The sequence below is a fragment of the Heterodontus francisci genome, chromosome 22 (genome assembly GCF_036365525.1).
Source record: "Heterodontus francisci isolate sHetFra1 chromosome 22, sHetFra1.hap1, whole genome shotgun sequence".
In the NCBI taxonomy this organism is placed as follows: domain Eukaryota; kingdom Metazoa; phylum Chordata; class Chondrichthyes; order Heterodontiformes; family Heterodontidae; genus Heterodontus; species Heterodontus francisci.
The window spans coordinates 71,710,845-71,816,977 of NC_090392.1; the positions used below are offsets into that span (position 1 = coordinate 71,710,845).

General features: G+C 43.3%; 3 protein-coding genes across 5 annotated transcripts in view; 2 read left to right on the forward strand and 1 right to left on the reverse strand.

Moving 5' to 3' along the window:
• LOC137381425 (proprotein convertase subtilisin/kexin type 7-like) overlaps positions 1–32,488 on the forward strand; it is a 233,323-nt gene extending 200,835 nt beyond the window's left edge. The window contains 4 exon segments of the mRNA XM_068054003.1: positions 12,534–12,628; positions 17,909–18,005; positions 21,523–21,640; positions 24,851–32,488. Of these exon segments, the coding sequence (XP_067910104.1) occupies positions 12,534–12,628; positions 17,909–18,005; positions 21,523–21,640; positions 24,851–25,261 (721 nt within the window). The 3' untranslated portion in view covers positions 25,262–32,488.
• Positions 32,489–43,516: 11,028 nt separating this feature from the next.
• Positions 43,517–58,554, reverse strand: LOC137381432 (transgelin-like). The gene is made up of 5 exons (XM_068054018.1): positions 58,446–58,554; positions 49,837–50,032; positions 48,402–48,576; positions 47,027–47,129; positions 43,517–44,828 (listed from the first exon to the last, which is right to left on the reverse strand). Exons 2-5 carry the CDS (start codon positions 50,014–50,016, stop codon positions 44,684–44,686), a joined length of 603 nt encoding a protein of 200 aa, XP_067910119.1. The 5' UTR covers positions 50,017–50,032; positions 58,446–58,554; the 3' UTR covers positions 43,517–44,683.
• Positions 58,555–58,666: 112 nt separating this feature from the next.
• Positions 58,667–99,068, forward strand: LOC137381429 (palmitoyl-protein thioesterase ABHD10, mitochondrial-like). Of its 3 annotated transcripts, none has more exons than XM_068054016.1 (5): positions 58,667–58,770; positions 87,667–87,843; positions 92,835–92,946; positions 97,391–97,528; positions 98,499–99,068. In XM_068054016.1, the coding sequence occupies exons 2-5, from the start codon at positions 87,671–87,673 to the stop codon at positions 98,844–98,846; spliced, it is 771 nt and encodes a 256-aa protein (XP_067910117.1). In that variant the 5' UTR covers positions 58,667–58,770; positions 87,667–87,670; the 3' UTR covers positions 98,847–99,068. The 3 variants fall into 3 exon arrangements, with proteins under 3 accessions (XP_067910117.1, XP_067910116.1, XP_067910115.1); XM_068054015.1 differs by lacking the exon at positions 58,667–58,770 and adding an exon at positions 79,354–79,438; XM_068054014.1 differs by lacking the exon at positions 58,667–58,770 and adding an exon at positions 83,621–83,736.
• Positions 99,069–106,133: the final 7,065 nt, after the last annotated feature.

The following is a 106,133-nucleotide window of genomic DNA, read 5'->3' on the forward strand; positions in this document are numbered from 1 at the left end:
TTTCTCTGCCCTGCCATTTTGCTTTTAATCTGAGCCTCAGAAAAGCATTTCTGTTCCTTAGAAATTTCTATTTCCCACACAAATGTTACTTGACGAGCAATCACTCATTAGAGTCAATTTTTAAAAATTCATTCTGGGGGTATGGGTATCATTAACAAGGCCAGTATTTATTGTCCATCCCCTGATTGCCCTTGAGAAGGTGGTGTGAGCCATGTTCTTGAACCACTGCTATCCATGTGGTGAAGGTGCTCCTACTGTGCTGTTGGGGAGAGAATTCCAGGATTTTGACCCAGTGACAGTGAAGGAATGGGTGATGTATGCCCAAGTCAGGATGGTGTGTGTCTTGGAGGGGAACTTGGAGGTGATGCTGTTCCCATGCACTTGCTGCCTGTGTCATTTTAGCTGGTGGAGGCCACAGTTTTGGGAGGTGTTGTCGAATTAACAGCCCATCTGATAACCGACCGTTTTGAATTAGTATCTAGAAATGAAAAGGATGCCCAATGGAGACAGTAACTGAGGGAGCCTGTGATGCTCTGTGTTCAATTCCAGAAAGGCAGTTGGTGAAGGATAGAACTGGAGCCAATCTGTACACATTTTTATATTTATTTACAGAGTTACACATTGCAAGCGTACAACTCCTCACGCAACCAACACAGATTTGGTCTGTGTCTATTTATAGGAGCGCAAGTGAAACCCCAGTTAATGCTCACCACCTGCATATCATCAAATGCAATTAATATACAATTAACACATAATCCCATAACACTACATGGAATTTTGTTTTTATTTTGTACTGTTGTAGAATTGCCAAGATAGTTAATGGTGTATGCAAAACTCTAAAGAGTGTAGAACGGAACTCAGTTATTTACCAAAATAAAACAAATAACATCAACTGTATAACTCACAATTACCAAACTGATTCGCCAAGTCTCAGTCTCTTTATACCACAGGTTCAGTGACCTCAGCTGTTCATTTATCAAGACTAAGTTAAATGAAAATGCTGGTTGTATTTTTATATGGAACTTAAAGTTGGAAGGGCTGTTGTGTGTGCCTTATTTGTGAATGGTAAGATGGTGGAGTTTAGTGTTGAGGTGGATGGCTCGTTTGGTGTGTACTTTGCAGACAGTAAATAAATAGTTCATCTCTACAGATTAAGTTAAATTGAAGGTAACTAGAGAGAGAGGGGGAACATTAGCCAGCAAAGCCTTTACTGGGTGAAGTTTTGCATGCCCATTGCTTGTATAACAATTCACAGCAGGTAAAAATTGGTCTGATTTGGGGAATTACTATCTGGTCCAGAAGTAATCCATATCAAGAACTGAAAGAGTTTCCACTTCTGTCGGACATATTTTGCACTTGCTTTTTTTTTCCTTTGTTCACAGGATGTGGACATCACTGGCTAGGCCAGCATTTATTGCCCTTCCCTAATTGTCCTTGTGAAGGTGGTGGCAAGCTGTCTTCTTGAACCGCTGCAGTCCATGTGGTGTAGGTACACCCACAATGCTGTTAGGAAGGGCGTTCCAGGATTTTGACCCAGCGACAGTGCAGGAATGGCGATATAGTTCCAAGTCAGAATATTGTGCGGCTTGGAGGAGAACTTGCAGGTGGTGGTGTTTCCTTGCAACTGCTGCCCTTGTGCTTCTAGGTGGTCAAGGTCGCAATTTGGAAGGTGCTGTCGGAGGAGCCTTAACAAGTTGCTGCAGTGCATCTTGTAGAGGGTACACACTGCTATTACTGTGCGCCAGTGGTGGATGGGGTGCTCATCAAGTGGGCTGCTTTGCTCTGGACAGTGTCAAGCTTCTGTAGTGTTGTTGGAGCTACACCCATCCAGGCAAGTGGAGAGTATTCCATCACACTCCCACCTTGTGCCTTGTAGATGGTGGACAGGCTTTGGGGAGTGAGGAGATGGGTTACTCGCTGCAGAATTCCCAGCCTCTGACTTGCTCTTATAGCCAAGCCACCGTATTTATATGGCTGTTCCAGTTAAGTTTCTGGTCAATGGTAAGCCCCAGGATCTTGAATGCAGGCACCAGCACAGATTGCCATACACCCCCGCTCCTCCCAATTTATGTAAACAAATTTTCCCTTGCATTGTACATCTATATATACAGTCTGTCACCCATTTCCTAGACATCTGCCAACTGGTTCACAGGATTTGCACAAATTGATTCTTCCCTGAGCAAAATTTGGCAATGTTTCCCAGTTCAAGGGTGAAGAATATATGCATCAATGTCTCGGACTAGAATTATTTCTTATCGCTGAAGCACTATTAGTCCCAATTAAAATATTAATGTCATCTATTAGTAATATTATAAAATCATAGAAACTTACTACAGAAGGAGACCAAACAGGCTATTGTGCCTGTGCTGGCTGCTTGATAGAGCAGCCGTGCTTAGTCCCACATCCCTGCTTTTTGTCTGTAACCCTGTAAGTTCTTCATTCTCAAGTATCTGTCCAATTCCCTTTTTAAAATTTTTACGGAATCAGCTTCCACCACATGTTCAGTTAGAGCGCTCCAGATCCCAACAACTCTGAGTGAAAAAACTTCTCATCTCTCCTCTAGATCTTTTTCCAATGACCTCTAGTTAATGACCCACTCTCCAAAGGGAATATTATTTCCCTATTTACTCGATCAAAACCTCTCAACATCTTGAAAACCTCTGTAGGTCACCTCTTAACCTTCTCTGTTCCAAGGAGAACAGTCCTAGCTTTTCCAACCTGACCTCAGGACTGAAGTCCCTGATCCCTGGTAACATCCTGGTAAACCACCTCTGTCCCCTTTCTTAGGCCTTTACATCTTTCTTGAAGTGCAGTGCCCAGAATTGCCCACAATATTCCAGCTGAGGCCTAACCAGTGATTTATAAAGTTCTAATTGTTTCAAAACTTGAAAAATCTGTGTTGGTGAAAAGGGTTCATTTGAACTTTTGAGGTCGCGTTGGCCTTGGGTGGAAGATTCGGTTTTCATTAGTATGGGGTCAGTTTGTTCTTTGATGTTCTTTGTTGATATTGATTTAACTAAATTAGTTTTACTGAATTGGCTGACAGGATGTTTAGGTTGGAGGAGAGGTTGTCTGGCGTATTATCTTTCCCCCATGAGGTAATGCTACCTTGTTGGCACGCATTCACATGTGCACACATACACGCACACGCCCTACACACATGTAGCTTGGGGTTATAATGTGTACCATCTACCTCTCATCACGGGGAGCAAACATCTTGGTTGAAAGCTCTGAAATTGAATCTTTAAACTCCTAAGTCATGATGAGGCCTGTCTTGCATAACTGGCAAACCCAAACATTGGTTGAAATTAGGTCCTTCTGGATTGTGTTTCATTTTTGGGGATTAGTTTTTGACATCGATCTTGTGGCAATCGGACTGTTACTTTCCAGTGTTTAATTGGGCAACATTCGCTCTATTTTTGGTCTTGCAGCTGCTGAATGCACTGACGACTGTTCATTTCAAAAGATATTTGTCATGACAGTAGCCAGTTTTTCAGAGGAAACAATCTTGTTTTTTTTAAAAAAAAATTTATCTTTTGACTGAATATTTCCAACATTATTTTTATTGTACACAAGCCTGCATTTATATTTTGCAGCAGAAAGCCAAGTTTCTAGATCACAGAGCATATGAACATTTTTTTTTAAAACAAGGCAAATGTAAAGTGAAAACCTTCTCTGCACTTGCTCGTCCCCTCTCATCTCCCTTTCCATCTCAACCCTTTACCCCCTTCAGAACTGATACTGCCTTCAGCTCCTTGGTCCTAAGCTCTGAAATTCCCACCCTAAATCCCTCTACCTCTCCACCACCCCCACCCCCCCATCTCCTTTAAGACGCTCCTGAAAATTTATCTTTTTGACCAAGCTTTTGGTCACCCGTCCTTGTGTGTCTTTCTGTGGTGCGGTGTTCATTTTTGTCTGATAATGTGCCTTTTTATATGTTAAAGGTGCTATATAAATGTAAGTTGTTGTTGCTTCAACCACTGTTTCCATCTAATAGGGCATTCCATGTCCTATGACCCTTTGAATTTAAAGAAACACAATTCTTCCAATCTGTCGCTTTTGTTCTTTTCATGACTATTTTCAATTTACGGCACGCGTTACCAAGTTACAGCAAGTGATTTGTTAGTTTTCAAAAACTGGGACTTTCTAATGTAAAATTGCAGTACTTGTTATAGGTATTCAAATTTGCAGGATTTGTTGAGTTATGTCGCTCTAACAAATCACTCGCCCTTCTCACTATTTTGTTAAAAAGGGCAAGTCCGAGTTTTGAGCTGCACAGGTCGACGTGTGGACTAGTAATCCAGAGGCCCAGGCTTGGGGACATAGGTTCAAATCCCACTGCAGCAGTAGGTGAAATTAAAATTTTACTCATTTTAAAAATCTGGAATTGAAAGCTAATCTCAGCAATGGTGCCGTGAAGCGATCATCGATTGTCGCAAAGACCCATCTAGTTCACTATTGTCCTTTAGGGAAGGAAATCTGCCATCCTTGCTTGGTCTGGCCGACATGTGACTCCAGACCCACAGCAATGTGGTTTACTCTTAACTGCCCTCTGAAATGGTCTAGCAAGCCACTGAGTACAAGGGCAATTAAGGATGGGCAACAAATGCTGCTGGCCTTGCTAGCGACACCCACATCCCATGAAAGAATTTTTTAAAAACCAAAGTATATGGGTGGCGCAGTGGTTAGCACCACAGCCTCACAGCTCCAGCGACCCAGGTTCAATTCTGGGTACTGCCTGTGCAGAGTTTGCAAGTTCTCCCTGTGACCGCGTGGGTTTCCGCCGGGTGCTCCGGTTTCCTCCCAGAGCCAAAGGCTTGCAGGTGATAGGTAAATTGGCCATTGTAAATTTCCCCTAGTGTAGGGAGGTGGTAGTGAATATGGGATTACTGTAGAGTTAGTATAAATGGGTGGTTGTTGGTCGGCACAGACTCGGTGGGCCGAAGGGCCTGTTTTAGTGCTGTATCTCTAAATAAATAAATATATATAATAAAATGTACACAAACTGATTCAAAATGTTCAAGTGACAAGTAGATTTATTTCTGCAGAGGGGCGAAAGCAGATTAAGGATATGGGGTGAGAAAGGATATTGGCTGATTGAGATCAGACCAAAAGAGGCTGGCCGATTAGACCACATGATCTTATCCTGTTCCTGATATTTCTTGTGCACCTATTTGAAAATATATCAAGGATATGACAACAAGTCGACATTCCAGATGAAGTTGGCAGTACAAACGACTTGTTTCACACTGTTTGACTGCCTGTTGTTTCCTTTCTCCGGATGGAGAGCTAAATTAAATTGCTTTCCTGGATTGAAGGGAAGTTGAGACGCTGTCCCAGATTGCATCTTTTAAATTATAAGACAATCTCTGAGCAGCTATCCAGTTACTTCAACTTCTAAGTTCCAGAAACACAGTCCAGCCACTCGCTGGTCTCCAGGGGGCAGAGTGGGGGATAAATGGAAAATAAATTTCTGGTATGGGAGATTTTTCTCGTGCTTCCCCCATCCCCACCTTTCTCATGATGCTAATTGGAAGAAACACTCATTAAAGAGTGCTGTAATTGTTTCACAGAGGGTGGTGAATCTTTGGAATTCTTTAACCCAGAGGGCTGTGGAGGCTCAATCATTGAGTAGATTCAAGTCAGAGATCGATAAATTTCCAGATGTTAAAGATATCAAGGGGTATGGGGGTAGTGCGGGGAAAATGGCGTTGAGGAAGATTAGCCATGGTGGAGCAGGCTCGAGGGGCTGAATGGCCTGCTCATGCTTCTATTTCCTATGTTCATGTTATGTTGAAGGTGTGCAGCAGCGGTGGTGTATGTTATTGTGCCAGCTGGCTGTGTTGCTAAATGGTAGTAGGTGGGTCTGAGCACCCTGTCCCCACATGCCAGATGCTTGGTGCTAATAGGTGACGGAATTGGGAGACGAGTCTCTTGCCCGTTCCCTCCCTATACCCTTCCCATTCAGTTTTCCTAGGGCTAGTTCCTTTTTATCTGGACTAGTCATAGATTTGCATGGGCAGCGCCAGAAGCAAGTCACCCGACAGGGAATAGTGCATGAAGCAGTCAAATGTAATTTGGGAGGGAGCTTTTATAAGAAGCATTTGTGTGGTCGATTCCGAGGTGGTGTTCTTTCTGATGAGCCTGAGAAACACCAGTGCAGAAATACAACAGAGCGAACACCAGCAGGAACACAGCTTTTATTTATTTGAAGTCAGGCCTGTACAAGTTGCATGTATGTGGTGTGATTAATTCGTGCTGTGTAGTCAGTCAGTAGAGAATGGTGATTGTTCTGGACAGAACATTCTGTCCATTGTCAGCGAACTGTTGGCTATTAATTCTTGTGTTACTGTAATTAGCTGGTTTGAAGCACAATGTAGCTGCAGCTGGCCTTCATTTCCGCTTGGGGAATGGGCTCTCAGCCTCTTTGCCTTCTGGTTCAAATGCTTTTGTTTCGCAGAAATAATTGGGCCTGTTCTCAATTGCCTTGGATTTCTGCACTTTTTTTAGCTGACTGTGATTAGTTGCTTCACAGCCAACAAGGTCACACACATCAAAAGCCGACCTTTTTGTTTCCTCTCTCCTGAAAGAAATGAGTCCTACTGTTTCACAGGCCTTAACTTAAGCACCTACTTGTGTGTGGGTGCAGTTACTGAGTGCCCACTGGCTATTCGACCATGGCATGCATCACATGGCTGACAGGTTAATCGAGTGCATAATGGTGCCAGCAGTCTATTTATCCATGAGTGCATCTTAGCTGGACTCAATTCCATCCTCACCCAACATCCAACCATGTGAACATTCTTGCAAGGATCACTGGAGAACAATTAGGAAGTAGAGGTTTGAGGGTTTTTTTTAATCCTTGCATCCCCTCCTTCCCCCCCACCCACCTGCCAATCCCCTGGGATTCACCTAGTGGCCGTGCTGCTCCACCTTCCCCTAGACTGACCAGGATGGGCACCTCCGATGTGCCCACCCTCACCATCCTAATGGTCCCGACCCCAGAATTTGAGCCAGGGTTGGAGGCCGTCAACTAAAAGGAGAGACTGGGCTGAGAGTCAGCAGAGCCTCTTTCCTCCAAGGACAGGAGGAAGGCAAGATCCAGAAGTTTCTGGGAGAGAAATGGTGAACGGCTTATATACTCTTTGGTGCTGATTCATACAAAAATTGCTTTGTTAGTAAACGTACTGTGGGTAAAACTGATGGCTTTAGATTGGCAGCCTGTTATAAACCTGGCCTGATTTCCAGTTGAAGTCAGTGGATAGGTAAATTGGGAGGCATAGAAAGAGGCCATTTAGACCAGTAAATCTATGCTGATGGTTTTCCCTTTATTCTGCTTGCTCCCAATACCTTTTTAATATTCCATTTCTTGAAAGACAGTTACCTTTTACATGAATTGATTGACTCTGCTTCCACAACCAGGGAATACCACATTTTAACCATCTCTGTAACAAGTTTTGTTTTGCTAACCTCTTTAATCATTATGAATATCTTGAGTTTGTTCCTCTGGTTACTGTTTGTGACTAGTGGAAACAATCTATCACTATTTGCCTTGTTATTAGCCTCTATAATCTTGCAGGCATGATCTGCCTTGCTATGTAAACTGAGTGGAATCAACTACATGGGGTGCTTTGGGCAATCACAGCGACTTTGCTTCTAGACTCTAACACAACAAATGTTAATTATGTTAAAGTGCAAAAATCTATAAATTGCTGAATCATAATTAATGCATGGATCAGATAACATCTTTGCTGAAAATAATGAGAGCTGGCATTTACACCTTGCACTGGGCAGAATGCACTAGTGATGAGAGTACAATACAAAAAGCGTGCGGTTCAGTGAGATTATACAGAATGTCCCCAGTGAAGTATAGAATGTGTTGGGTTTTCTCCATTGGCTGCAGATATCAGCACACTCTCCACATCAAACTGTCATCAACCTGTAAAGAGCAAAAGCATTCAGTGCCTCGACATTGTTCGCCACAAGACCCCAAGTGAGACCAAAAGCCTGCTGACTCTGCAACTCATCGGCTATAAGACCACAATTTAATATTTCCCACATGGCTACATCAGCTGTTATACAATGAACATCATATCTCGCATCCAGCATTAAATCTCTCCAACCAATATTCATCTATCTCTATTTATCTCCCCCACTATCTCCCAGAAACTAATTTTATCAATAATCATCAATTCACAGAATGGTGTAACCGAACTCTTAATTATTATACTTGCAGTCATCTCAGTTTATTGGAATAAATATAATCACGTTACAGAAGAAATATTTTGCAAAACAAATGGTATTTTCAAAATGAATACAATGAGAAAAGTTTGCAATGAGAATTGCCCTTATGGCTTTTAGAAAACAAATTTCTAGTTAAATACAGCGTATATTTGGTAGTTTTGTCACCTTGTGCCACCAGTGTTTTGTAAAATCAAGTATCTCCAACAATGTGTTAGAAATTAACCTTCCTTCTGCTCAATCAACCGTCGGAGGGGCAGGACTGAGGGAGCGCTGCACCGTCGGAGGGGCAGGACTGAGGGAGCGCTGCACCGTCGGAGGGGCAGGACTGAGGGAGCGCTGCACCGTCGGGGGGGCAGGACTGAGGGAGCGCTGCACCGTCGGAGGGGCAGGACTGAGGGAGCGCTGCACCGTCGGGGGGGCAGGACTGAGGGAGCGCTGCACCGTCGGAGGGGCAGGACTGAGGGAGCGCTGCACCGTCGGAGGGGCAGGACTGAGGGAGCGCTGCACTGTCATAGGTTCTGTCTTTCAGATGAGAGGTTAAATCAAGGGCCCGTCTGACCCCTCAGGTGGATGTAAAAGATGCCATGCACTATTTTGATTAACAGCAGGGGATGTTGTCCCCAATATGCTGTCCAATATTTACCCCTCAATCAATATCGCAAAAACAGATTAACTGGTCATTATCACCTTGCTGTTTGAAAGCTTGCTGTGCACAAATTGGTTGCCACATCCTAAACTGTAGGAGTGAGTACAATTTAAAAAGTAGCTCATAAGCTATAAACTGCATTGAATTCTTTATCACTGTCTTTCCCAGGCAAAATCAAATAAAGAATCGTGATTTTGCAAAGGACTGGAGATGGCTTATAGGTTCCTGAGTAGATGAGCAATATTGCACACGTTTGCTACATACCACAGTCTGAATGTATCCAGATACAATCAAAATAATAAATGCAATTCACACCTTACCGTCAGCTCACAGCGAACACGCATGAAACCATTAATAATCTAAACGAGGAAGGCAGGAATTTCTGGGACCTAAACACACTCTTTGACGACTTAATCAGCAGCTGAACTCTAAAGCTGAAACCAGCAAAATCTATTAAAGCTTTTAGATTTATTTCAGTTTACATCTATTCTACATGTTCCAATCCATTTCTCTGGCGACGTCTGCAGCTCTCTGCCTCAGAACAACTCCCGATATTCCACTTATGCCCTTTTGCTCTCCTTTCCCATGCAGTGACGCTCCAGAGGAATTTAGTCAGGCATTGAAAGAAAATATCTTTATCCACTTCAGCTCTGATGTGTGTGAAGTTCTCTGTGATTCCAAGAATGTTCCGATGCTGTGTTTCCCATATCTTCCCAAAGAACTTGGGGAGGAGACCAAACTGAAGTTCTTGAGCGATGTTAAGTGGGGGCCAGAAATGTGGGCCATGGTTTTCCACTATTGAGTTCACTGGCCTTCCATTAAAGTGAAGGGAGGAAGAAATGGCAAGCTGATGGCTTTATTTTGGCCATTTTTTCCCATCCCCGTTTGTTTTTCTCCCCATATACCACCTGCAGAAAGAGGGTCGAAAAAGGATATGTTCCAAGGACACTCAAAGAGTTCTGCTGAGGACTGACACTGGAAATGTTCATCCTTTCAGATGCTACCTGACCTGTGTTTAGAATGAGATGACATCAATATAAGATTAAATGTAAGAGATTCAGGGCAAAAAGTAGGGGAAATATAGTTATACAGAGGGTTATGAGTTACCACTGGAGCTAGCAATTGAAGCAGAGATCGGGGCTGGATTTTTCCTGCTTCTGAACACTGCTGTCGGGGTCAAATGGGGGTCAGAAGTCTGCACTGTTTGGGGAACAATCACTCAATGAGATTTATCCCAGAGCGGACAATTATTGACCAGAGGGCTGGCTCGCCATCCAATGGCAGGTAGCCCTGCCTCCCCCACCCCACACCATCTCTCCTCCGGATAAATGGTCTTGGAGCGGGATGACCCGTCTGCCTCCATTCCCTGCCCCAACTGGGTCTTAAAATCAAGCCCATGACAACATTTAAGAATAGGTTAAATGGGTGGTTGAATGAAAGGATTATGGAAACAAGATGGGCATATAGATTAGGGAAACTAGTTGTATGCAGGATAAATGCCTACATGGAACTGATTAGGCCAAATGGCCTGTCACTGCATTGTAATTCTATGTGTATTTCCAGTGTTTGGAATAGTTTTTTTTTCTAAAGAATGCATATGAGATCCTTGGCTTTATAAATAGAGGTATAGAGTACAAAAGGAAGGAAGTTGTGCTAAACAACAATAACATACATTTATACATCACCTTTAGCAGCCTAATCAGACCAGAAGAAACCTTTATAAATCATTGGTTAGGCCTCAGCTGGCGTATGTCCAATTCCAGGCACCACATTTCACAAAGGCTATCCATGCCTTGGAGAGGGTGCAGAGGCGAATTATCAGAATTGTGCCAGTGACGAGGGACATCAGTTTTGCGGAGAGATTAGAGAAGGTGGGATTATTCTCCTTTGAGCAGGGTAGGTTGAGGGGTTTAAATAGAGATATTCAAAATAATGAGGGGTTTTGAGAGAGTAAATAAGGAGTTTCCACCGGCAAGGGGGTCAGTAACCAGAGGACACCGATATAAGATAATTGGCAAAGGAACCAGCGAGGAGATGAGGAGAGAGATTTTTTTTTTTTTTACAGAGCGAGTCTCTCGCTAAGTGAGAATATGATTGTGCTCTGATTGATTGCCCTCCAGGATCAAGTGGCCTGCTATCGTGGGTCAAACATGAGGAATGGCCTGTTGGCTGACGTACCAGAAAATAGCTGATTCCCAATAAACTGCAGCCCAACAGCAATTGCCTTTTTCAGGGAAGGCGAAGAATCAAATTGGGGAAGGGGAGAACCTTTCTACAAACTGCATTCTTTTTAAATGATGGTCATTGACTGGTTAAATTCCCAGTCAGCAAACTCCGACTAACTAAATAAATCTGAAGACAATTTGAGAATAAAAATGATGGTTAAGAAATGGCAAATATATGTGAATTTTAAGTTTACCCATAAAGCTTACAGAACCCACAAAGAATGTCTTGATACTTAGTCATGTCTGATATTTTTCTCTCACTCCCTTTTCAGCAGCCTATTTATCTCTCAAAGAGCAGCTTTAAAATAAAACCTTGCTCTCGTGCTCCTGGACGCTCCTCAGAATCCACTTTATATTGCTTTCCCTTGACTTGTGTATGCACATTTTAATAAGTTAACTTTGGGCTTCTCCAACTCTTCACTTGTAAATATTTCATCATTTTTTTTTATTGCTGCTATGAAGGACATGATGTATAATGTTACTGTGTGTAACCTGACATTGAAGCAAAAGTATTTTATCCAACAGGAATGAATTTGAAAGCCAGATGATTATTCTTGCAAGGGAACACTCAGTATTGTGGTTTCCACTCCAAAATGGTTATTTAATGTTGGCTGTAACCCAGTCTGAAATACTTAAGATGTCCTATTCAAAGGAATAAATTTTGAAATCTAACCAGCAGAACCTCTTTGGATATTTGCTGTAATATAAGCTATAATCGAGATGTAATGTATTTGGAGGATACAATTCAGTAAAATGGTCCTTTTTGAATATTGATTGTCATCAGCTTTCTTATTTTCTCATTTCTTCTTATATGCCTAAATATTTGCTTAAAAACAGTCACATGCTGCACATTGTGAAGTGGCGCTTGAAATGTTGACCGGTAACTGTGAACTTGTGCCATTGATTTCACCCATGAGAGCCATAGGGCTGTTACTTTGGAGTAAGTTGTAAAGCGAGACTTGGTACTTCCCAACAGGGTTGGAAGGAGAATTGGAGGAACCTGGACAACTCTGAGTATTGCCCAGACCACGATTGCCTGCTTTCCCCCATCTGCAGCCATGGCTCTGAGAAGGGAGAACCTGGCTTAAACTGAGCAGAGGGAGTAGAACTGGGGAAATATACTGAACCATATGTTATGACCTGTAAAGGTGAGTGTTGTCAGGGATGACATTGGGACCCTATTCAGAAGACTTGAATTGTAAACTGTTGTAAAATTCCCTATTTGCCTGTCTCGTGATGCACGCCTAGTCAGTTCCACCGAGCAGGTAATGGCAGCCTCACCACGCTCAGCAAACTGGCAGCCCCAGCCCTGAAATGGGAACAGTCCTGCAGAGGGAGTCCGCAAATAACCCATTAAATGAGCAGGTTAGCGGACAGTCACTGACTAACTGCACAATCTGTTTTCTTCCTCCATACAGGGACGCTTCTGGCTTCACTGACTGGATGTATTCTACTGTGCGATGCTGGGGTGAGAGAGCAGAAGGCATCTACAAGATGGTTATTCGTGATTTAGGTAATCAAGCTCCTCGTATTGTGCTAGAGGGTGAAACTACTGAATGCAGAATTGATGGGATCTCTTCTCTTTCTCTTTGGCCTCCTTGTCTCAGGAGACAATGGGTAAGCGCCTGGAGGTGGTCAGTGGTTTGTGGAGCAGCGCCTGGAGTGGCTATAAAGGCCAATTCTAGAGTGACAGACTGTTCCACAGGTGCTGCAGATAAAATTGGTTGTCGGGGCTGTTACACAGTTGGCGCTATCCTTGTGCTTCTGTCTTTTGTCCTGCCAACTGCTAAGTCTCTTTGACTCGCCACGCTTTAGCCCCGCCTTTATGGTTGCCCACCAGCTCTGGCGATCGCTAGCAAATGACTCCCACGACTTGTGATCAGTGTCACAGGACTTCATGTCGTGTTTGCAGACGTCTTGAAAGCGGAGACAAGGACAGCCGGTGGGTCTGATACCAGTGACTAGCTCACTGTACAATGTGTCCTTGGGGATCCTGCCATCTTCCATGCGGCTCACATGGCCAAGCCATCTCAAGCGCCGCTGACTCAGTAGGGTGTATATGCTGGGGATGTTGGCCGCCTCGAGGACTTCTGCCTTGGAGATACGGTCCTGCCACCTGATGCCAAGTATTCTCCGGAGGCAGCGAAGATGGAATGAATTGAGACGTCGCTCTTGGCTGACGTACGTTGTCCAGGCCTCGCTGCCGTAGAGCAAGGTACTGAGGACACAGGCTTGATACACTTGGAACTTTGTGTTCTGTGTCAGTGTGCCATTTTCCCACACTCTCTTGGCCAGTCTGGACATAGCAGAGAAAGCCTTTCCGATGCGCTTGTTGATTTCTGCATCGAGAGACAGGTTACTGGTGATAGTTGAGCCTAGGTTGGTGAACTCTTGAACCACTTCCAGAGCGTGGAAGCCAATATTTATGGATGGGGCATTTCTGACGTCCTGTCCCATGATGTTCGTTTTCGTGAGGCTGATGGTTAGGCCAAATTCGTTGCAGGCAGCCGCAAACCTGTCGATGAGTCTCTGCAGGCACTCTTCAGTGTGAGATGTTAATGCAGCATCGTCAGCAAAGAGGAGTTCCCTGATGAGGACCGTCCGTACTTTGGTCTTCACTCTAAGACGGGCAAGGTTGAACAACCTGCCACCTGATCTTGCGTGGAGGAAAATTCCTTCTTTTGAAGACTTGAACGCATGTGAGAGCAGCAGTGAGAAGAAGACCCCAAACAGTGTAGGTGCGAGAACCTACATTTCGGATTACAGCCTCCCAAGTGAAAGGAAGTGTTCAACTTAGCTTGGCTATGGAGAAAGAGTGAGGGAGTGGAACTAATTGGATAGCTCTTTCAAAGGGCCAGCACAGGCTCCCTCTTTGTTGTAGGATTTTTGACAACATACACAAAATTATATTCCAGAGCTTGTTGGAAATGTATAGATGGCATCCATATGGAGTTCTCTTTGATAATTTTCTCCCCTGCTTTCCTGGAAGCAGTAGACTGAAAATCCAGAATCTTTGTTCCTCCACTTTTGCACGCTTGTTTGCCCTTGTACTGCCTCTTGCCTAATCTTGGGGACACATAAATAATAGGGGTAGGCGCCAGCACCAACAACAGCACCACTGGCATGCCCATTCCTCGGAACCAGCAAGCTTTTAGAGCGGCACTTACCAGCGCAATCAGGGAGTGCAGGCTGGTCCTTTTAAAGAGTAAGCTGCCTCATTCGGAATTCCTCTGTCACTCATCTAACAGCTCTCAGTCTCTTGGATCGAGTAGCATTGTAAGACCCACTTTTGGGCCTACCACATGCAGTAGTTGAAGCTAATGGCTTAGATGCAACTAAGAGGGCGCTAGATCAGGACATGCAGGAGAAAGAAGTAAAATTGTCGGGCTTGAGATGAAGTAAGGTGGGAGGAGGCTCACATGGAGCATAAACACCAGCATCGTCCTGTTGGGCCAAATGACCTGTTTCTGTGCTGTAAAATTCCATGTAATACATAAGCCTGCTTCAAGCCGGTATATCCACCGCTGGGAGGACCTGGCAGGAATGCCAGGGGAGCCCAGCATCAACCCAGCCCTGCTTCCAACAGGGCTGTCACAAAGGAGGAGGTGGATGGAAGAAGTTGACGAGGAAGAGGTTGGAACCTGGCGGAATTAAATTCCTCACCTCCCACCCGATTGTGCTAATTCCAAGTTCAAAAATGGCCTGCAATTTCTAGACAAGTGACTCTTAATGGCATGTAGTTCCACAGCACTGGAAGCCCTACAGTACTGTGTGAACGTAGACGGAGAGTATCATTAGATTATTCAATCTTAAACAGTAAAACCAGATCATGTTCACACCTGGTGGTCACAGGCATGTATCTTCTAACAGTGGTAATGAGGGAGTGTTCAGATAGATTCTTGGCCATTTTTTGCCTTCTTCCAACCCTGAGGTCTTTGAAGCCAATGGAAGCTAATGCAACACAGAATGGGAATCAAATCTTGGAGGTTCCTGTTCTAGCACACCTGGGCAGGCCATTTACCCAATAAGCCATAGCAAGCATGTTTATCTTGGCCTTTTGGTAAATAGAGCCTATTTTATTAATAACATTACATTTATCAACCCAGCGATGACTAAATACTACAAAATATGGTTATTTTGTTTGGGTTGGCTACTTACTATCTATGCAAGCATACATCCTAGCTCTTCACAGCTGTATGCATTGGTACACCAATATGCTCCATCACTATAACCCCAGGCAAATACAAGCTTAGAGAAGAACAGTGTTTCCTTTCTGCTGCCCCTGTTAAACCTGCTTTGGACTGTTATACATTTATCTGTTCATTAGCTCTGTCTTACACTGTTCAACTTCTGTCTGAGCTCAGAAATCTCTCTGTCTCGGCCTCTTTCCATCTGTCATTTCCATTGGGGATACTTGACACACTAGAATGGTCCTATTCTGTAGGCGAAGACTTATAGTTGGCCACTGCTCAGATTTTTATTTTCTTTTGTTTGTTATCTGGCACGGTCTGTATTTTCACGTCCTGCCCTGATCCTCAACTATGCCCTCTTGTATCCCACTTTACCAGAGTTCAGTTTCGGCATTTTTTTTTTGTCTTTTACGGATGAGCTTTCATCAGCAAAAAGCAGGTTCCCAGCTCATTGGTAATGTGGCACTTCATTAATCAAGCCGGTTTGTGTTTCCTTCCCCTTTATACTCATTTTTCTCCCTTTTTTCCTCTCTCGTTCTATCTCAGAAAGAATTTGCATTTATGTGCTGTCTTGACATGTCCCCAGGATTTCACAAAGCACTTTGATATTAGTGGGTGACTTTGAAATGCAGCAACTGTTGCTATGCAGACAAAAATGGCAGTGAATTTGCATGCAACAGGGTCTCACAGACAGCAAAAGAGATTAATGACCGGTTGATATCTTTTGAGTGGTGGTAGAGGGAGAGATGTTGACCTGGACATGGGGAGAACTCCCTGTTCTGCTTGGGATGTTTTATAACAACCTGTAGTGGCAGATGCTGCCTCAGTTTGATGCATTCTCTGAAAGACAGCACCTCTGAAAAGCACCCCACCTTCACTGAAATGTCAGCCTAGGTTGGCTTTCTTGGGGGGGGGGGGCAGGGGAGCGGAGTGGTGGCTTGAACCTATAACCTTGTGACTCGGGCGAGAGTGATTCCAATTGAGCTAAACTGACCCTAGTTACTGTCAACTGAATAGAAGACACACACAGGAATCAGCCACAGACCATTTATTTTTTCACTCTGAGTTCATCTAAATTACAAGCAATGCAGGTTATCATTGCTAGTCTAACTATGCTCTTTATTTGACATGTGTTTGATTCTGAAAGCTTTAAGGAATTTATTCCCATTGACCTGGGCATTTTTGACGTTTTTGTGCATTTCTCAGAGGCTGGAACTCATCCATTATTGCAAATGGTTTGCAAAAATAAGCAAGTGAAATTGTTTGATTCTGTACCGCTAGAAGTCTGTAGAAAGTCTCCGGAAGTGATATTTTTGTCTCCCATTTTACCCTTTCTTCACGAAATCTCCCAGTGTCATTCCAGCCAGCTGGTTGGTTTGATGGCCATATGCTGGTGGAGGAATAGGAACAGAAGGAGGCCATTCAGCCCCTCAAGCCTGTTCCACCATTCGGTCAGATCATGGCTGAACTATATCCTAACTCCATCCGCCTGCCTTTGCTTACCCTTAGATTTCTGGTAGCCAAGCGTATTTATCGTCTCTGATTTAGCGTTATTAGTTGAATTTGCAAGAATGGGCAATGTCTACATCGCCCACTTGGGGGAAACAACTGGTTGTTGCTTCACAATTCACACAGACAGCCCGTTGAGGCCAAGCACTCGCTACATGCGACTACTCAAGTACAAACTCGCCTCGCTCATCACTCGAGCGCTGCTTCCAAAGAATTGTTTCTTTTTCAAAAAACGATTTTCTGCCTTCCTGTCATGAAGCTTTCAGCTCCTGCCCTGTATACATTTCTCAGTGGCAGTTCCCCTTCCAATTCCTAATCTAAATGGCCTTTCCTGAAAGGTGTAAGGTGAGACAGTGTGTGTTGCCAGAGTACAGTATTCCACTGTGATAGGTGTCACGTCTGAATCTGTTCCGAGATCTCACTTGACGTCACAAGCGATGCAAACTTTCCAGCAGGGCCATTGGATAGCAGTCCGGTGCAAGAATTCCGATGACATTCATCCTGCACCTTCCTATCCCAACAACAACCTGCATTTATATAGTGCCTTTAGTAAAATATCCAAAGGCACTTCGCAGGAGAATTATCAGATAAACTTGGACACCGAGCCACATAAGGAGATATTAGGAGAGATGACCCAAACTTTGATCAAAGTAGTAGGTTTTAAAGGGCATCTTAACGCAGGAACGAGAGGCAGAGACGTTTCGGGCCTATACAGGCGAAGTCATGGCTACTAATGGAGGGGTGAAAGAGGCAAGGATTGGAGGAATGAAGTGTTCTCAGAGGGTCAGAGGGCACTGAGGCTAATTTTGGTGCCTCTGTCACCATCCAGACTGAGATCAGTAAACATGTCAGAGACCTTAGATCAAAACTGACAAAATACCTCTCTAGTTGATTGTCTTTAATAAAATCTTTAACCCATAACTCCGTTCATGTGATTAATACCTCAATGTGCAATCGCTGAAGTATGTCTTTAGGTTCTGATTTGTTCCTGAAATGTGCTGATTGAGCAGAAGTAGTTGCATTTTTTTCTCCCAATTTGTTTATATAAGGAAAAAAAGGGTATCACAGTTCTCATCATCTTTCTCTCTGCTCAGGTGAGAACCCTCAGCGGAAGAGTGGCTTCCTCAAACAATGGCAACTCACGCTATACGGCTCTTCCTGGTCATTTGAAGATGTCAAGCAACGACAGAGGTAAACACCATTGTGTATGTTCACACAGTTTTCATTTTCTTCCCAGAATCTCCACGTCTCTCTCTGCTCCCCAGCCATGTTGGCGGAGGGAGGGAAGAGAACAGCATAGAACTTCTTTATCAGTCATATTTTTGAGCCAGGCACCCACTAATTGGGCAAAAGAAACCTGAGTTGTTTTTTAAGAGTCTCTTAAAATGCATAACTTTTGACTATGTTTTTGGTCACCAAAGACCTTGTCTTTTTCCTCCTCAAAGATGCAATTCGAGATCAGCAAGTTATTTGGGTCACTCCTCAGATACTGAAGCAGTCCGTGTAGAAATGCAGCAAGACCTGGACAATATCTAGGCTTGGGCTGATAAGTGGCAAGTAACATTCGTGCCAGGCAGTACCACCTCCAACAAGAGAGAATCTAACCATCTCCCTTTGACATTCAGTGGCATTACCATCGCTGAATCCCCCACTATCAACATCCTGGGATTCCATTGACCAGAAACTGAACGGCAGTAGCCATATAAATACCATGGCTCCAAGAGCAGGTCAGAGGCTAGGAATCCTGCGGCGAATAACTCACCTCCTGACTCCCCAAAGCCTGTCCACCATCTACAAGGCACAAGTCAGGAGTGTGTTGGAATACTCTCCACTTGCCTGGATGGGTGCAGCTCCAACAACACACAAGAAGCTTGACACCATCCAGGACAAAGCAGCCCACTTGATTGGCATCCCATCCACAAACATTCACTCACTCCGCCACCGATACGTAGTGACAGCAGTGTGAACCATCTACAAGATGCACTGCAGCAACTCACCAAAGCTCCTTAGACAGCACCTTCCAAACCTACAACCTTCACCACCTAGAAGGACAAGGACAGCAGATGCATGGGAACACCACCACCTTCAAGTTCCCTTCCAAGTCGCACTCCATCCTGACTTGGAACTACATCGCCGTTCCTTCACTGTCACTGGGTCAAAATCCTGGAACTCCCTTCCTAACAACATTGTGGGTGTACCTACCCCACGCGGACTGCAGCAGTTCAAGAAGACAGCTCACCACCACCTTCTCGAGGGCAATTAGGGATGGGCAATAAATGTTGGCTTAGCCAGTGATGCCCACATCCCATGACCAAATAAAAAAAAAAGCTGTAGGTAGAGTCCACATCCAACCATGATGAGTTGAATTCAAGTGGGAACATGCAATAGGGGCAAGAAAAGACGAATCAATGCTTATCCATAAAATATACAGTGTATCCTTGTACACCTGGTAATAGCTCTGTGGGAGTACTAACAGCACTGTTGGGGTACCTTCACCTCTTGTACCGCAACACTTCAAGAACAAGGCTCACCATCACCAGCTCAAATCAATTTGAGGTGTGCCGTCAATGCTGGCCTAGCCAGCGATGCCCATATCCCATGAATGAATAAAATAAATCTTCCATCTTCGCCGACTATCTGAGCAAGATAAAAGCCATTGGCTGGATCTTGTTCCCCTGCCGCTAGGAGCAGTGGGTGGGTGGAGAAGATGGCGGCTGCCATGCATGGGGTCCCGCCCTGCCTCGATCTTGCATCTGGTGGGCACTACATAAGCACAGCAGTCAACACGCCACCCCCCCCCCCCCACCCCATATCACATGACAGGGACGACCTTAGCGACGTTGTTCACGGCATCACCTGTTGAAGGAGCAGGTGCTGGCGCCATTTTTAAAAGGCCGCCAGCCCTACAAATAGCACAATATAACAGAGGTGACCCCCTACCGCCACGCCCCCCCCACCCCCCCCCCCCTCCCCCATGTGCACAACATAGTGCAGAGTAAAGCTTGGCTCGGGTATAAAATTAAAACCCAAACCGACCCGAACCCGACACATGTATTCGGGTTTGGTCAGGTAGCCAGGCTTTAGACCAGTGATCGAGTACAGTTGCCAGTTGTTGATGTACCCGTGTTCAATTAACACCATATAAAGTTTTAAAAAAAAAAATCAACAAACACTGATTTCAAACAGGCGAAGGCGCCACGACCCTGAGCACTCATGGGAAAAGAAGTATCCACTTCAGCAAATCATGCAATGTAACAAACAAACTTCTGAACTGTATCAAGTTCCGATGTTATTAACAAAAAAAAAAAATCTCCGTGGAGAACTCAGGTTGGGAAGTTTAATCTCCCTATTCCCAGATAATTTTTAAATCCTTGGGCCAAGTATAAATTAAAGCAAGAGCTCAGTTGATGTTTCTGTACTTACTGCAGTTACTGGTATCTTCCCTGGGCTTGTCGGTTTCTCCCGGGCTTGTCGGTTTCTCCCGGGCTTGTCGGTTTCTCCCGGACTTGATAGATTTCAGAGTGTAAGGGGTTGGGTTAAATTCACTCAGGTGCTTTATGTCGGAACTTGTAGCTGTTTCTTTCCCCTCCTTTCCACCACCACCCCCCCCACTCTCTCCCACCCCACTCTTCTCACCTCTGATTTCTGTTTGTCCTGATCTCTGTCCACGTCCAGCCCGACCCGACCCTGAATTTTGGACCCGGAAGAGAGACCCGACCTGACCTGAACCCGACACAAGTCGTCTGCTCCCGCCGGGTTCGGGTCAGGTTGCCAAGCTCTAGTGCAGAGTTGCCCCGACCCCCATATACACAACATAATTCAGAATTACCCCTACCCCCGCATACACAACGTAATGCAGAGTTGACCCCTTCCCCACCTCCGTGGCGCAGGCTTTTCCTGGACGGGAAGATGAAAGCGTGAGTGCCACCCGTCACACTGGAGATCGGGAACTGAAGGTAAGATCACTGCAGGTTAGATTTTAAATTAATGCAAGCATGTAATTTAAATGTGCAAACTCTGGTCCCGTCGCAGAGTGGCAGAGGCGTCGCCACGGAGCTTCCCCACTGCCGGGAAGCTCGGGCCTGGCAATCCCGGCATTGGGTTCTGTGGCGTGCCGCTGCTGCTCCGATTCTCCGCTCCGCCACCCTCACCATGGAACCGGACGTCTGGCCGAGAACAAGTTCCAGCCCCCTATTTTCCTATTATGCTGTACCACTGGGAGTAAAGGCCGGCTACCCGACCCGAACCCGACGGGACCCAACGACATGTGTCTGGTTTGGTTCAGGTCGGGTCGCACTTCCGGGTCCGGCATTCGGGCTCGGCTCGGGACGGGCCGGGTAAGTCACGCTCTATCACCACCTGCGGTAAGTGGCTCCAATGTTAATATACTTTTTGGACTCGAAAGGTGGTTTTGTTACAGTAATTTTAAGCTTGTGCAGATAAGCAACAAAGTGAAAAGTGTAAGGTAAGTTAACTGATGGTCAGGTCGGACGTGGGGAAAAAATGAATGGACTCGGGCCGGGTCGGGCTCGTGGTCAGATGTGGTTCTGTCCGGCTCGGGTCGAGTTTCATTTGCAGACCCGAGCCGGCCTTTAACTGGGAGCTCATTTCTTGGGAAAGCCCTGCTCCACAGCACTGCTGAGCCCGAAAGATTGAATAGTTGAGTAGATTGTTGTCTTTTAACCTTATGTTCCTTTGACTTCCAAAGGGTTGTTGAAGACGCCATGAGCGGACAGTTCCTGAATGACAGTTTCTCATTGCCCTGTCCCCCTGGATTTGAGATTTCTGATCAGGAATTGAATTACATGACACCAAATACACTGAAGGTAACATTTATCATAGTACAGATTCTGTTAAGCATCTATAAAAACTGATGTGGATGTGTATTGTTTAACTGTTATTAAAGGGATATTTTTGTGCTGTTTACAAAATGCCAGATTTCAGGAGGCTAATAGAATCAGTTGTGGAGCTGGAGGAACCGTATCTCTTAATCTTTCTCCACATGGGCAGTGACATAGTTCTTCCTTCCTGCTCCTCCAGTTACTTTGGAGTCAGATTTCACATTAAAAATGGTCCCAGATGAGTTACGTCAGCCAAAGTGATGGGTTGCTGATGGTGACTCTGTTGTGTAAATGATCTTTGAATGGTACTTTACAGTAAATATCACTTGAATCATGTATTACATCCTGGACTGGTTTTTAATGGAACAACTGGCCACAATAAGTAACCAGTCATTTCTGTTGATGGCGTCTCCATTATTTAGAAATGCGAACACTCGCAATAATCACAGATGAGATGTTGGCCCTCAATCTTTCAGAATGGTCCAGATTTGTCTGTCGTGAGCATGGAGGTGAATTCGATGTGCAATCTACAAGTGATTGACACTACCACAATCCATACATAAGACTTTCTACTTAAGCTCATAAACAGGGTGTGCATTGCAATTGTAGATGATGCTGACACCGTTAGCCAGTTACCAATGTGTTTGTGGGTCATTGGAGCTTTATCATTGTTCTTACAGAGTAACTTCAGTGGTAATTGTGTCATTTTCTAGAACCATCTCCCAGTGATTGAAGTTTTTAACTGAGCACTGGCAGATGTGAGGTGACATCGAGAAGGGGATAGAAGGAGTTATCAGGTTAGAGCGAGGGGCAATGGAAAGAGAGGTAGATTCTGAGAGAGAGAGAATGAGCTGATGTTTCATCAACCACAATGTACATTTTTATAGCGCCTTTAATATAGAAAAATGTCCCAAGAAACTTCAGAGGTGTAATCAAAAGTAGATGTTCGGCTAAAGGAGATATTAGGAGAAGTGACTATGAGCATGGTTTAAAAGATGGGTTTTAAGAAGGGCCTTGAAGAAAGGGTGTGGTCGAACAGAGGAGAGGCTTAAGGAAGGGATTCCAGAGTGTAGGACCTTTGTGGCTGAAGACACAGTTGCCATTAATGAGGTGGAGGAAGGGGTTAAACCGGGCCAGAGTCAAAGGAACAGACAATTTGGAGAAGTTGCCGTGAAGTTGTAGGGCTTGAAGAGGACCTTTAAGTCGTACAGTTGAGCAATGGGATCAGTTTTGTGCTGATTCCTGAGACATTAAATTTCTGATTTCAATCCTGCCAATAGCAGAGGTAAGGACCTTTTTGTCAAATATGTACCTCAGCAACACATCATGTCATATTAGAATAAGTGGGGGGTAATGGTAGCATAGTGGTAATGTTACTGGACTAGTAATCCAGACTAATTCTGTAGAGACATGTGTTAAAATCCCACCACGCCTGCTGGAGGGATTTAAACTGATTGATAAATCTGGAATAAAATGCTAGTCTCATTAATAATGATCATGAAACTGCCGACTGTCGTAAAAACCCATCTGGTTCATTAATCCCCTGTAGGGATGGAAATCTGCCATCCTTACCCGGTCTGGCCTACATGTGACTTCAGACCCACACCAATGTGGTTTACTCTTAACTGCCCTCTGAAATAGCCCGGCAAGCCATTCAGTTGTAGGTAGTTCACCACCACCTGCTTAGGGAAAGGCAATAAATGCTAGTCTTGCCAGCAATGCTCACATCCCAAGAACAAATAAAAAGAAAGAAATCTGCATTTGGTCTTTGGAATTTAGTGAAAAATACTAGAAATGAAACTCTCAAATCTGTGAATACTAATTAAATTCAGAAGATGCTGGAAAGGGCTCTCTGGTCAGTCAGCACCTGAAAGGGAAAGGTTACTGTTTCAGGAAGGACCACATATCAGAACCGAGCTGATTACAGCTGAAACATGAGGCTCTTTCCTTTTTCCAGATGCTGATTAACCCATTGTCTGTTTCCAGAACTTCCTGTTTATACTTTGGAGAGGAGAGTTTGGTCTCTGGACAGAAACCTGCTTTAAATTAACAGAGATGAAAAGAGCTTTGTGTTCACTTGCACCTCTCAGTGCTGTCTTCCAATGGCTACTTTGCAAGGAATCGTCAGAAATATTATAAGAACGTAAGAAATAAGAGCTGGAGTAGGCCATTTAGCCCTTCGAGTCTGATCCGCCATTCAACAGAATCATGGCTAATCTTCCACTTCAACTCCACCTTCCTGCACTTTCCCCATAGTCCTCAATTCCCTTAGCACCCAAAACTCTATCAACCTCTATCTTGAATTCAATGACTGAGCATCCCGAGCTCTCTCGGGTAGAGAATTCCAAAGATTCACAGCTCCTCTGAGTGAAGAAATTTCTCCTCATCGCAGTCCTAAATGGCCGACCCCTTGTGCTGGGACTGTGACCCCCCACCCCCCCGTGTTCTGGAATCCCCAGCCAGGGGAAGCATTTTCTCAGCTTGTCGAGCCCCTTAAGAATTTTATATGTTTCAATTAGATCACCTCTTATTTCATGTAAAGTCCTGGGAATATAGACATTGTCTACTTAATCTCTCCTCATCGGACAATCCCCTCAAGCCAGAAACTAGTCTAGTGAACCTTCGTTGCACTCCCTCTAGGGCAAGTATCTAACACGGAAGACTCAGTTATTTGTAGGAGAGCCCCATTTGGCTTCAGTGCCCTGATCTAGGGAAAGTGCAAAAGTATGCAAGGTTCAAGTTTCAATCGCTATCCAGTAACACTACTGAAAAGTGCAGGTTTGTGAGCTTTGGGTTAAGGCAGGGCCAGCCTTGTGTGGGATTATGTAGAGATTACAACAAGGAAATGAGATGTTCAACTCGACCAGTTTGAGTTGTTGTTTGTCCTGCACCCAAGTGCCCACCTTGTTCCCATAACCCTTTATCCTTCAGTACCTATCTAACCTTACCTTTTTTTTTTCTTATCTAGTTGAGTAGCCTCCTCAAACGCCCCTGAGCAGTCACTCCTTCCCTATACTCAAACAAGAGGAATGGGCACTTAGGGGATGTACAAAGGGCCTGCTTGTGGGACTGTACCAAGCACAAGTCTCAACATTTTGGGAGATTAGAAAAACACCTAATAAAAATGTCCAAGGTAATAAATTAAGAGAAGGAAAGTAAGAAATGATTAAATACAAAATCTGTTTCTCTTCTCAGATGCTGCTTTTGCTGGGCTGTTTTACCATCTTCTGGTCCGTTTATTACACACTAGAAGTTATTTTCTACTCCAGGAAAGAGTTTGAGTTCAGCTTGCTGTGCAACACCTCTACCCGTGGACCATATAAAACATTGCGTGAAGCTGATAAGCATGCATCTGAATTAATCCCACTACAAAATGTCGACGCAAATGAGGCAGGAGATCACCAAATGTCAAACGTCGAAGAAGCCAATCTGGTTAAAATGGGAGACGAGAAAGATCTAATCTCTAAGTATGAGATGCGGAATGTAACCATAACGATAACTGAGACTAGACAAACCAGAGATCAGTCGATCCCAAACCATCGAGTGGGGCACAGGAACAGCGAGAACTCTCCTTTGCTTTTCTCCTTTGACAATGAAATGACGTAATGTTCAATAAATTCATTGTGGACATAGTCATGCAGACGAGAATTAAGCAGTATAAAATCTTTTGTGAACTAATAATTGGGAAATAGCAACCTGGGCAGGACTACCCTGTATGAACAGATTGGACCTGGATAGGCAACTGCCACATCAACTTTTCCTGACAATAATGCCCTCCTCAGGGTCACGGTATGTTTGCATTCCTGGTGTTTCTGGACTGTCAGCTGCAGAACTGTCACTGATCAACAGCAGATCTTTACCCTACAGACTTGTGTGTGTACCCCTCTCTCTCTTTATCTCTCTGTCCCCTTTCTTTTTCTCTCTTGTCAGCTACCTGGATTGCAGTCTACCTGGCCATCCCTAATGTCAGTGGAGAATGTTTACTGTCCAGACCTCATTGTTGTAGCGTTTGCCACTGCTGTCAAGTTATTTTCCTGCTATTTTGATTCACTTGCCTTTAAGATGTGGGAGGCTTTAGAATAGATACAATTGGCTTCAACACTGCATGGCTAGGGAGAGTGAAGGCTCATCCAGACTTCCTGCTCTTAATTATTGTACAATGACCAGTGCTGGAAAGTACATGGGTGTGGAGATGGGGTGAGGACAGGATTGGACGCACCCATAGTCGAGTAGCTGAAGTCATATCCACTTCAACATCTGCGTATTTTTCAGAGCTACACAGTTCATTGGTGTCCAGATTTATAGGTTGAAAGACCTTGTCCTGGTGTTAAAGTGTATCACTTAGAACTGTTTTTGTTCTGACAGTGTGATCAGCTATTAGACCATTTGTGTTAAATGTACGCACTTGTACATGGAGCAACATGCAATGTTCCACTGCTCCTGTTGCCCAGGTGGTAAATGCATTATCTCATGGGGGACTGACACACACAGACACCAAGATCGTGGAATCATTCCCTGGTTAGTATCAGGTTCATTGATCTCAGCTAATAACAAAGGTGCTAGAATGAGTCTCAGCATCTTGGCAGCTAACAAAGGGGACAGCTAGCTGGGTTACTGCCCCGATCACTTGAGTTCAGACTCATTTAAGTGAAATGTGGCTAAGACGTCCTCTGAAGATTTGTGCCTGTACGTAACATTGAACTTATTGACAGCACCAGTCTTGATGCTGCTTGGGTCAACAGTTAAGTGTAGCAAATGCAAAATGTTTTTGGAACCAAATGGCTTCTTTCATCAGCAGGGTCACTAAGCTAGCACAAGTTCCTCAGGGCAGTCATGTTGAGCAGATTCTAATGCAAATGTTTTTGTCTTGCGTCCGAAAAGAAAGAGAAACTGGCTGACACATACTCCAAATGATTAGACAGTACTATAGTTTCTATCAGAGTTTGCGTTACTTTATAATGATGGCTGGGGCACATCTGTGTGTCGCCAATAAGCCATCCCACACTATAGAACCTTGAGAGAAAGTTCTGAAAATTGATTGAAATACCTCAAAGTGCTGCTGAAAAGTGATGGTAAATTTACAGGTCACTCTGGTAAAGGGACATTTGAAGAAGGAGCAGTTATTTTTTTCTGATCTGTCTTTATAAATAAATAATCTCCCATTTCATGAATGGATTCTTCTGATTGGCAGTTAACACTGATTTAGATGCACTTTCAGTGGATAAACTGCATTGGACTGTGGAAAATAAATTAATAAATCACAGTAAACTGTTAGAAACTATATATAAAGATACTGGGGGAAGCAGGTGAATTAAAGCCATAAAGTTATTAGGAAATCTTTTTGGTTCTGTTGTGACAATATTCCATCTTCTCTTAAGTGGGCGATAATATTCGCTTTAAAGGAGCAACATCGTGCAATGAGGAGTGTCCCTTGGGTTTCCTGATCAGGTTTCAGAGGGGATAATGCCCTAGTGATGTCAAAGAAAGGAAAGACACTTTTGCACAGCCTGTTATGTCATTGAAATGTGTCAATGGGTTTTGCACAATTTGGAGTGCAGTGACTGAAATACAAAGTCCAGCAGTGAGATTAATTGAATCCAGTGGCTGGAAAAAGAGTTTGAGCTTTTCCTATCAGCACAGATCACAATGTAGCTTATCCTTTTCTGATCTGTACAACTTTGACCAGAACTGGCTGGCTCGCTGTGGAATTTGTAGGCTGAACTGGGAGACTGTTATTTTAAATAATTTAATTGATGCACTTAAATTCTTGGCTTATCTTCTTTCCATACATCGCGGGATATGTTTTCTATCTTGAGGGGAAGCTGCCTACAGTTTTTAAGGCCTGTGATTTTTCTCATAAGCATTGTTGCATTGATCTTCAACAGCCTAGTACACAGGGCTAAGCAGATTCAATATGCATCATTTTAGCCTATCTGTGAAAACTGGATATATCAAATATTCCAAGATTAAAATAACAGCTGGTGCTATATAAAGACCCAGACTGTGAAAGCCATGTTACAGGGTCCACATCTTTATTCCTGATTCATCCTTCTTGAAAACTGTACTTGTTGCTTTGCCAATCGGGATTGCTGGACGCCCTGAACTGTGAGAGAATATCCAGAAGAAATTAAGACATGCTGTAAACCTGTAGATCTGACAAACTGCTGCCTGTTATTTTACAGAAAATGGACAATATATCTAAGTTTGAGCTTTTTTAGGGGGTTTTAATGGAAACCTTGAGTTACTTGAATTTGCACAATCAATCTTCTGTGACATGAGTGGATGAAGGTATTTTACTATCTGATGATTTTAATGTCAGTTATTTGTCATTGGTTTAATTTTGTCTGGTAACACACTGGTTAATAAATTTGCATAAAATTCCTCTACACGCAGCTTTAGTGGAGTTGTTAACCCATTTATGTTAAATATATGAAAATGCCACACACAGGAAAATGTGTTAACCAGTGCATTAACCTGAGGAAGTAAAATTACCAAATGACTAACAGAAGAGGGAGTTCGGCCTTCTTAGTAAAAAGAAAGATGATATTTGGTGCACTGTATACACAGTGCAATGACGTTCTGTGCAATGAGTCAGACATTTATAACTGGATAATGCCATTACGTATATTGAGATGGTACTCGGAATTTGCCTTCATCATGTTTTGAGTTGAAGTTCACATGTTTGTCATGCCATGGTTTTAATGGTGGTACAGTTCTTTTGTAGAGCTAATTTGGCAAAACTTTGTGTTGTGGAGAAAGATGTAATGGGTGATTCGCTGATGTGCTACAAACTAATCATTACTCAGGCAAACTTAATGGTTTAATGGGATGTGAGACACTGCAGCAGCAACATATAGCCCCATTTGATGTTGGGACATGGGTTCCCACCTGTAACCCTCCCCTATCCTTACTGAGCTACCTATCTCAGCCACATTACCATTGCCAACTTGATGTCATGTGATTCCGAGTCAATTTATAGTGTTGGAAGCAGAAGCTTAATCACTCCAGTGGGTGCATGGGCCAGGGAGATCAAAAAAGGTTGAGAGTTGGAGGAAGTGGTCAGAAAATGAGTGAGAAACAAAGGATGTGTACGTTCAAATGAAAAGATAACATTTGGGTGAATGAGCAAGTTTTCCTTGGAAAGTCTGGAGGAGTGGGATGGGGTTGGAGGCCAACCATGCTCTATGTCAGAAGGTGAGAAGTACAGAACTTTGGGCTGCCCCTTTATACCTTACCTGTTCGCTCTCAGTGGGTTGTGGGAGAACAGATAGCCGTAAGGTTCAGGGGAAGCGACAAGTTCACCAACCAGCTCACCCCATTGAATTAGCCCATGGCCAGGTGGTGATCAATGGTTAGATGTCAATCATAGTTATCTTTTTTTGCCATAAAATATTGCATAGAAATTGCACATTTATGCATGCCGTCTCCTCTGGGTACTGGTGAAAATTACAGGATTTTTACCAAAACAACAACTGTAAAATAAGGCTATACTTAATACACTGATGCTTATACATTGTACTTCTATCAGCTTCAGACAATTGAATTGAGAACACTTTGAAATTACTTTTTTAAATTATGTCATGTGATTAGTAGATGATCGGATACCCTGTGTAGATTTCTCCACATACTGCAAGTAAGATCAGAAGACATTCTTTAAAATTAAACATTGCATTGCTACAGAGAAAAACCTTGAGTGATGGAAATCTGAAATAGAAAACAGGAAACAGTGAAGATGTACAGCAGGTTGACCATTTGTGTTTGTCAAATGGTCCAGTTAACATGTTTGTGTAAAAACTCCCCTGTCTGCAGGCTTAGTGAAAAGGTTAAAATGTACAAAAGCCACCCCCAAAATAATATACTGTTTTTCTCTTCCCAGTGCTCATTGCTCTGTGTTAGTGCAGTTTAACTCATTGTTTCTACTTTACTTGGTCTATCGGGTGCTTAAGCTATTTAGATTTGTGGCTGACTCCATATTAAATCTAGAGGAAAATGGCTGGATACCTGTAACATGTTAAACTGTTACCGAGTAGAATTGTATGTACCAGATGTTTGATTTTAAAGCTGAGCTAATTATGACACTGATTTAATGCTTTTCCTGGTATTTATTTGTTTCTTTCAGAATGCTTAGAGTAGTGTTGCTAATTGTGCAGCATTCCTTGTCCTGTCCAGGAATTACTGCCTGGGGTCTTTTCAGTACTTCTGAATTTTTTGCACATATCTGTATTTGTCCAGGAATTGAGTTGCTGAGAGTGGCCTATCCTAGCTGATTGCACCTAGTCATTACCATGGTATGCTGTCCATGGGTATGTCAATGGTTGGTTGGATCTATGAAAGCTGGAGCTGAACCCTGACAACCCGGGAGTGGGTTGTCCTCAACTTCCTGCATCACTGGACTACTGATCTCTACAACTTGCCAGTTCTACTGATAGTCGTCAGCATTGCTTAGGATGGAGAGAGTGGTACCAATAGTAATGGGATGGGCCCACCACAGACTACCTGGCCTTTGAGGAGAACCCATTTAGGTCACAGTAGGGAGATAGGAATGTAAATTAGACATTGCAGGCACTTGCATCACATCCCTTGCGTTGATGTTGAAGGAAAATGGCTTGTAGCCTGCCTTCATATATGCGTAATGAGAAAGTGCTGGAAATACTCAGCCGGTCAGGCAGCATCTGTGGAGAGAGAAGCAGAGTTAGCATTTCAGGTCAGTGACCCTTCATCAGAACCTTGAATGGTGAAAATAATGAGTTCTGATGAAGGGTCGCAAACCTGAAATGTTAACTCCATTTCTCTCTCCGCAGATGCTGCCAGACCTGCTGAGTATTTCCAGCACTTTCTGTTCTCATTTCAAAGTTCCAGTATCTGCAGTATTTTGCTCTTTGTATGTGTATGTGTATTTGGCTTTGCCTTTTCTCCTGTTTTGAGGCCAGTATTTCATCTTGTCAAACTTGGAGGTATCCAAGTTACTCAAATGTCCCAGGTTTTATTTAGCCATTTTGTCATGTAGAGTTTCATTAAAGCGGAATGGAGAGCGAGGTTATGTTCATTTCAGAGTCGGAACAATAATGGGAAGAAATCTACATGATGCACCTGAACATAGGTCTGAAGCTTTGTGGGATTGTAGGCCAATTTCTAGAGGTTGAGCTGAAATCTTTCATACAGTTTGTCCTAGATATTTTTCTCCTGTCCTCATGTAGCTGCTAGTCTACATTGTGGGAGAGAGGTGCTGGATTGCCTTTGGCCTTTGGTGCTCTAGCAGAGAGTGGAATGCATTAATGCGTGGTATTTGTTTGATTTTCATTGAGTATGTTGGGATTTCCTTCCCAGCAGCCTCATGGAGTAACCATGCATTTCGCTGCACATGCTACAAGTTAGAGTGCAGGCCCTTCCATACGCAAACAATTTTAGACATTGAGCAGTGGTGTTGTAGTACCAGAGTGCTTAGTACTGTTTGATGGTTTAAAAACCCAAAACCATAAATACACTAAAATTGTAATGGACAAAGGGAGAACCTAACAAGCCAAACATTAATTCCTTTTAGATGTAATACCATTTATGGCCTATGTTTTGTACAGTTTTATCTAATGCTGGACGCTTTGTTGTGAATCATTCAACTCGCAATATATTAGTGCACATACATATGTCAACAAAAAGTCAAGAGTTTGATACTATTGGTACTACACACACCAAGGTTTTCAGAGTGATGTATAATTAAGAAATGTATTTATTGACTGATCTGCAAAGTAGACCTTCAAAGTGCTATGCAGCATAGTCCTCTGCAGTGGTGTCTTTCAGTGCTAAATGTACCAAATGCTAACTTACTCAAGGAAAGTGACAGCTGTACTGGAGAAATGAGCCACTTTTTTTTTTCCTTTATGTTATCGTTCCTTCATACTACTTTCCAGAATGATGCTGAGAGCATCTCTTGGCTGTGGGGTCAGGGGAAAAGGCAACAAAGACCATTACATTTCCATTGGCCGTCACTTTCAGTCAGAGAAGCCGTCTAACCTGACAAACGCAGCATCTGGTAGCTCTCGCAGGAAGGCTGCTCAGAGTGAGTGCCAGCAAAATTCATCACAACTGTGGCATGCAGACTGGAGTGGCAGACAAGAAGATTACTGCTGCTCCCATCAGCTACTACTGAGTTGTAGCCAGTTTTTTGTTAAAATCAATATCAGGTTAACATTGATATTTTTCTTGGGGGAGGGGCAAGAGGGAGAAATACCTATAAATTTAATAAGTTGAACTCTGTTAGTTTTTGTTTGTAATTTTCAATAAATGAAATATAGATCAATGAGAAAAGATACTGACTGAAATTTGGCTTGTTTGTGTGTGTGTGTGTGTGTGTGTGTGTGTATATATATATATATATATATACACAAAATAAGTGTTTTTTATATATATATATATATATATAACTTATTTTGACATGATTCACTTGTATATGCAGATGTCTCTGGATGATTACATCTTTGCTTTTGTTACTTGGAGGTGCGGCAAGATAGTCAGATGTAAAAGAAGTGATTTTGCTGTGAGTCCTTTGTGCTTTTTTTTTTTTGAAAATTGAGTTCCAGAAAGAAATGAAGTTTTATCCCTTTGGTTCTGTAATATTGCCAGCTGATTGTATGTTGCTAGCCACAAAACTGTGACAGAAACAAAAGGCAATAAAGTTTATCGACGAAAAATCGGCACATTCTGTGAGATCTTTATGCAGTGGCAAAAGTATCACTTTAAAATAAAAATGTAAAATATGTATATTAAAAACAATGCAAGTATGTGGTTTTCCATTTTTCAGAGTCTGTAAGAGCACTCCAATAAACTGCCTTGAGCTTTGCTTATAGACTCTAACAATGACTGGAGCAGGTGTATCTCACCTAGATCTGTATCGACACCCCACTGACCTCAAAGTAGGACTCAGATTTAGCAATCTCTGTGGTGAGAACTTTACCTCTTCTGGGCGTGCAGTGGACTGTAGCCAATTACATCAAAGAATTCTCACAGACAGCCAACCAGGAAAGGAAAAACACTAAAATCACACTACTTTTTTAAAAAAATTTTACAGACGAAAATAAAAATTGGGACATATACATGGGACGAAGGGAGAAGCTGAAAAATCGTGAAAAAACTTTTTAAAAATTATTTTAGAAGGTTTAGTTTTTTTTTAAAAATTCAGTAATTAATCTTAATGATAACATTTAACAACACTCCACAAATCTCAAATTATTTTTTCAGGGCCAGATCTGTTCAGCAATAGTTATTACTCATTGCCATTAAAACCCCAGTTACACTGAGCACAGTATAACTTTTTATGGGGTTTCTAACAGTGCTATGAAAGCCACATCAACTAATGTCACTGATTGCTGCCTCTGAGGGTGGGTCTACAGTGCAGCCTGTGGCAGAACAGCAAGTGACCGGATTTCTCTGTTAATCTGCACTTGCACTAAAATCTGAAGTTGCAGTCAGTTTCAGAGGTGTAAAAACCTCTCAAAATTTTGGTCAAACTTAAGGAATTGTTATAGTTCATTAGCCGACTTGTTGGGCTGGATGTTGTGTTGGAGGCAGGGCTCCCAATGCAAGGCTGAAATGGCGGGGGATACCTTGCCTGTGCATTTTTGAGCCCTCCCCTTCCACCCCAGCCGGAGCAATTCTCCAGTGTTTTTTAAAGATCAGTTTGAGGAGACAGGATCTCCGTCCCTTTAAAGATGGGGATCCTGCCTCCAAGGGACGCCGGCCAAACAGAGGTCTGCCAGCTCAGCAGTATCGGCAGCACCGCTGGGAGTGGTGTCCACTGCCAGTACTGCAGAGGCCTCGGACCCAAGCCCAGCAGTGGAATCCTGGATGAGAGGTAGGTGAGGCAGGGTTGCAGGGACTGTCCGGAAGGCCCCAGAGAGCGGGGTGCTGTGGAATGGTCTTGGGGGGGGGGGGGGGGGGTTCCAGGGGGTGAATTGGTTCCTGGTGGGGGTTCTCTGTGGGCCACAAATTGCCCATGGAGGAGGAACACCCCACCCCCACAAAGCTCGCCGGAGGGCACCACATTTTACAAGACATTCTCCCTGGCCCCTCCCCACCCCCCGTTGCTGGTAAGATTTCAGTGGTAGCAGGAGGAGGCCCCTAATGGCCATTAATATGCCACTTAAAGGCCTCAGTTGGCCTCTGGGCGGGAAGGCTGTTGTCGGCCTATCCCATCCTCAGGAAGACTGCTTGGTGATGAGGCATTAGACCCTCCACCCCGCCGCCCCACCATCACCTATCGCGATACTTCATGCCCCCACCTCCGATAAACGTTCGCCCCACACAAGTGCCATCTCCAACAAGAGAGCGTTTAACTATTTCTCCTTGATATTCAATGACATTACCATCATTGAATTCCTCACCATCAGCATTCTGGGCATCACCATTGGCAGACTCAACTGGAATAGCCACGTACATGCGGTGGCTACCAGAGCAGGTCTCAGCCTGGGTATTTTGCGACAAGTATTTCACCTCCTAGCCCTCAAAGCTTCACCACCTACAAGGCACACGTCAAGAGAGTGATGCGTTATCCTGCACTTGCCTGGATTAGTGCGGCTGCAACAATACTTAAGAAACTCAACAGCATCCAAGTCAATGAAATACATGCCTTCAAAGGCAATAATCACCACCCTACTCAATAGTTTTGTTGCTTGCCTCTCGCGTTGAAGATACCACCACCAACAAAGGTAAAATGCTACAGGTGCACCATTGTTTGGTGTTACTACATACCTCTTAATCCACCCCATAATATAAGCAGAGAGAATTTAGAATGAGGAGAATCACAGAATGGTTGCAGCACAGAAGGAGGCCATTCGGCCCATCATGTCCATGCCAGCTGTCTGCAAGAGCAACTCAGCTAGTTCCACTCCCCTGTCTTTTCCCTGTAGCCCTGCAAATCTTTTCAGAGAATTATTCAGTTCTCTTTTGAAAGCCACGATTGAATCTGCCTCCACCACAATCTCAGCCAGTGCATTCCAAATCCTAACCACTCACTGCATAAAAAAAGATTTTCCTCATGTCGCCTCTGGTTCTTTTGCCAATCACTTTAAATCGATGTCCTCTGGTTCCCGACCGTGCCGTCAATGGGGAACAGTTCTCCCTATCTGTCCAGACCCCTCATGATTTTGAACACCTCTTTCAAATCTCCTCTCAACCTTCTCTAAGGAGGACAGTCTCTGCTTCACCAGTCTATCCAAGAACCATTCTTGTGAACATTTTTGCACCCTTTCTAATGCCTTCACATCTTTCCTATTGTGAGGTGCCCAGAACTAGACACAATACTCCAGCTGAGCCCAAACTAGTGTTTTATAAAGGTTCATCATAACTTCCTTGTTTTTCTACTTTATGCCTGTATTTATTAAGCCCAGGATCCCAGATCTAAAACAGATTTAAAACAGAGATGAAGAGAAATTACTTCTCTCAAAGGGCCGTGAATCTGTGAAATTCACTACCCCAGAGTGCGGTGGATGCCGGGACATTGGGTAAATTTAAGGACAGATAGACAGATTTTTAATTAGTAATGGGTTGAAGGGTTATGGAGAACGGACAGGAAAGTGGAGTTGAGGCTAAGATGAGATCAGCCATGATCGTATTGAATGGCGGAGCAGGCTCGAGGGGCTGAATTGCCTACTCCTGCTCCTAGTTCTTATGTTCTTAATGGACCCTCTGATATTGCAGCATTTCCTGTTACATCCTCTGTGCGATGCAGGAAAATCACAATTGAAGTGGTGACTGTTGGACCTTGGCTAAAGAATCTTGCAAGGAAGCCAGTTTTGAGCCACTCAAAACTATTTTGGGGAGTCAGTGGGGTTTAAAACTTAGCTTGTTAAAAATGATACCAGTTAGATTGGTTCGAAAAAGGTAAAGTTAAAACAATATACATAGAATCAAAATTTCCCTCTTAAGACAAGGTTAAGTTCTAAAGAAAAATTTAGTAATCTAAATATCATAGACTTGCATTTACAAATCACCTATCACATGCCTCAAAGCTCCCAAAAGCCAAGGAATAACTTTTGGAAGTGAAGTCAGAAATGGTATTGCACAATTGTTAATAAAGCAATCACAGTTATAATATTTCTTTTAAGTTTTCATCTTGTTACATTTCCTTAAATGCACCAATAATGTACTGGCAAATGCAGCCTTTAAAAATCTCTTGAGAATGGTTTGTCCCAACAGACAGAAATTCCTTGTTGGTGAATGCATTCTAAACTGAAACACCAAAATCTGTTGTATCAGCAACTTGAGATGCATGATTTGCATCTCCCCACTGCCCTGCAAACCAATTGGGATCTTCCTAGGCAATAGTCTCAGTTCTGCACTGAGCGCATTTACTATCATTCATCGGAGAGTGTAGGGATTTTTTAAAAATGTGTCTTGAAAATTAGTAAATAAATAATAGAAGCTGCAGAAGGTGGGAAGGCTTTATATTCCAGTTAATATTCTTTTTGTTTAACAAAACTAGCCACAAAACATTTTAACAGTTCAGTTTCTCTTCAGATCCAAGACACATTTGTGACAGTACCTCCTCTTAAGCAAATACCACAGCAGTTCTGATGAAGGGTCAACGACCTGAAGCATTACTCTGTTTCTCTCCACAGGTGCTGCTGGACCTGCTGAGTATTTCCAGCATTTTCTGTTTTTTTTTAAATCTTTGATAACTGATGTTTTATTTGCCTGAGTCTTGTCCATTCCCATCTGAGCATCTTAACCAATTCTCAGCCCATTCCCTATATCTAAGCTGTCACTTCAGATCAATCACCATTCCAAAGGTGTGAGCTGCCTTCATTGACCCCGAAATGAAACACTTGCATTTATGTAGCACCTTCACAACCTTAGGACATCCCAAAACACTTCACAGCTAGTGAAGTACTTCTGAAGTACTGTTGTAATCTAGGAAATGCGGCAGCCAATTTGCATACAGCAAGCTCCCACAAACAGCAATGTGCGAACGACCAGATAATCTGCTTTTAGTGGTGTTAGTTGGATGGATATTGGCCAGGACATCAGGGATAGTTTTTTTATATTCGTTCTTGGGATGTGAGCATCGCTGGTAAGGCCAGTGTTTATTGTCCATCCCTAATTGCCCTTGAGAAGGTGGAGGTGAGTCACCTTCTTGAACTGTTGCAGTCCATGTTGTGTATGTACACCCACAGTGCTGTTAGAAAAGGAGTTCCAGGATTTTGATCCAGTGACAGTGAAGGAATATATTTCCAAGTCAGGATGGTGTGTGGCTTGGAGGGGAACTTGCAAGTGGTGGTGTTCCCATGCGTCTGCTGCCTTGTCCTTCTAGGTGGTAGAGGTCACGGGTTTGGGAGTTGCTGTCTAAGGAGCCTTGTTGAGTTGTTGTAGTGTGTCTTGTAGATGGTACACACTGCTGCCACTGTGCGCCGGTGGTGGAGGGAGTAAATGTTGAAGGTGGTGGATGGGGTGCCAATCAAGTGGGCTGCTTTGTCTTGGATGCCGCGGCTGTGCTTTGAAATAGTGTAACGGAATATTTTACAACCACCTGGACAGACAGGGTCTCAGTTTAATGTCTCATCCGAATGTATGAACTTAGATAATGATCATCAGCAGACTATTCAGCACATCTGACGTTAATTACTTTCTCACATCATTAGCAGTCATGAGGAGGAGTGCTGGCTGATTCTTCCCCTCCTAGCCCAAGGGTACTGCGGCCAATTGTAAAACTGAACTGGCAGAGATTAGCTACCTCAACACAATTTGCGATGGAACCCATGTTTTTTTCTGGTTAGGCTGGCTCAGTTCAAATCTAACAGAAGAACTTGTATTTATATAGTATTTTCCACATCCTCAGGACATCCTTCAGCACCTCACAGCCAATCAATTGCTTTTGAAGTGCAGTAGGGCAAATACATCAGCCACCTAGGGCAAAGCAATGCCCTCCGAGATCTCTGCACTCCTCTAATTCTGGCATCGTGAACATGCCATATTTTAATTATTCCATAATTGGTGGCCATGCTTTTAGCAGCCTGGGCCCTAATCTCTGAATTTCCTCCCTGCACCTCTCCCCGTCTTGGTTGTGTGGTTGTCTTTAAGAGTGATGTCCCTTTAAGGTCTTAGTATGCTAATGAAGCAAGTACCAGGCGCAGTCATGTGACTGCCAGCCATACTCACTCTGTAACTGTAACACCAAGAAGCAAGTCCTGTAAATAGATAGCTCTGCACTGTATATACTTGTTGGCTGATAATAAACCTGTTAGAGATCTTCAATCAACTGAACTTCATGCCTCTCAGCTGCATGTAGGACTTAAAGGCTTCTCTTTTTTTTTAACTAGGATTTCTCTAGCTTCTCATTACAGTCTCTGGCTCTCTGCTCCTTTAAAACACTCCTTCAATCCTACCTCTTTGAGTCAATTTTTTGGTTGCCTGCCCTCATATCTCCTTACGTTGCTCGGTGTCAAATTTTAATCACTCCTGTGAAGCACCTTGGGATGTTTACTATGTTGTAGGTGCTATACAAATGCAAGTTGTCGTTGTCCCACTCCCAGCAAATGAGATGAATGACTGGTGCTGTTGGTTGAATCGGGATGGGAATATCAGCCCGAACACCTTCTTCAAAGACTGCGATGGGATCGTTCACATCCTCCTCAGCAGGCAGTGAGGGCATCAGTTTGAGATCTCAGTCAATGCCTCTGGTAATACAGTCCTCCTTCTGCCTTGAAAGAATAACATAGGTTGTGTGCCTAACTCCTGGGCATGGGACTTGAACCCAAAACCGTCCATGTTATATTGTAACTGCTGGCACAAAATGCAAATATTAATTCAGGAAAGCTTTTGAAATGGATTGATTTAATCAAAGATGTATTATTTTTATTACTGATTTGAATGGAGTGTTTTAATATGTTACTGATTAGCCAGCGTTTGCTCGCACACCAGTTACAAATAATTTGTTCTGCACAAAGTGCTTTAAAATGTTTCTGAGATGCCACGGTAGAGATGCAAGTCTTAATTTACTTCTTTATACAGTATTCTGGAACAGAAAAATAAATGTGAGGAAAAACACAGAACTCATATTTTTCTGCCATTTCAACCGATAGTGTAACACTATGATTGGGGAGAAGACCAGGAATGACCTTTGTACAGAAATCAATGGCTGTTCTCCCACTAAGTGAAAAATAGTCACTTTAGGACACACTTTTCCCATGTAGATGAAATGAAGAGAACAACACCATGCTCCGAACGACATATTGGGCAAGCTTTCTACATACAGATGGAATAGCTTTCATTTGGACACTGAAATTTCCTTGCTCCACAGACACTCTGTTTCCATATCTTCAGCTTATGAGCTCAAACCAGTCTAAAGTCCAACCGGAATTAAAACTGAACTTCAGTCATTGTTCTGGGCTTTGTACCAGTATTTTTCTTGTGTAAACACTCAAGTAGATTGGGCCAGCAGGCTGCCTATTCCTATGGTTTTGGGTGGTTATGCTCGTAAGAAATAACTTTTCCTTCTCCTTTGTGAAATCTGGGGTTTTACCACAACCCTAATACCATGGTTATATTGCCATTTGTGATCAGAACAGCTCTTTAAATTGGCTGAAATCCATTTCTCAATGTTAATGAAGCGATTACAAGTACTGAGCCAGAATGGAAACCAATAACTTCTTTCTGAATTGCCTAATGGGACAAGGTCTAATAAGAACATATGAAATAGGAGCAGGAATAAGCAATATGGCCCCTCAAACCGGCTCCTCATTCAATAAGATCATGGCCGATCTTCTACCTCAACTCCACTTTCCCACCGATTCCCCATATCCCTTGATCCTGAGAGTCAAAAAATCTATCAGTCTCAGTCTTGTATATACTCAACAACTAGGCATCTGCAGCTTTCTGAGGTAGACAGTTCTAAAACCTCACAACCCTTTGAATGAAGAAATTTCTCCTCATTTCAGTCCTAAATGGCCGACCCCTTACCCTGAGACTATGCCCCTAGTTCTACACTCTCCAGCCAGGGAAAACACTTTCTCAGCATCTACCCTCTCTATCCAGCCCACTAATCAGAACTGTTCATTATCGGACTTTCATTGACAATCTCGTTTGAGGACCACAAGAACACAAGGAATAGGAGCAGAAGTAAATCATATGGCCCATCGAGCCTGTTCTGCCATTCACTAGGATCATGGCTGCTCTTGGGTTTAAATTCCACTTTCCTGCCCACTCCCCATATCACTTGATGCCCTCCGAGACCAAAAATCTATCTATCCCAACCGTAAATGTATTCAATGATGGAGCATCCACAACCCTCTGGGGTGGAGAATTCCAAATATTCTGAAACCTTTGAGTGTAGAAATTTCTCCTCATCTCAGTCCTGAATGATTGGCCCCTTATCCTGGGACTATGTCCCCATGTTCTAGATTCCCTGACCAGTGGGAACAATCTCTCAGCTTCTACCCTATCAAGCCCTTTCGGAATCTTGTATGTCTCAATGAGATCACCTCTCATTCTTCTAAACTCCAGAGAATTTCGGCCCAATTTACTCAGCCTCTCATCATAGGACAACCCCCTTATCCCAGGGACCAATCTAGTAAATCTTCGCTGCACTGCCTCCAGTGCAAGTATATTCTTTCTTAAATGTAGAGACCAAAACTGCACACAGTATTCCAGGTGCGGTCTCACCAAAGCTATGTACAATTTTAGTGAGGCTTCTTTATTCCTGTTCTCTAATCCCCTTGCAATAAAAGCCAACATGCTAGTTGCCTTCCTAATAGCCTGCTGCACCAGCATGTTAACTTTGTGCATTCATTGTACAAGTACCCCCCAAGTCTCTCTGAACATCAACACTTACCATTTTCACACCTTTTAAAAAATATTCTGCTTTTCTATTTTTATGACCAAAGTGAACAACTTCATACTTCCCTACATTATACTCCATTTGCCATCTTGTTGCCCACTCACTTAACCTGTATATATCTCTTTTTAAGGAGGAGATAGACAGATTTTTAATTAGTAAAGGGTTGAAGGGTTATGAAGAATGGGCAGGAAAGTGGAATTGAGGCTGAGATGAGATCAGCCATGATCGTATTGAATGGCGGAGCAGGCTTGAGGGACTGAATTGCCTACTCCTGCTCTTCATTCTTATGTTCTTTGCAGCCTCTCTACATCCTCCCTGCGGCTTACCTTTCCACCGAGCTTTGTATCTTCAGCAAACTTAGATACATTACTCTCTGTCTCTTCATCCAAGTTATTAATATAGAGTGTCAATAGCTGAGGCCCCAGCACGGATCCTTGCGGCATCCCACTATTCACTGCCTGCCAAATTGAAAATGCCCCATTTATGCTCACTCTTTGCTTCCTGTCTGTTAACCAATCCTCTATCCATGCTAATATATTACTCCCAACACCATGAGCCCTTATCTTGCCTTTTACTCTTTTATGTCCACATGGATAGGGGGTATTAAATTTATAAATGCCATACAGATCTGCAACAGAAGATATTCCTGTGAATTTGGTAAACTATTGGATCATAGTGGGTGGAGTTTCAATTTATACCAGGATCTTCGATACCTAATGTGGGAATGCTTGATGCTGACACTGGGACCTGAAATGAAATGGCATTCCATTCCCAACACAAGACATGATGCAAAGGTCCCAGCATGTCTCTTCCTATGCTGTATTCAACTGGAACAGTTCAAATGCAAGAATCCCAACAGTTCAGAAGATAAAACATCTTTGTTACCCAGTTCCCAAGAGCTTTATCTGCACTAATCAGTGGAAGTATATTTGGATAAGGCTATACGTACATGCAGTGTCTCATACCAAACTTCACAACCTGCTAATATCCATCAAAAATATGCAAGAAGGTTATGTGGTCATCTGGCTTTTTTTTGTGCCTTCTCTATGAGGAATAGCTGCATTGCTTTCACTTGATGATGCCTCGATTGCAGTATGAGGACTGAACATAAATGGTGAACAAGCACCTTTTCCCCTTCGATATTTGAACATTGCCCTTACTTCCATGTCAAAGTTGCTCTCCACTTCACATAGTAGGAGGCAAATACAAAAAAAACTTGCATTTATATAATACTTTTCACGACCTCAGAATGTCCCAAAGTCCTTTACAGCCAATGATCTACTTCTTGAATTGTAATCACTGTTGTAGGAAACATGGCAGCCAACATATGCATGGCAAACTCCCACACACAGCAATATGGTAATGACCAGATAATCTGTATTAGTGTTGCTGCTTGAGGGTAAATATTGGCCAGAATACTGCAGAGAACTCCTCTGCTCTTCTTTGAAATAGTGTTACGGGATCTTTTACATCCATCTGAGAAAGCAGACAAGGCCTCGGTTCAATACGTCATCCGAAAGACACCAATTCTGACGGCGCTGCACTGGAATATTGATTTAGACTTTTCTGCTCAAGTCAGTGACTTTAAGTTTCCTCTCACTGCTGTTGGGAGTTCAGGTTTAAAAATAACTTCCATGTATTGTGGAGCAATAGACTTTCCAAGATAAACAGGATGACTTTGAAACGTCATGAAAAGAAATCATCGCTCGTCTTCTGAAGTCTTGCTTATATACATGAAACATGCAAGGAAATGGAGTCAGCCACAAACGATTAAAGGTGTGACTTATTAAAGCCTTTGAAAACAGCATGTGAACAGTAGTTGTAGTAATTTACTCAAGCTAGTACCCCCCCCGCCAAATGATTCTAAGATTTCATGACCTAACTTCTTAATCTTATTGATAAAAAGGCTTTATTAGCTGTTATCCTTCTATATTGTTCTAGCTATCTTTATTACCTTAAACATTATAGAAGGATAACAGCTAATAAAGCCTTTTTATCAATAAGAAGTTAGGTCATGAAATCTTAGAATCATTTGTGGGGGGTGGGGGGGTGGGGGGTACTAGCTTGAGTAAATTACTACAACTGCTGTTAACATGCTGTTTTCAAAGGCTTCGGGAATGGATACATCAGGAGGTCTTAGAGGACATGGAACTTGAATGTAGGCAAAATATGTATAAACGAGAATGGTTTTCAGAGGGCAGGTGTCGAGTTCAGCCACTCTAATTTATTCTGTATACTCCAGTATTGAGTGTTTCATGCTGGAGAAGGGAAGGTTGATTAACAGTTGACTGATAATAATTACCAACTTGTATGTTTATAAACCTAGACAAATCTTTTTGTGTGGATTTACAAAAAAAGTTTCCTTTTTTTCCTTAAAGGCTGATTTTTTGTTTAATGCAGTTTACTTGTTGTCTGCCTTTGCTCAGTGGCTGTTTGCTCACCTCCATGTCAGAAGGTCAAGGGTTTAAGTCTCACTCTAAACATTTGAGCAGAAAAGATACCTAGACTAACACTCCAGTGCAACACAGAGGAAGTGCTGCACTGTCAGAAGTGTCATAATTCAGATGTGATATCACAACTGTTCCTGTGTCTTCTCTCAGGAGGATGCAATTCATTGGATGAGAAGCAGGGGCATTCTCCCTACTGTCTTGGCCAATACTTATCCCTCCAATCAAGCTTGTTTGAGTGAGATGAGCAGGTCATAATCTTATTGCTAGTTGTGGAATGCTACTGTAAGCAAATGAACTGCATTTCCTGATTTCAAAACTTACTTCATTGGCTGTGGGAGCTTTGGGAGGTCATGAAAGGAGGTCTGAAAGCCAGTTATTTTCTTTAGTGAAGTCTGCTAGCTGGGATTGGCATTAAGTGCCTCTCTCTAATGCTGCAAGTCCTTCTCCACACTCCACTATTGAGGTGACCAATATAAATGACCTTGCTCATGTTGCCCACATCAAGAATTTTTTTTTTAAGTAAACAAAAAGGGAACATTTCTATATAGCAAGACACTTACAGCCTCTGATTAATAAAGATGCCAACAGTTCTCCATCTCAAACTTTATTTAAGTTATGGGTTCAAATGACAAAGGCAAAAAAATACAAACATACAAAATGTAGGGGGTAGAACAATTCAAAGAATTTTTGTTTAACAAAAATTAATGTACAACATACTTGAAACAGAGTAATTCTCAGCAGGGAGATATTTGTTACAATGTATGTTTCAGAAACTTGGAGCTTAAGCTGATCACAGATGAGCCTTTCCCACAAGACAATCTGTCAGAAATTATTATGGAGTAAGCAAACTAACTACAGCCATTTATTAGTGGTCAGCATACAGACAGTTGTTGCTTAGCATCAGAGTTGCAGTGTTGCAAGTGCTTATTTTAGTTAGCCTTTCTTGTGCAAGTTTTTAAAAAAAAATTTCTTCCAATAGTAAACTTTGGATAAAGTTTTGCAAATCAAACTTTACTGGCAAGTAAACTGCATCCCCCACAGCAGTGCTGGGTACATGACGAGAACAAGAAGCCAAATTTTGAGTGTAACTTGTCTAAAGCAATACAATGGTGAGCAGCAAATTCATTTTTTTTTTAATAAAAGGAATGTCATTGGAATGACAACGTATTCATTTCATGTGTTCCCTTTAGTTACTTACACAAAGCATTCAATCCTGTTTATTGGTTTAGCAAAATTCACGCTCTGCTCAATTATTCCAAAGTTGTCAAAAAAAATTTCATTTGAAAGACATTTCAACCTTTTCATACAATTTTTTTTTTTTTTAAATGTACACTATTTCTTTACTAACTAGGTAGACTGACAGTGACAAGTAAAAAAAGTAAAGTAGATTGATTAAGCCATATGAACAATAAGCCTTGCCAATATGCTGTAATACACCTGCACAATTCCACAAGGATGGTTGAAATTACAAGTTAGCAATGTGACATGCAGTCCTTAGCAGCCATCAGAGAATATATGTATATTTTGTCTTGCAATCATTCCCAATTACAGCCCATATCTGAGGGGAATAAAAAAAAAGTGTTCTGGACTTTAGAAATACATTTCTTTTAAACTGCCAAATAATAAATAATCACTGTCTACATCACAATTTGCTTCATTGAAGGTTTTTTTTTTAGTGTTATGAGCTGTTTAGACTGATCTGTTGACTTTGAAATGGTAAAAATCATGCTTTACTGAGAGTTCAATGAATATTTTTTAGCTGATGATCTGTCTGGCTTGTCCGTAGCCAGGCATCCCAGCCTGCGACGCTCCCTGGTTGCTTCCCATCTGTAGGCCAATAATGTTCTTCCCCTGGGCCAGTTGCTCTACTGTGAAATCACGCTTGTTCTCTTGTGCTTTCCTGAAAAAGGATGAGGAAGAGCAAGTCAGTTGCACAGCTGATACAAACACACGCCCTGCATAGAATCTACAAGGCACAATCCCAATAACTCTCCAGTTTAGTGCTATTTCTAAACTACTTCAGTGAAATAAAAATTGGATTATATTTTAAAGAACACAGAGCAGGAATCAAGACATCCCACTGTTCTCCTAATCAGATGATTGTAGGCCAATACTACTGTAAAAGTTCCTAATTAGGACTCCACGCAATCCAATGTTAAATGAAAAACAACTTAAATATATGTAAATGTTATATAACTCAGCCTCTGCCTACCAATTCTATCTTGCACGCACCTAGGGCAGAATCCTCAAGCTACACAGAGGTCAAAAATGGAGAGAGAGAGAGAGACGGGTTCCAAAAATACTGGTGCCGGCCAGTTTCCCAACCCTATTCCTGGCGCTGGCCATTTTTGGTGAGGAGAGTTCAGGCCCGACTGGGCTACCTGCCCTGGAGCAGAAAGCCAATTAGGATCAGTAATAGTCTATGGCACTAAATAGGAGGCCAACTTGGATTTGGCAGTTGGCCTACTGTTTCCTGACATGGGGCAGTGGGCACAGTTTAACTGCCTGGAGGCAGGCACCCAGCAGCAGGCAGGGACAAGGGCCAGTGCTCCAGGCAGGCCTACAAGCCCCCTCTACCAAGGTCACCTTGTAGAGGGATTCCACCCACGCCATAGTGGTGGCCTGGCTGCTTTTTCTGTCTTAATTTTTTTTAAATTAAAGTTGGTACTGTTGTCAGGTGCTCCTCTGAAGCTGAATGCCTTTGGCTGGCCTTACACCTTGGAGAGCCTGGCTGCCACCCTTAACTGGCATGGAGACAGGTTCCCTGCCCAATTAAGGGGGTGCCTCTGAAGATCATAGGTTGATGACTGCTTCCCCCAATAGGAGGTTTGGGACCTGGAAACAGTTCCAAGGCAGTCAATGGGAAAACTGAACTCACTTCAGTGCAAAAGGTTAGTGGCTTCCTTTCCCCCTGCACCACCACCCACCCACCCCCCCCCTCCCCCACTAATTCAAAATTGTACCAAGGCAAGCAAGAAAATTGGTGTTGGATTATTCACAATGATCCCACCTGCTCCCACAGGATTTGTGCCTCAGCTTTCCAAAATCTTGAAAAAAAAATCATGAGAATTTAAATCATAAGTTTTACATTGGTTTTATGAATTGGCAAATACTGATTAATTGGGTATGGTGGTAAGGTTGTACATGCCGGTGTGGCAGGGAATGGAAACATCAAGGTTAACCATGGCCTTGTGTTGATATTGTTGAATTAGGGCCTGAGCATATGGGACAATTCCTCTACACAGTGTATGAAAACTATATGATGAGTCCATGGAATGCTGGTTGGTATATAATACTGCTTCGGTTGTATTATTTTTAAAATGGCAGGCCTCTGACAGCAATCAAATGCTTGCAAAAAAGGAATAGCCAGTGACATATCAAAACTGTAATTATCTGTCAATCTACAAGTTTGTGTTTGCATGAAGCAATTTGTGGCAGGCCTGATTAATATATCCCAGATCTCAGTGACAGGACAAGGCTACCAGTCAATAACTGGTGACTAAAGAAAAGTTATATCTGTGAAGGCGACCCGTGTCCCCTCATGAATGAATAGATTTTTGGTGCAACAATTAATGGAAGTGTCAGCTTTCCAGAGGCAAAGTGAAAGTTTGCTTTTAAAGATGTGGAATAAAGTTATGAGTTACAAGGTCAGGGGGAGGGGGAATCACTGTGGTACAAGATTTCATTTAGGACTTCAGATATATCTGCCATAACCTATTCCTCACTTTGTGGCACAAACATCAAATGCATTTGTTTATTTGAGCAACGAGCGAGCCTCATGATGGAATGTTAGAATAACTCACCAAGCCATCTGATCAAAAAAAAAAAAGATTTCCATGGCACAACTTCTCAAAATGCATCAAATTGTATATTAACCTTGATTAATGTGTACATCAATAATAACTTATTCCATTCAAAGCCCTATCATAATTCAGGAGGAGAACAGTTGATCACAAATCCCACAAACTTCTCTATTTCTAATCAACACCTTGAAATGCATTCTCACACAAGTTGAATATTTACTCTCAACTAGTGGGTTATACTGGTCAGGGCAACATGCTTGTACTGGTTGACTATTATATGGGCATGGCTACTCACTTGTGGAACCAATTTAGATCACCATGGTAATGTCCATCATTTCTTGTTACTGCAATACTTCCCAAAGCCATGAGTGTTCTCTGAACAGCAGCCATATCCTTTGCTGCAAAAAAAAAAAGTTAAGTAATAGGATGTCAATATGAAATAGGTTCCACACTATGGGATCCATGTTATTTGCTGTTGCATTGCACAATAAGAATAGTGGCTTGGAGGTTCACCCAAAAGGTTGCAGAATTTTAAGTGCAAACTTCAGTTTCTCAAGCTTTTGTGCCCGTAAAAAAAAAACAAAAAAATCACATTGGAAGCAGGCCTCGCTCTCATACTGAATCAATTATCATGATGTGTTTCCACTAGTTGTGCCCGTTCACAGGCCTTTGAGGAGGCTTTCAAAATTTGTGCTTTGAGCTCAAATAGGCATGTTTAAAAAAAAAAACGAAGAAATTAACTACTCTACACCAGTAGAACTAGCAAATGCTTCTGTATAGTTTAGTAATGTTACTTAAAATTAGGTTACTCACAGTTGGAGGATAAGCACTGATTAAGTGTTGATTATATAACTGGAAATGGGTTGATCTCAAATAAGCAAGTTAAATATATCCAAGAATTTTTTTTTTTTTCAATGCAACTTTTAAAATTATTCTAAAAGACTGCCTGGTTGTGCTTGTTCCTGTGGATTTTATATCCAATATGAACGAGCAGAAACTTTAACATTTCAAAAACTAGCACAATTTGCATCTGGATTGCTGAATGCACCCAAAGTGAAACTCAAGAGTTTTGCATTTTCCACAATGAGGTGTGTATTATTCACTTATCAGATAGCCAATAAAATATAATAGTTGATAGCTTTGCCCCCTCTTAATTTTATTAAAAATAGTGCACATTTATATTCATCGATAGGTTACTCAGTCAGCTTTTTCCCCCTCCTCTTGATATCATTGTTCCCCAGTAGGGAGTCAGGATCCCAGCTGTTCATCACAACCCAACTGGCTATTCATATGTAAAACAAAAAAAAGTGCTGGAAATACTCAGCAGGTCTGGCAGCATCTGTGGAGAGAAACATTTCTCTCTCCAGTTACTGCCAGACTGGTTATATTTTTCCAGCACTTTGTTTTTATTTCAGATTCCCAGCAGCTGCAGTATTTTGCTCATGTGTAGACTGAGCTGCTTACCAATCACTCCATTTTTAAAATGGAAAGAGTGAACAGTGTACTGTATACAGTTACAACCAAATTTGGCTTTAATCCACATTGCGGTTGTTGAGATCCAGACAAATACCACCATGTGTGGCATTTGAAATAACTTAGCTATGAGAGACTTCCACACGGTCATTAAGCTAGCCACTAAAAACAAAATGGAGGTTAATCCATATACATACATTCCCACAGATCCACAGTCTGGAAGATGTCAGTTTTGTTGACTCCATACGCCTCAGCTGCTACCAGAAACCGCGACACTTGTTCCATTTGTTTAAAAGCCTTGTCAGTGTCTTGTATCTTCTTGATGGGTTTCTTGTCCTCGGAATAAAGGCTGTTAATCAGTTGACTTAGTACCTGCAGCAGAAGATGTACTTCAGGTGATGTTGTAATACTAAAAATCACAGCACAAGTACAGAGTGATAGCAGATCCCAAACCACCAGTCTGCTCAAATTCTATAGCTCCCACCATTCCATTGGATTGAGTGCTGGACCTGAAATTGAAATTCCATTGCTAACCACAGAGGATTTAATCCCATGTATTCTTATCAATGGTGGGAATCTTTAGATTTGTTACCTACACACTGATTATGACTATGTGCTAGTCTTCAGAATGCAACTAGGAACAGGAAGTGGCCATATGGTCCACTTGAGCACGCTGCCATTCAATAAAATCATGGACAATTTTCTACTTCAACTCTACTTTCCCCTCGATCCCTCAATTATATTAGCGTCCAAAAACTATTCATCGAATTCTTGAATATACTAATGGCTGAATGTCCACAGTCCTCTGGATAATGGCTTTAGCCCAGAAAGGGATTACACAAGGTCAAATATTAGCGTATGACTTGTGTGCATCATTTCCATGATACAGTGCACGGAGGTGACATTTGCCTCATCTGATTTCCCGGAGTAGTTTGTCAATTATCTTCTTTCCAAATCCTTAGGGAGGCCATTTGGGCTAGTGATAATTGCAAACAGTGATGTATTTCAGGTTCAACCACAACTGGATCATGATCACATTTGACAATGGGGGAGGGGAGAGAGAAAAAAAAAAAAAGAGGTGGTTACAAAAACTCAGGAACTGCAGCAGAGGCCAGAGAGAGAACAGCAAGCAGCCATTTCAAAAAGCTCCATTTTGTCACTTTCAATAGCTGACGATCTAAATATCTAGTTGCAAAGTGTGACACTGCTACCATGATTAGCTGGTCTACTACACACACAAAAAATAATAAATGCTTGCGGCCAAACAATACCACTAGAAAATCAACCACGATTGATGGGTGTTAAGGCATGTCTACCTTACTATGGACATGTGTTACATTCATAACTCCAAGTGGTAATAGAGGAAGTGTTAATTTAAAACTACTGAAAGGTCTTGCCTCTGTAGTGGATCGCCAGGGTTTGAGGGGCTTAACCAGATGGTTAATTCTAGTTTCCACTATAGCATTACCAGAAGTATTATTTAAAAAAAAAAATACATTAGGTACTTGATACATTTCATTTTCACTGAAAAAAAAAGGAACCAAAACAGGCTCCATTATTGTCCTCTACATCTTCAAACTTTGACTAGTCCTTGAATGATCTTAACCCCATTCCTTTAAATGGAATACTCACCGTGCCATCCTTAAGCCAAGCTTGGAAACCCAATCTCCCTGGCTCAGGTCGACCCACACTTGCCCCACACTGAGCAATAATCCACTCCACTAGCCGCTCCTCCAGTTCAGGTTCATACTTCTTCTCGATCTTAGACCGAATGTCCCTACTAAATCCATAAGAAGGTCCCTGATTGGACATGTTCAGTTAGGTAAGCCTGTGGCAGAAGCAAATTAGGGACTGTTAGGGAACCATTTAGACTTAATGGAACCAAGTACAACACACAGAAAAGCACAAACATTTATGTAATGACTTTAATGTAGTAAAATATCCCAAGGTGCTTCATGATCATCAGACAAAATGCAACAAAAATGTATTGTCTGCAAACCTGGATAACAGATTGCTTTTAACGCTCAGAGGGAAAAATTTATATTCACAAGCATCAGAAAATAATTCTGTGCCAGAAGAAAGATGCTATACAAATGCAAGACTCACATGCTCAGTTCATTCCAAAGTGACTTTACCACCAATTAAAACAATCTTTTTTCAGGCAAATGCAGCAGTGCATTTGCATACAATAAAGGTCCAAAACAGCCATGAGATAAATGACCAAATAAAGTCTTTGCTGCTGGTTGAAAGATACTTGGAGGACTCATTGTTCTTCCCCAAAAAAAAAAGTGCTATGGGCTCCTGTACATATGTTCAAGTGCTGGAGTGGAGCACTTAGAAACTGTGAAAGCTTAAGATTTGATTAAACGTCAAGAGCAGAAATGAACAACGTACCATCCAACCATCTTGTCCAAAAATAAGTGCGCGTCTAAAAGAGGTTTGCCATTTAATGAGATTTACTTTTCTTCATTACTCAAGTGGCCCCATACTAACAAGTACTGTTCCTAGAGAAGATCTTTGCTGTTCTCCACTGGATATTATACAATACAAAAATACAGCTATACAGAGTTTATGATATGCTATGATTTATGGAATGACTTTTTTTTAATTTTAGAGATACAGCACTGAAACAGGCCCTTCGGCCCACCGAGTCTGAGCCGACCATCAACCACCCATTTATACTAATCCTACACTAATTCCACAATCCTACCACATCCCCACCTGTCCCTATATTCCCCTACCTATACTAGGGGCAATTTATAATGGCCAATTTACCTATCAACCTGCAAGTCTTTGGCATGTGGGAGGAAACTGGAGCACCTGGAGGAAACCCACACAGACACAGGGTGAATTTGCAAACTCCACACGGGCAGTACCCAGAATTGAACCCGGGTCGCTGGAGCTGTGAGGCTGCGGTGCTAACCATTGCGCCACCTGTGTGCCACTGCGCTGCACCACTGTTCTGCTTAGCTACTGATGTTTAAACTCTTAAATGATTAACAATTGGTTCTCTGATCTCAATGCAGAAAGGCAACTCACTACAGGAATTTAATATTCCATTTTTTAAATAATTGCATTTCAAAGACAATTACAATACTAGAACAAATTGCCAAATTAGGATAATGTCAGGCAGGAAAACAAGATACATATAGATTTGCAATCAAACTTAAATGTAGGATACATTTTCCTCCTGTTAGAATGCAGTCATCAATAGGAAATTAGCTTCCTCCTTTAATATTCCTGCTCTTATTGGCATTAGTGACTAGAGGACAGTTTATCCAGTATGTTCAGTGATGATCAAAATAAGTTACACTTTAAACTCAAGCGAATGATGCCAGGCTGGTTGTCTACACAAGGAGATTAAACCAACCCAGCAAAAAAAGATCAGGTTAGCAAACCTTTGACTGCAAATTGTCTACTTATAACATACTGGTTACATTGCTCTGTACTACTGTTCTAGGATAAAATTTTGTTGATCAAATTCTAGAGGTTCAATAGCTGGAGGCACTATAAAGAAGAGAGGCATGAGGCTGATCAGCAGCATCAGGGTCTGAGTGATGAGGAAAGACTTGGGCTTTTCAGGCTGGAAAGATGGCATCCAGAAAATGATCTTGAGTTATACAATAAATAGTTAAAGTATAGAAGTACTTGGAATATTAGATTTAAATTGAACTGCAGAAGCTCAAACTAATAAAACATGTCATTTGAGGGCTGATTTTCAGGAATAACCTCTTCCCAGAAGAGAGTGAACAATGAATTAAATAATTTCCAGATAGGGTAATTAAGAAAACCCCCCACCCTGGAATGACTGGATGCTAAAAAGGGAAGATGTTAGCATTTGTTTGGATGGATGAGTTATAGTGGGTAGAATGGCTTTTCTGATCTGCAATTATTTGGAGCGGCACAATGGTTAGCACCACAGCCTCACAGCTCCAGTGACCCAGGTTCGGTCCTGGGTACTGCCTGTGCGGAGTTTGCAAGTTCTCCCTGTGACTGCGTGGGTTTCCGCCAGGTGCTCCGGTTTCCTCCCACAGCCAAAGACTTGCAGGTTGATAGGTAAATTGGCCATTGTAAATTGCCCCTCGTGTAGGTAGGTGGTAGGAGAATGGTGGGGATGTGGTAGGGAATATGGGATTAATGTAGGATTAGTATAAATGGGTGGTTGTTGGTCAGCACAGACTCAGTGGGCCGATTGGGCCTGTTTCAGTGCTGTATCTATCTATGACTATTATCTGTGATCCTGTGCTAACCAGGCCTATCCTGATGATGCCATTGATTATTAAGACCATTTGATGGGGGGAGTTGTCTCAGGATGTGCCTATTTGGACAATCAGAAGTTAATTAATCTTGGGCATTGGAAATTGACAAGATTGGCAGCTTGAGGTGCCAGGTTATGGAAAGATCAGAAAAATATACTGCAGGATATAACTGGCTTTCTTCTTGAATATACTTAAATTGAATAGGTTATTAACTTAAATAAAATGTAATGTCTGAACTATGGTGGACACACTAGATGCATGATTTCTGTATAAACGAAGTACAATGGGGTGAAATGTACATTTCATCTGGTACTATGGATACAATCTGAAAGCCCATGGGACTGGATTTTATAGGGTCCCCAATGCCAGGAACAGTGGCAGGAGCAAGATAGATAGATTATGGACGAGGCCCGTCACTGACCCAGCCCGATCTCAATGGAGGCGGAGAGGCCTCGTGGTAGTCCCCCAGGCGCTCGGCAACAGGACCACGATTTCCATATGTAAATAAGTTAACCTACCTGAATTAATGAAGGTCCCATCACCTCCTGATTTGCTGCATTGATCATCCTGACGGCCCGCACTACTGCGCTTTCGAATTCCTGTCTGGGGATACTAGGCGTGACACTTGTGGGGTGGGGAGGAGATACTTTTCTCAGTGGTGGGTGGGATGGGGAAAAAGGTCATGTATTGATATTGGTGGGGGGGGGAAGGGCAGGGGCCTGGAAAGATTTTCTTAAATTCATTTTTACTTACTTTAAAATTACTGGTCTCTAAAAAAAATTTCACATGTCATTTTAGAGCTCTAAGCCCTTTAAAAAAGTGGCTCTGGTGCCAGCTTGCCTGCACCCTCCATGTCATTGGGGGGTTGGGGCAGCTGCCCTGGCCATGCTAATGAGCCGCCGCATTTGGAATCACAGCAGCTCCGCGACGCGTGCACCGTGTGCGGGCCACCATTTGTTTTTTTGTCTGCCGCCTATTTCGGTCGTGGGCTTTTAAAATTCAGCCCCATGTGGTCATTTCATTTGGATGATCTGATAATTCAGTTGCTTTAGCACTGAACTCTCACTCTGCAGGGTTATTTGGATTCAATTGTTCAAACTATTGAACCATTCAAAGTTAATTCAAACATTCAACACAAAGAGTAAAGAGTAGACTGGATTGCTAAAGGTTGATTCATTCAGCCATGGACATAGGGACCAAATCCAAGACAACAGCTATAAAGCAAAAAATAAAAACCCATTTCACTTAGACTGTGTACAGAAGCACTGGAAATGGAGTTCAAGCATTGTCAATAATTACAACTTTAAAATAAAACCCAAAGAGAACACAAGAGCCTTGAATTAATTAATTAATTTATTTATTTAGAGATACAGCACTGAAACAGGCCCTTCGGCCCACCGAGTCTGTGCCAACCATCAACCACCCATTTATACTAATTCTACATTAATCCCATATTCCTACCACATTCCCACCTTCCCTCAATTCCCCTACCACCTACCTATACTAGGGGCAATTTATAATGGCCAATTTACCTATCAACCTGCAAGTCTTTGGCTGTGGGAGGAAACTGGAGCACCCGGAGAAAACCCACACGGTCACAGGGAGAACTTGCAAACTCCACAGGCAGCACCCAGAAACGAACCCGGGTCACTGGAGCTGTGAGGTTGTGGTGCTAGCCACTGCGCCACCCGTTATGCCCATGACACTTGTTTACTCTAGTGTTCTACTCAATAAAAAGGCCTTTGAATATCTGAGCACAGTATCTATTACAGGTAGCTACAGTCACAAGTGGAAGGCCCCATATTTGCACTTCTGGATAGAAAAAGCCTTTATTTTCACTGAAAAAAGCCTGAAAATGTCAGCACAAAACCTTAAATGGAAATAAATTTAGATCCACCTCTCATTTTAAGCATTTGTACATCATGTATTTGTCTTTTCTTTTGAAGGTTGCAAAACCTCAACTTTCACAAGACAGACAGGGCTGGTAAGATATTTCTGCCTATTCCAGGGAAAATGAATAGCCAATGGAATGAAAAAAAGTCCCTTTCAGAAGCAAGTCATCCCACCATTGCCCAGTCTTAGCCACATTTTCACACAAGCACATTCCAATACAATACTTTGAATCCATTTTTTTTTTTTTAAAGCAATGTTGAATTGCTGGTCTCACTAGCAAATACCAAACCAGGTGAGCGTTCAAGATATTCACAAAATTAAGACATTAACATCTAGAAACACTGCCACAAGTTCTGATGAATAAATCAACCAAAAACCATTAGGTGTTTCTCTCTCCACAGATGCTGCCTGATGGGGTGAGTATTTTCTGTTTAAAATTTGGATTTCCAGCTACCGCAATATTTTGCTTGAGATATTAAACTTGGCCTGACAACTTGTCAGAGGAGTACTGTTGAGGTATAACAGTATCACTTGTGCCAGGCCTAGGAGCCAACTGAGGATATGTAGCAACACCAGGGCCCAGATAATCATCCTTCAAATCAGCCAGTACTCAGTGCTTCTGCTATAACAGTGGCAAGGTAGTAAGACAAGGATAGGCTGACACCTTGTGTACTCCACCATGAAGCTATCCCTCAAATGGATAATCGATGGCAGTGTTAATGCAAAAGATCACTTTTAAACTATAATAGATTCTATATCCTGCTACAATAACTAGCTCCTCACTTTCCCATTAACATTAATTGGCCAAAAAAAAAACTGTCCAACAGTCAAAAGCCTGGAGATTCCACCAGGATTCTCAGGTGGAAAATCAGCAGAACCCACTGACAAGCAGTGTAAACAGTCAACATTTCTAGAGGGTTCTGCTCCATGCTGGGGTACAGTTCCATAGGTGTAGGGCATCCATGGATAGCACATCTATTTCTCATGTGCAAGCCTAAATAGCAAGTCAGCAATTAATTCAACCATGTTACAACTGAGCAAAATCCCGAGGGTTTTTAAAATGATGGAAGGGAATGGACTCAGTCCTAGTAAAGATGACTTAAGACTAGAAGGCAAGCATGGGTGTATGGGACAAAAGGTTACATCAGATGCCAGAGGTTTTTCTTTTCACAGTCTGTTCCAAAGGTAATGACTATCTGAATATGCCATGGGTATCGATTTACTACAGTCCTTTAACAGGGAACTTAACTTATTGAGTGAAAAGGGCACTTTCATTAATAGAGGGCAAGTTTTGAATGTAACAAGTGATAAGGTTGTCATGTTCTTTAGGGAATTTACCAGCATTGTCACTTCCAGAAGATTGCATGGATGGGGTGGGGGGGGGGGTGGAGCAGGTAAATAGTTCACTGGATTGCACAATGTCTGAATGGGCCAGGCTAGATGGCCTTTTCTCCCCATCTCATATGTTCTCTAATTTCCAGCAGTTGTCACAGGATAACAATCCAACATTGATTCTCCCCACCCTACCCCAGAGACACCAAGGCCAGTTGCAACACACCAGACCTCATTCTGTTCCAAAGTAGTTACCTCATAACAGCTCAAGGCTTGAACCAGCGTCTTTATCTGGCTGGCATACTTGAGTAGTTTTACTGTTACTGCATAGGCGGAGTCTCATTTCCTATCCAAATGAGATTAGCATTTTAAGAAATTTGTTGAACAGCATTGTAAACATTATGGCCTTCAACTTTTCTAATCTCTTGCTTTGATTATGTGGTTTGTTTTATAATAAAGTTTGTTATGATGGCCTTGATGGGTCTCAAGGTTTCCTGTTTGACACTCAGTACAGCTGAATGTACTAGACAGTCATTTTGATACCAAGGAGCTTTGTTTAAGAGTACAGTTTATAACCCCTTAGCTGCCAGTGCCCAGGAATCAATTTATTCCTGGATGACTCTCCATAGCAAGAGGCTTATCAACCAGTAAATCTATTCCAAGAAGCACCAATCCTTAACAGTTGAGCATAGTGGCGTCAAAGCTTTTCAAACCTAAATTTATATTGCAGCCATCCATAAACACCATGCAAAAAGATTGACACTCTAACCTGCTTGGGTTTCAGTAGAAGCATTTCAGTTTACTCGGCACCAACACACTGCATTTAGTGCAGTAAAATGTCCCAAGGTGTTTCACAGGAGTGAGAGACAATATTGTCACCAAAACACACAAGGAGATATTAGGATAGGTGACAACGATCAGTCAAGCTATTTTGAGGGAATGGCACTCAAATGCATTCCCACCTTGTTCTCTATTAGTGGGTGGTTTTGTCAGCCATTCAATGCTGCTGATTCAGCCTGTAAATAGATACACTTGGTAATTTTTCTCACTCTCCTCTGGGAGATGGTCTGGACTCCACTCAACACCTCACCCCAGCAACTCAGTATCCAAAAGGAAAAACTTGGATCCCACACTTGTGGGACCCTCTCAACAACATGCCTAGGATGAAATGCACAGTTGTAGGACAGACAGGGCTGAACAGAAAGGTATGCACCCCAAAAATTACAGCATGAAGATTTTTTTTTTTTAAATCAGCATTTTATGTGGTCTAAATCTGTTCATGCAATATCAGCCACTGCTGTGAGCTCTGCAACCAACACAAACAAGTCACACTGTAAAATCTACAATTTCCCCCATATATTTATGATGTCAAAAGTCTAAATGATAAAAACTGGCCTCCCAAACATCACAACTTTAATACAAATATTTTTAAAAGGAGCCCTCAAACTAGAGCTAAAATCTGGAGTCATGTCAGTTCAATTGTTCCATCAGCAATTTTCATTAGCATATTACCTTTAACACAGAAAATGTCCAAAGGCAGAGAGATAAAGATAAAGTGGATAAAGGACTGGATGTTAGGAGAGTAGGAGATGTGACCAACAGCTTGGCTGCAAAGGCAGAGAGAAAAGTAGAGAGCTTTAGGGAGGGAATTCCAGAGAACAGAACCAAAAAGAGTGAAAGGGAGGGCTGCAGGCACAAAAGGGTTGAAGGCAGTGCATAAGGAAGAGAACTTAGAATTCTGTGTCCTGGAGATCAAGGAGCCATCGCAGTTCGATGGGGTCACAAGCGATGGGAGAGGGTGGGTCTCAGGATACAGACAGCTGAGTTTTGGACAAATTGGATGCTATGGCAGGTTGGAACAGAATCACCCATTCACACTTCAAGTGGATATACATGTAAATGATTTTAAACCCTCACAAATACTCATCTTTTGTTTTTTAAAAAACCCACATTACAACTGATAACACTTTTGACAATAACCCAATCCCCTAGGACAAGTGAGTCAATCAGTAATTTATGGGATGAGTACAGCCCCAATGTGATCAGAGAGCTCAGGTCAAAATGGCAACAATGGCCAGTATACTGAGCAGGGAAAACGAAAGCGATCCTATATTAGACAAAACTTTTATTTCTCTGGGTTGTAGCTCCAAACTTTCCCCTAGTCGCCAACAGTGGATTTCACGCTCATGTGGTTCCTGGATAATCATAAACGCCCCTTGATGGCAAAAATCTAAAACACTGGCTTAAATGACACGTTTCTATTTTAAATCTTTAGAGAATTAGACGATTTGCACTTTTTAAACAAAAAAAAATTACCTTCAAACAAAAGAACGAAAAGATCTGAAGTAAAATTAAGTTATTTTTCCATTCTCGTAAATACCCTACTGAATCCAGCGTGAAATTTTGGGTGCGGCACACACACACACTTACTAGTTGCACAGCAACAAGACGGCGAACTACTTAAGACAGTGTGTGTTACATGAAAAGTTAAGACACACAGCAAGTACCTGACAGAACGGCACCTGTAGATAACGCGCAGTTAAAGATACTACTTTTTAAAAAAAGTTCTGCTTGAACTCCAATTTAAAATAACAGCTGCGATGTTTACATTTACACCTGAATTGCATCTGAAATAAGTTGTACCAACATAGATTCAACAATAAACCATGAATTACAATTGAGAATTAGAAAGAGAACTTTTAATTCCAGTATCCCCCACAATTGCAAAAGCAAGCTGTCTAAATGCTTTGCACTTACTTTTCCACAGGAGAAATAGATGTTGCTGGATTCACTGCTGACCACAGAGTGCAGTTTCAGGATGGACCTCCAACTAAAAAAGTCTGCTTATCACCATGACGTCAGTTCATCAAGAAAAAGGGAAGCAACGCCTTAAATGGGCAATCAGTATTGGGGCAGCGTCCTTATTTGGTGAAAGGCACAGAGAAAGACAATAAGCAAAGAGGCAGGTTCATGAAAATTGACACATTCCCCACATTCCAAACTTATGTTGATTTCAAAGCCAGTGCGTTTAAACCAGAGCGTCCATTTATGGACAGCAGAAAAATAGACCCTTTTGGAAAAGGTATTAATTTTTATCATCACTTTTTTAGCAGAATTTGTTCATAAAAACACTAATGTTGGTTACTTTTCCAAAGTAATCAGATGATAGGTTTATATATAGAACATGAGTGTGTGTAAAAGTGTGTAAGAGACATAACTGATATTATCAGGGTGGCTGGGTGTGTGATTCAGCCCGGGTGAAATTCAGTAAAAATTCGTGATATCAAATATCTGAACATGTCAGTCAATTTGTTAAAAGTTTGACAACAAAGCATTATTATTTTTTTTTTACAAATTTTGCTAAACGAATAATGTTGAGATACCGAGTCTTACTTGCTTTAGTTTCTTGTGTTCTATGTTTTAATTGTGTTTGTAATTTCCTCTTTCTCCACCGCTGCCCCCAGACTGATATAATTAAGCTGTTCATTTTCATTCTATAGGAAATGGGTGGATAGTTTATGGTTCTGTCATTCCATTAGGATACTGACACCTGCTGGACCATCCACTGCACAGCAATGTTGGGTTGTAATAAATGCGACAACAAAAACAACGAAAGCAGAATACTGCGGATGCTGGAAATCTGAAATAAAACAGAAAATGCTGAACATGCTCAGCATGTCTGGCCTCATCTGTGGGGAGCGAAACAGAACTAATTTTTCAGGTCCATGACCTTTCATCAGAACAGTTCTCTGTTTTTCTCTCTCTGCCAGACCTGCTGAGTATTTCCAGCATTTTCCGTTTTTATTTAACAACTTGTATTTATATAGCGCCTTTTACATAATAAAATGTTGCAAGGTGCTTCACAAGAGTGTTATAAAGCAAAATTTGACACTGAGCCACATAAGATGATATTAAGGCAGATGACCAAAAATTTGGTCAAAGAGGCAGGTTTTAAGGAGCATCTTAAAGGAGGAAAGAGAGGTAGAGTGTTGGAGAGGTTTAGGAAGGGAATTTCAGAGTTTAGGACCCAGGCAGCTGAAGGCACAGCCGCCAGTGGTAGAGCGAGAGGTTTGACATGAAAAAGTGGTTTTACTGAAAGTATTGCCTAGGAGAATAAGTTATGTTGTAAAGATCCCTTGCACCACATCATGCAAAACTGGATCCAAACAAATCAATGAGGAAAACAAGTTATTCCATGTCTACAATACTTTTCTCTTCCACTTTCCCCATGATTCTTTCCACTTACCTCTCTTCTGAAGACAGCAACTTATGAATTGGACAAGATTTTAACTCACTCAAAACCCATTAGCTTAGCTGGATCCTGACCATTGCTTGAGGGAATCACTGGACAGTGGTCAGGATTAGAACCTCTAGTAGATTGCTTTGCAGAAGCTGATCCCTACTGGAGGTCCACAGGTGGACTGGTTGTGCTTAATTACTAAATCTTAATAGTAACTGCAGCTACAACTTATATGTAAAGAATGTTCATACTTTCACTATAAATAGCACACATGCAAAATCTACCCCACTGCCTTTTGGTTATGGGTTGGCCTTGTCTGTCTTTCTGTGAAAACATCTGCATGATTGAAGGTAGTATCTCAGCTCCATAGGGGCAGATGCAGTTTCAAGTTACAATCTGAGCCAAGTGAATAGGCAGACACCAAATGAATGGGTGCAAGTTACTCCAGCAGGAGGGAGGGAAAATTAGAGGAGAAATCATACCTGGGGGGAGGGTGGTGTGTAGGTTGGAGGCACCCAATAATCAGGCACAGTGATCTATAGCATCCTTCCCTAGGATTGTTTGGTCAGGATTTTGAGTCTTTTACTTTGGTGAAGGAATGGGGATATATGCCTAAGACAGAATGCTGTGTGATTTGGAGGAGAACCTGGAGGTGATGTCATTGCTATTCTTCTGGGTGATAGAGGTTGCATGGCTGGGGGGGTGCTGGTGCAGTAAACTTGGTGAGCTGTTGCAGTGCATCCTGCAGATGGAACGTAATGCAGCCAGACTCAACTGGTAGTGGAGGAGGGAGTGGATATTGAGTCCTATGGCCGGGGCACTGATGGAGCAGGCTGCTTTCTCCTGCAGGAGAGGAACGTAAAAATGCTTGTTGTGATTGAGAATCAAATGCAACACCCTGAATAATGTGAAATTTTCTGTTTTTATTCAATATTCTTGGATGAGTTCCATCAGGTATAGTCTAGCAATCACACCATATAATTATATGTTTAAAAGAGAAGTAACTTGTCTTTATATCCCACCTTTCACAACATCCCTAAGCACTTCCCAGCCAATTAAATACTTTGAAATGCAGTCACTGTTGCAATTTAGGAAAAGACGACAGAAAACTTCGACACATAAAGAACGGCAGAGAATGACTGAAAGGTTAATCAGGAGAAAGAAATTGGAGTATGAGAGGAAGCTAGCTAGAAATGTAAAAATGGAAAGCAAGAGTTTCTACAGGTATTTAAAAAGTAAAAGAGTAAGTAAAGTGAGTGTTGGTCCTCTAGAGAGTGAGAATGGGAAGTTAATAGAAGATAATAAGGAAATGGCGGATGAAGTGAACAAATATTTTGTTTCTATCTTCACTATAGAGGATACAAAAAACATTCCAGTAATAGCTGTAAATCAGGAGGTGGAAGGAAGAGAGGAACTTGGTGAAATTACAATCACCAGGGAAGCGGTAGTGAGCAAACTGATGGAGCTGTGGGCTAACAAGTGTACGGATCCTGATAGGCTTCATCCTAGGATCTTAAAAGAGGTGGCTAATGAGGTAGTAGATACATTGGTATTAATTTTTCAAAATTCGCTAGATTCTGGAAAGGTTCCATGAGACTGGAAAGTAGCAAATATAACCCCTCTATTCAAGAAGGTGTGGGGGGGTGGTGGTGGTGCAGAAAACGGGTAACTGTAGGCCAGTTAGCTTGACGTCAGTGGTGGGGTAGGTGTTCAAATCGATCATTAAGGAGCACTTAGAGAAACTAAAGGTAATTGGGAGTAGTCAGCATGGTTTTGTGAAAGGGAAATCATGTTTAACCAATTTATTGGAATTCTTTGAAGGAGTACCATGTGCTGTGGATAAAGGGGAGTCCGTTGATGTACTGTACTTGGATTTCCAGAAAGCATTTGACAAGGTGCCACATAAAAGGTTATTGCGCAAAGTAGCAGCTCATGGTGTAGGGGGTAACATATTAGCATGGATAGAGGATTGACTGGCTGGCAGAAAACAGAGAGAATGCATAAATGGGTCATTTTTTGGTTGGCAGGATGTGACGAATGGAGTCCCGCAGGGGTCTGTGCTGGGGCCTCAACTTTTTACAAATTATATTAATGACTTAGATGAGGGGAGCAATGGTTTGGCAGCTAAATTTGCAGATGACACAAAGCTAGGTAGGAAAGTATGTTGTGAAGATGACGTAAGAAGATTGCAGACCGATATAGATGGGTTGAGTGAGTGGCAAAAATCTGGCAGATGGAGTATAATGTGGGAAAATGTGAAGTTGTTCACTTTGGAAGGAAGAATAAAAAAGCAGAGTATTATTTAAACAGAGAACGACTGCAGAATTCTGAGGTGCAGAGGGATCTAGGTGTTCTTGTGCATGAGTCACAAAAGGTTAGTATGCAGGTACAGCAAGTAATAATGAAGGCTAATGGAATGCTCTACTTTATTATGAGAGGAATTGAAAATAAAAGTAAGGATGTTATGCTTCAGTTATACAGGGCATTGGTGAGATCACATCTCGAATACTGTGTGCAGTTTTGGTCCCCTTATTTAAGGAAGGATGTAAATATGTTGGAGGCGGTTCAGAGGAAGTTTACTAGATTGAGACCTGGAATGAGTGGGTTGTCTTATGAGGAAAGGTTGGACAGACTGGGCTTGTTTTCACTGGAGTTTAGAAGAGTGAGGGGAGATTTGATTGAAGTTTATAAGATCCTGAACGGTCTTGACAAGGTGGATATGGAAAGGATGTTTCCTCTTATGGGTGAGTCCAGAACTAGGGGTCACCCTTTTAGGACAGAGATTGGAGAATTTTTTTCTCTCAGAGGGTTGTGCGACTTTGGAACTCTGCCGCTGAAGGTGGTGGAGGCGGAGTCATTTAATATTTTTAAGGCAGAGGTAGATAGATTCTTGTCAGGCAAGGGAAGCAAAGGTTGTCTGGGGTAGATGGGAGTGTGGAATTCGAGACACAAACAGATCAGCCATGAGCTTATTGAATGGAGCAGGCTAGAGGGCCGAATGGCCTATTTTTGCTCTAATTTGTACGTTCGTATGTTCATATGCTTGTATGATCCACAACAGCAATAAGTGACCATATCATTCCCGATCTACTGGAATGGTAATAGTCTCAAGCGGCTGAATGGCCTACTCTCATTTCTATACTTCAGATAACTTGCTTCTTTTTGTGGGATAAATATTAGCCAGGACACCAGGAGAACTCTCTGTTTCTCTTCAAATAATGCTACAGGTTGTTTTATGTTGCCATTCCTCAAAATATATCGCTGTTCCTCCACTGTCTCTGGGTCAAAATCCTGGATCTCCCTACCTAACAGCACTGTGGGAGTTCGTACACTACACGAACTGCAGCAGTTAAAGAAGGTGGCTTATCTCAGTAATGTTCTGCAGTGTCAGTCTCAAGGAGGGATCTTGAAAGCTCAATCTTCTTGCTCAGAGGCAAGAGTGCTACCATAAAGCCAAGGCCGACTCCTGTTTATCCCTGTTTCAAAATTATTCTCTTCCCATCATCTCCTTGTTGTCACATGTCAGTGACCAACAGAGGGTGTAAATCCCACACTCGCCTTGTCTATACAAGTTCCTCTGATTTCCCATGCCCTAAACTACTGACTTCAAAATTCTCATCCTTGCTTTCAATTCCATGGTCTTGTCCCACTCTAAGCTCAATGTTCTCCTCCTTCTACCCCTTCACATATCGTATGCTCCTTTAACTCTAGGCTATTCCCTTTGCCCACCCTCTCCTTCCCTCTACTGGTTGCCTCTTGTTTAGTCAGTATGCTCTTGGACTCTGGACCTCCGTGTTTAGTCCCCTTGTCCTTCTGAAAAGCTTCACAAAACTTTCCTTTTGGACCGTTTCTTCATCCTCCACACCCTAAACCTCTGTATTTTTCTTTTTCCCCCTTCTGTTCATATTTTTTTTTCTCTTTCCTCAATGGGAAACATAGAAACATAGAGAGATACAGCACTGAAACAGGCCCTTCGGCCCACCGAGTCTGTGCCGACCAACAACCACCCATTTATACTAATCCTGCATTAATCCCATATTCCCTACCACATCCCCACCATTCTCCTACCACCTACCTACACTAGGGACAATTTACAATGGCCAATTTACCTATCAACCTGCAAGTCTTTGACTGTGGGAGGAAACTGGAGACTCGCACAGCACAGGAAGTGCTTTGACATGTTTTCCTGCTCACCAGTAGCAACCTAAGGAAGCAAGTTGTTGTTATAATAGACCTTGTTCCTGGCCTCGGACAGTGCAGTTCATTGACCAGTCAGGAGGAATCTTCAATCAATCAGAGCTGCATAAATTCAGTTGCTCTTCTGATTTTCTCTGCCCTCGTTCAGCATAAGCACTTCACCCACATGGTGCAGTTATGTGCAGGAACTCCACGTTTGAGAAATCATGAGGGACCGTTTGTGTTTCACTGTTATTGTACAGTGCGTCAGTGAAACTAGAAGCTATAATCTGTCAGCACAACTTAACTGATTAAACTTTCGAGGACAGTGGTGGCATTTTTGTGTTAAAAGATTTTGAAAAAGAAACAAACTGGTTAATGGTTCAATTTCCATTCTGTGCTTTTTGTAATGAAATTGAGAACACATCCTTAATTTGTGATTTTGTTATGAATAAAACACAGAAGAAATTATCTCTTTATGCCTTTATCAGTTTGGTCACCAAAATACAGCAAAACACAGGCAATTCTATAGCTGCAGGTAATATTGAGCTTTAATAATTAATTCCTTTTCACCTAACCATCAGCCTCAAGAAAACGAACATCATGGGGCAGGATGTCAGAAATGCTCCATCCATCAATATTGGCGACCACGCTCTGGAAGTGGTTCAAGAGTTCACCTACCTAGGCTCAACTATCACCAGTAACCTGTCTCTAGATGCAGAAATCAACAAGCGCATGGGTAAGGCTTCCACTGCTATGTCCAGACTGGCCAAGAGAGTGTGGGAAAATGGCGCACTGACACGGAACACAAAAGTCCGAGTGTATCAGGCCTGTGTCCTCAGTACCTTGCTCTACGGCAGCGAGGCCTGGACAACGTATGCCAGCCAAGAGCGACGTCTCAATTCATTCCATCTTCGCTGCCTTCGGAGAATACTTGGCATCAGGTGGCAGGACTATATCTCCAACACAGAAGTCCTTGAAGCGGCCAACACCCCCAGCTTATACACACTACTGAGTCAGCGGCGCTTGAGATGGCTTGGCCATGTGAGCCGCATGGAAGATGGCAGGATCCCCAAAGACACATTGTACAGCGAGCTCGCCACTGGTATCAGACCCACCGGCCGTCCATGTCTCCGTTATAAAGACGTCGGCAAACGCGACATGAAATCGTGTGACATTGATCACAAGTCGTGGGAGTCAGTTGCCAGCATTCGCCAGAGCTGGCGGGCAGCCATAAAGACAGGGCTAAATTGTGGCGAGTCGAAGAGACTTAGTAGTTGGCAGGAAAAAAGACAGAGGCGCAAGGGGAGAGCCAACTGTGCCCCAACAAACAAATTTCTCTGCAGCACCTGTGGAAGAGCCTGTCACTCCAGAATTGGCCTTTATAGCCACTCCAGGCGCTGCTTCACAAACCACTGACCACCTCCAGGCGCGTATCCATTGTCTCTCGAGATAAGGAGGCCCAAAAGAAACTACAAGATCACAACAAAAGATGTTCATATTTCATAATCTACCAAAAAAAACAATGCAGACTCGAAGTGAATGTATTTCTGTAAAAAATTGAAAAATTCTTCTTTAGGTTTGAAGATTTAAAAACATTTTAATTATGAGTTGATTTTGTCTGTCTTAGTACAGAATCTCTAAATGGAATTGGATGTGTGTTTAGGAAAGGTGATTGAGGGCAACATCTTAGTGCCACTGATTAGCAAGAGATCTAGGTTTGCATCCCCAATCTGAGCCAGGTTGAGCAGGGTATCACCAAATAGATGGAGGAAGCCTCTCCAAGGAAAAAGGAGGGAGAACCACAGGACTGGATCATTAGAGAAGCGGTCATCAGAGGAGTGGACATCAGAGGAGGGGTCATAGTTGAGGGATCATCAGAGGCGGGGGTCATCAGCACTGGGGTCATCAGGAGGTCATCAATGGACACATGGTCAGAGGACTGGTCATCAGAGGTGGGATCAAACTTGGCAAGCCAGTAGCAATTTCTGGTGGTCAGGCACAGTCAGCCCTGGTGGCTGCTTCGAGGTGCTCTTGGCTGAAAGAGAATCAGATTTAAAAACTCAGAAAAAACAGAAAAATTCATCCAAAAGCTACCGCCTTAAAATAGGAAGTTTAAAAAAAGCTGTCTGATGAGAGGAAGCCTTGAGGAACAAGCATTCAACAAAAGAAAAATGCTGCAGATGCTGGAAATCTGAAATACAAACAGAAAATGCTGGAAATACTCAGCAGGTCCAGCGGCATCTGTGGAAAGAGAACGAGTTAACTTTTCAAATTGATGACCTTTCATCAGGATTCTGCATTCAGCAAAATCTGCCTAATCAGTGATCTGATAAAAGTGGGTTTAAATAATTCAGCTATGACAAACACATTTAATAAATCATGCTTTGTAGTTTATTGTTTTTTAATTGGAAAACTTCAAAGCCCAAGACGAATATTTGCAGATTTTTTTTTTTGTTGCGGTAACTTCTCAATTTAATGACTATTTCTGAAATAAATAAAAGGATGTGATGTCTTGAAGTAAAACAATCTTGGAAGTGCTGTCCTTGATGAACACACTGCTTGGCCATCCTAAAGTTGCTTCAGTCAAAGGCTTTGTGCTGGTATTCTTCTGGGAGTTGGCTGTTGCTCTGATTCCTGATGCTTGTCTCACAGCTGTTTTCAAGTGGCTGAGGCTCATACGTCTTATGAAGAGAGATTGAGCAGTTTAGGCCTTTACTCTCTGGAGTTTAGAAGAATGAGAGGAGATCTAATTGAGGTATATAAGATGATTAAGGGGATTGACAAAGTAGACATAGAGAGGATGTTTCCTCTTGTGAGGCAATCTAGAACGAGAGGTCATAGTTTTAGGATAAGGGGTAGCAGATTTAAAACAGAGATGAGGAGAAATGACTTCTCTCAAAGGATCGTGAATCTGTGGAATTCACTACCCCAGAATGCGGTGGATGCCGGGACATTGGGTAAATTTAAGGAGGAGATGGACAGATTTTTAATTAGAAAGGGGTTGAAGGGTTATGGAGAACGGGCAGGAAAGGTAGTTATGATCTGGAGCCAGGAAGACCATCAGAGAAGTGAATATAACCATAAACTGTTCAGGCAAGGTTTGGGTAGGTTTAGAAGAGTAACTCTGTGGACTGAGGATAAGAGAGAGAAGAGTGAGTCTGTGGGGTGGGTGGGGGTGTGGGTGAGGTTGAATTCCTCTTTAAAAAGCAGGGGCATATCTCTAAGGGGAAGGGGGGAACTTGTTAATGTAACTTTTAAAGAAGTGAAGATCTGGGTGGTATTTTGAATATGGATAAACCCAAGTATCTCTTACTTTTCCTAATTTTTGATTGCAGATCTACTGCAATTTGCTATTTATATGTAGAGCCAGGGTCCAACTGCATGGGACCAGTTCCCCATGTTTATTTGAATTAAACTGCTGGCTGTAACCTAGCAGCATATTGGTCGATCCGGATTTGCATTGGTTTAAGGGGGGATGGATGGTTAATACAATGGAGTGCAGGTAACTGAGGAAGAGCTGAGTGTCTCTTACCTCTTGTGCATGCTCGACTTCCATTTCCCCCCCACTGGTGTCTGTGCCTTCAGCCGTCAAGTCCCGAGCTCTTGAATTCCCTCCCTAAACCTCTCTGCCTCTCCATCTCTTTCTCCTCCTTTCAGACACTGGTTAAAACCTCCCTCTTGGCCTAATGTCTCCTTCTTTGGCTCAGTATCAATTATTGCCTAATTACACTCCTGTGAAATGCCTTACTACATTAAAGACGCCATATAAATGCAAGTTGCTGTTATTGTTGTTGTCTGCACTCAGTTCCATTCCAGTATTGCAGAAGATAACTGGAAGCTGCTACACGTTCCAAAGTTTCAACAACAACTTATATTTTTATAGTGCCTTTAATGGAATAAAACGACCCAAGTTGCTTTCCAAGAGCATGAGTGGCGCAGTGGGTAGCACCGCAGCCTCACAGCTCCAGCGACCCGGGTTCAATTCCGGGTACTGCCTGTGTGGAGTTTGCAAGTTCTCCCTGTGTCTGCGTGGGTTTCCTCCGGGTGCTCCGGTTTCTTCCCACATGCCAAAGACTTGCAGGTTGATAGGTAAATTGGCCATTATAAATTGCCCCTAGTATAGGTAGGTGGTAGGGAAACATAGGGACAGGTGGGGATGTGGTAGGAATATGGAATTAGTGTAGGATTAGTATAAATGGGTGGTTGATGGTCAGCACAGACTCGGTGGGCCGAAGGGCCTGTTTCAGTGCTGTATCTCTAAACTAAACTAAACTAAAACTAAAATATGACACCGAGCTACATAAGGAGATATTAGGTCAGATGACCAAGCTCTTGGTCAGAGAGGTAGGATTTAAGGACTGTCTTAAAGGAGGAAAGCGAGGTGGAGAGGTGTAGGGAGGGTATTCTAAAGCTTCGGGCCTGGGCAACTGAAGGCGGGGCCACCAATAGTAGAGCGATTAAAATCAGGTATGCACAAGAGGCCAGAATTAGAGGAGTGCAGATATCTCAGAGGGTTGTGGGGCTGGAGGAGATTACAAAGATAGGGACGGATTTGAAAACAAGACATTCATATTGTATAATTCATGAGGCATAAACTTTTTCTATAATCTGAAAAATATAATTTGGCTAGTGCATACTCCCAGGCATCTTAAAATATTTTAATAATAATGTTCTCTGCTTATTTTGGTATGCATGTGAATTTAATCAGCACAGCAGCATGGGAGGAAGGTACTGAATGACGCAGTGATAGGGACACCTTTCACTACTGGATTCAAATTCAACCCATTTCTGATGGTATGGAAATCTCCTCAGCCTGTTGGCTGTAAGGGTCCTATGTGAAATGAGTTTGGCAGTTTCAATCCAGATTCTGGTGTGGAATTTATAATTCAGTGTCGAAGAGCTATAACTTGTATTATTTAACTCCAACATCACTACTTTAGAGCTGTGAACACAGTCCCAGGCCATCATTTATGCAAAGGCCAATTTCCTTCAGATTTTATCATTGTGATCTTTTAAAGACAGTGGATTTTTGGTCACACTTTTGGAAGAGAGGTTACAACAATAGGTATGATATCATGTGACCAAAAGGGACAGGTACAATTCATCAATGATCTAATTGAATGACAAGGCAGGCTCGAGGGGCTGAATGGCCTACTCCTGTTCCTATGTTCTTCTGACAGTGATACAAGCTTTTAAATAAAATTCTAGAAAATGGCAGGTGGTAAATAAATTACAGAGAGCAATGGTTAAATGGGAATATGTCAAGCCTCAATTCTGATTGAGAGGTTCAGATGAAGTCATTACCTATAAAAGCCAAACATTCAGTGGTTTATGACTGACATCTGAAGTCTGAGATTAAGGACTTGAAATTCTTGTCTGGGATCTGTTCCTACTTGTGATGTACAGCTTCACCGTTGTGCATAGGTTTTTGTTCCAGCTTGGGTATGTTTTTGTGCCAGCAGCTATCAGTGTGGAAGACAGTTTCACATCTTGTTGCTTAATGGTGACTCTGAAGAGAATTTACTCTCATGACATCAGTGGCATAGGTTTATTGAGAACTGTCTTCCAGCAGATTAGGTGTACAGTATATTCCAGCAAGAAAATCTTTGCAAAATTAATATGTGATTGAAATGTTTCCAATATTTTGTATGCTAGAGTGGGATAAAGCTACTGAGGGTGTCAAACACTGAGCTCCTGGAAGAAACAGCACAGAGGAAGAGAATTGGTTGAGATGAGGCAACAGAAAGAAATTGCAACCAAATAAACTGCCTCTAAAGTATTTATTTCTTTAATAAATCTTCAGATTATTTGTCCAGGATGGTACCTGAGAATAGCATAAGTGTATTTAATGACCAGACTAAATGAAAGACAGGACAAGACAGCAGCCTTTTTGGTGGCAGCCAAGCTTGGATTAAAAAGCCCCCTTTCAAATTGAATATTGGAAGAGTGCAGGTCTTCTTATGCAGTGCATGAAGAGACTGGGAGCATTTCATATGTAGAGGCAGCTGCTGGGAATTAGATGGTTCAACTTTGTCTGAGGTAATGATGAGAACTGGATTTGAGAAGATTGAAATTGTTATTAATCATTGCCTACAAGCACTCATTGGTGACGTCAACCACCTGGGAGACAACGTTCCCATAAACCGGGCACTGAAAATCGAAATAGAGGTCAGGAGGGAACCAAACTGCACTAGTCTCAAGGATGTCTTCTTTATAATAAGTTTGGTTATTTCATGGAGATGACATTATTATATCACATTCTCATTGCTCTTATCATTTAACGTGTATTTGGTTTACTTTGGAATTGCCTCAGAATGAACGGCATTTTGGGGACAATGCAGTTGCATAGAGCCTTGGTTAGACTCCATCAGGTTTGGGCAACACACATCAGGAAGGATGTATTGATCTTGAGGCAGATGATTTGCCAGAATAATACTGGGGTTTAGAGGGTTATATTATGAGGTCAGCTTGCATGAACTTGGTTTGTATTCCTTCGAATATAGAAGATTAAGCGGTGAACTGATTGCAATGTTTACAATATCAAAAGGATTCGATAGGGTAGATACTGAGAAATTATTCCCTCTGGTGGGAAAATTAAGAATATAATTAAAATTAGAGCGAAGCCATTTAGGAGGGAAATCAGGAAGCACATTTTCACACAAAGGGTAACAGAAATCTTGAACCTCCCTCTGCTTTGGACACTAGAACAATTGGAGCTTTTAAGACTGAGATAGGTAATTTTTTTTGTCATGTAAGGGTAACAAGGGATCTGGAGCAAAGGCAGGTAAATGGAGCTGAGGTGCAGATCAGCCTAGACTAAATTGAATGCTGAAGCAGGTCTGAGGGGCTGAATGGCCTCCTTCTGTTCCAAATGTTACTGTGTTACTAAAAAAGCATTGGTCACTGTGACATCACTGGAACCAATCCACAAAGCACAATGGGCTATAGTTTAACATTAATGCATTGCGAAACACATTTTTATGTTTATGATGAATGTGTTTTTACAGTATAAAAGAAAACATTATGAAGAAGTCAGGTGATATGATTTATATCCCATTTTGCTGACAATAGTTCCCTCTTGAGTATATCACTCTTGAGTTTCAGCTCAGTCCACTCACACATTTCCTTTTCACTCCTCATTAAGTGAAAGCTGCTAGTGTGGGATATCAAGAATGGAAATAGTTTTGGAATCAGGAAACTGCCGAGAAACCTGTTCCTTTTTCTTCATTCAACCTCATCTTTTAACCATAACTTCTCAATCTCTCCAGAAATTTATCTTATTTCCTTTTGATACTTTTTGTTTCACTGGTTTCTCTGGTAACTTACTCCAAAATTCTATTACCTGTGGGGTGAAAATAGTCAGCCTTTTTACTTCTAACTTTGCCATAGTGAACGTTTTCCTATTTATTGAGTGAACTTGTGAACCCTGAGAGGTTATTCCAATCTGGAAGGCTGATGATTGAGAACCTATGTTATATTAGGGGGTAGAAGTCATGCTTCAGCTATACAAAGCCCTGGTTAGACCACACCTGGAGTTACTGTGAGCAATTCTGGGCACCACACCTTAGGAAGGATATATTGGCTTTGGAGGGAGTGCAGTGTAAATCTACCAGTTTTACCAGAATGTTACCTGAGCCGGGATTTTCCCCTTGGCAGATGGGAGCCGGGCACCGACTGAAAACTTCCGCGTGTCCTGGAAATCCGACCCGTATTTTGCAGGTCCCCGGGCTTTAATTGCTCTGAACCAGGACTCCCAGCCACTTGAGGCAGGAAGTCCCGCCTAATGGAGCTGAGGGCCAATCAGCGGGCTGGCAGCTCTCTGTCCCAGCACCACCGGGAGCGGTGGCCACTGCTGGGACTGCAGCCCAGCCTACAGAAGAAGATGTCGGGGAGCCCCGGGCCTAAGGTAAGTACTTTTTGCCTCGCCGGAGGTGATCGCTTGGACCCTGGCAGGACAAGGGTGGTCGATTGGGAGGACAGGGTGTGTGTTGGGTGTAGGGGGTGGTTGGGGCAGCGGGGGTGACCCTCCATTGGGCACAGGGTGCCTGATCAGGAGGGCTCCCCCTTCCCCCCCACCCCCAGGCCATCAGAAAGCCACCTGCTTTTGTCAGGCAGTTTTTCTCGGGTCTAGGCCGCCCACTTGCCATACGTAAAATCTGCATGGAGGCAGGCAAAGGCCCTTAAGTGGCTGTTGTGGACACTTAAGGGCCTTGATTGGCCTGCGGTGGGCAGGCCATCTTTCGTCGCCACCGCCCTCCGTAAAGTGGTGGTGGAGGCAGGAGTGGGTCAGGAAGGGCACTTGGAGCCTCCCGCTCCATTTTATGCCACCACCCCCCCCCCCCACCACCATCCCACTCTTTGGTGGGGGGGGGGTGTAAAATTCAGCCCCTGGACTAAGGGTTAAATTATGAGGAGAGATTACACAAACCAGGGTTTTAGTCCTTGGAATTTAGAAGGTTAATGGGTGATTTGATCGAAGTTTTCAAGATATTAAGGGGAACAGATAGGGTAGATAGAGAGAAACTAGTTCTGCTGGTTGGGAAGTCTAGGACTGGGGGCATAATCTAAAAATTAGAACCAGACCTTTCAGGGGCGAAATTAGGGAACAATTCTACATGCAAAGCTTGTTAGAAGTTTGGAATTCTCTGCAAATGGCAATTGATGCTCGATCATTTGTTAATTTTAAATCTGAGATTGATAGATCTTTGTTAAAAGTATTAAGGGATATGGGGCAAAGGTGGGTCTGTGGAAATAGGCAACAAATCAGTCATGATCTCATTAAATCCAGACCCACAGCAATATGGTTGACTCTTAACTGCCTTCTGAAATGGCCAAGCAAGTCACTCAGTTCAAAGGCAATTAGGGATGGGCAACAAATGCTGGCTTTGCCAGCGAAGCTCACATCCCAAGAACAAATAAAAAAACTTGAATGATAGAACAGGCTTGAGGGGCTAAATGGCCTCTTCCTCTTCCTATGTTCCTATAACAGCTGTGGTAAACATTTGATTGTGCTAATTTGAATTTTTTGTTGATGTATTAACAGTGTTATAAGTTGTAGCTTTCATTAATCTCTGACATAATTGAATGAATTGAAACTGTGTAGGGGGGGGGGGTGGGGGTGGCCTGTTACCACAGGTGGCTGCAACACAAAGGGTACTTTTCACACATGTGAGCCACACACACACACACATACACACTTAGGCATGGCGCTATGGGACGATGCCAAGCCGAGGTAAAGGTACTTTGTTCCTCAAAGGAAGGGAGAAAAATTAAAGGGAAGTCATTCATCCTAGGGCTGTCTTCTATAATTCCTGGGAGCTGGCTTCAGAACTGGAAACTAGGTCCTGCCTCTCTCCCCGGAGCAGTGTGCGACAGGCAGAGACTCAGGAAAAAAAAAAGTAGATACCGGAAAAAGAGGATGTCTCATCCTCAATACACACAAAGTGCACTGTTACCAGTGCCATTGCAGTAACTACTTCATTCAGAGAGTACCTATCTTACCTAACATACAGGCCCATCTCATTTAGGTTGTAAAGTGATCTATGTAGCAAATACTACAGAAGTTTTCATAATACAAAACAAGGGAAAATAGTTTCAGGTAAGAAAACCCTTCAGATTTCATTTCAGAGCACTGACCTTACTGTACTCCAGTTGCCGCTTTAACACCCACCATTAAGACAGAGCCTCAGTTTAACATTGCATCTGAAGGACGGAACTTCTGCCACTGCAATATTCCCTTGGCTCGTCAATGGAGCATTAACCTAGCTTAGTAGCTCTCATGTTCTGGTGCAGAGCTTGAACCCACACAGCCTTCTTCTGAACCAGAGGCAAGAGCCAACATACAGAGCATTGAAGAGTCAGAGTACTGAAAGTTTAAGTTAGAAGTACTTTAGAATAAGCACGCTGTTGGGCCTTTTATGCTGAAGCATTTCTTTAAAACTACTCCCTCTCTAATTGCAATCCACTGAAATGTTATTTCTTTAAGATGTTTGCTGAATTTCTTCAATTTGGCTGTCATGTTACAATTGAAGACTAGTGTTAAAAAAATAATGAATGCCGTCCTTTCCTAGACAAAGTAGACCTGGAAGAGGGATAAATTTATTTTTATGCAGCACTTTGTTCAAAGCTGGAAGATGGTAAATGTTTATCAAAACTGGGGTTCAGAATTATAAAGAACGTTATATTACATAGGATTCAGTCTGACTCCTTTCACTGACCAGTCTTGATAGCACACATGCACCCTGAATAGCAGGGGTTGTGGTGAAGTCATCTTGAAACATATATTCTGTTCTATTTTCATTTTATTCAGACTATTTATCAAAGTGACATCATGTTATGATATTTCAATTCCACTGAGAATTTAGAGGGGCTACATTTCTGAATAGCTAGAATCGCATACTCTGTTAACTGTACTTCCATTTCAGTTTGTTAGTTATTGAGGAACATTCTTCCTGCAGCAGCCCAAGTCATTTCTTTGCACCACCAATCATATAATTTTACCACCAGCACCGGTTACACAAGAACAGTCTATAGTTGCGGACAAAATTCCATAGTTGAGGCCAAAACATTGTATGTTTTCAAGAAGGAGTTAGATATAACTCTTGGGGCGAAAGGGATCAAATGATATGGGGGAAAGCGGGAACAGGTTACTGAGTTGGATGATCAGCCATGATCATAATTAATGGCGGAGCAGGCTCGAAGGGCCGAATGGCCTACTCCTGCTCCTATTTTCTATGTTTCTATGTTTCTAACACAAGAAATAGGAGCAGAAGTAGACCATATGGCCCATCGAGCCTGCTCCACCATTCAATACGATCATGGCTGATCTTGGGCTTCAATCCCATTTTCCTGCCCGCTCGTCATATCCCTTGATTCCCTGCGACACCAGAAATCTATCTCAGCCTTAAATGTATTCAACAATGGAGCATCCACAACCCTCTGGGGTAGAGAATTCCAAAGATTCACAACCCTTTGAGTGAAGTAGTTTCTCCTCATCTCAGTCCTGAATGATTGGCCCCTTATCCTGAGACTGTGTCCCTGTGTTCTAGATTCCCTGACCAGTGGGAACAATCTCTCAGCTTCTACCCGATCAAGCCCTTTCAGAATCTTGTCTCAATGAGATCACCTCTCATTCTTCTAAACTCCAGAGAATATCAGCCCAATTTACTCAGCCTCTCATCATAGGACAACCCCCTCATCCCACGGATCAATCTAGTAAACCTTCACTGCACTGCCTCCAGTGCAAGTATATTCTTTCTTAAATGTAGAGACCAAAACTGCACAGAGTATTCCAGCTGCGGTCTCACCAAAGCACTGTACAATTTTAGTAAGACTTCTTTATTCCTGTACTCCAATCTCCTTGCAATAAAGGCCAACATGCTATTTGCCTTCCTAATAGCCTGCTGCACCTGCATGTTAACTTTGTGCATTGCTTGTATGAGTACCCCCAAGTCTCTCTGAACATCAACATTTATCAGTTCACACCTTTAAAAAAATATTCTGCTTTTCTATTTTTATGACCAAAGTGAACAATTTCACACTTCCTACATTATACTCCATTTACCATCTTGTTGCCCACTCATCACTGGTACTGCCAGTTGCATCAATGTACCAACAGTTGTATCATTGTCATTGTGTTGCCAATCATTGTAGCCACCTCTATTCACAAACGTTGGTGAAATGTCTTTACAGGTAGCTTATATAAGTGGACACTGTCCCTTTAAACAGGTCACAATGGCAGCCATGCAAACAAAACTAGGTTGATTGCCTCTGGTGGTCAGTTTACTATATACTATGTGCACTGTTAAAATGGAATGCAATTTTCACATGTACATGCTTTTCATGTACGGACACAGGCTACAGATAGATTTTGTTTCCTATTTCCTCTCCTCATTTGCTGAAGGCAGTGACACTTCCTGGAGTGTGACAACCTCGGTTGGTGCAATAACAACCTTTCCCAAGAGAAAGCGCACCAAGAAGTACCAATGAAACTACCACCTCTAATTACGTAATTCTTCAGTTCAATAGTTGAATGCCACATCTGCCTCTAAACCCAAACAGTCCCTTGCATTAAGAAAGCAAGCAAAGTCAGGTGTTGCAACATTGCTTGTTAATAAATGTTCTTTCGCTATTGTTAAAGATTAACCAAAATATTTTTGCTGCATCAAAAGAAACTGGTAGGAGTTGTAAAAGCAACTACAAAGATCCTGCAACTCATGCTGGAGTAAAGATCACTCTGTTGAGTTTTATTACATGTTTGACTAAAATTTGATTAAATTACATTGAGTAACCATCAGAAAGACCTTTGAAGATCTCATGATCACCATATGATTTAGGAGATTTGTACAATTTCTAACGCTACATCCCTAATCACCAGCATACTGAGTATTTGCTCCCCTAATCTCCTGAGGGCGCTTGGTGCTTTTCCATGACCCTGGATGGTGAATGTTGACAGGCTATTTCACCATGCAGCTTAGTCCTGTCCCTATTTAATGACATCCACACATGGACACTTTCCAATAGCAGTCAGGAACGAGAACACTTCCAGGGGAGTAACTGTAGCATCCAAATTCCACCCCAACTGAAATCAGCTAACTTGGCACAGCCTGTGGTTAGAACCTGGGATCTTTTGTGCTCCGTGTAGCTCATTACCACACCAGATGGTGCAGGTTTATCCACTAAGCCCCTGGGGAGCATGGAGGGGGAAACATTAGTGGGCATAAACCCATTTCTATGCTGTAAGATAAATAGCCACACAATTATTGTTAACTGTAATGTTATTATCAGAGCATATTCCAGAATCATGCTGCAATAGCAGCTCTATTGAAAGAAGAGAATGGAACATTTTACAATTCACAAAGCTAAGTTTAAACTACAAAAGCATGTAATCAATTTTGTCACTCTCTTTTACAGAGCTATTGCCAACAAGTCCTTTTCCAACACGAATCATCCTTTCAAAATTCCATGCATTTTTCCTCCCTGAAGTACATTTTCATCAGCCTGTGAAAACGCTGATCCTGAGAATGCTTCTATGACCATGGTTGGAGGAATTTGAAAATGTGCATATTTTGAAAGCCTAATTGCATTTCTGTCTAGGGTGAGCAGCCCTCAAGTTGTCAGGCATCCAGAATGTCAAACTTGCCCTGCCCTTTATCACTGTATCATCCACACTGGAATGTTTCCCAGTGAAAGATCCTTGGGCCATACCTGCATTCCTGAATAACAGTGTCAGCATAGAAGAGCGACACCTGAAAGATATCTCACTCCCAGGCATTTATTTCCAACATACAGGTGTGGTAGAAATTTTAGGAACAGGCTTTAGGTGCAAGAATTCCTTTCCATGGATCATTACCCCCCCTTCCTCTCATCTATTCTGCATTCTCACCATTCTCTCTATTCTCGCCAGTAATTGTCTTTTAATTCCTTTATAGTCTCTACTTCTATATCCTTCCCTGGTCACTTATCCTAGATAGTATTGCTCTTTGGGTGAGGAAGTAACTTTCATATAACAACTGGTTCAGTTATAATGAAATTACATTCCTAATTAGGACTGAACTCAACATTGTGCTGTAGAAAATTGACCTTCAAACTTACACAAGTTACGATGGAAATTCGTGAGGAGGCAGCTGCACCATGTTTAAAGAGATTTATTCACAGTTTTCTTTTAAAGAAAGGAAGAACTTGCATTTATAAATCACCTTTCACAGCCTAACCTCATGATGTCCCAAAGTGTTTTACAGCCAATGAAGTACTTTTGAAATGTAGTCAATGTTTTAATGCAGGAAACGCGGCAGCCAATTGGTGCACAGCAAGCTCCCATAAAAAGCAGTGAAATAAATGGCCAGATCTTTCTCTTTTTCTTCACTCGCCCACGGTGTCAGCTTTAGTCCCAAAGTTTAATAGTGCATTTCACAACTTTACCGTTTTCAATGTACAAAAAATCTCCTGCTCTTTGACCTAAATTTCTCATATTTCACCTTATGTTTATATCCCTTTGTTTTAGACCTCTCAATTCTGGAAACAGTCTGTTTCCAGTTACACTCTCCCACCCTTTCATAATTATAAACACGTCTGTCAAATCACACCTTAATCTTCTTTGTTCTAGTGAAAACAGACCCAACTTTTTCCATTAATTAAATACAGAATTATCAATTCTGGAATTATATTAAAGAATCAGTGTACAGTGTGCAGTTTTTGCAATCTAGTTTGTTCTGTATATGTTATTTTGCTTTGAGCTGTTTTGGTATTATTTAGCCTTCAAAATAAACGCCTTTCAGGATTGAGAAATTGAACAATATTTCCTCGCAACCCACAGTGTAAGTATTCCCAGCAAACAAAGTTTGAAAAAATATTATGTATTCAAATCAATGCAATGCATCATTTATAACAGCATGTATTAATCTAGTACATGTCAGCTTAACTCAGAAGACTGTGGGTTCAAACTCCAGACCATAACTAGGCAGGCACTGCTGCTGTGACGAGGGAATGCTATATTGTTGGTGGTCCATTCTTTCAGATAAATATAAAACTGAGATGGTTTGAGTGGATGTTAAATATCCCATAGCATTATGTTGCTGGTGGAAAATGGCACAACACAACAACTAATTATGTGAAACACCTTCTAATGTTTGCACTTGATAAGACACTATACAAATCCACATATTAATATTTTTTATAGTATTGTATGTCCCTGCCACAACCAAGTTGCAGTTAAAACATTATTGAATCATATTTTATTTATCTTCAACTTAACTAGAAGGAAATCTCTACTGATTTTTAAAATGCCTCGAAGGGTTAATCAAACAAAAGAATCAACACTGAATAAATAATTACCTGCAAAAACAATTGTTTCAGGAACAATAAAGGATAAAAATGTACAACAAATTAACTGAAACTGACCTTGCAAGATGATATTAAATACCATCCATAGGTGTTACATAAATGGAATTATTTCTATTCTTTACATTCATTAATTATCTGGGGACAATAACATGAAATTTACTAATATTCATTAAATATGTATAAGGTGAAAGGGTGAATAAATTAACATACTAATGAATGAATAGCTTAATTCAAAACATTTGAGTAAGTAGTTAATTGGACTTAATTTTAAAAAGCTCAATAAACAAATGAATGTCGTAATACATTACCAAAAACACAAAACAAACAGAATTCACGAACTGGGCAAATGAGTAACTGAATTAATGTTTAAACAGAAAAAAATCCCTTACACATCCAAAACACAAAATTAATCACCCACGCGATTGAATAACCAATGCGAAATGAAACTTGTGAATGAAGAAGTGGATGAGTGACGGATGGGAGACAAAAAGTAAGGGGAAAAGGAAAACAAGAATTAAGAAAGAGAGAGAAAAAAATTGTGAGAAAGAGAAACTAGAGGAAACGCTCCTTGTATTTTTTGTCCCTGTTCCCTGTCCGTAGCTGTTATTCAGTTCGATCAGGGTAGGTGAAGGTTTAGGTTTTATTTTGTTCCTGGTCTGATCCTGGTTCAAGTCCCGATTCCTGTCTCCCTGTGAGCCCGGAGACCTGGGGCTGTGGAGCGGGCGCTACCGCAGTGTCCACTGTGGAAGAGATAAACTGTAGGGCTCAGTGACTCCAGGACCTTGGGAGCAGAAAAGAAACAGCTTGATTTTTTTTTATTCATTCATGGGATTTGGGTGTCGCTGGCCAGGCCAGCATTTATTGCCCATCCTTAATAGCCCTTGAGAAGGTGGTGGTGAGCTGCCTTCTTGAACAGCTGCAGTCCTTGGGGTACGGTACACCCACAGTGCTGTTAGGAAGGGAGTTCCAGGATTTGGACCCAGCGACCGTGAAGGAACGGCGATATAGTTCCAAGTCAGGATGGTGTGTGACTTGGAGGGGAACTTGCAGGTGGTGATGTTCCCATGTATTTGCTGCCCTTGTCCTTCTAGTTGGTAGAGGTCGCGGGTTTGGAAGGTGCTGTCTAAGGAGCCTTGGTGCATTGCTGCAGTGCATCTTGTAGATGGTACACACTGCTGCTGCTGTGCGTCGGTGGTGGAGGGAGTGAATGTTTGTAAATGGGGTGCCAGTCAAGCGGGCTGCTTTGTCCTGGATGGTGTCGAGCTTCTTGAGTGTTGTTGGAGCTGTACCCATCCAGGCAAGTGGGGCGTATTCCATCACACTCCTGACTTGTGCCTTGTAGATGGTGGATAGGGTTTGGGGAGTCAGGAGGTGAGTTACTCACCTCAGGATTCCTAGCCTCTGACCTGCTGTTGAAGCCACGGTATTTATATGGCTACTCCAGTTCAGTTTCTGGTCAATGTTAGCCCCTGGGATGTTGACAGTGGGGGATTCAGCGATGGTAATGCCGTTGAATGTCAAGGGAGATGGTTAGATTCTCTCGTGTTGGAGATGGTCATTGCCTGGCACTTGTGTGGCGCGAATGTTACTTGCCACTTATCAGCCCAAGCCTGGATATTGACCAGGTCTTGCTGTATTTCTACACGGACTGCTTCAGTATCTGAGGAGTCACGAATGGTGCTGAACATTGTGCAATCATCAGCAAACATCCCCGCTTCTGACCTTATGATTGCAGGAAGGTCATTGATGAAGCAGCTGAAGATGGTTGGGCCTAGGACACTACCTTGAGGAACTCCTGCAGTGATGTCCTGGAGCTCAGATGATTGACCTCCAACAACCACAACCATCATCCTTTGTGCTAGGTATGACTCCAGCCAGCGGAGGGTTTTCCCCCTGATTCCCATTGACCTCAGTTTTGCTAGGGCTCCTTGATGCCATACTCGGTCAAATGTTGCCTTGATGTCAACGGCAGTCACTCTCACCTCACCTCTTGAGTTCAGCTCTTTGTGTAGGTCAGATGGTTTCACAGGTTGGCGCAACATTGAGGGCCGAAGGGCCTGTACTGCGCTGTAATGTTCTAATTCTAATTCTAATTCTAATTTTGTCCATGTTTGAACCAAGGCTGTAATGAGGTCAGGAGCTGAGTGGCCCTGGCGGAACCCAAACTGAGCGTCACTGAGCAGGTTATTGCTAAGCAATTGCCGCTTGATGGCACTGTTGATGACACCTTCCGTCACTTTACTGATGATTGAGAGTAGGCTGATGGGGCGGTAATTGGCCAGGTTGGACTTATCCTGCTTTTTGTTTACAGGACATACCTGGGCAATTTTCCACATTGCAGGGTAGATGCCAGTGTTGTAGCTGTACCGGAACAGCTTGGCTAGGGGCGCGGCAAGTTCTGGAGCACAGGTCTTCAGTACTATTGCCGGAATATTGTCAGGGCCCATAGCTTTTGCAGTATCCAGTGCCTTCAGCCGTTTCTTGATATCACGCGGAGTGGCATCTGTGATGCTGGGGACTTCAGGAGGAGGCCGAGATGGATCATCAACTCGGCACTTCTGGCTGAAGATTGTTGCAAATGCTTCAGCCTTATCTTTTGCACTGATGTGCTGGGCTCCCCCATCGTTGAGGATGGGAATATTTGTGGAGCCACCTCCTCCAGTTAGTTGTTTAATTGTCCACCACCATTCACGACTGGATGTGGCAGGACTGCAGAGCTTAGATCTGATCCGTTGGTTATGGGATCGCTTAGCTCTGTCTATCACATGCTGCTTATGCAGTTTGGCATGCAAGTAGTCCTGGGTTGTAGCTTCACCAGGTTGACACCTCATTTTGAGGTATGCCTGTTGCTGCTCCTGGCATGCCCTCCTGCACTCTTCATTGAACCAGGGTTGGTCTCCTTGCTTGATGGTAATGGTAGAGTTGGGGATATGCCGGGCCATGAGGTTACAGATTGTGGTTGAGTACAATTCTGCTGATGGCCCACAGCGCCTCATGGATGCCCAGTTTTGCATTGTGAGATCAGTTCGAAATCTATCCCATTTAGCACGGTGATAGTGCACACAACACGATGGACGGTATCCTCAATGTGAAGACGGGACTTCGTCTCCACAAGGACTGTGCGGTGGTCACTCCTACCAATACTGTCATGGACAGAAGCATCTGTGGCAGGCAGATTGGTGAGGACGAGGTCAAGTATGTTTTTCCCTCGTGTTGGTTCCCCCACCACCTGCCACAGACCCAGTCTAGCAGCTATGTCCTTTAGGACTCGGCCAGCTCGGTCAGTAGTGGTGCTACCGAGCCACTCTTGGTGATGGACGTTGAAGTCCCCCACCCAGAGTACATTTTGTGCCTTTGCCACCCTCAGTGCTTCCTCCAAGTGGTGTTCAACATGGAAGGAGTACTGAGTCATCAGCTGAAGGAGGGCAGTAGGTGATCATCAGGAGGAGGTTACCTTGCCCATGTTTGACCTGATGCCATGAGACTTCATGGGGTCCAGAGTCGATGTTAAGGACTCCCAGGGCAACTCCCTCCCTACTGTATACCACTGTGCCACCACCTCTGGTGGGTCTGTCTTGCCGGTGGGACAGGACATACCCGGGGATAGTGATGGCAGTGTCTGGAAGGTATGATTCCGTGAGTATGACTATGTCAGGCTGTTGTTAACGTTTCAAACTCGGCCGAAGAAGGGTCACTGATCCGAAATGTTAACTCTGCTTCTCTTTCCACAGACACTGCCAGACCTGCTGAGTATTTCCAGCATTTCTTGTTTTTATTTCAGATTTCCAGCATCCGCAGTATTATGCGTCAGGCTGTTGCTTGACTAGTCTGTGGGACAGCTCTCCCAACTTTGGCACAAGCCCCCAGTGTTAGTAAGGAGGACTCTGCAGGGTGGACAGGGCTGGGTTTGCCGTTGTCGTTTCCGGTGCCTAGGTCAATGCCGGGTGGTCCGTCCGGTTTCATTCCTTTTTATTGACTTTGTAGCGGTTAGGTACAACTGAGTGGCTTGCTAGGCCATTTCAGAGGGCATGTAAGAGTTAACCACATTGCTGTGGGTCTGGAGTCACATGTAGGCCAGACCAGGTAAGGACAGCAGATTTCCTTCCCTAAAGGACATTAGTGAACTAGATGAGTTTTACAACAATCGACAATGGTTTCATGGCCATCATTAGACTAGCTTTTAATTCCAGATTTATTAATTAAATTCAAATTCTACCTTCTGCTGTGGTGGGATTCGAACCCATGTCCCCAGAGAAATACCCTGGGTCTCTGTGTTACTAGTCCTGTGATAATACCACTACGCCACCGCCTACCCCGATTCCTAATTCCAATTAGGAGATAGATAGGGACATAGTCAAGACTGTCAAACAGCAGGAGCAAGAGATTATTACTAAAGGGAGTGAGATGGAGTGGAGACACACAGGAGGATGCAATTTTGACGGTCAACTTGTTATCAGGGTACAGCACCAACTGCAAGTTCCCCTCCAAGTCACACGCCATCCTGACTTGGAACTGTATTGCCGTTCCTTCACTGTCACTGGGTCAAAATCCTGCAATTCCCTCCCTAACAACACTGTGGGTATACCGACTGCAGCGGTTCAAGAAGGCAGCTCACCGCAACCTACTCAAGGGAAATTAGGGATTGGGACTAAAGGCCTGCTACCCAAATCGAACCCGACGGGAACCAATGACATGTCGGGTTCAGGTCGGGTCGGGCCGCTCTTCCAGGTCCGGTCTCCGGGCTTGGGTCCAAGTTGGGCCGGGTCTGAGTCGGACACACACAGCAAGGTAAGTGTTAAAAGTTAAAAACTTACCTGAGCTGCGAGTCCAGGACGACTCTGAGTCTGCTCAGTGAGCGTCTCTATGACGTCATCACGCTCACGCTGCAGCTTCCTTCAGATTGGGAGTCGGAAAGTAAGTGAAGGGAACATTCCGGTGGTCAGGGCGGGTCGGGCTTGGGTCGGGCTGGGCTCGGGGGGAAATTGGAGGGACTCGGGCCGGGTCGGGCTTGGGTCCAATGTGGTTCCGTTGGGTTTGGGTCGGGTTTTTTTTGTGTGACTTGAGCAGGCCTTTAATAGGCACGAAAATGCTGGCATCGACAACGATGCCCACATACCCTGAACGTATTAAAAAAAAACGCAGATAGACCAGAAAAAGTCTCCTGATGTGGGAATGAGCTACAGAAACAAGGAAGATCCTGACAAGCCCAATCTATTCAGGGTTGAGTTAGCTGATCTCCACCAGACCAGACATAGTGAATGCCACATTTATGCTTGTTCATCCTTGGGCTAAGGAGGGAGAAAGGAACTGAAGGTTATGTGGATAGGGTTAGATGAAGAGGGCTGGGAGGATGCTGCTGTGGAGTACAAACACTGTATGGACCTGTTGGAACAAGTGGCTTGTTTTTGTGCTGTATCTTCTGTGTATGTGCGTAATGTCACTGCCGCTGATAGTTATACAACCAGCCCAGCTGTAAAGTGTGTGTTTGAATACTGGGTAAATGCAGTGCTGTGCCAGCTTGTGAAGCCCCCCACATTCAAATAGCTTGCTTGAGATTCTCTGTGCAGTCTTGCATATGGGAATGGCAAAGTGTCAGAGGGGAGGTGGCACCTGTGGAAGCACAAACAACAGAAGGCAGTGCCTTGAGTGCTACCCAGATTAATGGATCACAAATCTCCTTTGTCTGCAGGCTGCACCTATGTGAAATGGTGTTGGCTAATCTCAAGCCAGCACATAACTGTTCCTAATCTTGTACTGGTTGGCAACTGTCACTGTGACAGGCTGAAGGGCATTTGGTGTAGGAAATGGGAAGGCAGCCACACTGGAGCAATAGGAGATATTCTTCTGAGGTTGAGCAGCTTAGAGGTGGGGAAGAGATGGTCGCCCACCTCCTCCTGGAATGTGTCTTTGCAAAGCAGGTGTGGAAAGAGATGCAGTGATTTTTGTCGAGGTTCATCCCAAGCAGCTCTGTAACACAGGAGTCTGTGCTCTACGGGCTGTTCCCAGGGACGCACACCGAGACAAACATCAACTGCTGCTGGAGGACTATCAATTCAGTGAAAGACGCCCTTTGGTCTGCCCGAAACTTGCTGGACTTCCAGCACAAAGAGTTGTCCACCGCCGAATGTTGCAGACTGGCACATTCCAAGGTCCAGGACTACGTGCTGAGGGACGCACTAAAGCTTGGGGCAGCCGCAGCAAAGGCTCAATGGGGAAAGACCACAGTGTAAGGTCCCCCCACCAAGCTGAACTGAGGGGCTGGATTCATGGGAAACCCCTCGAACTGTATCGTTAATATTTTCATTTGCTGTAAATGTAAAACTGTAATTGGCATGACAATAGTGAAATGGAAGGGTTGTGAAGAAACTCATGATAGTATTGAAGGAAACTGATCTCCCTTGCAATGTTTGTATTTTTTGGTGCTGTTTGAAACTGTTTGGCAATGTAATTTTTACAGATTTTTATGAATAAAGTATATTTTGGAAATAAAAAAAGAAAAAAAAGCTTAGAGGGAGCTTAGCTCTGCGCTGGCTGTGGTGCAGCTGATCTGGGAGTGCTTGGTGATGTTGCTGGATGTCCAAAATTGAAAGCGTTTTCTTCCCCACAATTTACTGGACGTTTAACCTTGATCAGCCTGGAAGAGGATAAAAAAACAAAACAGATCCTATTAATTTAGATTGCACTGCAGTTATTATTGAGATGCCTTGAGATGGCTTGGCCATGTGAGCCGCATGGAAGATGGCAGGGTCCCCAAAGACACATTGTACAGCGAGCTCACCACTGGTATCAGACCCACCGGCCGTCCATGTCGCCGCTTCAAAGACGTCTGCAAACACGACATGAAATCCTGTGACATTGATCACAAGTCGTGAGAGTCAGTTGCCAGCGTTCGCCGGAGCTGGCGGGCAGCCATAAAGGCGGGGCTAAAGTGTGGCGAATCGAAGAGACTTAGCAGTTGGCAGGAAAAAAGACAGAGGCGCAAGGGGAGAGCCAACTGTGTAACAGTCCTGACAAACAAATTTTTCTGCAGCACCTGTGGAAAAACCTGTCACTCTAGAATTGGCCTTTATAGCCACTCCAGGCGCTGCTCCACACACCACTGACCACCTCCAGGCGCTTACCCATTGTCTCTCGAGATAAGGAGGCCAAAGAAGAAGCAGTTATTATCAAGAATAGTCCAGATCTCCATGGCGTGTCGAGAGCGGGGAGTAATAAGGGACTTGAGATCTGATCCGGTGGTACAATTATCATCCATTATCAATGTATATATAAAATCTTTTGATTCATACTATCAGTTTTCACTCTGTATTTTGCCAATGCATGTGTTCAAGGAACAAAAGAAATGTTTTTGAGGTGAACTTCTCATTCCCTATTGCCCCTGTTATACTACAGTGTTAGTTCTGGTGGTTGTCCTGTCTTGGGCGGCTGGTATTACGATGTAAATGAGGCAAATCATGCCATTTGGAGTTTAAAGAATGAGAGGTGATCTCATTGAAACATGTAAGAATCTGAGAGGGTCTGACAGGGTAGATGCTGTTTACCCTGGCATTAGGGGACATAGTCTCAGCATAAGGGACATGATAAATTTCTTCACTCAGAGGGTTGTAAATCTTTGGTATTCCAGAGAGATGTGGATGCTCAGTCTTTTTGTCTATTCAAGGCTGAGATTTCTTTTTATTCTTTCATGGGATGTGGGCATCGCTGACAAGGCCAGCATTTGTTGCCCATCCCTAATTGCCCTTGAACTGAGTGACTTCTGAGGCAATTTCAGAGGGCAGTTAAGAGTAAACCACATTGCTGTGGGTCTGTCGTCACATGTCAGACCAGGTAAGGACAGCAGATTTCCTTCCCTCAAGAACATTAGTGAACCAGATGGGTTTTTACGACAATTGATAGTTTCATGGCACCATTATTGAGACTAGCTTTCATTTCCAGATTTCTTTCGAGGAATTGAATTTTATTAATTAGTTGAATTTAAATTCCACCAGCTGCCTGGGTAGAAATCGAACCCGTGTCCTGGGGGCATTCGCTTGGGCCTCTGGATTACTTTTGGTCTTTAGCTTTTTTGGTCTCTAAAGGAATCAAGTGATCTGGGGATCAGGGCGGGAAATTGGAGTTGCGATCGAGGATCAGCCATGATATTAAATGGTACAGCAAGTTCGAGGGGCCGAATGGCCTACTCCTGCTCCTATTTTGTATGTTATTCTACTATTGGAAGAGCTGAGGAACTCTGGAGAAGCTGGTTTCTCGAGACTTCCTCGGAGGCAACTGTGCTACCAGCACTGAATGAAAACATCTGGCAGCTGTGGTACAGGAAGGCTAATGTCTGCTCAAGCACCAATAGGCTTATGCACATGCACAGATGCATCAAGTTAGAATCTTACACATGTGCAGTTATTTTGCGGTTGAGTTGAAATTCACTTTCTTATAGAAATAGTGCAAATTCCAGGACCTATTAAAGAAAGAAATTGCATTTATATATCACCTTTCATGACCTCAGGTTGCTCCAAAGCGCTTTACAGCCAATGAAGTATGTTTATTTTTGTTGAAGCTATTAGAATTGCTGGGGTTTTTTTTGGAATATAAAGGGACATCAGCTACTTTGGATTACAGTAATAGGGCAAAAAGAATTACTTCAGTCTGTTGGCTTGTGCGTTGGGTTTGTTGGTATTATGCCCCTTTTTGCAGCAGCAAATGACTTCTTTCTTCATGTTACAGGGAAATGTCTTCAGTTCAGTTCCTCACAAGGCTGCCCTTGCCTCGTTTGGCCTATCACAGAATTTCCGCACAGAACCCCGGAGTTGTGTTCCTGCCAGGATTCAAGTCCAATATGAATGGAGAGAAAGCATTGGCTTTGGAAGAGTTCTGCCGTTTGGCAGGGCACTCCTTTGTCAGGTACTGTCTCAAAGTTATAACCACACAAGATGCTGTTAAACAAAGACCACTACTTGGCATGGGCTTCTGGATGGGATAGTGAAGGCATACAAACATACATACGAACTAGGAGCAGGAGTAGGCCATTCGGCCCCTCGAGCCTGCTACGCCATTGTATAAGATCATGGCTGATCTGTTTGTGGAGTCAACTTCACAAAAACTGTGTTGCAACCATTCAAGTGTCAGTTAGACATTGCGCTAGGGGACTGTAGGTTTATAGGAAAGGATATGCAAGTACAAAGTTTTAAGGTTAGGAAAAGGTCCATCAAGCCTGCCCCATACCCACAATGGTTGGGGCATCATGACTGGACACATTTGTGTCTCCCCTACAGCCATGTAATCTCCTGGGAGAGACAGGAAACTAGAGGAAAACCCAGGGCTAATGAGGGATAAAAAGAACTCTGGAAAATTCTCCTCTGGCCCCTTCAGGCGATCTAAACCAGTGCTGGAAATCACATGGAGCATGGATGAAATAAATGGGCTGAATGGCCTCCCTTATTTGTACTTACTTTCTGATCTTTATAGTGAATGGATCATAACTGTAAGAAAATAAATTTTAATGGGATTATTGGCCAATTAGAGCAGCCCCCACTTCATCCCCATTCCTTGAGGATGTAAGCTGCCATAATTGACTTGATGGAACATGAACTGCAGAGTGAAATCGCTGAAACTTTGCATCATTTATTTATGTTTAGATAAATGAAAAGTTGTTTCTCAAAGTTTAACTTCCAAACTCCCGTATACAACTGGTCACACCCTTCCGGTCCCAACTTCCACCTCAGATCCACACACACAGGAGTGCACGGCCCTGCATTATCACCAGCACAATGGATTGAATGCCCTCCTTTGGTGCTGCTCTCTAATATCTAGGGTTGTGAGATTCGAAAAGAGGCCTCGGAGATAAATGAATAACAAAATAGGTTGCTGAAATATTTATTTGTTAGAAACATAAAGCGAGGACGAAAATAAATGGCTTGATATAGTCTAGAACGATAAAATCATTGGTGTAGTTGATTGTATCCCCTCAGTTAACCATGCTTGGTCAACTGAAACATTGACATTCAAATGTTCCTGCAGCCAACTAACTCAGTTAATCAAAGTGACCAATTATGTAAGTAAAATAGAACAGCAAGGATAGGAACAGACAGTTCACATAATGTCTTGCTGACTTACTCTGCAAAATGTTCCGCGTTTCAATTCATATTTTTCATATAAACTCTTGGCGATCTATTCAGTTGCTTTTCACTCGTTGCTCACAATGCTTGCTCACTGGACTAAATCTGTTTTGTTGAATCTGTTACTAAGCACTTGCAGAAATTATATTTGCTCCATAAATAATCCTGATTAGCATGTGAACTTTTAAAGTGAAATTTACTCTGTCAGTCAGAGTTAATATCAGGTATTTCTCAATAAAAAGGAACCAATTAAAATATTAAGTGCTTTATGACATGTTTGTGATTTCACTGTACAAAGCGTGCAAGCCTCCCCACAAAACATTCAACTGTTTGAGTTCTGAACCTATTCCTGGCATCCACTGTGTTTGAACTTTCATTTATATAACAAGGGCTCAGGACATTTCAAAGCACTTCGCAGCCAATGAAGTACTTTTGAAGTATAGACACAATAGTAGTAATGTAACCAAGGCTCCTTCAACAGCACCTTCCAAACTGCGAGCTCTACCACCTAGAAGAACAAGGGTAGCAGGCGCATGGGAACACCACCACCTGCAAGTTCCCCTCTAATTCACATACCATCCCTGACTTGGAAATATATCGCCGTTCCTTCACTGTTGCTGGATCAAAATTCTGGAACTTCCTTCCTAACAGCACTGTGGGTGTACCTACCCCACATGGACTGCAGCGGTTCAAGAAGGCAGCTCACCACCACCTTCTCAAGGGCAATTAGGGATGGGCAACAAATGCTGGCCTTGCCAACAACACCAAAATCCCATTAATGAATAAAGAAAAACATCAACTTGTACATAGCAAGATCCAGGAAACAACAATGAAATAATCTGTTTGTGATGGTGTTGGTCAAGGAGAGTTCCCTTGTCTTTGATGATTGCCATGGGATCATTTATGTCCACCTTAAGGGGCATGGTCAGGGCCCTTAAAGGCTCAGCCAAAGGACAGCACTTCCAACAATGTTGCATTGAAATGTTAACCAAGATTAGGTGGTTAAGTCTCTAGAATAGGGGTTGAACCTCAGACCTGCTAACCCAGCAACGAGAAGCTGCCACTGAGCTAAGGCTGACGTTCTGTTGTATAGAGGATGGGTGTGTGGGTGGCTAGGAAAGATAGTTAAGGCTACGACATTTCATATTTAAATGCCACTATGGATTTGATAGCTGTATTTACATATAATCCTGATAAAGGGTTATAATATTTATACCACTGTGCCTAGAATGGTGGGATTATTACCAAAGGGAGTATTTCACAGGAGGAATGCATTTTGAATTGCATTTACAATGCTCAAAGCCTGGCCAAAGAAATTTATGAGGCTTGATACATTTGTGAGAGTGTTCATCTCTCCATGAAGACTCGTAGGACTAACTAGTGCTGGGGATGGGCAGGAGCGGTTGGCCTTCGCACTGCTTGACTAGTGAATCTTCATTGCTCATCATGTAACACTTTGTGAAAGATACTAGAGACATTGAAGAGAATGAGATACCTCCTTTCATGGAAAATGGAAGGCTGTCTGTTTTTCTCCCTAATTGATGAACTTCTAACTTGCTTGTATATGAAAAAGGGCAGAAAAAGGCAGGCTGGCCCGTCCAGATTGCCCCATCTTGCACAGTCAGCTCCAGTCATGGAAATATTTGGCTTTGTAATTTGCACTTTTCAGGGATTGCAAACTCGCTAATTACGGAGAGAAATTGCAGGTTTTGTTTTTGTGACAGGAACTTCATCCCCTTGTACTTGAGCTGCAGCCAAAGTTGATGTTTTCAACATATGTAATGTGTGTGATCTTAAAAAAAAAACATCTGCAAGTTTAATTAAAACCAGGCTAATCTACATCTGTTTCTTTCCCATTGTGATTTGTATGCTTTGCTACAATTTCCATGGGAACAAATTAAATATATGCTCAATGATAGTGCAAACCCCTCCCCCACTATGCACTTAACTCGTATATCTCCTTCAGTGATAAAACTTGACAGACTTAATAGTTTGTGGGCCCTCACATGTAAGGAAATAGTTTGACAGCTTTTTGGGCTACATGGTTTTTAAAAATTATTCTTTCATGAGATGTGGCCATCGCTGGCAAGGCCAGCATTTGTTGCACATTCCAATTGCTCTTAACAACTGAGTGGCTTGCTGGGTCACTTCAGAGGGCAGTTATAAGTCAACCAGATTGCTGTGAATCTAGAGTCACATGTTAGCCAGACCAGGTAAGAACAGCAGATTTCCTTCCCTAAAGGACATTAGTATACCAGATGGGTTTTTCCTGACTATTGATAGTTTCATGGCACCATCACTGAGACTGGCTTTAATTGAGTTTAAGTTCTACCAGCAGCCGTGGTGGGATTTGAACCCAAGTCCCCCAGTGCATCAGCCTGGGCTTCTAGATTATTAGTTCCATGACATTACCATTACACCACCACCTCTGGTGCAAAGGCACCTTCACAGAGTGGTCAGACCCAAATTTGTGCTCATGATTCTCTGCATGGTGCGTTTCCAAACTTTTACATAGGAATATAGAAACATAGAAAATAGGAGCAGGAGTAGGCCATTCGGCCCTCTGAGCCTGCTCCGCAATTCATTATGATCATGGCTGATCATCCAAAGAGGAGTAACTGGTGGAGATCAGGCATATTCCCAGGCAAAGGGAGGCAAGATCAGACGATAAGTCACCCTGGGCCATTTGCTTACTCCTCATAGTGGCCAATTTCAAAGAAAGTTGCAGTTCCATTTTTTTTTTACGAGGTCTGCCTTGACGCTCACATGAGATATTACGATGGGCTGTATCCATTACAGTCTGAAATCTCTAACTTTTACTTTCTGCCTTAGCAGAATTAACATCGCGCAGGTCTAGCAATTAATCCTGATTGCAAAGACTCACTACATGTCTTGCTTCCTGGCTAACACCAGAAATTTAAGCAGAATTACTGAACCCAGAAAGATCTTTTTTTGATATCTTTAGTTCCTTTTTCAAGAAAGGACTATCAATTAAAAATATTCAAAGTAAAATACTGTTTTCATATGTGACAATGGTACTGATTTTCGTACTTTCTTTTGAGCTTGTACCACATATATCCTAAAGAAGTTCATAATGAACACATAATTCCACACATTGTCGGGAACTTGAGTTATTTCAACACTTTGGTGTCTCCAGATCCTAGGAATCATAATTGCTTACAATAATTTTAAAGCATGAGTTCCAGAGCTGTGTAGCACCCTTAAAAACCCAACAGTGAGTTTAAATTTACAATGGCATGACTGAACATTGTAACTATACAGAGATACACCCTTTTGATCTCTGGGCTGGTTTGGAAAAAAATGCCTTTGATGATTGATTTATCTATCTAGCTAAGATTAAAAACCACGTGACAATGAGCATTGCCAAGAGGCCTGGGAAACAGGCTTGTGATTTGTTCAAAGATTTTCCCTGATGAAGATCAAAGGAATTGATGAAACTAGATTCTAGGTGCCTCCCTCCTGCATTGCAAGTCCAGTATTTCACTGCATTTCAACTGCCTTAGGCCACCCACATGTTCTAACCTTAATATAATTCCATATCTGATAACGTGGATTCACTTACCACAGCTGCACTGTAGTAACTTTGCATGTTTTAATGATGGAAAGTTAATACTTTTACTTTAAAATGTAAACGTTCCGAGGGTCCTTACGGATCACGTCCATGTTAAATTTTGTCTAACATATGAATTAAATTTGACAGAACTTTTTTTTAACAGGTAGTGATTTATCTGGACTAGTCTGTACTTCTATTTCTAGGTTCGATTACACAGGCTGTGGCAGTTCAGATGGAAATTCCGAGGATTGTTTGTTAGGAGATTGGAAGAAAGATGTGCTAACGGTCTTGGACAATCTCACCACAGGACCTCAGGTCAGCAGTGGAAACCCATGTGCTATAACTGCATCTTTGTTCATTTACCAGGTTGTGCCGTCAGGGCGGCACAGTGGCGCAGTGGTTAGCACCGCAGCCTCACAGCTCCAGCGACCCGGGTTCAATTCTGGGTACTGCCTGTGCAGAGTTTGCAAGTTCTCCCTGTGACCGCGTGGGTTGTCGCCGGGTGCTCCAGTTTCCTCCCACAGCTAAAGACTTGCAGGTTGATAGGTAAATTGGCCATTATAAATTGCCCCTCGTATAGGTAGGTGGTAGGGGAATATAGGGGATGTGGTCGGCACAGACTCGGTGGGCTGAAAGGCCTGTTTCAGTGCTGTATCTCTAAATAAATTTAACTGCTTTTTTTCCTGCATTAATTGCAAAATAACAACCATTTGTTCAATCTTTTCCCTGCCCGCTCCCCCATACCGCACATTCTTTGTCTTCCCTCCTCTTCTCCCTGAAGATGGTCATTTGTGGTGGGGTATAGTTCCACAGGCGTTCATGTGTCACCTTTGGCATGTTTCCGGCAGTTCCTGCAGCCATACCGGTGCCAAACGTCGTGCTCTGCACTCCTTTGGACCCCACCAGAAAGGCCGAGAGGGGGGTTTTGACGCTTGGGCAACTCTCAACCTCCATACATTCGCCCAGGCATGCGCCATGGAGAGGTCACTCCATAGTTGCCTCACAGCGACTGACACCACTGACCACCTCTAGGCGCTTACCCATTGTCTCTCGAGACAAGGAGGCCAAAGAAGAAGAATAGTTCCACAGTACTAACAACTCTCCAAAGCCCTGCTAAAACCCGCTTAGTGAGCATTAGCATTCAACTGTAGAGTGTTAAAATTCTCATCCCTGTGTTCAAATCCCTCTATGACTTCACCCCTCCCTATTTCTGAAACTTCCTCCGATCCTTCAAGAACGCTGCATTCCTTCAATTCTTATGCATTCCTGATTTCCTTTTCTGCACCATTGGCAGCCATCCCTTCAGACATTTAAGCTCTAAGCTCTGCAATTCCCTTCCTAAGCCCCTCCTGCCTCGCTTCCTCTCTGTTAAGACACTCCTTAAAAACCTACCTCCTTTGACCAAGCTTTTGGTTACTTTTCCTAATAATCATCTTATATGGTTCAGAGTCAAATCTTGCTTGTTCACGCTCCGAGGAAGCACCTTGGGTTGTTTTACTACATTAAAGACGCTATGTAAATCCAAGGTGCAAGTTGTGGTTGGTGCTGTATCATAGCCGAGCCAGATACTGTGTACACACACATGTTCCAGCTGGGCCGTTGTAGCACCCCTACCGGTACCTCAGCTGAAATCAGGTAACTCAGCACAGTCAAAGAATTGAACTTGGGATCTTGCTGCTCCATATGAACTCAGTACCACACAAGGTAGTGCTATTACCCGTTCAGCTGTTGTGCAAGCTCTCAGTCGCTTGGATGTTGATGGTTCATTCAAAAGTTATCTGTTATCTGGATATGTGCTTGACGCTATTTCCAAACTGAGGACTAGTGCTCAGGGTGGCATCGGAAAGCAAGACACTGACTACCAAAGCACTGCATCAACTCATGGGACCCAGCATAATCGCCATGGTTCTCCAGGGTGGTTAACCTTAGCTAGAGACTAAATGCCTCAATGTCATAAGGAAAACTCAGAAATCCTCCAGTAGTTATAACTTGGGTGGCACCTGAAAGATTAAAAAAAACACACATTCGCTTTCAGTTACAGTCTGATCGATATGAAAGAGACAATCATAATTTATGTGCGAACCTTAACAGTGACTGTTGGCAGTGTTCTAACAGCACAGCCAAGCCTACTCCTGTCCTTACCACAAAGGTCAGTGCATACAATCAGGCGGATTTTTAACACTTCCCCTAACTCAGGGAGGGCAGTGTGGCCAATTAATAGCAGTCCTGCCACAGACTGGAGGTTAAACCTGGGACCTCCCTGGTTCATACTGTCAGAGTCAGAGACTTGGGGAACAATATTTTTTAAGCATTCAAAACATAATTTTTTTTTGGCGTTCACTAATTAAAAGATTTTTTAAACACCTCTTAATATTGCCAACCCTCTTTTCGGCATCCACAACTACCTATGGAGGCTAAGTGATTTTCCTTGGGTAAAGAAATTTTGGGCATTGCCCCTCCTCCCATGCGATCCCACCATTCTGCAGCTGGGAGGATGGCCATTAACCTGCTCTTGGGTCTCTGGCGGAGTCATGCTATCAGGAAACAGCAAACTCCACCCCACCCCCTCACCATCCCCTTCCACCTTAGACCTCTCCCATCAGCCCAGTCGAGATAGGGGAGGGGGTTTACTAAGCAAGACTGCTTCTTCCCTAAGATGTCCTGACATCACATGTTCGTAGTAGGCTGCCCGTTTGTTCAGAATATAATCCAAAAAGGGCTGAAATACAAGGAGCGAATTTATATGAATAGAGTTATTGAGGTGTTCAAATTTATGAAGAGTTTTGATAGAGTAAATAAGGAGAAACTGTTTCCGTTGATGGGAGGGTCGGTGACCAGAGAAAACAGATTTAAGGTAACTGGCAAAAGAACCAGAGGCGGTATTAGTAAAAACATTTTTACACAGTGAGTTGTTATGATCTGGAATGCACTACCTGAAAGGATGGTGGAAGCAGATTCAATAATAACTTTCAAAAGACAAGTTGGGGGAGGCAGTGGTGTAGTGGTATTGTCATTGTAATCCAGATGCCCAGGCTAATAAAAAATCTGGAATTGAAAGCTAGTCTCAGTAATGATTCTATGAAACTATCATCAATGGTCATGAAAAAACCCATCTGGTTCACTAATGTCCTAAAGGGAAGGAAATCTTCTGCCCTTACCCGGTCTGCCCTACATGTGACTCCAGACCCACAGCAATGTGGTTGACTCTTAACTGCACTCTGAAATGGCCTAGCAAGCCACTCAGTTGTCAAGGGCAATTAAGAATGGGCAACAAATGCTGGCCTTGCCAGCGATGCCCACTTCCCATGAAAGAATAAAGAAAATTGGATAAATACATGAAGGGGATAAATTTACAGGGCAATGGAGAAAAGGCAAGAGAGTGGGACTAATTGGACAGCTCTTTCAAAGAGGTGGCACAGGCGCGATGGGCCAAATGGCCTCCTGTGCTGCATCATGCTACGAAAATATCTTTACCTGCATATTTACAGAATCTATAATTCTTAGAAGGACATTTCTGCCCCTGTGAATCATTAGCCAGAATCTGGGAAGCTAATGTTTCACTGCAATGTTGTTCTTTAGTCGCCACAGTAAAAAAAAATTCCTATGTTCTCAAAATATGCAACCGCTATGCTGAAATGTTGTTGTGCTACTCAAATTTGACCGGAGACAAAAATAACACGGAACCAGCCAATTTAATGTCAGCTCGTATCAGCTATTATTTTTTTTTAAAGGAATATACTCCAGGGAAAGGCTATGAATATCACCCTTGCAATGCCTACCTAAGGATTGTCAGCTTCTTTCGAGGGGAAATAAAACACTTCAACCTATTTGCTAGAGCTTTCCAATGGTTTTCTTGTGGTAGAAGCATTGCCCAGTTTGGTGTATACAGAGCAGAAGATCCTGTTTGTTCCCTGTTTGTGCTGAGTGAAGGCTGGGGGGTCCTAGCCTAAATACTCTTGTGCTAGAGTGAGGAGAAATCTCCAAGCGCTCCTTCTCCTGATCGCTATTCAGCGATCTCTCCCACAAAGTCCACTTGCATGGATCTTGGGTGGGGACTGGATCAGGCTCGGCCACAATGCCCTTCAATGTCAAATAGCTGGACAGCATTTAACTGTTTTGGTTCTCGCCTGTAGAGTGGCAACTTGGGTGAGATACTTGAGACCAGCCAACACCTGTGGAATTGTACTCAATGAGGAGATAGTGCTTTAAGGAGGATAGGGATGTTGGGGAGGTCGGGAGGTGGTGGGGGTGGGGGTGGGTGGGTGGGGATGGTCAGGGGTTGGCAAATGGAGGAACAAAACAATTTAAAAAAAAATTGTCTTCACTGGATATCGGTGTTTGTATTCTAAAAATGGCGCGTTTCGGGAAACATTAATGACTGTAATGCCTTCATGATTTGTCTTCTGGGTTGTGCACACCTGTGACCAGGAGATTAATATTTAATTCCTGTAGACTCCAGGATAATCCTGGAAAGTTGGCAACTTTAATAAAGATAGCAATAGTTAGCTAGTGTGTGTGTAGAGATGCTTGTAGTATGCAAGTATATGTAGAGTTGGCTGTATTATGCCAGTGACATTCTTTGATCTTTTACACCTCCCTCCACAATTGACGTATTATAGAAAATGTAAAAAATGTACTTGTGGTGGAGAAATGTTCAATACTGCTTTTCTCACTGGTTCATTAACATCTTGAAGTTTTAAAAAATGTTAACTTCATGCCTTAGCTAACTGTCCCTTCTCCCCTACGCTCGACATTTCAGATTCTGGTTGGCTCCAGCATGGGAGGATGGCTCATGTTATTGGCTTCCCTTGCTAGGCCGGAGAAAGTGGCTGGAGTGGTTGGCATAGCAACAGCTGCTGATCAGTTTGTATCTGCTTTCAAGCAGCTCCCCTTGGAGGTAAGAGAATGGAAATACACTGACATTGAAATACTTGAATGAATAAAAAGGGGAAAAACATTGCAAGTGCTGCAAATTTGAATTAAAGACAGAAAATGCCGAATCCCCACAGCATTGGTAAAGATACAAGATAGATGAATCTTTAGAGTTTGTGACGAAGGGTACATGCCTAAAACATGACATGTCTTTTCTCTTCAAAGGCACAGTATTTGCCGCAATTTCTGTTTTTATTGTGGATAATTACATACCCACTCTAAAGATGGATTGTCAGTGTACTGTTCCCATTCACTCCCTTGACACCTCCTTGAAACATACAATTTCAGTACATAATTCACATGATACATGCTCAAGGTATAACATTTTACGGCAACCTGCTTATTTATCAGGACTGAACAGTGCAGACATTCCAGCTTTGGTCTCAGTATTACAGGGTTCATGTTGCGTATCTTGGAACTTTTAACATTTCCCAACTATAGTTTTGTTTTTAAGTACAAAATTACCGTCCCTGTCTTCAGGGAGTTAAGACTAGCCCATGTCACATTTCCTTTCAGTTCTCTTTTTTTTATTCCAGGTACTGTACTGCCCCATTTTATATTGAAGAAAAAGGCATAAAAATGTTAATTTGAGAATGTCTCAGACTGTTTGTAAGGCTGTCCCTGAGTTGCTGTCTTGAGAGTAATGGATGCCAGGACCTGACCTGATTGAAGAATGTTATTGGCTGGATATTTAAAATTAATGGTGGTCTCCCCAAACTCCGCCCCCCCCCCCTCCCAGTCTCTCCTTCTGTTTAAGGAGCATTTCAGTGATTGCACAGTGCGAGCAAACGTAAAGTGATGCAGGTGGATGGAATCCGTGACCACACCCTTGTAATTTGAGTTTGTTATAAATGTGTGTGATTACTAATGCTCTTCACTTGACACATGCGCCCAATTTCTGTGTTTTTTTCCCCCCCCTCTTGTTTCATTGTCAGTTGAGAAAAGAAGTTGAGAAGACAGGCGAGTATAAGATGTCTTCCAAGTACAGTGACAGCGGCTTCTACACCCTGAAGTATGACTTTATAAAGGAGTCGGAAGAGCACTGTGTGCTACAGAGTAGCATTGCCATCTCGTGCCCGGTGCGGCTTATCCACGGCATGAACGATGACCTTGTCCCCTGGCAGAATTCCATCAAGGTCGCGGAACAGCTTGCAAGTGATGACGTGGATGTCATCCTCAGAAGGAATGGCGACCACCGCATGTCGCAGAGTGATGACCTCAAGCTGCTGGTTGGCATTGTTAGTGACCTAATGCACAAGATAACCAAAAACAATCTGAAATGAAAAATGTTGTGTTGAAATTATTGCTGGTCTTAATGCTAACTAAAATGATTAGCCGGGGCTTCACCTGTGAACTTTCTTGTTGTTGTATAATGGGGCATAAATTAGACAGCAGCAGCAGATGAACTAGAAGTAACATCCTTAGATTAAGAGTAATGCGGTTCGACAAAATCCCTGCAGCAACTAAGAACTTTGAATAACTGTCAATAAATCCTCACATAAGAACAGTTTTGTTAGTGAGTTGTTTCACCAGTGGAAAGGCGACTTCAAACAAATTAGAAAGGATGTAAAATATACACAGGGCTCTTAAAATTCCATTATTGATGTGCTTTAGAACTGGCCTGGGGGAAAAGGGCACGTCCATAGAATAATACGTTACAATAATGACATTTCAAAAGTACTTAATTGGCTGCCAAACACTTTGGGATGACCTGAGGTTGTGAAAGGCGCTATATAAATGCATGTTCTTTCTTTCTAAGTATTAAACCAGACAGTCTTGGGTTCAATCCCTGCATCAATGCCGTTAGCTGATTACAGGCATAGTAGAAGTTGCATGGCAGACTTTGAAGCCAGTACTTGTGGGAACCATCTCCCATGCAGACGTGCCGAGGATTAAGGGAGAAAGTTGGTGTGATGCTGGAGGAGGGAATAAAAGGAAATCTAAAATTGTTTCCTGATTGCAGCTTGATGTGAATCAGCTTGATGTGAATCACCATCGCATTAATCTGTGATGATGAGTTCATGATTTCCTCTCTCCCTCTTCAATCACCTTTACTCCAACTCTGTCATTATAGTAAGTACTAACCAGCAGTTTTGTTTCATTGCGACTGTATTCTAGATGCTGGTGAATGAGTGTAAGGCTTTACATGAGGAATGGTGAATTCTCCTGTACTTTTCCATTTGGAATGGCTGGGCATCCTGAAAAGTGTTACTGCACAGAGTCCTGTGAGGTTCCAGTGTTAGTCACATTAACACATGGGATTGGACTTTTGTCTTCACAACCCCCCCACCCCCGTCAATAATTTGTTGGGACATGTGGCCCACGCATTATAGATCCCAATAGAATAAAAATAGGAGAGCTGAGGTCCGTAAAGGGAGTACTCAGCAGATCATCGCCCAACTGGCAAAGGTGAAAATGCACCCCATACCATCGAGAAGCAACCTGTATAAAAAATAAAAATTATAGAAATCCCATGGAGTGCTTAAAAAAATGTTGCAGGGTGAAATTCTTCCTGTCAACAGTTTGCACGAGTCCAAAATGAGATGGTCATTACATGGCAATCAGGAATAGGGACCCTGGTTGATGTATCTCCTTTCTCATCAGGGAAGCTCAGGCTAATTAATGCAGAGTTAGCTGATTTAAGACACCTTACCAGAAGGACGTGGAGGCTTTGGAGAGGGTACAGAAGAGGTATACTAGGATGTTGCCTGGTCTGGAGGGCATTAGCTATGAGGAGAGGTTGGATAAACTCGGATTGTTTTCACTGGAACGACGGAGGTGGAGGGGCGACATGATAGAGGTTTACAAAGTTATGAGTGGCATGGACAGAGTAGATAGTCAGAAGCTTTTTCCCAGGGTGGAAGAGTCATTTACGAGGGGACATAGGTTTAAGGTGCGAGGGCCAAAGTTTAGAGGGGATGTGCGAGGCACGTTCTTGACACAGAGGGTGGTGAGTGCCTGGAACTTGCTGCCGGGGGAGGTGGTGGAAGCAGGTACGATAGAGATGTTTAAGAGTCATCTTGACAAATACATGAATAGGATGGGAATAGAGGGATACGGACCCCGGAAGCGCAGAAGGTTTTAGTTTAGGCAGGCATCAAGATCGGCGCAGGCTTGGAGGGCCGAATGGCCTGTTCCTGTGCTGTACTGTTCTTTGTTCTTTGTTCTTAATATAAACCTCTGGTACGGAAGCTGGAGAATTTGATCCATGTTGTTTGGAAGCCCATTGCATAGTGTACTCGGCCCACAGAGAAAGAATCAGTTTAATTAATGATCTAAACGGTATTTATATCCTATGGAGTTGTTATTGATTAGTCAGCGAGGAAGTTATAAATTGGCTGCCGAAAGAAGTTGCAAAGAGATCTGTGCAGAGACAGTGCAGCATGTGTTTCTTGATTGGTTCCTGGGAAATTTCATGTGATGATGCTTTCGTGCAATGGATGTACACAAATTATGACCTATGACATTTACTAAAAAGTCGCAATTTGTGTTAATGTCATTGCAAAATTGCAGGTATTTCATCTGCAATGGACATTTCAGGCTGAATTTTACTGGCCCCTCGACGCCGCGGATCGTGGTGCAGGGACGGGTAAAATGCTGCAGGGAGAGGCCCGCCTCGACCCGCAACGTCGAGAAGGGCCTGCCACATATTACTGGCAGCGGCGGTACCTCGGTGCGGCACCACAATTATCGTATGGTAGACAGTACTTTGCTGATTATGCAGCCCGCCGCCTCTCCATTGACACTTCCTGGTTTTTCGATGAACGGGCGGCTGTAACGTGCCGGCGGGTCTACAGAGGCAGAAGGTTTCACGGCAGAAGGTAAGTTTCTTTTCAGGGGTCTCGCTCTGCATATTGGAAGGGAGGAGGGAGGAGATACACAGGGGTCTCACTCTGCATTCTTAAAGGGAGGAGGGGGGGGGATACACAGGGATCTCACTCTGCATTCTTAAAGGGAGGAGGGGGGGGAATACACAGGGGTCTCACTCTGCATTCTTAAAGGGAGGAGTGGGGGGGGATACACAGGGTTCTCACTCTGCATTCTTAAAGAGAGGAGGGGGGGAATACACAGGGGTCTCACTCTGCATTCTTAAAGGGAGGAGGGGGGGAATACATAGGGTTCTCACTCTGCATTCTTAAAGGGAGGAGGGGGGGAATACACAGGGGTCTCACTCTGCATTCTTAAAGGGAGGAGGGGGGGAATACACAGGGGTCTCACTCTGCATTCTTAAAGGGGGGGGGATACACAGGGTTCTCACTCTGCATTCTTAAAGAGAGGAGGGGGGGGGAATACACAGGGGTCTCGCTCTGCATTCTTAAAGGGAGGAGGGGGGGGGGAATACACAGTTCTCACTCTGCATACTGGAAGGGAGGAGGGGGCGGAATTACACAGGGGTCTCACTCTGCATTCTTAAAGGGAGGAGGGGGGGATACACAGGGGTCTCACTCTGCATTCTTAAAGGGAGGGGGGGATACACAGGGGTCTCACTCTGCATTCTTAAAGGGAGGGGGGGATACACAGTGGTCTCACTCTGCATTCTTAAAGGGAGATGGGGGGGCATTCACGGGGGTCTCACTCTGCATATTGGAAGGGAGGAGGGAGGAGATACACAGGGGTCTCACTCTGCATTCTTAAAGGGAGGGGGGGGGATACACAGGGGTCTCACTCTGCATTCTTAAAGGGAGGAGGGGGGGAATACACAGGGGTCTCACTCTGCATTCTTAAAGGGAGGAGGGGGGGAATACACAGGGGTCTCACTCTGCATTCTTAAAGGGAGGAGGGGGGGGGATACACAGGGTTCTCACTCTGCATTCTTAAAGAGAGGAGGGGGGGAATACACAGGGGTCTCACTCTGCATTCTTAAAGGGAGGAGGGGGGGAATACATAGGGTTCTCACTCTGCATTCTTAAAGGGAGGAGGGGGGGAATACACAGGGGTCTCACTCTGCATTCTTAAAGGGAGGAGGGGGGGAATACACAGGGGTCTCACTCTGCATTCTTAAAGGGGGGGGGATACACAGGGTTCTCACTCTGCATTCTTAAAGAGAGGAGGGGGGGGGGAATACACAGGGGTCTCACTCTGCATTCTTAAAGGGAGGGGGGGGGGGAATACACAGTTCTCACTCTGCATACTGGAAGGGAGGAGGGGGCGGAATTACACAGGGGTCTCACTCTGCATTCTTAAAGGGAGGAGGGGGAATACACAGGGGTCTCACTCTGCATTCTTAAAGGGAGGGGGGGCGATACACAGGGGTCTCACTCTGCATTCTTAAAGGGAGGGGGGGATACACAGTGGTCTCACTCTGCATTCTTAAAGGGAGATGGGGGGGCATTCACGGGGGTCTCACTCTGCATATTGGAAGGGAGGAGGGAGGAGATACACAGGGGTCTCACTCTGCATTCTTAAAGGGAGGGGGGGGGATACACAGGGGTCTCACTCTGCATTCTTAAAGGGAGGGGGGGATACACAGGGGTCTCACTCTGCATTCTTAAAGGGAGATGGGGGGGATTCACAGGGGTCTCACTCTGCATAATGGAAGGGAGGAGGGGGGGATACACAGGGGTCTCACTCTGCATTCTTAAAGGGAGGAGGGGGGGATACACAGGGGTCTCACTCTGCATTCTTAAAGGGAGGAGGGGGGGGGATATACAGGGGTCACTCTGCATTCTTAAAGGGAGGAGGGGGAATACACAGGGGTCTCACTCTGCATATTGGAAGGGGGGGGATACACAGGCGTCTCACTCTGCATTCTTAAAGGGGGGGGGATACACAGGGGTCTCACTCTGCATTCTTAAAGGGAGATGGGGGGGATACACAGGGGTCTCACTCTGCATTCTTAAAGGGAGGAGGGAGGGGATACACAGGGGTCTCACTCTGCATAATGGAAGGGAGGAGGGAGGATACACAGGGGTCTCACTCTGCATTCTTAAAGGGAGGAGGGGGGAATACACAGGGGTCTCACAGCATTCTTAAAGGGAGGAGGGGGGATACACAGGGGTCTCACTCTGCATTCTTAAAGGGAGGAGGGAGGGGATACACAGGGGTCTCACTCTGCATAATGGAAGGGAGGAGGGGGGATACACAGGGGTTTCACTCTGCATTCTTAAAGGGAGGGGGGATACACAGGGGTCTCACTCTGCATTCTTAAAGGGAAGGGGTCTGGGATTGCTGGTGGGAAAGCTGTGCTGGCAGGAAGGGAGGTACTGTGTAACATCCTTCTCTTAACAGTGTATGGTCTGTGTTTGTGAGGGGGCAATGGCACACTAGGCACCCTGTGTGTGGGGAGGGTGCCAGAAAGGGCAGGAGCATTAAGGTTTTATGGATGGTGGGGGCAATCGATTCAGCTGGTGGGATCTTGATGTAGTCATGCTGTGCCACTCTAGTTTTGGCCAAGATGGGCAATGCCATGGCATGCCACATAGTTGATGCAGGAAAGCAGCTGATGTACCCGTCAACACCAATTCATGTCCTGTTAGGAACTTTCGGATACATGAAAGGTTCAACTTTATTTATCACATGGAAATAGGTATGGCTCATCCTATATTGTGTGATCCTCTGCAAGTGAGGATCTGTATGCGCCAGAGGCAATACCAACAGACAGATATGATTCACATAGAGGCTCCCGGTTGTGAGCAGCAGCCCCCAAGGGGAGCTCGCCATTACGTTTGCCATTCATCTGCTGGCCCCACATGACATGCCATCGGATGTCAGAGCACCAGTGTCAGAGGAGATTGCGCATATAGAGAGGGTGGTTATATGTCTCTGTGCCCTACTCAAGGATGACCTGCAGCCCATGGGCTTTGGTGGACATCCCATGCCTTTGTTCCTCAAAGTGGCAGCAGTTCTCAAGCCTGACACCTCTGCAGCCTTTTAGGGGCCCACCAGAGACCTTTGTGGGGGTCACACAGTCAGCAGTGCACCGCTGCATCGGCTGGGGGGGTGGTGGTCACCAGTGCCCTGCACCGGAGGGCCAGTGAGTATGTCCGCTTCAGGACGGAGCCTCACAGCCAGGCCCAGAGGGCCAGTGGTTCTGGCACCATTGCCGGAGAACCATAGGTAGTAATGTTCAGAGACTGCACTCATGTGGCCATCAGACCTACTGCCAGGCTACCACCTGCAGACGCCACCATTAAAGGAGCTCTCTCAATCTAGGTGAAGCTGGTATGTGATCACCGCAAATGCTTGCTCCGAATGTGTGACCACTTCTCAGGCATCTGCCATGACACCTGGGTCTTGCGCCGGTCCCGGTTACCACCGCTGTTCACTGAACTGGCTCAGATGAAGGGGTGGCTTCTTGGAAATAGGGCTATCCTTTACAGACATGGCTCCCGACACCAGTGAGAGACCCCACCACTGCTGCAGAGGAGAGATACAACGCCAGCCACTGAGCTACACGAGCCACCATTGAGCAGGAGATCAGCATGCTGAAAGAGCACCTCCAATGCCTGTATGGATAGGGTGATGCCCTGTACTATGGGCCGAAAAGGCCAGTTCCTTTCTTTGCTACTCTGCACAACTACACAAACAATAGGGGCCAGGCCTGGCATGATGAGGAGAGACGGCAACAGGATTCCTCCTTGACTATGAGGACCCTGAGGACATACAACATGAAAGACGCATGGGAGGGCAGGTGGCACCCAGGCTCTGCACGTAGGGCTAGCAGTGAGGTAGGGATGTACGAAAGTGGCTTATCAGACAAAGGCTGTCTGCTCCATAGGAACCGACATGAGCTCTGCAAGCCACACATCACCCTCGCTCACCTGCTGTGCACCAGTCCACATCTGCAGCATCCCTGTGTAAACCATTAGAGGCAGCAGCTGACTGAGCCAATGTCCATGTCACTGCATCCATGGAGACGCTCATGAGTAATGGTGGTATAGCAATGATGTTATTGCATACGTTGACTCTCCTGACAGTGCAAAGGGATGTGACATTGGTGTTACATGCTGGCACACATCATTCACACAGAGAAAAGGACACACATGTTGGTGAGGAACATTTAGTGAAAGACGTATTTACATTGCTGTGACCCCCGTGCATTCACATTTATGTCAGTGTGTTCTATGTAAACCTCTGGAATACCTTTTATGGTGCATTTAAGTCTCACGTCCTGGAATGTGCAAATTTACGATTATTCACCCAGGTACGGCACGCCCACAAGAAGCAATGTAACACTTGAGCGGAAGAAGAGGATTGCAATTTCACAGGACACTGGGACACAGCAGGGTAAGTATGTGGCAGAAAAGCAGAGTTAACTTGCCGAAGTTCTCAGACCTGAAAATTAACTGTGCTTCTCTCTCCACAGATGCTGCCTGACCTGCTGGATTTCTGCAGCGCTTTCTGTTTTGCTGCCAGATTGACACTGTTCAGCAGTCAGGTAAGTATTTCTTTGACAGCTGTCAGGAAGTAGTTGGTGGGGCACTTAAAATAGAGCCCCAACACCTGCTGCACAACTGTCAAAAACTCTCGCTGTGCCGAATGTGCCGCCTCTCCCCACGTAATATGGGGGAGACGGCACGTGGCCTCTATGGAAATGAGCCCCCACACTCGGCAGCGGCCGGTGAATGCGG

Bases quoted from the DNA above. Each gene is read 5' to 3' on its own strand.
- LOC137381432 (XM_068054018.1), bottom strand. From the start codon at position 50,016: ATGTCCAATCAGGGACCTTCTTATGGATTTAGTAGGGACATTCGGTCT. The intron at 48,577-49,836 runs GTGAGTATTCCA...CTTCTGCTGCAG, and splicing joins CTTGGCTTAAGGATGGCACG to GTACTAAGTCAACTGATTAA. The intron at 44,829-47,026 runs GTGAGTAGCCAT...ATCCTTTTTCAG, and splicing joins GATCTAAATTGGTTCCACAA to GAAAGCACAAGAGAACAAGC.
- LOC137381429 (XM_068054014.1), top strand. From the start codon at position 83,636: ATGACATGTCGGGTTCAGGTCGGGTCGGGCCGCTCTTCCAGGTCCGGT. The intron at 83,737-87,666 runs GTAAGTGTTAAA...TTCATGTTACAG, and splicing joins AGTCGGACACACACAGCAAG to GGAAATGTCTTCAGTTCAGT. The intron at 97,529-98,498 runs GTAAGAGAATGG...TTTCATTGTCAG, and splicing joins TCAAGCAGCTCCCCTTGGAG to TTGAGAAAAGAAGTTGAGAA.